The sequence below is a fragment of the Mesoplodon densirostris genome, unplaced genomic scaffold (genome assembly GCF_025265405.1).
Source record: "Mesoplodon densirostris isolate mMesDen1 unplaced genomic scaffold, mMesDen1 primary haplotype scaffold_41, whole genome shotgun sequence".
Classification (NCBI taxonomy): Eukaryota; Metazoa; Chordata; class Mammalia; order Artiodactyla; family Ziphiidae; genus Mesoplodon; species Mesoplodon densirostris.
This window is the reverse complement of record NW_026778197.1, coordinates 7,789,781-7,933,959: the sequence shown is the minus strand read 5'-3', so window position 1 is coordinate 7,933,959 and position 144,179 is coordinate 7,789,781.

Sequence of the window (144,179 nt, the reverse complement as noted above, 5' to 3'; positions counted from 1 at the left end):
TTCATCACAATGCTCCAAGTCCCATGTAATAACAATGGTCCATGCCATTGTCATCACAAAGCTCAATGACGCTCGCCATCAGAATGCTCCTTGGTCTTCTCCTCACAATTATCCATGCCCTTATCATCACAAGGTTCCAAGACCCCTGTAATCACAATGCTCGATGCCCCTTTTCATCAGTATGCTCCATGAGACTTGTCATCACAAGGCTCCATAGTTTTGTCATCACAATGCTCCAGGACCTTTTCATCACAATGCTTCACGACCTTGTCCTGAAGATTTTCAATGGCCCTTGTCATCATAATGCTCCAAGCCCTAATCATCACAGTGCTCCTTTATATTTGTCATCACAATCCTCCATTATATTGGTATCACAATGCTCCATGCCATTGTCATCGCAATGGACCATGACATATGTCATCACAATGCTCCCTGACACCTGTCTTCACAATACTCCATGACCTTATCATCACAATGCTCCATGCCCTTGTCATCACAATGCACCATGCCCACTCTCATCACAATAATCTATGAAACTTGTCAGACCAATGCTCCATGCCACTGTCATCACAATGCTCCATGCCCTTGTTATCACAATGCTCCATGACCCCTGTCATCACAATGCTCCGTGACTCCAGTCATCACAATGCTTCATAACGTTTGTCATCACAATGGTCCATGCCCGCGTCATCACAAGGCTCTGTGACCTTTGTAACCACAATGGTCCATGAACTTTTCATCACAATTCTCTGAGAAACTTGCCATCACAATGCTCCATTTATTTGTCAGAACAATGCTCAATGACCATTATCATCACAATGTGCCACGCGCATTTCATCACAATGTTCCAAACCTTGCCATTGCAATGCTCCATAAACTTTGTAATCACAATGGTCCATGCACTTCTCATCAAAATGCTCTCTCACCAGATATATCACAATGTTCCATCACTAGTCATCAAAATACACCCTCACCTTTGTAATCACAATGTTCCATGACCCTTTCATCACAATACTACATCCCCTTATCATCACAATGTTCCATGACCCCTGCCATCAAAATGTTCCATAAGCGCTGTCATCAAAATGCTCCATGACCCTTTCCATCCAAAAGCTCCAAGACCGCTGACATCACAATGTTCTATAACCCATTCCATCAAAATGTTCCATTACACTTTTTATCAAATTGCTGCGTGACCTGGTCATCAAAATGCTCCCTGCCCTTCTCATCAAAATGCTCCATGACTTGTCATCACAAATCTCCAAGACCCTTGGCATCACAATGCTCCATGTCATTGTCATCACAATGCTCCATGAACCCTCTCATCACATTGCTCCATGTCCTTGTCATCACAAAGCTGCATGACAGTTGTCATCACAATGCTCGATGTCCTTCTCATCACAATGCTCCATGCCCTTGTCATTACAGTCCTGCATGACCCATGTATCACAGTGTTCCGGGCCCTTGTCATCACAATGCTCCATGCCCACTCTCATCACAATAATCCATGAAATATTTCAGACCAAAGTTCCATACCCTTCTCATCACAATGCTTAATTACCCCTGTTATAAGAATGCACCATGACACTTGCCATCACAATGTTCCACGGCCTAGTCATCACAAGGTTCCATGATACTTTTCATCACAATGCTCAAGACCCCTGAAATAACAATGCTCCATGCCCTTGTCATCACAAAGCCCCATGACGCATTTCATCAGAATGTTCCATGGCCTTCTCATCACAATGCTCCATGCCCTTGTCATCACAGTGCTCCAAGACCCTTGTAATCACAATGCTCTATGCCCCTTTTCATCTCAATGCTCCATGAACCCTGTCATCACAATGTTCCGTGACTCCAGTCATCACAATACTTCATGATCTTTGTCATCACTATGGTCCATGCCCTCGTCATCAACAGTCTCTGTGACATATTTAAGCACAATGCTTCATGAACTTATCATCAAAATGCTCTTTGACCCTTGTCATCACAATGTTCTATTCCTTTCTCAGCACACTGCTCCATGACCCTTGTCATCACAATGCTCCATGCGCTTGTCAGCACATTGCTCCATGTCCCATGTCATCACAATTCTCCATGCGGTTGTCATCACAGTGCTCCACAATCTTGTCAGCACAATGCTCCATAAAACTTGCCATCACAGTGCTCCATGCACTGCTCATCAAAATGCTCTCTCACCACTGATAACACAATGTTACATCACTAATCATCACAATACTCCCTCACCCTTGTCATCACAATGTTCCATGACTCCTTTCATCACAATGCAACGTGCACTTATCATCACAATGTTCGATGACCCCTGACATCACAATGTTCCATAACCCCTGGCATCAAAATGCTCCATGACTTTTGTCATCACAAAGCTCCATGACACTTGGCATTACAATGCTCCATGTCATTGTCATCACAATGTTCCATGCACTTTTCATCACAATGCTCCATGCTATTGTCATCACAATACTCCACAAGCTTGTCATCAGAATGCTCCATGACCCTTCTCATCACAATGCTCCATGGCCACTGTCACCACAATGCTCCATACCACTTGTCATTACAGTGCTTCATGACGGTCGACATCACAATTATCCATGGTCTTCTCATCACAATGCTCCATGACCCCTTTCATCACAATGCTTCATGACCACTGTCATCACAACGTTCCATGAACCCTGACAACACAATGATCCGGGACACTTGTCATCAAAATGCTCCATGCCCTTGTCATCCCAATGCTCCATGACCCGTGTAATCACCATACTTCATGACGCTTGTCATCACAGTGCTCCATGAACCTTGTAATCACAAAGCCTTTGTCAGCATAATGATACATAATCTTGTCATCACTATGCTCCAATCTCTTGTCATCAAAATACTCCACAAGCTTGTCATCAGAATGCTCCATGCCCATGTCATCACAATGCGACATTCCAACTGTCATCGCAATAATCCATGAAAATTATTAGACCGATGCTCCATGCCCTTATCATCACAATGCTCCATGCCCATATTATCACAATGCTCCATGACCCCTGTCATCACAATGTTCCGTGACTCCAGTCATCACAATATTTCATGACTTTGTCATCACTATGGTCCATGCCCTCATGATCAACAGTCTCTGTGATATTTTAAACACAATGCTCCATGAACATTTCATCACAATGCTCTTTGACCCTTGTCATAACAATGCTCTATGCCTTTCTCAGCACAATTCTCCATGACCCTTGTCATCACAATGCTCCATGTGCATGTCAGCACAATGCTCCATGACACATGTCATCAGAATGCACCATGCGCTTGTCATCACAGTGCTCCACCATCTTGTCATCTCAATGCTCCATAAAACTTGTCATCAAGATGCTCCATGCACTTCTCATCAAAATGCTCTCTCACCACTGATGTCACAATGTTACATCACTATTCGTCACAATACTCCTTCACCTCTGTCATCACAATGTTCAATGACGCCTGTCATCACAATACTACATGCACTTATCATCACCTTGTATGATGACCCCGGACATCACAATGTTCCATAACCCCTGTCATCAAAATGCTCCATTACCTTTTTCATCAAAATGTCCATGACCCCTGACATCACAATGTTCCATAACCACAGTCATCAAAATATTCCATGACGCTTTTCGTCAAATTGCTCCATGAACCTATCATCACAATGCTCCCTGCCCTTCTCATCACAATGCACAACACCCTTGTCATAAAAATGCTCCATTCCCTTGCCATCACAATGATCCATTACACCTGTCATAACAATGTTCCATGACCCCTGCCATCACGATGTTCCATGGCCTTTTCATCACAAAGATCCATGACCCTTCTCATCACAATGCTCCAAGACCACTGTAATCAAAATGCTCCATGCCTCTTTTCATCACAATGATCCATGAACCCTGTCATCACAATGCACCATGCCCATCATCATAATGCTTCATGCTATTGTCATCAAAATGAAATCAAAATGCTCCATGACCTCTATCATAACAATGCTCCAAACCCTTGTGATCACAATATTCCATAACACCTGTCTTCACAATGCGCCATGACGCTTGTCATCACAATTATCCATGGTTTTCCCATCACAATGCTCCATGACATTTGTCCTCACAATGCTCAATACACTTGTCATCAAAATGCTCCCTGACACTTGTTGTCTGTATGCTCCATGAACCCTGTCATGAGAAGGCTCCATGCCATTTTCATCACAATGATCCATGCCCTTTTCATCATGATGCTCCAAGACCCTTGTAATCACAATGCTCCATGCCCTTGTCATCACAAACCTCAATGACGCATGTCATCAGAATGCTCCTTGGCCTTCTCCTCACAAAGCTCCATGCCCTTGTCATCACAATGTTCCATGACCCATATAATCTCAATGCTCCATGCCTCTTTTTATCAGTATGCTCCATGAGACTTTTCATCACAAGGCTCCATGGATTTTTCATCACAATGCTACAGGAAATTGTCATCACACTGCTTCACGACCTTGTCATGAAAATTCTCAATGGCCCTTGTTATCATAATGCTCCAATCCCTAGTCATCACAATGCTCCATTATATTAGTCATCACAATCCTCCATTGAATTTGGCATCACAATGCCCCATTCCATTGTCATCACAATGGAACATGTCATATGTCCTCACAATGGTCCCTGACACCTGTCTTCACAATACTCCATGACCTTATCATCACAATGCTGCATGCCCTTGTCATCACAATGCTCCATGACCCCTGTCATCACAATGCTCCGTGACTCCAGTCATCACAATGCTGCATAACGTTTGTCATCACAATGGTCCATGCCCGCGTCATCACAAGTTTCTGTGACCTTTTTAACCACAATGCTCCTTGAACTTTTCATCACAATGTTCCGTGACACTTGTCATCACAAAGCTCCTTGCCTTTGTCAGAACCATGCCTCATGACCCTTGTCATCAAAATGTGAAACGTGCTTTTCATCACAACAGTCCACAAATTTGTCATAGCAATGCTCCATAAAACATTTAATTGAATGCTCCATGCCCTTCTAATCACAATGCTCCATTACCCCTGTCATAACAATGCTCCATGACCGATGCCATCAAAATGTTCCACGGCCTTGTCATCACAAGGCTCCATGACACTTGTCATCACAATGCTCCAAGATCCCTGTAATCACAATGCTCCATGCCCTTGTCATCACAAAGATCCATGACGCATGTTATCAGAATGTTCCATGGCCTTCTCATCACAATGTTCCATGCCCTTGTCATCACAATGCTCCAAGACCGCTGTAATCACAATGCTCCATGCCACTTTTCATCTCAATGTTCCATGAATCCTGTCATCACAATGCACCATGCCCATCATCATAATGCTTCAAGCTATTGTCATCACAATGAAATCAAAATGCTCCATGACCTCTGTCATCACTATGCTCCATGACCCCTGTCATCACAATACTCCATGAACATTTTCAGCCCAATGCTCCATGACCCTTGTCATCACAATCATCCATGCCCTTGTCATTCCAATGCTCCATGACCCCTGTATTCACAATGGCCCGTGACGCTTGTCATCACAGTGCTCCATGACACATGTCATCACAATGCTCCATGCCTTTGTCAGCAAAATGCTACATGACCTTGTCATTACAATGCTCTATGCACTTGTCATCACAGTACTCCATTACCAATTTCATCACAATCCTCCATGAACCTTGGGATCACATTGCTTCATGCCCTTGTCATCACAATGCTCCATGCTCCTTGAAATCAAAATGATCCATGACCTCTGTCATCACAATGCTCCAAACACTTGTGATCACAATCTTCCATAACACTTGTCATCACAACGCTCCATGACGCCTGTCATCACAATACTCCATGCCCTTTTCATCACAATGCTCCATGACATTTGTCATCACAATTCTCAATACACTTGTCATCACAATGGTCCCTGACACTTGTCGTAGAATGCTCCTTGATCCCTGTCACGAAAAGGCTCCATGCCTTTTTCATCACAATGCCCGATGCCGTTTTCATCACAATGCTCCATGCCACTGTCATCACAATACTCCCCAAGCATGTCATCAGAATGCTCCATGACCCTTGTCATCGCAATGCTCCATGGCCACTGTCATCACAATGCTCCATACCCCTTGTCATTACAGTGCTCCATGGCGCTCGTTTTCACAATTATCCATGGCCTTCTCATCACAATGCTCCACCGACTTGCCATCACAATGCTCCGTGCCCTGGTCATCACAATGGTCCATGTTCCCTGTCATCACAATTCTCCACATTCTTGGCATCACTATTTTCCATGACCCTTATCATCACAGAGTTACATGCTTTGTCATCACAATACTCCTCAAGTTTTCTTCAGAATGCTCCATGACCCTTGTCATCACAATGATCCATGACGCCTGTCATCACAATGCTCCATGACACGTGTCATCACACTGCTCAAAGCCCCTTGTCTTTACAGTGCTCCATGATGCTCGTCACCACAATTATCCATGGTCTTCTCATCACAGTGCTCCACGGTCTTGCCATCACAATGCTCCATGCCCTGGTTATCACAATGCTCCATGTCCCTTGTCATCACAATTCTCCACGTCCTTGTCATCACAATGCTCCATGACAGTTCTCAACACAATGTTACATGCTCTTGTCAGCACAATTCTCCATGCACTTGTCACTGCAATGACCCATGACCCCTCTCATAGCAAGCTCCATGACTTTATCATCACAATGCTTCCCGAACTTTTCCTCAAAATTCTCAATGGCCGTTGTCACCACAATGTTCCATTCCCTTGTTATCACAATGCTCCATGACCCTTGTCATCACAATGCTCCAAGCCCTTGTCATCACAATGCTCCATTACCTTTGTCATCACAATCCTCCATAAAACATGGCATCACAATGCTCCACAACCTTTTCATCACAATGCTCCATAAACCTTGTCATCACAATGCTCCTTGCACGTCTTATCAAAATGCTCTCTCACTACTGATATCAAAATGTTCCCTCACGAGTCATCACAATACACCCACTCCCCTGTAATCACAATGGTCCAAACCCCTGTCATGAAAATGTTCCATGACCCCTGACAACACAATATTCCATAACCCCTGTCATCAAAATGTTCCATGACTGTTTTCATCAAATTGCTCCATGACCCTGTCATCACAATGCTCCCTGCCCTTCACAACAGAATGCACCACACCCTTGTCATCAGAATTCTCTATGACCTTTGTCATCACAAAGCTCCGTGACCCTTGGCATCACAATGCTGCATGCCATTGTCATCACAATGCTCCATGAAACCTCTCATCACTTTGTTCCATGCCCTTGTCATCACAGGCTCCATGATGCTTTTCATCACAATGCTCGATGCCATTCTTCCACAATGCCCCCTGGGCTTGTCATTACAATCCTCCATGACCAATGTATCACAGTGTTCCGTGCCCTTGTCATCACAAAGCTCCAGGACGCATGTCATCAGACTGCTCCATGGCCTTCTCATTCACGATGCTCCATGTCCTTGTCATCACAATGTGCCAAGACTCCTGTAATCACAATGCTACATGCCCCTTTTCATCTCAATGCTCCATGAACCCTGGCATCACAATGCACTGTGCCCATCATCATAATGCTTCATGCTATTATCATCACAATGAAATCAAAATGGTCCATGACCTCTGTCATCACAATGCTCCAAATCCTTGTGATCAAAATGTTCCATAACACTTATCATCACAATGCCCCATGACGCTTGTCATCACAATTATCCATGGTCTTCTCATCACAATGCTCCATGACCTTTGTCATCACAATGCTCAATACCCTTGTCATCACAATGCTCCCTGACACTTGTCATCAGTATGCTCCTTGAACCCTGTCATGACAAGGCTCCATGCATTTTTCATCACAATGTTCCATGCCCTTGTCATCACAAAGCTCCATGATGCATGTCATCAAGACGCTCCATGGATTTCTCATCCCAATGCTCCATGCCCTTGTCCTCACAATGCTCCTCGACCCCTGTAATCACAATGCTCCATGCCCCCTTTCATCAGAATGTTCCATGAGACTTTTCATCACAAGGCTCCATGGTCTTCTCATCACAATGCTCCAGTACCTTGTCATTACAATGCTCCATGACGCCTGTCATCGCAATACTCCATGAACATTTTCATCCCAATGCTCCATGACCTTCTCATCACAATGCTTCATGACCCCTGTCATCACAATGATCCATGTCACCTGTCATCACAACGCTCCATGAACCCTGACAACACAATGATCCGGGACTCTTGTCATCACAATGCTCCATGTGCTTCTCATCACAATACTCTATGAACCTTGGGATCACATTGCTTCATGCCCTTCTCATCTCTCTCTTGCCTTTCTGGTTTTTACAGATTTTCGGATGTCCCTTTTGCCCGGTGGGAAGTGACAATTCTTTGTAGTGTGGATTTGCATTGCACGCTTGCTTGATTGGCCAAAAAGGGCATATGCGTTTTCTCCTGAATATATTCAGGAGAAAAGGCATATGCCGTTTTTGGCCAAGTGCATCATTGTCGAAGTTGTGATGCTTTTCCTGTGCTTTAAAGGCAATTCCGATTTACCTCTTGAAATATGTTTTGTGCAATTCTGCCTCATTTTCAAGTCCGCTTTGTTGCCTTCCCTCAACAGATTTTTGGAAGAGAGTTATCCTTTATAACTCTGCAGGTTTGTGAATTGCTGTGCCCCTGAGCTCCAATTTTCAAATCCCATTTATGGGAGCTGACCGCAAATCCACAATTTTGCTTCACGACCTATACTGGTTCCAGGCGTGGCTATACTGTTCCCTGCGGGTGGCTGAGGCTTTGGTTAATTCTTCTTCCTGACGTGAATTTAGAGTGACAAGTGCCCGTCCAAATGCCTACATCTACTCTCTGATTGGTTCTCCCTCTTCCCTTTCATCCTCTGCACAATTAGCAAACTTTGCAAACCAGGAGGATATAGGGGCTGGCTCTTCTAAGTTGGGATTTTGATAGTAAAGCAGTTTGAATGTCAAACTGAGCACAAGGAGAGGAAAAATTAGGAGACATTTAAAAACATTCCACCATCACAGGGTGTCCATTCTCTAGGTTTCCCATACATGTTATAACTGTAGTGATCTTCCCTTCTACCTGGAGATTTGGGACCCATGGAATGGTGGCATGCATTGCTACGTTAAAGGGTCTGCATTTTCTCTCCCAATCTCACCAGTCCTCTCAGTCCCAAGTGTCCAGCCTTAAGTCTCATCCAGCTGTCTTTGCAGATAGGGTCATTCCAGGTTTCATCAGAACCCCTGAAGGAATTGTGTAAGAATTTCGCTGTTTTTTTTTTTGTTTTGTTTTTGAAATTCATTTTTATAATGAGGTTGAACTGATTTTCACTGACGTGTTTATGCCGGTCTAGACACACTTGATTCCCTTACGGTGACATATCAATACATAGGTTTTAAGATTCTTACTAGTCAGATATATTCCTCTGCGGGGAATAGGGGTTTTGAGTCCCGTTCACTGAGGAAGGTGTAGGTCTTTTCTATTCTGTATTTGGTTTATGGAATGGTACCTGTGCTAATATCAAACTCTGGTTTTATGCATCACCCCACCTCTCCTTTCCCCTTAAGAAGGTATAAGAGTGTTTTCTAAATGTGAGTCTCTGTTCTATTTCTTAATTCAGTTCATGTGTTGTGATATTGACATTCCCTCTGTAAGTGATATCTTATGATAAGGTTCTTTTTCTGTGTGACTAATTTCACTTAGAATCATCATACCTAAATCCACTCATTATGCTGCTACTGGCCTTATGACATTGATTTCACGTCTGAGTGATATTCCATTGTACAAATTTACCACAAGTTCTTTATGCATTTCTCTTTTTCCTGGGATATTTTAGGTGTACCGAAGTTGAGGTTCTTGAATGCAGAACAGCCCTAATCTTTGGGGTGCATGTGTCTTGTCGATATTTAGTCTTCCCAAGTTATATGCCCATGAGTTGAAGTCCCCTTTGCTCGGGGGCTTTGTATTTTAGATGTTTTAGGAAACAGCATACACTTCTTCAGAGTGGCTCTTGGATATTTATACCCCACCCATCATCGTGACTAGGATCCCTGTTCTCCATGGCCTCTCCAGCATTTCTGGTTTGTACACATTTTTTGGATGGCCTTTCTGAGCAGTGGACATTGAGACTTATTTGTTGTGCGGATTTGCATTTCCCGCTTGCTTGGTTGGCCAAAAACTCTGTATGTGTTTTTTTCCTGAAGATATTCACGAAAAAAACGCATACACTCTTTTGCCCAACTGCATCATTTTAGAAATTCTGCTGCTTTTCATATGCTTTAAATGTGAGTACAATCTACCTTTTGAAATCTGTTTCCTGCAATTCTGCCTCTCATTCAGATCCTCTTCGTTGCCTTACCTGAATATATTTTTGGATGTTGGTTATCATTTATATCTTTGCAGGTCTTTGAATTGTCTGCTCCTGAGCTCCATTTTGCACCTGGCTTTTTTGTGAGCTGGCCGCCAAAAATTTGATTGCTTCTGGCCCTATTCTGGTTCTGAGGAGGCAGGCTGAGCCTATGGTTAATTCTTCTTCCTAATGGGAAATTAGAGTGACATGTGCCTGTCAAAACTCCTACAGCTAATCTCTCATTGGTTCCCCCTCTTCCCATTTATCCTCTGCAGAAATTGCAAACTGTGTGAAACAGGAGGTTAAAGGTGCTGATTCTCCAAGTGGGGAGATTGTTAGTAATGTGGCTGGAATGGCGAACCCCAGCACCAGGAGATCAAAAATGAGGTGCATTTTAGACACCTTTCCTGAGCATACGGTGTACATTCATCTCGGTTTCCCAGGCATGTTTTTGCTGTCAGAAGATTCCCATGAACCTGCAGATTTGGGACCCATGGAATGTGTACCAGGCAGTATTACTTTAAAAGGTCTGCATTTCCTCACCCAGCCTCTCTAACATCTCTTAGTCTGCATAGCTTCCAGCCTTATATATCATCCTGCTGTGGGTCTACATTTGTTCAATCCATGTTACATCATAGACCTTCAACAAAAGTTGTAAGAATTTTTGTCTGTCTCACTGTTTTTTTAAAATTTTTAAATTTATTTTTATATTGGTTACAGCTGATTTTCAAAGCTCTGTTTTTTGCTGCTGTACTTCCACTTGATTCATGTACTGTGAGGCAACAATAAATTATTTTTCAGATGCTTATGAGTCATATGTATTATTGTCCACTGACTTGAGTGGGCTGAGTGCAGTTCTTTGAGGTACCGTGTAGGCCTTGTCAGTTATTCAATTTGGTACTGGAATGGTATCTTTGCTAATTTCAAACTCCTGGATAATACCTCACCATTCCCCACCTTTCCCATTTAGCAGCCTTATGTCTATTTTCTACATATTTGACTATGTTTCTGTTTTGTAGTTTATTTCATGTGTAGCCATTTTTGATTCCACCTTTAAGTGACATCTTATGATATGTGTCTTTTTCTTTCTGACATATGTCACTTAGAATGATCGTATGTAACTCCTCCAGAGTTGTTACAACTGGCCTTATTTCATGGATTTCTGGATGAGTAATATTCCACTCTACATAAGTACCCCATCTCTTTTATCCATTTTATCCTTCCAGGGACATTTAGGTTATATCTAAGTGGAGGCCCTTTTTAACAGAGAGGTGGTAAACGTTGGCGTGCCTGTTTTCTGTCCATTTTTGTTTTTCCCAAAGTATACGCCCATGAGTGCAAGTGCCCTATGCTCTGTAGCTCATCTTTTAGATGTTTTAGCAAACACAATACACTTCTCCAGAGTGGCCGTTGGCAAATTACATTTCCACTATCAGCCTCACAGGGCTTCCTTTTCTCCTCACCCTGTCCTGCATTTCTGGTGTTTACACTTTATGTGGATGGCCCTTCTGACTGATGTGAAGTGATACATTTTGTAGTATTGATTTTCAGTGTCCACCTGTTTGGTTGGATAAAAAGTGTGTGTGGCCTTTACTTGAATATATTCAGAAAAAATGCATACGCCCTTTTGGGCCAACTGCATCCTTGGCGATGTTCAGCCCCTTTTCTTGTGCTTTAATGGGGAGTCCTTTCTACCTCTTCAAATCTGTTTCCTGCCACTCTCCCTTGCTTACAAGTCCTTTTCTGTGACTTACCTCAAGACATTTGTCGACGATAGATATTTTCAACTCTGCAGTTTCATGAATTTTAGTTCCCCTGAGTTCCATTTTTCAACTTGTGTTTTTGGAAACTGGACACAAAACAGCAGGATTTCCTCTAGCCCTATTCTGTTCCCGTGGGCAATTCTAGCCTTTGATGTATTTGTCTTCCGGATTGGAAATTAGAGTGGCATGTGCCTGTCCGAACACCTAAGACTTGTCTCTAAATTTTTCTCATCCTTCCGCTTCATCCTCTGGACAAATTCCAAACTGTGTGCAACAGGATGTTGACGGTGCTGATATCCCCAAGTGAGGAGATTGTTAGGAAAGATGCTGGAGGTGTGAACCCGAGCACCTGGCGATGAGGAGATGAGGTGCCTTTTCCAAACTCTTTCCGATCAAATGGTGTACCATCCTCTAGGTGTGACAGGCATGTTTTAGCTGTAGGAAGGGTCCCGTGCATGTAAGGAGAACACCAGGTATTTTTCCAAATCAGTGCCTCCCCGAACCCCAAACTGGGGAATTTTTAAGCTACGGCTACACGTATGTCCATTAAGGGCCTTGGGAAATAGGCAGAGCCCAAACTTTAGATGATTGAAATCTTCAGGGTCAGAATCGCTCACCATCGGCCTTGCTTAGGTTACATTTTATCTTTCATTGACAGATGATGTCAATAAAAATATCGATTCTTTTTCAGATTATTTCCCCTTATAGGTTATTGCAAAATATTCAGTTAGTTCCCTGTGCTATACAGTAGTTCCTTGTTGATGATCTATTTTATACATAGCAGTGTGTATGTGTTAATCCCAAACTGTTAATTTATCCCTTCTCCTACCTTTCCCCTTTGGTAATAATAAATTATAAGATTTTATACTTCTCAGAAATGGGGGAGCTGAAAGAGAGGTATCCTTTTCAATGGAAAAGCATTCAAAACAAGATTGAAGCTTCAGCCAAGAGTATTCGATGTACATCCATGGAAATAAATCACTTCATTTCTCTAATGTTGACCTGACAAATAAGACAGACGTCTTCACTGAACTTGCTTATAGTAAAGTGATGGAAATGTCAAAGGTAAGTCTTAGAAACATCTTATTTTACCTGAGCATTATACACTGCTCTATGTTAACTACAGTTTGCCTCACACATCTGTTCATTGAAGTTACAATGTTCTCAATTTCTGTTACTGATCCCCCAGAGTGGACCCCAACAGGAGTCCCCATGCCCAGTGTCATTGGAGCCAACAGATCAAGACTGAGTTTGCTTCAGAAGCAAAGGAAACATTATTTTGAAAACAGAATGGAGAGGTGAGAGCGTGCACGCCCCCATGGGCTGTGGGCTGGACTGCTGTGTAGGGATCCCGGCAGCGTCAGTGGGAGGGAGGGGATGGAGCTCTCGAGGGCTGGGTTGGCTGCAGCTCAGGCACTATGCCACGGAGTCTGCATGGGAACCCGCTAGCTGAGGTGTCGACCCAGCCATTCTGCACTAGGAAATCGGGTCTGAAGTGCCGGGTGTGGGACCTCTGCATGCGGAACCCTAGGAGCACGTGAAATTAGACAAAGCGCAAAGGAAAAACAGCTTAGACTTTATTTTATTGCCCAGATTCTTTATTTATCTCCCAGGCATTTTTAATGAACGTTGCCGGAGACGAACACCTCCTCTGCTTTTTGTTCCATTCCTCATTCTTGGGGTGTTGAGGGTGCAGACCCCTCTTTTGTAACTGCTTCATGCTGTGGTGGGAGCCCTGATACATGGGGGGAGGGGCAAAACGTCTCCCCACCAGCCTCCAGGTGAGGTTGATTGTCCCAAGGCCTCCTGCCTCACTTCTCGTCCGCCTGAGCACCAGCATTGGAAGTGTTATAGATTCTAATGACCTTTTAGGGTCCAGGAAAGAGATGTGCAGAGATGCTGAGGTGGCAGGTTTCTCCCCACCCCACATTTGTTCGGCGACCTTAGGCTGACGGTTTTTGCCAGCCTAGATACTCTGACCTGTACTCTGTGCTTTCTATAATTAGGTCCCTGAATTAATGTACAAACAGCACCATGTGTCAGAACCCTGGCCGCACAACTCCCAGACAGTCCAGGGTCAGTGGTGATCCAGGACCATGACGTCCACTGAGTCAACGGCCTTTAGAAGTAGCCAGCAGTCCAGCCGGTCATATTGGCCACCATCACTGCGGTGTCTGTTGGGTTTTCTATGGTGAAAGCATGATATACGTTTCCCCCGCCAAGCTTATTAGCTCCCCTCTGGGTGCAGTAAGTCCTGCAAGCAGTAGTCTGCTCTTTCGGGGCACAGTCTTGTTGTTTTCTGAGAGAAACTCCAGGTCAAGTGATGGTAACACGAGTAATCTTAGGGGCCCGTTGCGCCCGTTTGTCTCTCTAGAGGTTGGAGTTGGAGGGCCTCCTCACTCGAGGTCAGTGTGTCCACAGAGTGACCCCTGCAACTTCAGGGCATGATGGGTGGTTAGGATCACCACGTGGGGTCTTTTTCCCTTAGGAGGGAGCTGGCCTTGCGGGCTGCTGATTTCTAGCTTTTTAGATACCCCAGTATCCTGGTCTGATGAGTTGGTGGGCAAAGCCCTTGGTGACCATAGTTTATCATACCTGAAGGGCATTCTTGTGTTGCTCCATTTCAAGTGGTCCCAGTTTTTGCACTAAGGCTCCAAGGGCGATTAACCTTTGACCGGGTATGTAAAGGTCAAAGGGCTTAGCTAAATTAGGGAGTTCCTGGGCAAGGGTCTGAATTGACTGCTCTTTCCATTCTTGAAAGGCTGCTCCTGGATTCTATTCAAAAGGATCATCATCTTTTCGTGTCAGTGTTCCATGTCGAGGCCCAGCTATTAGATTGTAGTTAGGGATCCAGATGCAGAAAACCTTGGCCTCCCCAGGAACCCCTAAGCTGTCTTCTAGTTTTAGAAGAGGTAAGGCTGCAAATGGCTTCTTCCCTATCCTGGGATGCGTTTCTCCGAATATCTGTGAGAATGAAGCCCAGGCATGTCACCTGAGCCTGGGATATTTGAGCCTTTTTCTTGGACACCTTGTATCCTTTCTTGCCTAGGTAGTTCAGAGGCGTCTTTAGTAGGCCTGGCGATCAGAATGTCATCTGCATATTGAAGGAGGGTTCCCTTTTACAGAGGTAGAAGGTTTAGGTCTTTAGAGGTCATTTCCCCAATGATGGTGTGGGGATTTTTGTACCGTTGGGGCAGGACGGCCCAGCATTATTGCTTTTGTTGCATGTTGTGTCCTGCCACTCACAAGCCAAAAATTCTTGTCACTCTGAGATGAATGGAATACAGAAGAAGGCATCATTGAAGTCTAATACAGAATGCCATGGCCTGGTGGATGGTAGAATGAGCAGCAGGGTGTAGGAAATAGGAGCTACTGGATGTATATCCTCGGTGGCTTCACTGACTATCCTGATATCCTTTACCAGGTCTCCAGCAGCCCATGGGGCTCTCGTGGTCAGGCCAATCCCAGAATATGGAGCTCACCTGGGCTGCACCCCTCACCCCACTGCCCACGGGGCTCTCGTGGTCAAGTCCCTCCCGGGGTATGGAGCTCACCTGTGCAGCTACCCAGCAGCCCATGGGGCTCTCATAGTCAGGCCCTTACCAGGATACAGAGCTCCCCTGGGCAGGTACCCCATCAGGGCTGGACACACAGGAACTGTGCACATAGCCCACCTTGCAGAGAACCCCCAGCTCACCTGTCGCTCACAGCTGACACAGAACACCTCAGAGCAGGACTTGAACTAACAAACAGCAGCTCTGACAGGTCTGTGACCGTGGCTATCACTCTGTGCAGCCTCTCTCTGCCTGGTCTTCCAGACACTTCTACTGCAGCCAGGGCACCAGGCCTCTGTCTCCACCCACCATCACTCCTCTCCCTGACTCCTGGGTTCCTCTCATTAGGATAGGGTTTTCTTGAAGTTGTTTTCCACTCATGGACCAGATAAAATGATAAGAAAACAAGCCGCAGCTGCAGCCCCTTGTCTAGCCTGACTCTCAAGGGCCCACACCTGTTCCTTGGGCCTGGCCCGTTTAGCAAGGTTCATTTTCTGCAACTGTGAGCCCCTGAGGGGTGAGGATTGGCTGATTTGGGCAGCCTGACACTGCCTGCCCGCCCTCTCCAGGTGTGCCTGGGTTGAGGTCAATATAAACACCTCTCCAGTCAGCAAGAGCCCCTGTAGCTGTGCCTGACGCCATATTCTCTGCCCCGTCAGCAGTGTCAGGGCTGGGGTGGTGGGAGGGAGTGAGGGGACGTGGCTTTGTGGGTGGCCCAGTGTGAGTGGGGCTCTGCTGGACTTTCTGCAGGAGTTGCCAGGCTGCCACCTGCTAAAGAAAAGGATGTGTCATCCATACCTGCCTCTGGAATTTCTCCCCAGGCAGAGGTGAGGAAGTAAAAAAGCAGTGGAGGCCGTGGCAGGAGGGGTATCTCAGGCAGGGAAATGGAAAGCTTCCAGAAGAGCATCTGGGGCCAGGACCATCCTGACTGGCCTGCAAGCACCAAGTCGGCCTGCGTGCTGTCGCTGGTGTGGCTCCACAGCCCTTCCTCTAGGCTTGCAAGTGCTTGTACATATTCAGGTGTTTTACCTGGAAAGGGTGGGAAGAGTTCAGCTGCAGCAGGACTGGGGCTCAGCTCACATTTACTCACAGACGCCTCGACACAGTCCCCAGCTTTGCAATGAGGATGCTCCTTGTGGGGGGGAGTGCTGCTGACTGCATGGGAGACGACTTCCCACCTCTGACCAACTTAAGAATTTTTTACCACTGGAGCAAGTGCCCTGATACGATTTTCCTCTGTATAACTGGTGGGTTCTGTTTTTTTGTTTGTTTGTATTTTTTTCTTTTTTTTTCTTTTTGGTTCAAGGTAGATTTTATTTATTCCTCTTTTTTTTTTTTAATTTGAGATATAAACATGGAAATAATGCATTAATATAAAGACGTCTATGTGAACGGAAAAACTTTTTTTCTGTTTTAATTTATTAAATGTTATTTATTTATTTTTATTTTTTAAATTTTTTTATTTCTTTTATACAGCAGGTTCTTATTGGATATCTATTTTATACATATAAGTGTGCACATGTGAATCCTAGTCTCCCAATTCTTCCCACCACCACCCTCACATGGTGTTCCCCCCTTGGTGTCCATATGTTTGTTCTCTACATCTGTGTCTCTATCTCTGCCCTGCAAACCGGTTCATCTGTACCATTTTTCTAGGTTCCACATATATGCATTAATATACAATATTTGTTTTTCTCTTTCTGACTTACTTCACTCCGTATGACAGTCTCTAGATCCATCAAGGTCCCTACAAATGACCCAATTTCATTCCTATGTATGGCTGACTAATATTCCATTGTATATATCTACCACATCTTTATCCATTCGTCTGTCTGTGGGCACTTAGGTTCCTTTCATTACCTGGCTATTGTAAATAGTGCTGCAATGAACATTGTGGTGAATGTGTCTTTTTGATTTATGGTTTTCTCTGGGTATATGCCCAGTAGTGGGATTGCTGGATTATATGGTAATTCTATTTTTAGTTTTTTAAGGAACCTCTATACTGTTCTCCATAGAGACTGTATCGATTTACATTCCCAACAATAGTGGAAGAAGGTTCCTTTTCTCCACACCCTCTCCAGCATTTTTTTGTTTGTAGATTTTCTGATGATGTGACGTGATAACTCATTGTACTTTCGATTTCCATTTCTCTAATAATTAGTGATGTTGAGCAGATTTTCATGTGCATACTGGCCATCTCTATGTCTTCTTGGAAGAAATGTCTATTTCGATCTTCTTCCATTTTTGTATTGGGTTGTTTGTTTAATTAATATTGAGCTGCATGAGCGGTTTATATATATTGGAGATTAATCATTTGTCCATTGATTCGTTTGCAAATATTTTCTGCCATTCTGAAGGTTGTCTTTTCGTCTTGTTTGTAGTTTCCTTTGCTTTGCAAAAGCTTTTACGTTTCATTAGGTCCCATCTGTTTAGTTTTCTTTTATATTTCATTACTATAGGAGGTGGATCAAAACAGATCTTGCTGTGATTTACGTCAGAGTATCCTTCGTAAGTTTTCCCCTCAGAGTTTTATACTATCCGGTCTTACACTAAGGTCTCTAATCCATTTTGAATATATTTTTATGTATGGTGTTGGGGAGTGTTCTAATTTCATTCTTTTACATGTAGCTGTCCATATTTCCCAGCACCAATGATTGAAGAGACTGTCTTATCTCCATTGTATAGTCTTGCATCCTTTGTCATAGATTAGGTGACCATAGGTGTGTAGGTTTAGGCCTGTGCTTTCTTTTCTTTTTCCTTTTACACGTTTATTGGAGTATAATTGATTAACAATGGAGTGTTCGTTTCTGCTGTATAAAAAAGTGAATCAGCTATACATATACAAATATCACCAGATCCCCTCCCTCTTGCATCTCCCTCCCACACCCCATATCCCACCCCTTTATGTGGTCACAAAGCACCGAGCTTATCTACCTGTTCTATGTGGCTGCTTCCCAGTAGCTATCGGTGTTACATTTTGTAATGTATTTATGTCCATGCCACTCACTCACTTCGTCCCAGCTTACCCATCCCCCTTCCGGTGTCCGCAAGTCCTTTCTCTATGTCTGTGTCCTTAATCCTGTCCTGCCACTAGGTTCTTCAAAATCTTTTTTTTTTTCTTCATTAGATTCTGTATATCTCTGTTAACATACAGTATTTGTTTTTCCCTTTCTGACTTACTTCACTGTTTAGGACAGATTCTAAGTCCATCCACCTCAGTACAAATAACTCAGTTTTGCTGCTTTTTATGGCTGAGTAATATTCCATTGTGTATATGTGCCAGATCTTCTTTATCCATTCATCTGTCGATGGACACTTTGGTTGCTTCCATGTCCTGACTATTGTAAATAGAGCTGCAATGAACATTTTTGTACATAACTCTTTTTGAATTATGGTTTTCACAAGGCAAATGCCCAGTAGTTGGATTGTTGTGTCGTATGGTACTTCTATTGTTAGTTATTTAAAGGAACCTCCGTACTGTTCTCCCTAGTGCCCATATCAATTTACATCCCCACCCACAGTGCAAGTGTGTTCACTTTTCTCCAATAAAGGCCTCTCCAGCATTTATTGTTTTGTAGATTTTTTTGATGATTGCCACTCTGACTGCTGTGAGGTGATACCTCACGGTAGTTTTGATTTGCATTTCTCTAATGATTAGTAATGTTCAGCATCCTTTCATGTGTTTCTTGGTAATCTGTATATCTTCTTTGGAGAAATGTCTATTTAGGTCTTCTGCCCGTTTTTGGATTGGGTTGTTTGTTTTTGTGATATTGAGCTACATGTGGTGCTTGTAAAGTTTGGAGATTAATCCTTTGTCAATTGCTTCATTTGAAAATATTTTCTCCCATTCTGAGGGTTGTTTTTGCATCTTGTTTATGTTTTCCTGTACTGTGTAAAAGCTTTTAAGTTTCATTAGGTCCTATTTGTTAATTTCTGTTTTTATTTCCATTTCTCTAGGAGGTGGGTCAAAAAGGATCTTGCTGTGATTTATGGCATAGAGTGTTCTGCCTATGGTTTCCTCTAAGTGTTTTATAGTGTCTGGTCTTATATTTAGATCTCTAATCAATTTAGAGTTTATTTTTGTGTATGGTGTTATGGAGTGTTCTAATTTCATTCTTTTATGTGTAGGGGTCCAGTTTTCCCAGCACCAATTACTGAAGAGACTGTCTTTTCTCCATTGTATATCCATAGCTCCTTTGTCATAGATGAGATAGCCATAGGTACGTAGGTTTCTCTCTGGGCTTTCTGTCCTGTTCCATTGATCTGTGTTTATGCCAGTCTACATAAACTTGATTCCATTATGGAGACATATAAATACATAGGTTTCAAGGTTATTACCAGTCAGATATATTCCTCTTCAGTGAATAGGGTGTTTTGTGTCCAGTTCATTGAGAAAGGAGTAGGTCTTGTCTATTACATATTTGGTATATGGAATGGGATCTGTGCTAATTTCAAACTCTTCTTTTACACATCACCCCACGTCACCTTTCCCCTTAAGGAGGAATAAGTGTGTTTTCTAAATGTGTAATTCTGTTCACTTTTGAAATTCAGTTCATGTGTAGCCATGTTTACATTCCCTCTATAATTGAGATATTACAATAAGTTTCTTTTTTCTTTGTGGCTCATTTCACTTAGCATCATCGTACCTAAAGCCACTCATTATGCTGCTATTGGCCTTATGACATTGATTTTATGTCTGAGTGACATTCCATTGTATATAAGTACCACAACATCTATATCCATTTTTTTTTCCTTTCCTGGGATATTTAAAGTGTACCGAAGTCGAGGTTCTTGTAAACAGAGCAGCCCTAAACTTTGGGCTGGCTGTGTGTTGTGGATTTTTAGTTTTCCCAAAATACACGCCCATGAGTGGAAGTGTGCTATGCTCTGTAGCTCTGTTTTAGAAAACAACATACAGTTCTCCAGAGAGGCTTTTGGCAATTTACATCCTGTCCATCGGCGTAACAAGGCTCCCTTTTCTCCATGGCCTGTCCTGCATTTGTGGTTTTTACACTATTTGCGGATGGCCCTTTTCACAGGAGGTAAGGGACACTTCTCTTTAGTGTGGATTTGCAATGCCTGATGGCTTGCTTAGCCAAAAAGGGCGTATGCCTTTTTTCCCGAATATATTCAAGAAAATACACATACTCCCTTTTCAGCCAAGGGCAACATTGTCGAAGTTCTGTCGCTTTTCATGTGCTTTAAAGATGACTCCAATCTACCTCTTGAAATCTGTTTCCTTCAATTCTGCCTTGCATTCCAATCATCTTCACTGTCTTACCTCAATATATATCTGGATGATAGTTGTCCTTTATAACTCTGCAAGTTTGTGAATTGCTGTGCCCCTGATTTCCATTTTTCAACTCGCCTATTTGTGAGCTGGCTGCAATACCGCAGGAAGGCTTTAGGCCCTAGTCTGGTTCTGGGGCTTCAGGTTGAGCCTTTGGTTAATTCTTCTTCCTGATGGGAAACTAGAGTGACATGTGCCCATGCAAACACCTACAGCTAATCTCTCATTTATTCCCCCTCTTCCTGTTCATCCTCTGAACAATTTGAAAACTGTGCATAACAGGAGGGTAAAGGCGCTGACACTCCAAGTGGGGAGATTTTTAGTAATGCAGATGGAATGGCAAAGCCGAGCACGACAAAAGGAAAAAATGAGGTACCTTTTAGAAAACTTTCCCAATTACACAGTGTATCATCCACTGGGTTTCCCATGCATGCTTTAACTGTAGGAAGATTCCCTTAAACCTGGAGAGTTGGGACCACTAGAATGGGTAGTACACAGTATTGCTCTAAGTGGTGTTCTTTTGCTCACACAACCTCAACAATCTTGTCAGCCCCAAGTGTCCAGTTTTATGTCTCATCCAGCTGTGGGTGTAAAGGTGGACAATCCAGGTTGCATCACAGGCCCTGAACATAATTCTTAAGGCTTTCTCTCTTTTTCGCTGTTTTTGCATTTTGCTTTTGAAATTTATTTTTATAAGGGTGTTTAGCTGAATTTCAGGGCTGTGTTCATGTTGTTATACACACACATGATTCCTTTATGGAGACATGAGAATACATATGTATTAAAATTCTTGGAGTCAGATATATTCCTCTGCAATGAATATGGGGTGTTGAGTCCAGTTCATTGTGCGGGGAGTAGGTGATGTCTATTACATACTTGGTTTATGTAACGTTATCTGTGCTAATTTAAAAATGTGGTTTTATGCATCAACCCACTTCGCCTTTCCCCTTAAGCAGGCAGAATATTGTTTCTTATGTGTGTGACTCTGTTGTGTTTGTAATTCAGTTCATTCGTAACCATGTGTAAATTCCCACTATGAGTGATAACTTATGATGAGATTCGGTACTCTGTTATCTTTCCAAACTCAGTTCATGTGTAGCCATGTTACAGGACCTTCATAAGTGATATCTTATGATAAGTTTCTTTTTCTGTGTGACTTATTTCACTTAGAAACATCGTACCTGAATCCACTCATTTGGCTGCTACTGGCCTTATGCCATTGATTTCTTGGCTGAGGAATATTCCATCGTACGTAAGGACAACAATTTCTTGTACCATTTTTGTTTTTCCTGGGATATTTAAGGTGTACCCAAGTTGAGGTTCTTGTAAGCAGTGCAGCCCTAAATATTTGGGTGGCTCAGTCTTATTGATTTTCAATTTTCCCAAGGTATATTCCCTAGACTGGAAGTGCCCTTGGCTCTATAGCTCTGTTGTTTACTTGGTTTAGGGAACACAACGCACTCCTCCAGAGAGGCAATTGGCAATTTACATCCCATGCATCAGCATAACAAGGTTCCCTGTTCTCCAGGGCCTGTCTTTCCTTTCTGGTTTTTACACATTTTGCTGATGTCCCATTTACCGGTGGGAAGTGATACTTCTTTGTAGTGCAGATTTGCATTGTCCGCTTGTTTGTTTGGCCAAAAGGGGCGTATGCCTTTTCTCCTGAATATATTCAGGAGAAAACGCATATGCCTCTTTTGGCCAAGTGCATCATTGTCGAAGTTGTGCCCCTCTTCCTGTGCTTTACAGGTGATTCCAACGTACCTCCTGAAATCTGTTTCCTGCTATTCGGCCTTGCTTTCAAGTCCGCCTCGGTGCCTTCCATCAACAGATTTTTGGACGATAGTTGTCCTTTAAACTCTGCCAGTTTGTCAATTGCTATGCCTCTGAGGTCCTTTTTCAACTCGTTTTTTTTGAGCTGAACGCAAGTCCAAAATATTGCTTCACGACCTATACTGGTTCATAGTGCGTGGCTGAGACTTTGGTTAATCCTACTTCCGGCCGGGAAATTAGAGTGACATGTCCCCGTCCAAATGCCTAACAGCTACTCTCTCATTGGTTCTCCCTCGTCCCTTTCATCCTCTGCCAATTTGGCAACCTGTGAGAAGCAGGAGGTTAAAGGGGCAGTCTTTCCAAGTTGGGAGATTGATAGTAAAGCAGTTGCAAAGTCAAACCAGAGCACCAGGAGAGGGACTATTCGTTGAGTTTTAGAAACCTTTCGTATTCAACGTGTGTCCATTCTCTAGGTTTCCCGTACATGTTATAACTGCAGTAATATTCCCTTCAACCTGCAGAGTTGGGACAAATGGAATGGGGGCCACTCATTATTGCTTTAAAGGGTCTGCATTTTCTCACCCAGTCTCACTAATCCTCTCAGTCCCAAGTGTCCAGCCTTATGCCACATCCAGCTGTCATTGTAGATAGGGTCATTCCACGTTTCATCAGAGACCCTGAAGGAATTGTAAGGAATTTCCCTGTTTTTTTGTTTTGTTTTTGAAATTCCTTTTTATAGTGGGTTTGAGCTGATTCTCGCTGCCATGTTTATGCCAGTCTAGACACACTTGATTCCTTTATGGAGACATATCAATACATAGGTATTAAGATTCTTACTAGTAAGATATATTACTCTGCGGTGAATATGAGGTGTTGAGTCCCTTTCACTGAGGAAGGAGTAGGTCTTGTCTATTCCGTATTTTGTTTTTGGAACGGTACCTGTACTAATATCAAACTCTGGTTTTATGCATTACCCCACCTCTCCTTCCCCCTTAAGAAGGCATAAGGGTGTTTTCTAAATGTGAGACTCTGTATTCTTTCCTAACTCAGTTCATGTGCAGCCATGTTTACAGGATCTTCAAAAGTGATATCTTATGATAAGTTTCTTTTTCTGTGTGACTTATTTCACTTAGAATCATCGTACCTGAATCCACTCATTTTTCTGCTACTGGCCTTATGACATTGATTTTATGGCTGAGGGATATTCCATCATATGTAAGTACCACAATTTCCTGAACCATTTTTGTCTTTCCTGGGATATTTATGGTGTACCCAAGTTGAGGTTTTTGTAAGCAGTGCAGCCCTGAATATTTGTTTCGATCTGTCTTATTGATTTTCAGTTTTCCCAAGGTATATTCCCTAGATTGGAAGTGCCCTTGGCTCCGTAGCTCTGTTGTTTACTTGTTTTAGGGAACACAATGCACTCCTCCAGAGAGGCAGTTGGCAATTTACATCCCGCCCATCAGCATAACAAGGCTACCTGTTCTCCAGTGCCTGTCTTGCCTTTTTGGTTTTTACACATTTTGCGGATGTCCATTTGGACCGGTGGGAAGTGATACTTCTTTGTAGTGCAGATTTGCATTGCCCGCTTGCTTGCTTGGCCAAAAAGGGCATATGCGTTTTCTTCTGAATATATTCACGTGAAAACCCATTTGCTCTTTATGGCCATTTCCATAATTTTCGATGTTGTGATGCTTTTCCTGTGTTTAAATGTGTTTCCAATGTACCTCTTGAAATCTGTTTCATGCCATTCTGCCTCATTTTCACTTCCACCTCGTGGCTTTCCCTCATCAGATTTTTGGAAGAGAGTAGTCCTTTATAACTCTGTAGGTTACTGAATTGCTGTGGCCCTGAACTCCTTTTTTCATCTTGCGTTTTTGTTAGCTGACCTCAAATCCACAGTTTTGCTTCTGGAACTATACTAGTTCTGGGGGGGCAGGCTGAGACTTTGGTTAATTCCTCTTCGTGACGGGAAATTAGAGTGACATGTGGTCATCCAAATGCCTACAGCTACTCTCTCATTGGTTCTCTCTCTTCCCTTATATCCTCTGCACAATTTGCCAACTGTGTGAACCATGATGTTATAGGGGCTGACTCTCCAAGTTGTGAGAGTGATAGTAAAGCAGTTGGAATGTCAAACTGGAGCACAAGGAGAGAAAAAATTAGTAGAGTTTTAGAAAACTTTCACCATAAGTCGGTTTCCATTCTCTAGGTTCCCATACATGTTATAACTGTAGTGATATTCCCTTCTACCTGGAGAGTTGGGAACCATGGAATGGGTGGCAGGCATTATTGCTTTAAAGGGTCTGCATTTTTTCACCCAATCTCACCAATCCTCTCAGTCCCAAGTGACCAGCTTTATGCAACATCCAGCTGTCATTGTAGATAGGGTCATTCCAGGTTTCATCAGAACCCCTGAAGGTATTGTGTAAGAATTTTACTGTTTTTATCTTTTGTTTTGAAATTCATTTTTATAGTGGGTTTGAGCTGATTCTCACTGCCATGTTTATGTCGTTCTAGACACACTGCGTTCCCTTATGGAGACATATCAATATATAGGTGTTAAAATTCTTACTAGTCAGATATATTTCTCTGCGGGTAATAGGGATGTTGAGTTCCGTTCACTGAGGAAGGAGTAGGGCTTGTCTCTTCTGTTTTTGGATTATGGAACATTACCTGTGCTAATATCAAACTTTTGTTTTGTGCATCTCCCCACCTCTCTTTCCCCTTAAGCAAGCGTTAGAGTGTTTTCTAAATCTGAAACTCTGTTCTCTTCCCTAATTTAGTTCATATGTAGCCATGTTTACATTCACTTCATAAGTGATATCTTATGTCAGAATGCACTATGGCTCTTGTCACAATAATGCTCCATGACCCCTGTCATCACCATGCTCCATGCCCTGGTTATCACAATGCTCCATGTCCCTTGTCATCACAATTCTCCACGTCCTTGACATCACAATGCTACAGGACACTTCTCATCACAATGTTACATGCTCTTGTAATCTCAATTCTCCATGCACTTGACCTTGCAATGCTCCATGCACTTGTCATCACAATGCTCCATGCACTTGTCATCACAATGCTCCATGACCCCTGTTATCACAATGCTCCGTGAAACCTGTCATCACAATGCTTCATGCCCCTTGTCATTACAGTGCTCCATGATGCTCGACATCACAATTACCCAAGGTCTTCTCATCACAATGCTCCACGGTTTTGCCATCACCATGCTCCATGCCTTGTCATCTCAAAGCTCAATGTCCCTTGTCCTCAAAATTCTCCATGTCCTTGTCATTACAATGCTCCATGGCACTTCACATAACAATGTTTTATGCTCTTGTCATCACAATACTCCATGCACTTGTCACAGCATTGCTCCATGACCCCTGTCATAGGAAGCTCCATGCGATTTTCATCACAATGTTTCACGACCTGGACATTAAAATTATCAATGTCCCTTGATATAACAATGCTCCATGAACTTGTCATCACAATGCTCCTTTACTTTGTCACAACAATCCTCCATGACACTTGTCATCACAATGCTCCATGATATTGTCATCAAACTGGAACATTACATATTTCATCACAATGCTCCCTGACAACTTTCTTCACAATAATCCATGACCTTGTTATCACAGTGCTCCATGCCCTTGTCATCACAATGTGCCATGCCCACTCTTATCACAATAATCCATGAAACTTGTCAGACTAATGCTCCATGCCACTTTTCATCTCAATGCTCCATGAACGCTGTCATCACAATGCACCATGCCCATCATCATAATGCTTCAGGCTATTGTCATCACAATGAAATCAAAATGCTCCATGACCTTCTGTCAACACAATGCTCCAAACCCATGTGACCACAATGTTCCATAACACTTGTCATCACAATGCCCCATGACGCTGTTCAGCACAATTATCCATGGTCTTCTCATGACAATGCACCATGACTTTTGTCATCACAATGCTCAATACACTTGTCATCACAATGCTCTCTGACTATTGCCGTCAGTATGCACATTGAACTCTTTCATGACAAGGCTCCATGCCTTTTTCATCACAATGACCCATGCCCTTTTCATCACAATGCTCCAGACCCCTGTGATCACAATGCTCCTTGCACTTGTCATCACAAATCTCCATGACGCATGTCATCAGAATGCTCCATGGCCTTCTCATCATAATGTTCCATGCCCTTATCATCACAATGCTCCAAGACCCCTGTAATCACAATGATCCCTGCACCTTTTCATCAGAATGCTCCACGAGACATGTCATCACAAGGTTCCATGGTCTTCACATCACAGTGCTCCAAGACCTTTTCATCACAGTGCTCCATTCCCTTGTCATCACAATGCTCCATGACCCCTATCATCACAATACTCCATGAACATTTTCAGCCCAATGCTCCATGACACTTCTCATCAAAATGATGCATGCCCTTTTCATCCCAATGCTCCATGACCCATGTATTCCCAATGCTCTGTGATGCTTGTCATCACAGTGCTCCATGACACATATCATAACAATGCTCCATGCCTTTTTCAGCAAAATGCACCATGACCTTGTCATTACGATGTTCTATGCGCTTGTCATCACAATAATCCATTACCAATGCAATCACAATCCTCCATGAACTTTGGGATCACATTGCTCCATGCCCTTTTCATCACAATGCTCCAAGCTCCTTGATATCAAATGAGCCATGACCTCTGTCATCACAATGCTCCAATCCCTTGTGATCACAATGTTCCATAACACTTGTCATCACAACGCTCCATGATGCCTGTCATTACAATACTCCATACCCTTTTCATCACAATGCTCCATGACATTGTGATCAAAATACTCCACAAGCTTGTCATCAGAATGCTCCATGACCCTTGTCATCACAATTCTCCATGCACTTGTCAGCACAATGCTCCATGACACTTGTCATCATAATGCTCCAAGCCATTGTCATCACAATGCTCCATTACCTTTGTGATCAGAATCCTCAATGGAAGTTTGCATCACAATGCTCCATGCCATTGTCATCACAATGGGCCATTACATATGTCATCACAATGCTCCCTGACACCTCTCTTTACAATACTGCATTACCTGGTCATCACAATGCTCCCTGCCGTTCTCATCACAATGCACCACACCCTTGTCATCAAAATGCTCCATGACCTGTGTCATCACAAAGCTCCTTGACCCTTGACATCACAATGCTCCATGTCATTGTCATCACAATGCTCCATGAACCCTCTCATCACATTGCTCCATGCCCTTGTCATCACAAAGCTCCATGGCACTTGTCATCACAATGCTCGATGCCCTTCTCATCACAATGCTCCATGCCCTTGTCATTACAATCCTCCATGACCCATGTATCACAGTGTACCGTGCCCTTGTCATCACAATGCGCCATGCCCACTCTCATCACAATAATCCATGAAATATTTCAGACCAATGCTCAATGCACTTCTCATCACAATGCTCCATTACCTCTGTCATAACAAGCTCCATGACCCCTGCCATCACAATGTTCCACGGCCTTGTCATCACAAGGCTCCAGGACCCTTGTCAGCACAATGCTCCAAGACCCATGTAATCACAATGCTCCATGCCCTTGTCATCACAAAGCTCCATGACGCATGTCATCACAATGTTCCATGGCCTTCGCCTCACAATGCTCCATGCCCTTGTCATCACAATGCTTCAAGACCCCCGTAATCACAATGCTCCATGCCCCTTTTCATCAGAATGCTCCATTAGACTTGTCATCCCAAGTCTGCATTGTCATCTCATCACAATGCTCCAAGACCTTGTCATCAACATGCTCCATTCCCTTGTCATCACAATGCTCCATGACCCCTGTCATCACAATACTCCATGCACATTATTAGCCCAATGCTCCATGACCCTTGTCATCACAAAGCTCCATGCACTTGTCAGCACAATGCTCCCTGATCCTTGTCATCACAATGCTCCAAACCATTGTCACCACAATGCTCCATTACCTTTGTCATCAGAATCCTCCATGACACTTGGCATCACAATGCTCCATGCCATTGTCATCACAATGCTCCATGACCCCTGTCATCACAATGCTCCGTGACTACAGTCATCACAATGCTTCATAACGTTTGTCATCACAACAATCCATGCCCACGTCATCACAAGGCTCTGTGACCTTTGTAACCACAATGCTCCATGAACTTTTCATCACAATGCTCCATGACCCTTGTCATCACAATGCTCCATGCCTTTGTCAGAACAATGCTCCTTGACCCTTGTCATCAAATTGTGCCATGCGCTTTTCACCACAATGATCCACAACCTTGTCATCGCTATGCTCCATAAACCTTGTAATCACAATGCTCCATGCACTTCTCATCCAAATACTCTCTCACATGAGATATCACAATGTTCCATCACTAGTCATCACAATCCTCCCTCACCCCTGTTATCACAATGTTCCATGACCCCTGTCATCACAATGCTACATCCCCTTATCAGCACAATGTTCCATGACCCCTGACATCACAATGTTCCATAACCCCTGTCATCAAAATGCTCCATGACCCTTTTCATCCCATAGCTCCATGACCTCTGGCATCACAATGTTCTATAAGCCCTGGCATCAAAATGTTCCATTACACTTTTCATCAAATTGCTGCATGACCCTGTCATCAAAATGCTCCCTGCCCTTCTCATCACAATGCACCACACACTTGTCATCAAAATGCTCCATGACCTTTGTCATCACAAAGCTCCATGACCCTTGGCATCACAATGCTCCATGTCATTGTCATCACAATGCTCCATGAAACCTCTCATCACATTGCTCCATGTCCTTGTCATCACAAAGCTCCATGACACTTGTCATCACAATGCTCGATGCCATTCTCATCACAATGCTCCATGACCTTGTCATTACAATCCTCCATGACCCATGTATCACAGTGTACCGTGCCCTTGTCATGACAAACCGCCATGCCCACTCTCATCACAGTAATCCATGAAACATTTCAGATCAATGCTCAATGCCCTTCTCATCACAATGCTCCGTTACCTCTCTCGTAACAATGCTCCATGACACCTGCCATCATAATATTCCACGGCCTTGTCATCACAAGGCTCCATGACCCTTGTCATCACAATGCTCCAAGATCCATGTAATCACAATGCTCCATGCCCTTGTCATCACAAAGCTCCATGACGCATGTCATCAGAATGTTCCATGGTCTTCTCCTCACAATGCTCCATGCCCTTGTCATCACAATGCTCGAAGACTCCAGTAATCACAATGTTCCATTCCCTTTTTCATCAGAATGCTCCATTAGATTTGTCATCACAAGTCTCCATGGTCATCTCCTCACAATGCTCCAAGACCTTGTCATCACCATGCTCCATTCCCTTGTCATCACAATGCTCCATGACCCCTGTCATCACAATACTCCATGAACATTTTCAGCCCAATTCTCTATGACCTTCTCATCACAATGCTCCATGACCAATATCATCACAATGCTCCATGACCACTGTCATCACAACACTCCATGACACCTGACAACACAATGATCCAGGACTCTTGTCATCACAATGCTCCAAGACCCCTGTAATCACAATGCTCCATGACCCCTGCCATCACAATACTCCATGAACATTTTCAGCCCAATGCTCCATGACCCTTGTCATCACAATGATCCATGCCCATGTTATCCCAATGTTCCATGACCCATGTATTCACAATGCTCCATGACGCTTGTCATCACAGTGCTCCATGACACCTGTCATCACAATGCTCCATGCCTTTGTCAGCAAAATGCTACATGACCTTGTCATTACAATGCTCTATGCACTTGTCATCACAATACTCCATTTCCATTGTCATCACAATCCTCCATGAACTTTGGGATCACATTGCTTCATGCCCTTGTCATCACAATGCTCCATGCTCCTTGAAATCAGAATGATCCATGACCTCTGTCATCACAATGCTCCAAACCCTTGTGATCACAATGTTCCATAACACTTGTCCTCACAACGCTCCATGATGCCTGTCATCACAATAATCCATGCCCTTTTCATCACAATGCTCCATGACCTTTGTCATCACAATTCTCAATACACTTGTCATCACAATGCTCCCTGACACTTGTCGTCAGAATGCTCCTTGAACCCTGTCACGAAAAGGCTCCATGCCTTTTTCATCACAAAGCCCCATGCCCTTTTCATCCCAATGCTCCATGCCATTGTCATCAAAATACTCCACAAGCTTGTCATCAGAATGCTCCATGACCCTTGTCATCACAATTCTCCATGCACTTGTCAGCACAATGCTCCCTGACACTTGTCATCACAATGCTCCAAGCCATTGTCATCACAATGCTCCATTACCTTTGTGATCAGAATCCTCAATGGAAGTTTGCATCACAATGCTCCATGCCATTGTCATCACAATGGGCCATTACATATGTCATCACAATGCTCCCTGACACCTCTCTTTACAATACTGCATTACCTGGTCATCACAATGCTCCCTGCCGTTCTCATCACAATGCACCACACCCTTGTCATCAAAATGCTCCATGACCTTTGTCATCACAAAGCTCCATGACCCTTGGCATCACAATGCTCCATGTCATTGCAATCACAATGCTCCATGAACCCTCTCATCACATTGCTCCATGCCCTTGTCATCACAAAGCTCCATGACGCATGTCATCACAATGTTCCATGGCCTTCGCCTCACAATGCTCCATGCCCTTGTCATCACAATGCTTCAAGACCCCCGTAATCACAATGCTCCATGCCCCTTTTCATAAGAATGCTCCATTAGACTTGTCATCACAAGTCTCCATGGTCATCTCATCACAATGCTCCAAGACCTTGTCATCAACATGCTCCATTCCCTTGTCATCACAATGCTCCATGACCCCTGTCATCACAATACTCCATGCACATTTTTAGCCCAATGCTCCATGACCCTTGTCATCACAATGATCCATGCCCTTGTCATCACAATGCTCCATGCACTTGTCAGCACAATGCTCCCTGATCCTTGTCATCACAATGCTCCAAACCATTGTCACCACAATGCTCCATTACCTTTGTCATCAGAATCCTCCATGACACTTGGCATCACAATGCTCCATGCCATTGTCATCACAATGCTCCATGACCCTTGTCATCACAATGCTCCGTGACTACAGTCATCACAATGCTTCATAACGTTTGTCATCACAACAATCCATTCCCTCGTCATCACAAGGCTCTGTGACCTTTGTAACCACAATGCTCCATGAACTTTTCATCACAATGCTCCGTGACCCTTGTCATCACAATGCTCCATGCCTTTGTCAGAACAATGCTCCATGACCCTTGTCATCAAATTGTGCCATGCGCTTTTCACCACAATGATCCACAACCTTGTCATCGCTATGCTCCATAAACCTTGTAATCACAATGCTCCATGCACTTCTCATCCAAATACTCTCTCACATGAGATATCACAATGTTCCATCACTAGTCATCACAATCCTCCCTCACCCCTGTTATCACAATGTTCCATGACCCCTGTCATCACAATGCTACATCCCCTTATCAGCACAATGTTCCATGATCCCTGACATCACAATGTTCCATAACACTTGTCATCAAAATGCTCCATGACCCTTTTCATCCCAAAGCTCCATGACCACTGGCATCACAATGTTCTATAACCCCTGGCATCAAAATGTTCCATTACACTTTTCATCAAATTGCTGCATGACCCTGTCATCAAAATGCTCCCTGCCCTTCTCATCACAATGCACCACACACTTGTCATCAAAATGCTCCATGACCTTTGTCATCACAAAGCTCCATGACCCTTGGCATCACAATGCTCCATGTCATTGTCATCACAATGCTCCATGAACCCTCTCATCACATTGCTCCATGTCCTTGTCATCACAAAGCTCCATGACACTTGTCATCACAATGCTCGATGCCCTTCTCATCACAATGCTACATGACCTTGTCATTACAATCCTCCATGACCCATGTATCACAGTGTACCGTGCCCTTGTCATGACAAACCGCCATGCCCACTCTCATCACAGTAATCCATGAAATATTTCAGATCAATGCTCAATGCCCTTCTCATCACAATGCTCCGTTACCTCTGTCGTAACAATGCTCCATGACACCTGCCATCATAATATTCCACGGCCTTGTCATCACAAGGCTCCATGACCCTTGTCATCACAATGCTCCAAGATCCATGTAATGACAATGCTCCATGCCCTTGTCATCACAAAGCTCCATGACGCATGTCATCAGAATGTTCCATGGTCTTCTCCTCACAATGCTCCATGCCCTTGTCATCACAATGCTCGAAGACTCCAGTAATCACAATGTTCCATTCCCTTTTTCATCAGAATGCTCCATTAGATTTGTCATCACAAGTCTCCATGGTCATCTCCTCACAATGCTCCAAGACCTTGTCATCACCATGCTCCATTCCCTTGTCATCACAATGCTCCATGACCCCTGTCATCACAATAATCCATGAACATTTTCAGCCCAATTCTCTATGACCTTCTCATCACAATGCTCCATGACCAATATCATCACAATGCTCCATGACCACTGTCATCACAACACTCCATGACACCTGACAACACAATGATCCGGGACTCTTGTCATCACAATGCTCCAAGACCCCTGTAATCACAATGCTCCATGACCCCTGTCATCACAATACTCCATGAACATTTTCAGCCCAATGCTCCATGACCCTTGTCATCACAATGATCCATGCCCATGTTATCCCAATGTTCCATGACCCATGTATTCACAATGCTCCATGACGCTTGTCATCACAGTGCTCCATGACACCTGTCATCACAATGCTCCATGCCTTTGTCAGCAAAATGCTACATGACATTGTCATTACAATGCTCTATGCACTTGTCATCACAATACTCCATTTCCATTGTCATCACAATCCTCCATGAACTTTGGGATCACATTGCTTCATGCCCTTGTCATCACAATGCTCCATGCTCCTTGAAATCAAAATGATCCATGACCTCTGTCATCACAATGCTCCAAACCCTTGTGATCACAATGTTCCATAACACTTGTCCTCACAACGCTCCATGATGCCTGTCATCACAATAATCCATGCCCTTTTCATCACAATGCTCCATGACCTTTGTCATCACAATTCTCAATACACTTGTCATCACAATGCTCCCTGACACTTGTCGTCAGAATGCTCCTTGAACCCTGTCACGAAAAGGCTTCATGCCTTTTTCATCACAAAGCCCCATGCCCTTTTCATCCCAATGCTCCATGCCATTGTCATCAAAATACTCCACAAGCTTGTCAGCAGAATGCTCCATGACCCTTGTCATCACAATTCTCCATGCACTTGTCAGCACAATGCTCCCTGACACTTGTCATCACAATGCTCCAAGCCATTGTCATCACAATGCTCCATTACCTTTGTGATCAGAATCCTCAATGGAAGTTTGCATCACAATGCTCCATGCCATTGTCATCACAATGGGCCATTACATATGTCATCACAATGCTCCCTGACACCTCTCTTTACAATACTGCATTACCTGGTCATCACAATGCTCCCTGCCGTTCTCATCACAATGCACCACACCCTTGTCATCAAAATGCTCCATGACCTTTGTCATCACAAAGCTCCATGACCCTTGGCATCACAATGCTCCATGTCATTGCAATCACAATGCTCCATGAACCCTCTCATCACATTGCTCCATGCCCTTGTCATCACAAAGCTCCATGGCACTTGTCATCACAATGCTCGATGCCCTTCTCATCACAATGCTCCATGCCCTTGTCATTACAATCCTCCATGACCCATGTATCACAGTGTACCGTGCCCTTGTCATCACAATATGCCATGCCCACTCTCATCACAATAATCCATGAAATATTTCAGACCAATGCTCAATGCACTTCTCATCACAATGCTCCATTACCTCTGTCATAACAAGCTCCATGACCCCTGCCATCACAATGTTCCACGGCCTTGTCATCACAAGGCTCCAGGACCCTTGTCAGCACAATGCTCCAAGACCCATGTAATCACAATGCTCCATGCCCTTGTCTTCACAAAGCTCCATGACGCATGTCATCACAATGGTCCATGGCCTTCGCCTCACAATGCTCCATGCCCTTGTCATCACAATGCTGCAAGACCCCTGTAATCACAATGCTCCATGCCCCTTTTCATAAGAATGCTCCATTAGACTTGTCATCACAAGTCTCCATGGTCATCTCATCACAATGCTCCAAGACCTTGTCATCACCATGCTCCATTCCCTTGTCATCACAATGCTCCATGACCCCTGTCATCACAATACTCCATGAACATTTTCAGCCCAATGCTCCATGACCCTTGTCATCACAATGATCCATGCCCATGTTATCCCAATGTTCCATGACCCATGTATTCACAATGCTCCATGACGCTTGTCATCACAGTGCTCCATGACACCTGTCATCACAATGCTCCATGCCTTTGTCAGCAAAATGCTACATGACATTGTCATTACAATGCTCTATGCACTTGTCATCACAATACTCCATTTCCATTGTCATCACAATCCTCCATGAACTTTGGGATCACATTGCTTCATGCCCTTGTCATCACAATGCTCCATGCTCCTTGAAATCAAAATGATCCATGACCTCTCTCATCACAATGCTCCAAACCCTTGTGATCACAATGTTCCATAACACTTGTCCTCACAACGCTCCATGATGCCTGTCATCACAATAATCCATGCCCTTTTCATCACAATGCTCCATGACCTTTGTCATCACAATTCTCAATACACTTGTCATCACAATGCTCCCTGACACTTGTCGTCAGAATGCTCCTTGAACCCTGTCACGAAAAGGCTTCATGCCTTTTTCATCACAAAGCCCCATGCCCTTTTCATCCCAATGCTCCATGCCATTGTCATCAAAATACTCCACAAGCTTGTCATCAGAATGCTCCATGACCCTTGTCATCACAATTCTCCATGCACTTGTCAGCACAATGCTCCCTGACACTTGTCATCACAATGCTCCAAGCCATTGTCATCACAATGCTCCATTACCTTTGTGATCAGAATCCTCAATGGAAGTTTGCATCACAATGCTCCATGCCATTGTCATCACAATGGGCCATTACATATGTCATCACAATGCTCCCTGACACCTCCCTTTACAATACTGCATTACCTGGTCATCACAATGCTCCCTGCCGTTCTCATCACAATGCACCACACACTTGTCATCAAAATGCTCCATGACCTTTGTCATCACAAAGCTCCATGACCCTTGGCATCACAATGCTCCATGTCATTGTCATCACAATGCTCCATGAACCCTCTCATCATATTGCTCCATGCCCTTGTCATCAGAAAGCTCCATGGCACTTGTCATCACAATGCTCGATGCCCTTCTCATCACAATGCTCCATGCCCTTGTCATTACAATCCTCCATGACGCATGTATCACAGTGTACGGTGCCCTTGTCATCACAATGCGCCATGCCCACTCTCATCACAATAATCCATGAAATATTTCAGACCAATGCTCAATGCACTTCTCATCACAATGCTCCATTACCTCTGTCATAACAAGCTCCATGACCCCTGCCATCACAATGTTCCACGGCCTTGTCATCACAAGGCTCCAGGACCCTTGTCAGCACAATGCTCCAAGACCCATGTAATCACAATGCTCCATGCCCTTGTCATCACAAAGCTCCATGACGCATGTCATCACAATGTTCCATGGGCTTCGCCTCACAATGCTCCATGCCCTTGTCATCACAATGCTTCAAGACCCCCGTAATCACAATGCTCCATGCCCCTTTTCATAAGAATGCTCCATTAGACTTGTCATCACAAGTCTCCATGGTTATCTCATCACAATGCTCCAAGACCTTGTCATCAACATGCTCCATTCCCTTGTCATCACAATGCTCCATGACCCTTGTCATCACAATACTCCATGCACATTTTTAGCCCAATGCTCCATGACCCTTGTCATCACAATGATCCATGCCCTTGTCATCACAATGCTCCATGCACTTGTCAGCACAATGCTCCCTGATCCTTGTCATCACAATGCTCCAAACCATTGTCACCACAATGCTCCATTACCTTTGTCATCAGAATCCTCCATGACACTTGGCATCACAATGCTCCATGCCATTGTCATCACAATACTCCATGACCCCTGTCATCACAATGCTCCGTGACTACAGTCATCACAATGCTTCATAACGTTTGTCATCACAACAATCCATGCCCGCGTCATCACAAGGCTCTGTGACCTTTGTAACCACAATGCTCCATGAACTTTTCATCACAATGCTCCGTGACCCTTGTCATCACAATGCTCCATGCCTTTGTCAGAACAATGCTCCATGACCCTTGTCATCAAATTGTGCCATGCGCTTTTCACCACAATGATCCACAACCTTGTCATCGCTATGCTCCATAAACCTTGTAATCACAATGCTCCATGCACTTCTCATCCAAATACTCTCTCACATGAGATATCACAATGTTCCATCACTAGTCATCACAATCCTCCCTCACCCCTGTTATCACAATGTTCCATGACCCCTGTCATCACAATGCTACATCCCCTTATCAGCACAATGTTCCATGATCCCTGACATCACAATGTTCCATAACACTTGTCATCAAAATGCTCCATGACCCTTTTCATCCCAAAGCTCCATGACCACTGGCATCACAATGTTCTATAACCCCTGGCATCAAAATGTTCCATTACACTTTTCATCAAATTGCTGCATGACCCTGTCATCAAAATGCTCCCTGCCCTTCTCATCACAATGCACCACACACTTGTCATCAAAATGCTCCATGACCTTTGTCATCACAAAGCTCCATGACCCTTGGCATCACAATGCTCCATGTCATTGTCATCACAATGCTCCATGAACCCTCTCATCACATTGCTCCATGTCCTTGTCATCACAAAGCTCCATGACACTTGTCATCACAATGCTCGATGCCCTTCTCATCACAATGCTACATGACCTTGTCATTACAATCCTCCATGACCCATGTATCACAGTGTACCGTGCCCTTGTCATGACAAACCGCCATGCCCACTCTCATCACAGTAATCCATGAAATATTTCAGATCAATGCTCAATGCCCTTCTCATCACAATGCTCCGTTACCTCTGTCGTAACAATGCTCCATGACACCTGCCATCATAATATTCCACGGCCTTGTCATCACAAGGCTCCATGACCCTTGTCATCACAATGCTCCAAGATCCATGTAATGACAATGCTCCATGCCCTTGTCATCACAAAGCTCCATGACGCATGTCATCAGAATGTTCCATGGTCTTCTCCTCACAATGCTCCATGCCCTTGTCATCACAATGCTCGAAGACTCCAGTAATCACAATGTTCCATTCCCTTTTTCATCAGAATGCTCCATTAGATTTGTCATCACAAGTCTCCATGGTCATCTCCTCACAATGCTCCAAGACCTTGTCATCACCATGCTCCATTCCCTTGTCATCACAATGCTCCATGACCCCTGTCATCACAATAATCCATGAACATTTTCAGCCCAATTCTCTATGACCTTCTCATCACAATGCTCCATGAACAATATCATCACAATGCTCCATGACCACTGTCATCACAACACTCCATGACACCTGACAACACAATGATCCGGGACTCTTGTCATCACAATGCTCCAAGACCCCTGTAATCACAATGCTCCATGACCCCTGTCATCACAATACTCCATGAACATTTTCAGCCCAATGCTCCATGACCCTTGTCATCACAATGATCCATGCCCATGTTATCCCAATGTTCCATGACCCATGTATTCACAATGCTCCATGACGCTTGTCATCACAGTGCTCCATGACACCTGTCATCACAATGCTCCATGCCTTTGTCAGCAAAATGCTACATGACATTGTCATTACAATGCTCTATGCACTTGTCATCACAATACTCCATTTCCATTGTCATCACAATCCTCCATGAACTTTGGGATCACATTGCTTCATGCCCTTGTCATCACAATGCTCCATGCTCCTTGAAATCAAAATGATCCATGACCTCTGTCATCACAATGCTCCAAACCCTTGTGATCACAATGTTCCATAACACTTGTCCTCACAACGCTCCATGATGCCTGTCATCACAATAATCCATGCCCTTTTCATCACAATGCTCCATGACCTTTGTCATCACAATTCTCAATACACTTGTCATCACAATGCTCCCTGACACTTGTCGTCAGAATGCTCCTTGAACCCTGTCACGAAAAGGCTTCATGCCTTTTTCATCACAAAGCCCCATGCCCTTTTCATCCCAATGCTCCATGCCATTGTCATCAAAATACTCCACAAGCTTGTCAGCAGAATGCTCCATGACCCTTGTCATCACAATTCTCCATGCACTTGTCAGCACAATGCTCCCTGACACTTGTCATCACAATGCTCCAAGCCATTGTCATCACAATGCTCCATTACCTTTGTGATCAGAATCCTCAATGGAAGTTTGCATCACAATGCTCCATGCCATTGTCATCACAATGGGCCATTACATATGTCATCACAATGCTCCCTGACACCTCTCTTTACAATACTGCATTACCTGGTCATCACAATGCTCCCTGCCGTTCTCATCACAATGCACCACACCCTTGTCATCAAAATGCTCCATGACCTTTGTCATCACAAAGCTCCATGACCCTTGGCATCACAATGCTCCATGTCATTGTCATCACAATGCTCCATGAACCCTCTCATCACATTGCTCCATGCCCTTGTCATCACAAAGCTACATGGCACTTGTCATCACAATGCTCGATGCCCTTCTCATCACAATGCTCCATGCCCTTGTCATTACAATCCTCCATGACCCATGTTTCACAGCGTACCGTGCCCTTGTCATTACAATGCGCCATGCCCACTCTCATCACAATAATCCATGAAATATTTCAGACCAATGCTCAATGCACTTCTCATCACAATGCTCCATTACCTCTGTCATAACAAGCTCCATGACCCCTGCCATCACAATGTTCCACGGCCTTGTCATCACAAGGCTCCAGGACCCTTGTCAGCACAATGCTCCAAGACCCATGTAATCACAATGCTCCATGCCCTTGTCATCACAAAGCTCCATGACGCATGTCATCACAATGTTCCATGGCCTTCGCCTCACAATGCTCCATGCCCTTGTCATCACAATGCTTCAAGACCCCCGTAATCACAATGCTCCATGCCCCTTTTCATAAGAATGCTCCATTAGACTTGTCATCACAAGTCTCCATGGTCATCTCATCACAATGCTCCAAGACCTTGGCATCAACATGCTCCATTCCCTTGTCATCACAATGCTCCATGACCCCTGTCATCACAATACTCCATGCACATTTTTAGCCCAATGCTCCATGACCCTTGTCATCACAATGATCCATGCCCTTGTCATCACAATGCTCCATGCACTTGTCAGCACAATGCTCCCTGATCCTTGTCATCACAATGCTCCAAACCATTGTCACCACAATGCTCCATTACCTTTGTCATCAGAATCCTCCATGACACTTGGCATCACAATGCTCCATGCCATTGTCATCACAATGCTCCATGACCCCTGTCATCACAATGCTCCGTGACTACAGTCATCACAATGCTTCATAACGTTTGTCATCACAACAATCCATGCCCGCGTCATCACAAGGCTCTGTGACCTTTGTAACCACAATGCTCCATGAACTTTTCATCACAATGCTCCGTGACCCTTGTCATCACAATGCTCCATGCCTTTGTCAGAACAATGCTCCATGACCCTTGTCATCAAATTGTGCCATGCGCTTTTCACCACAATGATCCACAACCTTGTCATCGCTATGCTCCATAAACCTTGTAATCACAATGCTCCATGCACTTCTCATCCAAATACTCTCTCACATGAGATATCACAATGTTCCATCACTAGTCATCACAATCCTCCCTCACCCCTGTTATGACAATGTTCCATGACCCCTGTCATCACAATGCTACATCCCCTTATCAGCACAATGTTCCATGATCCCTGACATCACAATGTTCCATAACCCTTGTCATCAAAATGCTCCATGACCCTTTTCATCCCAAAGCTCCATGACCCCTGGCATCACAATGTTCCATTACACTTTTCATCAAATTGCTGCATGACCCTGTCCTCAAAATGCTCCCTGCCCTTCTCATCACAATGCACCACACACTTGTCATCAAAATGCTCCATGATCTTTGTCATCACAAAGCTCCATGACCCTTGGCATCACAATGCTCCATGTCATTGTCATCACAATGCTCCATGAACCCTCTCATCACATTGCTCCATGCCCTTGTCATCACAAAGCTCCATGGCACTTGTCATCACAATGCTCGATGCCCTTCTCATCACAATGCTCCATGCCCTTGTCATTACAATCCTCCATGACCCATGTATCACAGTGTACCGTGCCCTTGTCATCACAATGCGCCATGCCCACTCTCATCACAATAATCCATGAAATATTTCAGACCAATGCTCAATGCACTTCTCATCACAATGCTCCATTACCTCTGTCATAACAAGCTCCATGACCCCTGCCATCACAATGTTCCACGGCCTTGTCATCACAAGGCTCCAGGACCCTTGTCAGCACAATGCTCCAAGACCCATGTAATCACAATGCTCCATGCCCTTGTCATCACAAAGCTCCATGACGCATGTCATCAGAATGTTCCATGGCCTTCGCCTCACAATGCTCCATGCCCTTGTCATCACAATGCTTCAAGACCCCCGTGATCACAATGCTCCATGCCCCTTTTCATAAGAATGCTCCATTAGACTTGTCATCACAAGTCTCCATGGTCATCTCATCACAATGCTCCAAGACCTTGTCATCAACATGCTCCATTCCCTTGTCATCACAATGCTCCATGACCCCTGTCATCACAATACTCCATGCACATTTTTAGCCCAATGCTCCATGACCCTTGTCATCACAATGATCCATGCCCTTGTCATCACAATGCTCCATGCACTTGTCAGCACAATGCTCCCTGATCCTTCTCATCACAATGCTCCAAACCATTGTCACCACAATGCTCCATTACCTTTGTCATCAGAATCCTCCATGACACTTGGCATCACAATGCTCCATGCCATTGTCATCACAATGCTCCATGACCCCTGTCATCACAATGCTCCGTGACTACAGTCATCACAATGCTTCATAACGTTTGTCATCACAACAATCCATGCCCGCGTCATCACAAGGCTCTGTGACCTTTTTAACCACAATGCTCCATGAACTTTTCATCACAATGCTCCGTGACCCTTGTCATCACAATGCTCCATGCCTTTGTCAGAACAATGCTCCATGACCCTTGTCATCAAATTGTGCCATGCGCTTTTCACCACAATGATCCACAACCTTGTCATCGCTATGCTCCATAAACCTTGTAATCACAATGCTCCATGCACTTCTCATCCAAATACTCTCTCACATGAGATATCACAATGTTCCATCACTAGTCATCACAATCCTCCCTCACCCCTGTTATCACAATGTTCCATGACCCCTGTCATCACAATGCTACATCCCCTTATCAGCACAATGTTCCATGATCCCTGACATCACAATGTTCCATAACCCTTGTCATCAAAATGCTCCATGACCCTTTTCATCCCAAAGCTCCATGACCCCTGGCATCACAATGTTCTATAAGCCCTGGCATCAAAATGTTCCATTACACTTTTCATCAAATTGCTGCATGACCCTGTCCTCAAAATGCTCCCTGCCCTTCTCATCACAATGCACCACACACTTGTCATCAAAATGCTCCATGACCTTTGTCATCACAAAGCTCCATGACCCTTGGCATCACAATGCTCCATGTCATTGTCATCACAATGCTCCATGAACCCTCTCATCACATTGCTCCATGTCCTTGTCATCACAAAGCTCCATGACACTTGTCATCACAATGCTCGATGCCATTCTCATCACAATGCTCCATGACCTTGTCATTACAATCCTCCATGACCCATGTATCACAGTGTACCGTGCCCTTGTCATGACAAACCGCCATGCCCACTCTCATCACAGTAATCCATGAAACATTTCAGATCAATGCTCAATGCCCTTCTCATCACAATGCTCCGTTACCTCTGTCGTAACAATGCTCCATGACACCTGCCATCATAATATTCCACGGCCTTGTCATCACAAGGCTCCATGACCCTTGTCATCACAATGCTCCAAGATCCATGTAATCACAATGCTCCATGCCCTTGTCATCACAAAGCTCCATGACGCATGTCATCAGAATGTTCCATGGTCTTCTCCTCACAATGCTCCATGCCCTTGTCATCACAATGCTCGAAGACTCCAGTAATCACAATGTTCCATTCCCTTTTTCATCAGAATGCTCCATTAGATTTGTCATCACAAGTCTCCATGGTCATCTCCTCACAATGCTCCAAGACCTTGTCATCACCATGCTCCATTCCCTTGTCATCACAATGCTCCATGACCCCTGTCATCACAATACTCCATGAACATTTTCAGCCCAATTCTCTATGACCTTCTCATCACAATGCTCCATGACCAATATCATCACAATGCTCCATGACCACTCTCATCACAACACTCCATGACACCTGACAACACAATGATCCGGGACTCTTGTCATCACAATGCTCCAAGACCCCTGTAATCACAATGCTCCATGACCCCTGTCATCACAATACTCCATGAACATTTTCAGCCCAATGCTCCATGACCCTTGTCATCACAATGATCCATGCCCATGTTATCCCAATGTTCCATGACCCATGTATTCACAATGCTCCATGACGCTTGTCATCACAGTGCTCCATGACACCTGTCATCTCAATGCTCCATGCCTTTGTCAGCAAAATGCTACATGACCTTGTCATTACAATGCTCTATGCACTTGTCATCACAATACTCCTTTTCCATTGTCATCACAATCCTCCATGAACTTTGGGATCACATTGCTTCATGCCCTTGTCATCACAATGCTCCATGCTCCTTGAAATCAAAATGATCCATGACCTCTGTCATCACAATGCTCCAAACCCTTGTGATCACAATGTTCCATAACACTTGTCCTCACAACGCTCCATGATGCCTGTCATCACAATAATCCATGCCCTTTTCATCACAATGCTCCATGACCTTTGTCATCACAATTCTCAATACACTTGTCATCACAATGCTCCCTGACACTTGTCGTCAGAATGCTCCTTGAACCCTGTCACGAAAAGGCTCCATGCCTTTTTCATCACAAAGCCCCATGCCCTTTTCATCCCAATGCTCCATGCCATTGTCATCAAAATACTCCACAAGCTTGTCATCAGAATGCTCCATGACCCTTGTCATCACAATTCTCCATGCACTTGTCAGCACAATGCTCCCTGACACTTGTCATCACAATGCTCCAAGCCATTGTCATCACAATGCTCCATTACCTTTGTGATCAGAATCCTCAATGGAAGTTTGCATCACAATGCTCCATGCCATTGTCATCACAATGGGCCATTACATATGTCATCACAATGCTCCCTGACACCTCCCTTTACAATACTGCATTACCTGGTCATCACAATGCTCCCTGCCGTTCTCATCACAATGCACCACACACTTGTCATCAAAATGCTCCATGACCTTTGTCATCACAAAGCTCCATGACCCTTGGCATCACAATGCTCCATGTCATTGTCATCACAATGCTCCATGAACCCTCTCATCACATTGCTCCATGCCCTTGTCATCAGAAAGCTCCATGGCACTTGTCATCACAATGCTCGATGCCCTTCTCATCACAATGCTCCATGCCCTTGTCATTACAATCCTCCATGACGCATGTATCACAGTGTACGGTGCCCTTGTCATCACAATGCGCCATGCCCACTCTCATCACAGTAATCCATGAAATATTTCAGACCAATGCTCAATGCACTTCTCATCACAATGCTCCATTACCTCTGTCATAACAAGCTCCATGACCCCTGCCATCACAATGTTCCACGGCCTTGTCATCACAAGGCTCCAGGACCCTTGTCAGCACAATGCTCCAAGACCCATGTAATCACAATGCTCCATGCCCTTGTCATCACAAAGCTCCATGACGCATGTCATCACAATGTTCCATGGGCTTCGCCTCACAATGCTCCATGCCCTTGTCATCACAATGCTTCAAGACCCCCGTAATCACAATGCTCCATGCCCCTTTTCATAAGAATGCTCCATTAGACTTGTCATCACAAGTCTCCATGGTCATCTCATCACAATGCTCCAAGACCTTGGCATCAACATGCTCCATTCCCTTGTCATCACAATGCTCCATGACCCCTGTCATCACAATACTCCATGCACATTTTTAGCCCAATGCTCCATGACCCTTGTCATCACAATGATCCATGCCCTTGTCATCACAATGCTCCATGCACTTGTCAGCACAATGCTCCCTGATCCTTGTCATCACAATGCTCCAAACCATTGTCACCACAATGCTCCATTACCTTTGTCATCAGAATCCTCCATGACACTTGGCATCACAATGCTCCATGCCATTGTCATCACAATACTCCATGACCCCTGTCATCACAATGCTCCGTGACTACAGTCATCACAATGCTTCATAACGTTTGTCATCACAACAATCCATGCCCGCGTCATCACAAGGCTCTGTGACCTTTGTAACCACAATGCTCCATGAACTTTTCATCACAATGCTCCGTGACCCTTGTCATCACAATGCTCCATGCCTTTGTCAGAACAATGCTCCATGACCCTTGTCATCAAATTGTGCCATGCGCTTTTCACCACAATGATCCACAACCTTGTCATCGCTATGCTCCATAAACCTTGTAATCACAATGCTCCATGCACTTCTCATCCAAATACTCTCTCACATGAGATATCACAATGTTCCATCACTAGTCATCACAATCCTCCCTCACCCCTGTTATCACAATGTTCCATGACCCCTGTCATCACAATGCTACATCCCCTTATCAGCACAATGTTCCATGATCCCTGACATCACAATGTTCCATAACACTTGTCATCAAAATGCTCCATGACCCTTTTCATCCCAAAGCTCCATGACCACTGGCATCACAATGTTCTATAACCCCTGGCATCAAAATGTTCCATTACACTTTTCATCAAATTGCTGCATGACCCTGTCCTCAAAATGCTCCCTGCCCTTCTCATCACAATGCACCACACACTTGTCATCAAAATGCTCCATGACCTTTGTCATCACAAAGCTCCATGACCCTTGGCATCACAATGCTCCATGTCATTGTCATCACAATGCTCCATGAACCCTCTCATCACATTGCTCCATGTCCTTGTCATCACAAAGCTCCATGACACTTGTCATCACAATGCTCGATGCCCTTCTCATCACAATGCTCCATGACCTTGTCATTACAATCCTCCATGACCCATGTATCACAGTGTACCGTGCCCTTGTCATGACAAACCGCCATGCCCACTCTCATCACAGTAATCCATGAAACATTTCAGATCAATGCTCAATGCCCTTCTCATCACAATGCTCCGTTACCTCTGTCGTAACAATGCTCCATGACACCTGCCATCATAATATTGCACGGCCTTGTCATCACAAGGCTCCATGACCCTTGTCATCACAATGCTCCAAGATCCATGTAATGACAATGCTCCATGCCCTTGTCATCACAAAGCTCCATGACGCATGTCATCAGAATGTTCCATGGTCTTCTCCTCACAATGCTCCATGCCCTTGTCATCACAATGCTCGAAGACTCCAGTAATCACAATGTTCCATTCCCTTTTTCATCAGAATGCTCCATTAGATTTGTCATCACAAGTCTCCATGGTCATCTCCTCACAATGCTCCAAGACCTTGTCATCACCATGCTCCATTCCCTTGTCATCACAATGCTCCATGACCCCTGTCATCACAATACTCCATGAACATTTTCAGCCCAATTCTCTATGACCTTCTCATCACAATGCTCCATGACCAATATCATCACAATGCTCCATGACCACTGTCATCACAACACTCCATGACACCTGACAACACAATGATCCGGGACTCTTGTCATCACAATGCTCCAAGACCCCTGTAATCACAATGCTCCATGACCCCTGTCATCACAATACTCCATGAACATTTTCAGCCCAATGCTCCATGACCCTTGTAATCACAATGATCCATGCCCATGTTATCCCAATGTTCCATGACCCATGTATTCACAATGCTCCATGACGCTTGTCATCACAGTGCTCCATGACACCTGTCATCACAATGCTCCATGCCTTTGTCAGCAAAATGCTACATGACATTGTCATTACAATGCTCTATGCACTTGTCATCACAATACTCCATTTCCATTGTCATCACAATCCTCCATGAACTTTGGGATCACATTGCTTCATGCCCTTGTCATCACAATGCTCCATGCTCCTTGAAATCAAAATGATCCATGACCTCTGTCATCACAATGCTCCAAACCCTTGTGATCACAATGTTCCATAACACTTGTCCTCACAACGCTCCATGATGCCTGTCATCACAATAATCCATGCCCTTTTCATCACAATGCTCCATGACCTTTGTCATCACAATTCTCAATACACTTGTCATCACAATGCTCCCTGACACTTGTCGTCAGAATGCTCCTTGAACCCTGTCACGAAAAGGCTTCATGCCTTTTTCATCACAAAGCCCCATGCCCTTTTCATCCCAATGCTCCATGCCATTGTCATCAAAATACTCCACAAGCTTGTCAGCAGAATGCTCCATGACCCTTGTCATCACAATTCTCCATGCACTTGTCAGCACAATGCTCCCTGACACTTGTCATCACAATGCTCCAAGCCATTGTCATCACAATGCTCCATTACCTTTGTGATCAGAATCCTCAATGGAAGTTTGCATCACAATGCTCCATGCCATTGTCATCACAATGGGCCATTACATATGTCATCACAATGCTCCCTGACACCTCTCTTTACAATACTGCATTACCTGGTCATCACAATGCTCCCTGCCGTTCTCATCACAATGCACCACACACTTGTCATCAAAATGCTCCATGACCTTTGTCATCACAAAGCTCCATGACCCTTGGCATCACAATGCTCCATGTCATTGTCATCACAATGCTCCATGAACCCTCTCATCACATTGCTCCATGCCCTTGTCATCACAAAGCTACATGGCACTTGTCATCACAATGCTCGATGCCCTTCTCATCACAATGCTCCATGCCCTTGTCATTACAATCCTCCATGACCCATGTTTCACAGCGTACCGTGCCCTTGTCATTACAATGCGCCATGCCCACTCTCATCACAATAATCCATGAAATATTTCAGACCAATGCTCAATGCACTTCTCATCACAATGCTCCATTACCTCTGTCATAACAAGCTCCATGACACCTGCCATCACAATCTTGAACGGCCTTGTCATCACAAGGCTCCAGCACCCTTGTCAGCACAATGCTCCAAGACCCATGTAATCACAATGCTCCATGCCCTTGTCATCACAAAGCTCCATGACGCATGTCATCAGAATGTTCCATGGCCTTCTCCTCACAATGCTCAATGCCCTTGTCATCACAATGCTTCAAGACCCCCGTAATCACAATTCTCCATGCCCCTTTTCATAAGAATGCTCCATTAGACTTGTCATCACAAGTCTCCATGGTCATCTCATCACAATGCTCCAAGACCTTGTCATCAACATGCTCCATTCCTTTGTCATCACAATGCTCCATGACCCCTGTCATCACAATACTCCATGCACATTTTCAGCCCAATGCTCCATGACCCTTGTCATCACAATGATCCATGCCCTTGTCATCACAATGCTCCATGCACTTGTCAGCACAATGCTCCCTGATCCTTGTCATCACAATGCTCCAAACCATTGTCACCACAATGCTCCATTACCTTTGTCATCAGAATCCTCCATGACACTTGGCATCACAATGCTCCATGCCATTGTCATCACAATGCTCCATGACCCCTGTCATCACAATGCTCCGTGACTACAGTCATCACAATGCTTCATAACGTTTGTCATCACAGCAATCCATGCCCGCGTCATCACAAGGCTCTGTGACCTTTGTAACCACAATGCTCCATGAACTTTTCATCACAATGCTCCGTGACCCTTGTCATCACAATGCTCCATGCCTTTGTCAGAACAATGCTCCATGACCCTTGTCATCAAATTGTGCCATGCGCTTTTCACCACAATGATCCACAACCTTGTCATCGCTATGCTCCATAAACCTTGTAATCACAATGCTCCATGCACTTCTCATCCAAATACTCTCTCACATGAGATATCACAATGTTCCATCACTAGTCATCACAATCCTCCCTCACCCCTGTTATCACAATGTTCCATGACCCCTGTCATCACAATGCTACATCCCCTTATCAGCACAATGTTCCATGACCCCTGACATCACAATGTTCCATAACCCTTGTCATCAAAATGCTCCATGACGCTTTTCATCCCAAAGCTCCATGACCCCTGGCATCACAATGTTCTATAACCCCTGGCATCAAAATGTTCCATTACACTTTTCATCAAATTGCTGCATGACCCTGTCATCAAAATGCTCCCTGCCCTTCTCATCACAATGCACCACACACTTGTCATCAAAATGCTCCATGACCTTTGTCATCACAATGCTCCATGACGCATGTCATCAGAATGTTCCATGGTCTTCTCCTCACAATGCTCCATGCCCTTGTCATCACAATGCTCGAAGACTCCAGTAGTCACAATGTTCCATTCCCTTTTTCATCAGAATGCTCCATTAGATTTGTCATCACAAGTCTCCATGGTCATCTCCTCACAATGCTCCAAGACCTTGTCATCACCATGCTCCATTCCCTTGTCATCACAATGCTCCATGACCCCTGTCATCACAATACTCCATGAACATTTTCAGCCCAATTCTCTATGACCTTCTCATCACAATGCTCCATGACCAATATCATCACAATGCTCCATGACCACTGTCATCACAACACTCCATGACACCTGACAACACAATGATCCGGGACTCTTGTCATCACAATGCTCCAAGACCCCTGTAATCACAATGCTCCATGACCCCTGTCATCACAATACTCCATGAACATTTTCAGCCCAATGCTCCATGACACTTGTCATCACAATGATCCATGCCCATGTTATCCCAATGTTCCATGACCCATGTATTCACAATGCTCCATGACGCTTGTCATCACAGTGCTCCATGACACCTGTCATCACAATGCTCCATGCCTTTGTCAGCAAAATGCTACATGACCTTGTCATTACAATGCTCTATGCACTTGTCATCACAATACTCCATTTCCATTGTCATCACAATCCTCCATGAACTTTGGGATCACATTGCTTCATGCCCTTGTCATCACAATGCTCCATGCTCCTTGAAATCAAAATGATCCATGACCTCTGTCATCACAATGCTCCAAACCCTTGTGATCACAATGTTCCATAACACTTGTCCTCACAACGCTCCATGATGCCTGTCATCACAATAATCCATGCCCTTTTCATCACAATGCTCCATGACCTTTGTCATCACAATTCTCAATACACTTGTCATCACAATGCTCCCTGACACTTGTCGTCAGAATGCTCCTTGAACCCTGTCACGAAAAGGCTTCATGCCTTTTTCATCACAAAGCCCCATGCCCTTTTCATCCCAATGCTCCATGCCATTGTCATCAAAATACTCCACAAGCTTGTCATCAGAATGCTCCATGACCCTTGTCATCACAATTCTCCATGCACTTGTCAGCACAATGCTCCCTGACACTTGTCATCACAATGCTCCAAGCCATTGTCATCACAATGCTCCATTACCTTTGTGATCAGAATCCTCAATGGAAGTTTGCATCACAATGCTCCATGCCATTGTCATCACAATGGGCCATTACATATGTCATCACAATGCTCCCTGACACCTCTCTTTACAATACTGCATTACCTGGTCATCACAATGCTCCCTGCCGTTCTCATCACAATGCACCACACCCTTGTCATCAAAATGCTCCATGACCTTTGTCATCACAAAGCTCCATGACCCTTGGCATCACAATGCTCCATGTCATTGTCATCACAATGCTCCATGAACCCTCTCATCACATTGCTCCATGCCCTTGTCATCACAAAGCTACATGGCACTTGTCATCACAATGCTCGATGCCCTTCTCATCACAATGCTCCATGCCCTTGTCATTACAATCCTCCATGACCCATGTTTCACAGCGTACCGTGCCCTTGTCATCACAATGCGCCATGCCCACTCTCATCACAATAATCCATGAAATATTTCAGACCAATGCTCAATGCACTTCTCATCACAATGCTCCATTACCTCTGTCATAACAAGCTCCATGACACCTGCCATCACAATGTTGAACGGCCTTGTCATCACAAGGCTCCAGCACCCTTGTCAGCACAATGCTCCAAGACCCATGTAATCACAATGCTCCATGCCCTTGTCATCACAAAGCTCCATGACGCATGTCATCAGAATGTTCCATGGCCTTCTCCTCACAATGCTCAATGCCCTTGTCATCACAATGCTTCAAGACCCCCGTAATCACAATTCTCCATGCCCCTTTTCATAAGAATGCTCCATTAGACTTGTCATCACAAGTCTCAATGGTCATCTCATCACAATGCTCCAAGACCTTGTCATCAACATGCTCCATTCCTTTGTCATCACAATGCTCCATGACCCCTGTCATCACAATACTCCATGCACATTTTCAGCCCAATGCTCCATGACCCTTGTCATCACAATGATCCATGCCCTTGTCATCACAATGCTCCATGCACTTGTCAGCACAATGCTCCCTGATCCTTGTCATCACAATGCTCCAAACCATTGTCACCACAATGCTCCATTACCTTTGTCATCAGAATCCTCCATGACACTTGGCATCACAATGCTCCATGCCATTGTCATCACAATGCTCCATGACCCCTGTCATCACAATGCTCCGTGACTACAGTCATCACAATGCTTCATAACGTTTGTCATCACAGCAATCCATGCCCGCGTCATCACAAGGCTCTGTGACCTTTGTAACCACAATGCTCCATGAACTTTTCATCACAATGCTCCGTGACCCTTGTCATCACAATGCTCCATGCCTTTGTCAGAACAATGCTCCATGACCCTTGTCATCAAATTGTGCCATGCGCTTTTCACCACAATGATCCACAACCTTGTCATCGCTATGCTCCATAAACCTTGTAATCACAATGCTCCATGCACTTCTCATCCAAATACTCTCTCACATGAGATATCACAATGTTCCATCACTAGTCATCACAATCCTCCCTCACCCCTGTTATCACAATGTTCCATGACACCTGTCATCACAATGCTACATCCCCTTATCAGCACAATGTTCCATGACCCCTGACATCACAATGTTCCATAACCCTTGTCATCAAAATGCTCCATGACGCTTTTCATCCCAAAGCTCCATGACCCCTGGCATCACAATGTTCTATAACCCCTGGCATCAAAATGTTCCATTACACTTTTCATCAAATTGCTGCATGACCCTGTCATCAAAATGCTCCCTGCCCTTCTCATCACAATGCACCACACACTTGTCATCAAAATGCTCCATGACCTTTGTCATCACAAAGCTCCATGACCCTTGGCATCACAATGCTCCATGTCATTGTCATCACATTGCTCCATGAACCCTCTCATCACATTGCTCCATGTCCTTGTCATCACAAAGCTCCATGACACTTGTCATCACAATGCTCGATGCCATTCTCATCACAATGCTCCATGACCTTGTCATTACAATCCTCCATGACCCATGTATCACAGTGTACCGTGCCCTTGTCATGACAAACCGCCATGCCCACTCTCATCACAGTAATCCATGAAACATTTCAGATCAATGCTCAATGCCCTTCTCATCACAATGCTCCGTTACCTCTGTCGTAACAATGCTCCATGACACCTGCCATCATAATATTGCACGGCCTTGTCATCACAAGGCTCCATGACCCTTGTCATCACAATGCTCCAAGATCCATGTAATCACAATGCTCCATGCCCTTGTCATCACAAAGCTCCATGACGCATGTCATCAGAATGTTCCATGGTCTTCTCCTCACAATGCTCCATGCCCTTGTCATCACAATGCTCGAAGACTCCAGTAATCACAATGTTCCATTCCCTTTTTCATCAGAATGCTCCATTAGATTTGTCATCACAAGTCTCCATGGTCATCTCCTCACAATGCTCCAAGACCTTGTCATCACCATGCTCCATTCCCTTGTCATCACAATGCTCCATGACCCCTGTCATCACAATACTCCATGAACATTTTCAGCCCAATTCTCTATGACCTTCTCATCACAATGCTCCATGACCAATATCATCACAATGCTCCATGACCACTGTCATCACAACACTCCATGACACCTGACAACACAATGATCCGGGACTCTTGTCATCACAATGCTCCAAGACCCCTGTAATCACAATGCTCCATGACCCCTGTCATCACAATACTCCATGAACATTTTCAGCCCAATGCTCCATGACCCTTGTCATCACAATGATCCATGCCCATGTTATCCCAATGTTCCATGACCCATGTATTCACAATGCTCCATGACGCATGTAATCACAGTGCTCCATGACACCTGTCATCACAATGCTCCATGCCTTTGTCAGCAAAATGCTACATGACCTTGTCATTACAATGCTCTATGCACTTGTCATCACAATACTCCATTTCCATTGTCATCACAATCCTCCATGAACTTTGGGATCACATTGCTTCATGCCCTTGTCATCACAATGCTCCATGCTCCTTGAAATCAAAATGATCCATGACCTCTGTCATCACAATGCTCCAAACCCTTGTGATCACAATGTTCCATAACACTTGTCCTCACAACGCTCCATGATGCCTGTCATCACAATAATCCATGCCCTTTTCATCACAATGCTCCATGACCTTTGTCATCACAATTCTCAATACACTTGTCATCACAATGCTCCCTGACACTTGTCGTCAGAATGCTCCTTGAACCCTGTCACGAAAAGGCTCCATGCCTTTTTCATCACAAAGCCCCATGCCCTTTTCATCCCAATGCTCCATGCCATTGTCATCAAAATACTCCACAAGCTTGTCATCAGAATGCTCCATGACCCTTGTCATCACAATTCTCCATGCACTTGTCAGCACAATGCTCCCTGACACTTGTCATCACAATGCTCCAAGCCATTGTCATCACAATGCTCCATTACCTTTGTGATCAGAATCCTCAATGGAAGTTTGCATCACAATGCTCCATGCCATTGTCATCACAATGGGCCATTACATATGTCATCACAATGCTCCCTGACAACTCTCTTTACAATACTGCATTACCTGGTCATCACAATGCTCCCTGCCGTTCTCATCACAATGCACCACACCCTTGTCATCAAAATGCTCCATGACCTTTGTCATCACAAAGCTCCATGACCCTTGGCATCACAATGCTCCATGTCATTGTCATCACAATGCTCCATGAAACCTCTCATCACATTGCTCCATGCCCTTTTCATCACAAAGCTCCATGGCATTGTCATCACAATGCTCGATGCCCTTCTCATCACAATGCTCCATGCCCTTTTCATTACAATCCTCCATGACCCATGTTTCACAGTGTACCGTGCCCTTGTCATCACAATGTGCCATGCCCACTCTCATCACAATAATCCATGAAATATTTCAGACCAATGCTCAATGCACTTCTCATCACAATGCTCCATTACCTCTGTCATAACAAGCTCCATGACCCCTGCCATCACAATGTTCCACGGCCTTGTCATCACAAGGCTCCAGGACCCTTGTCAGCACAATGCTCCAAGACCCATGTAATCACAATGCTCCATGCCCTTGTCATCACAAAGCTCCATGACGCATGTCATCACAATGTTCCATGGCCTTCGCCTCACAATGCTCCATGCCCTTGTCATCACAATGCTTCAAGACCCCCGTAATCACAATGCTCCATGCCCCTTTTCATAAGAATGCTCCATTAGACTTGTCATCACAAGTCTCCATGGTCATCTCATCACAATGCTCCAAGACCTTGTCATCAACATGCTCCATTCCCTTGTCATCACAATGCTCCATGACCCCTGTCATCACAATACTCCATGCACATTTTTAGCCCAATGCTCCATGACCCTTGTCATCACAATGATCCATGGCCTTGTCATCACAATGCTCCAAGCACTTGTCAGCACAATGCTCCCTGATCCTTGTCATCACAATGCTCCAAACCATTGTCACCACAATGCTCCATTACATTTGTCATAAGAATCCTCCATGACACTTGGCATCACAATGCTCCATGCCATTGTCATCACAATGCTCCATGACCCCTGTCATCACAATGCTCCGTGACTACAGTCATCACAATGCTTCATAACGTTTGTCATCACAACAATCCATGCCCGCGTCATCACAAGGCTCTGTGACCTTTGTAACCACAATGCTCCATGAACTTTTCATCACAATGCTCCGTGACCCTTGTCATCACAATGCTCCATGCCTTTGTCAGAACAATGCTCCATGACCCTTGTCATCAAATTGTGCCATGCGCTTTTCACCACAATGATCCACAACCTTGTCATCGCTATGTTCCATAAACCTTGTAATCACAATGCTCCATGCACTTCTCATCCAAATACTCTCTCACATGAGATATCACAATGTTCCATCACTAGTCATCACAATCCTCCCTCACCCCTGTTATCACAATGTTCCATGACCCCTGTCATCACAATGCTACATCCCCTTATCAGCACAATGTTCCATGACCCGTGACATCACAATGTTCCATAACCCTTGTCATCAAAATGCTCCATGACCTTTGTCATCACAAAGCTCCATGACCCTTGGCATCACAATGCTCCATGTCATTGTCATCACAATGCTCCATGAACCCTCTCATCACATTGCTCCATGTCCTTGTCATCACAAAGCTCCATGACACTTGTCATCACAATGCTCGATGCCCTTCTCATCACAATGCTCCATGACCTTGTCATTACAATCCTCCATGACCCATGTATCACAGTGTACCGTGCCCTTGTCATGACAAACCGCCATGCCCACTCTCATCACAGTAATCCATGAAACATTTCAGATCAATGCTCAATGCCCTTCTCATCACAATGCTCCGTTACCTCTGTTGTAACAATGCTCCATGACACCTGCCATCATAATATTCCACGGCCTTGTCATCACAAGGCTCCATGACCCTTGTCATCACAATGCTCCAAGATCCATGTAATCACAATGCTCCATGCCCTTGTCATCACAAAGCTCCATGACGCATGTCATCAGAATGTTCCATGGTCTTCTCCTCACAATGCTCCATGCCCTTGTCATCACAATGCTCGAAGACTCCAGTAATCACAATGTTCCATTCCCTTTTTCATCAGAATGCTCCATTAGATTTGTCATCACAAGTCTCCATGGTCATCTCCTCACAATGCTCCAAGACCTTGTCATCACCATGCTCCATTCCCTTGTCATCACAATGCTCCATGACCCCTGTCATCACAATACTCCATGAACATTTTCAGCCCAATTCTCTATGACCTTCTCATCACAATGCTCCATGACCAATATCATCACAATGCTCCATGACCACTGTCATCACAACACTCCATGACACCTGACAACACAATGATCCGGGACTCTTGTCATCACAATGCTCCAAGACCCCTGTAATCACAATGCTCCATGACCCCTGTCATCACAATACTCCATGAACATTTTCAGCCCAATGCTCCATGACCCTTGTCATCACAATGATCCATGCCCATGTTATCCCAATGTTCCATGACCCATGTATTCACAATGCTCCATGACGCTTGTCATCACAGTGCTCCATGACACCTGTCATCACAATGCTCCATGCCTTTGTCAGCAAAATGCTACATGACCTTGTCATTACAATGCTCTATGCACTTGTCATCACAATACTCCATTTCCATTGTCATCACAATCCTCCATGAACTTTGGGATCACATTGCTTCATGCCCTTGTCATCACAATGCTCCATGCTCCTTGAAATCAAAATGATCCATGACCTCTGTCATCACAATGCTCCAAACCCTTGTGATCACAATGTTCCATAACACTTGTCCTCACAACACTCCATGATGCCTGTCATCACAATAATCCATGCCCTTTTCATCACAATGCTCCATGACCTTTGTCATCACAATTCTCAATACACTTGTCATCACAATGCTCCCTGACACTTGTCGTCAGAATGCTCCTTGAACCCTGTCACGAAAAGGCTCCATGCCGTTTTCATCACAAAGCCCCATGCCCTTTTCATCCCAATGCTCCTTGCCATTGTCATCAAAATACTCCACAAGCTTGTCATCAGAATGCTCCATGACCCTTGTCATCACAATTCTCCATGCACTTGTCAGCACAATGCTCCCTGACACTTGTCATCACAATGCTCCAAGCCATTGTCATCACAATGCTCCATTACCTTTGTGATCAGAATCCTCAATGGAAGTTTGCATCACAATGCTCCATGCCATTGTCATCACAATGGGCCATTACATATGTCATCACAATGCTCCCTGACACCTCTCTTTACAATACTGCATTACCTGGTCATCACAATGCTCCCTGCCATTCTCATCACAATGCACCACACCCTTGTCATCAAAATGCTCCATGACCTTTGTCATCACAAAGCTCCATGACCCTTGGCATCACAATGCTCCATGTCATTGTCATCACAATGCTCCATGAACCCTCTCATCACATTGCTCAAGCCCTTGTCATCACAAAGCTCCATGGCACTTGTCATCACAATGCTCGATGCCCTTCTCATCACAATGCTCCATGCCCTTGTCATTACAATCCTCCATGACCCATGTTTCACAGTGTACCGTGCCCTTGTCATCACAATGCGCCATGCCCACTCTCATCACAATAATCCATGAAATATTTCAGACCAATGCTCAATGCACTTCTCATCACAATGCTCCATTACCTCTGTCATAACAAGCTCCATGACACCTGCCATCACAATGTTGAACGGCCTTGTCATCACAAGGCTCCAGCACCCTTGTCAGCACAATGCTCCAAGACCCATGTAATCACAATGCTCCATGCCCTTGTCATCACAAAGCTCCATGACGCATGTCATCAGAATTTTCCATGGCCTTCGCCTCACAATGCTCCATGCCCTTGTCATCACAATGCTTCAAGACCCCCATAATCACAATGCTCCATGCCCCTTTTCATAAGAATGCTCCATTAGATTGTCATCACAAGTCTCCATGGTCATCTCATCACAATGCTCCAAGACCTTGTCATCAACATGCTCCATTCCCTTGTCATCACAATGCACCATGACCCCTGTCATCACAATACTCCATGCACATTTTCAGCCCAATGCTCCATGACCCTTTTCATCACAATGATCCATGCCCTTGTCATCACAATGCACCATGCACTTGTCAGCACAATGCTCCCTGATCCTTGTCATCACAATGCTCCAAACCATTGTCACCACAATGCTCCATTACCTTTGTCATCAGAATCCTCCATGACACTTGGCATCACAATGCTCCATGCCATTGTCATCACAATGCTCCATGACCCCTGTCATCACAATGCTCCGTGACTACAGTCATCACAATGCTTCATAACGTTTGTCATCAAAACAATCCATGCCCGCGTCATCACAAGGCTCTGTGACCTTTGTAACCACAATGCTCCATGAACTTTTCATCACAATGCTCCGTGACCCTTGTCATCACAATGCTCCATGCCTTTGTCAGAACAATGCTCCATGACCCTTGTCATCAAATTGTGCCATGCTCTTTTCACCACAATGATCCACAACCTTGTCATCGCTATGCTCCTTAAACCTTGTAATCACAATGCTCCATGCACTTCTCATCCAAATACTCTCTCACATGAGATATCACTATGTTCCATCACTAGTCATCACAATCCTCCCTCACCCCTGTTATCACAATGTTCCATGACCCCTGTCATCACAATGCTACATCCCCTTATCAGCACAATGTTCCATGACCCCTGACATCACAATGTTCCATAACCCTTGTCATCAAAATGCTCCATGACCCTTTTCATCCCAAAGCTCCATGACCCCTGGCATCACAATGTTCTATAACCCCTGGCATCAAAATGTTCCATTACACTTTTCATCAAATTGCTGCATGACCCTGTCATCAAAATGCTCCCTGCCCTTCTCATCACAATGCACCACACACTTGTCATCAAAATGCTCCATGACCTTTGTCATCACAAAGCTCCATGACCCTTGGCATCACAATGCTCCATGTCATTGTCATCACAATGCTCCATGAACCCTCTCATCACATTGCTCCATGTCCTTGTCATCACAAAGCTCCATGACACTTGTCATCACAATGCTCGATGCCATTCTCATCACAATGCTCCATGACCTTGTCATTACAAGCCTCCATGACCCATGTATCACAGTGTACCGTGCCCTTGTCATGACAAACCGCCATGCCCACTCTCATCACAGTAATCCATGAAACATTTCAGATCAATGCTCAATGCCCTTCTTATCACAATGCTCCGTTACCTCTGTCGTAACTATGCTCCATGACACCTGCCATCATAATATTCCACGGCCTTGTCATCACAAGGCTCCATGACCCTTGTCATCACAATGCTCCAAGATCCATGTAATCACAATGCTCCATGCCCTTGTCATCACAAAGCTCCATGACGCATGTCATCAGAATGTTCCATGGTCTTCTCCTCACAATGCTCCATGCCCTTGTCATCACAATGCTCGAAGACTCCAGTAATCACAATGTTCCATTCCCTTTTTCATCAGAATGCTCCATTAGATTTGTCATCACAAGTCTCCATGGTCATCTCCTCACAATGCTCCAAGACCTTGTCATCACCATGCTCCATTCCCTTGTCATCACAATGCTCCATGACCCCTGTCATCACAATACTCCATGAACATTTTCAGCCCAATTCTCTATGACCTTCTCATCACAATGCTCCATGACCAATATCATCACAATGCTCCATGACCACTGTCATCACAACACTCCATGACACCTGACAACACAATGATCCGGGACTCTTGTCATCACAATGCTCCAAGACCCCTGTAATCACAATGCTCCATGACCCCTGTCATCACAATACTCCATGAACATTTTCAGCCCAATGCTCCATGACCCTTGTCATCACAATGATCCATGCCCATGTTATCCCAATGTTCCATGACCCATGTATTCACAATGCTCCATGACGCTTGTCATCACAGTGCTCCATGACACCTGTCATCACAATGCTCCATGCCTTTGTCAGCAAAATGCTACATGACCTTGTCATTACAATGCTCTATGCACTTGTCATCACAATACTCCATTTCCATTGTCATCACAATCCTCCATGAACTTTGGGATCACATTGCTTCATGCCCTTGTCATCACAATGCTCCATGCTCCTTGAAATCAAAATGATCCATGACCTCTGTCATCACAATGCTCCAAACCCTTGTGATCACAATGTTCCATAACACTTGTCCTCACAACGCTCCATGATGCCTGTCATCACAATAATCCATGCCCTTTTCATCACAATGCTCCATGACCTTTGTCATCACAATTCTCAATACACTTGTCATCACAATGCTCCCTGACACTTGTCGTCAGAATGCTCCTTGAACCCTGTCACGAAAAGGCTCCATGCCTTTTTCATCACAAAGCCCCATGCCCTTTTCATCCCAATGCTCCATGCCATTGTCATCAAAATACTCCACAAGCTTGTCATCAGAATGCTCCATGACCCTTGTCATCACAATTCTCCATGCACTTGTCAGCACAATGCTCCCTGACACTTGTCATCACAATGCTCCAAGCCATTGTCATCACAATGCTCCATTACCTTTGTGATCAGAATCCTCAATGGAAGTTTGCATCACAATGCTCCATGCCATTGTCATCACAATGGGCCATTACATATGTCATCACAATTCTCCCTGACACCTCCCTTTACAATACTGCATTACCTGGTCATCACAATGCTCCCTGCCGTTCTCATCACAATGCACCACACACTTGTCATCAAAATGCTCCATGACCTTTGTCATCACAAAGCTCCATGACCCTTGGCATCACAATGCTCCATGTCATTGTCATCACAATGCTCCATGAACCCTCTCATCACATTGCTCCATGCCCTTGTCATCACAAAGCTCCATGGCACTTGTCATCACAATGCTCGATGCCCTTCTCATCACAATGCTCCATGCCCTTGTCATTACAATCCTCCATGACCCATGTATCACAGTGTACCGTGCCCTTGTCATCACAATGTGCCATGCCCACTCTCATCACAATAATCCATGAAATATTTCAGACCAATGCTCAATGCACTTCTCATCACAATGCTCCATTACCTCTGTCATAACAAGCTCCATGACCCCTGCCATCACAATGTTCCACGGCCTTGTCATCACAAGGCTCCAGGACCCTTGTCAGCACAATGCTCCAAGACCCATGTAATCACAATGCTCCATGACCTTGTCATCACAAAGCTCCATGACGCATGTCATCAGAATGTTCCATGGCCTTCGCCTCACAATGCTCCATGCCCTTGTCATCACAATGCTTCAAGACCCCCGTAATCACAATGCTCCATGCCCCTTTTCATAAGAATGCTCCATTAGACTTGTCATCACAAGTCTCCATGGTCATCTCCTCACAATGCTCCAAGACCTTGTCATCACCATGCTCCATTCCCTTGTCATCACAATGCTCCATGACCCCTGTCATCACAATACTCCATGAACATTTTCAGCCCAATTCTCTATGACCTTCTCATCACAATGCTCCATGACCAATATCATCACAATGCTCCATGACCACTGTCATCACAACACTTCATGACACCTGACAACCCAATGATCCGGGACTCTTGTCATCACTCTGCTCCAAGACCCCTGTAATCACAATGCTCCATGACCCCTGTCATCACAATACTCCATGAACATTTTCAGCCCTATGCTCCATGACACTTGTCATCACAATGATCCATGCCCATGTTATCCCAATGTTCCATGACCCATGTATTCACAATGCTCCATGACGCTTGTCATCACAGTGCTCCATGACACCTGTCATCACAATGCTCCATGCCTTTGTCAGCAAAATGCTACATGACCTTGTCATTACAATGATCTATGCACTAGTCATCACAATACTCCATTTCCATTGTAATCACAATCCTCCATTAACTTTGGGATCACATTGCTTCATGCCCTTGTCATCACAAAGCTCCATGCTCCTGGAAATCAAAATGATCCATGACCTCTGTCATCACAATGCTCCAAACACTTGTGATCACAATGTTCCATTACACTTGTCCTCACAACGCTCCATGATGCCTGTCATCACAATAATCCATGCCCTTTTCATCACAATGCTCCATGACCTTTGTCATCACAATTCTCAATACACTTGTCATCACAATGCTCCCTGACACTTGTCGTCAGAATGCTCCTTGAACCCTGTCACGAAAAGGCTCCATGCCTTTTTCATCACAAAGCCCCATGCCCTTTTCATCCCAATGTTCCATGCCATTGTCATCAAAATACTCCACAAGCTTGTCATCAGAAAGCTCCATGACCCTTGTCATCACAATGCTCCATGCACTTGTCAGCACAATGCTCCCTGACCCTTGTCATCACAATGCTCCAAGCCATTGTCATTCACAATGCTCCATTACCTTTGTCATCAGAATCCTCCCTGACACTTGGCATCACAATTCTCCATGCCATTGTCATCACAATGGGCCATTACATATGTCATCACAATGCTCCCTGACACCTATTTTCACAATACTGCATGACCTGGTCATCACAATGCTCCATGCCCTTGTCATCAAAATGCGCCATTCCAAATGTCATGACAATAATCCATGAAACTTATTAGACCAATGCTCCGTGCGCTTGTCATCACAATGTTCTATGCCCTTGTTATCACAATGATCCCAGACCCCTGTAATCAGAATGCTCCATGCCCCTTTACATCAGTATGCTCCATGAGACTTGTCATCACAAGGCTCCATGGTTTTCTCATCACAATGCTCCAGGACCTTGTCATCACAATGCTTCACGACATTGTCATGAAAATTCCCAATGGCCCTTGTCATCATAATGCTCCAAGCCCTAGTCATCACAATGCTCCATTATATTTGTCATCACAATCCTTCATTATATTTGGCATCACAATGCTCTATGCCATTGTCATCGCAATGGACCATTACATATGTCATCACAATGCTCCCTGACACCTGTCTTCACAATATTCCATGCCCTTGTCATCACAAAGATCAATGCCTTGTAATCACAATGCTCCATGCCTTTGTTTTCACAATGTTCCAAGAACCCTGTAATCAGAATGCTCCATGCCCCTTTTCATCAGTATGCTCCATGAGATTTGTCATCACAAGGCTCCATGGTTTTCTCATCACAATGCTCCAGGACCTTGTCATCACAATTCTTCAAGACATTGTCCTGAAAATTCTCAATGGCCCTTGTCATCATAATGCTCCAAGCCCTAGTCATCACAATGCTCCATTATATTTGTCATCACAATCCTCCATTACATTTGGCATCACAATGCTCCATGCCATATTTATCGCAATGGACTATGAAATATGTCATCACAATGCTCCCTGACACCTGTCTTAAAAATACTCCATGCCCTTGACATCACAATGCTCCATGCCCTTGTCATCACAATGCACCATGTCCACTATCATCACAATAATCTATGAAACTTGTCAGACCAATTCTCCATGCCCCTGTCATCACAATGCTCCATGCCCTTGTCATCACAATGCTCCATGACACCTTTCATCACAATGCTCCTTGACTCCAATGCTCCATGACACCTTTCATCACAATGCTCCGTGACTCCAATCATCACAATGCTTCATGACCTTTGTCATCACAATTGTCCATGCCCTCGTCATCAACAGTCTCTGTGACCATTTTAACCACAATGCTCAATGAACTTTTCATCACAATTCTCTGTGAAACTTGTCATCACAATGCTCCATGTCTTTGTCAAAACAATGCTCCATGACCATTGTCATCACAATGTGCCACGCGCATTTCATCACAACGTTCCAATCCTTGTCATTGCAATGCTCCATAAACCTTGTAATCACAATGGTCCATGCACTTCTCATCAAAATGCGCTCTCACCAGAGATATCACAATGTTCCATCACTAGTCATCACAATACACCCTCATCCTTGTAATCACAATGTTCCATGACACTGTCATCACAATGCTACATCCCCTTATCATCACAATGTTCCATGACCCCTGCCATCACAATGTTCCATAAGCCCTGTCATCAAAATGCTCCATGACACTTTCCATCCCAAAGCTCCAAGACCCCTGCCATCACAATGTTTTATAACCCCTGCCATCAAAATGTTCCATTACACTTTTTATCAAATTGCTGCATGACCCGGTCATCAAAAAGCTCCCTGCCCTTCTCATCAAAATGCACCATGCACTTGTCATTAAAATGCTCCATTACTTTTGTCATCACAATGTTCCAAGACCCTTTGCATCACAATTCTCCATGTCATTGTCATCACAATGCTCCATGAACCCTCTCATCACATTGCACCTTTCCCTTGTCATCACAAAGCTCCATGACACTTGTCATCACAATGCTCCCTGCCCTTGTCATTACAGTCCTGCATGACCCATGTATCACAGTGTTCCGTGCCCTTGTCATCACAATGCTCCATGCCCACTCTCATCACAATTATCCATGAAACATTTCAGACATAAGTTCCATACCCTTCTCATCACAATGCTCCTTTACCCCTGTCATAACAATGCACCATGACCCCTACCATCACAATGTTCCACGGCCTAGTCATCACAAGGTTCCATGATACTTCTCATCACAATGCTCAAAACCCCGGAAATCACAATGCTCCATGCCCTTCTCATCACAAAGCTCCATGACGCATGTCATCAGAATGTTCCATGGGCTTCTCATCAAAATGCTCCATGCCCTTGTCATCACAATGCTTCAAGACCCTTGTAATCACAATGCTCCATGCCCCTTTTCATCTCAATGCTCCATGAACCCTGTCATCACAATGCACCATGCCCATCATCATAATGCTTCAGGCTATTGTCAGCACAATGAAATCAAAATTATCCATGACCTCTATCATCACAATGCTCCATGACCCCTGTCATCACAATACTCCATGAACGTTTTCAGCCCCATGCTCCATGACACTTGTTATCACAATGATCCATGCCCTTGTCATCACAATGCTCCATGACCCCTGTATTCACAATGCTCCGTGACGCTTGTCATCACAGTGCTCCATGTCACCTGTCATCACAATGTTCCATGCTTTTGTCAGCAAAATACTACATGACCTTGTCATTACAATGCTCTATGCGCTTGTCATCACAGTACTCCATTACCATTGTCATCAAAATCCTCCATGAACATTGGGATCTCTTTGCTTCATTCCCTTTGTCATCACAATCCTCCATGCTCCTTGAAATCAAAATGATTCATGACCTCTGTCATCACAGTGCTCCAAAACCTTGTGATCACAATGTTCCATAACACTTGTCATCACAACGCTCCATGATGCCTTTTTCATCACTATTCTTTATGCCGTTTTCATCACAATGCTCCATGCCATTGTCATCAAAATACTCCACAAGCTTTTCATCAGAATGCTCCATGACGCTTGTCATCACAATTCTCCATGCACTTGTCAGCACAATGCTCCCTGACTCTTGTCATCACAATGCTCCATGTGCTTGTCAGGACAATGCTCCATGACACATGTCATCACAATGCACCATACGCTTGTCATCACAGTGCTCCACAATCTCGTCATCATAATTCTCCATAAAACTTCTCATCACAGTGCTCCATGCACTTCTCATCAAAATGGTCTCTCTCCCCTGATATTACAAAGTTACATCACTATTCGTCACTATACACCCTCACCCCTGTCATCACAATGTTCCATGACTCCTGTCATCACAATGCTACTTGCACTTATCATCACAATGTTCGATGACCTCTGACATCACATTATTCCAATACCCCTGTCATCAAAATGCTCCATGACCCTTTTCATCAAAATGCTCTATGACTCCTGACATCACAATGTTCCATAACACATGTCATCAAAATGTTCCATGACACTTTTCATCAAATTGCTCAATGACCCTGTCATCACACTGCTCCCGGCCCTTCTCATCACAATGCACAACGCCCTTGTCATCAAAATGCTCCATGATCTTTGTCATCACAAAGATCCATTAACCTTGGCATCACAATGCTCCATGTCATTGTCATCACAGTGCTCCATGAACGCTCTCATCACATTGCTCCATGCCCTTGTCATCACAAAGCTCCATAACACATGTCATCAGAATGCTCCATCGCTTCTCATCATAATGCTCTATGCCCTTGCCATCACAATGCTCCATTACCCCTGTCATAACAATGCTCCATGACCCCTGCCATCACGATGTTCCATGGCCTTGTTATCACAAGGCTCCATGACCCATCTCATCACAATGCTCCAAGACCCCTGTAATCACAATGCTCCATGCCCCTTTTCATCTCAATGATCCATGAACCCTGTCATCACAATGCACCATGCCCATCATCATAATGCTTCATGCTATTGTCATCACTATGAAATCAAAATGCTCCATGAACTCTGTCATAAGAATGCTCCAAACCCTTGTGATCACAATATTCCATAACACTTGTCATCACAATGCCCCATGATACTCGTCATCACAATTATCCGTGGTCTTCTCATCACAATGCTCCATGAACTTTGTCATCACAATGCTCAATACCCTCGTCATCAAAATGCTCCCTGACACTTGTTATCTGTATGCTCCTTGAATCCTGTCATGAGAAGGCTCCATGTATTTTTCATCACAATGATCCATGCCCTTTTCATCACAGTGCTCCAAGACCCCTGTAATCACAATGTTCCATGCCCTTTTCATCACAAAGCTAAATGACGCATGTCATTAGAATGCTCCTTGGCCTTCTCCTCACAAATCTCCATTCCCTTGTCAGCACAGTCTTCCAAGACCCCTATAATCTCAGTGGTACATGCCCCTTTTCATCAGTATGCTCCATGAGATTTGTCATCACAAGGCTCCATGGTTTTCTTATCACAATGCTCAAGAACATTGTCATCACAATGCTTCACGACCTTGTCATGAAAATTCTCAATGGCCCTTGTCATCATAATGCTCCAGTCCCTAGTCATCACAATGCTCCATTATATTTGTCATCAAAATCCTCCATTACATTTGGCATCACAATGCTCCATGCCATTGTCATCGAAATGGACCGTGACATATGTCATCAAAATGCTCCCTGACACCTTTCTTCAAAATACTCCATGTACTATTTATCACAATGCTCTATGCCCCTGTCATCACAATGCTCCATGCCCTTGTCATCACAATGCTCCATGACCCCTGTCATCACAATGCTCCGTGACTCCAGTCATCACAATGCTTCATAGTATTTGTCATCACAATGGTCCATGCCCGCGTCCTCACAAGGCTCTGTGTCCTTTTTAACCACAATGCTCCATGAACTTTTCATCACAATTCTCCATGACCCTTATCATCACAATGCTCCATGCCTTTGTCAGAAAAATGCTCCATGACCCTTGTCATTACATTGTGCCACCTGCTTTTCATCCCATCGGTCCTCAAATTTGTCATCGCAATGCTCCATAAACCTTGTAATCACAATGCTCCTTGGCTTTCTCATCACAATGCTCCATTACCCCTGTCATAACAATGCTCCATGACCCCTGCCATCACAATGTTCCACGGCCGTGTCATCACAAGGCTCCATGACACTTGACATCACAATGTTCCAAGACCCCTGTAATCACAATGCTCAATGCCCCTTTTCATCAGTATGCTTCATGAGATTTGTCATCAGGAGCCTCCATGGTTTCTCATCACAGTGCTCTAGGACCTTATAATCACAATGTTTCACGACTTGTCATGAAAATACTACATGGCCCGTGTCATCATAATGCTCCAATCCCTAGTCATCACAATGCTCCTTTAAATTTGTCATCACAATCCTCCATTACATTTGGCATCACAATGCTCCCTGCCATTGTCATCGCAATGGAACATGACATATGTCATCACAATGCTCCCTGACACCTGTCTTCACAATACTCCATGACCTTCTCATCACCATGATCCATGCCCTTGTCATCACAATGCACCATGTCCACTCTCATCACAATAATCTATGAAGCTTGTCAGACAAATGCACCATGCCCCTGACAACACAATGCTCCATGGCCTTGTCATCACAATACTCCATTACCATTGTCATCACAATCCTCCATGAACCTTGGGATCACATTGCTTCATGCCTTTGTCATCACAATGTGCAAAGACCACTGTAATCACAATGGTCCATGCCCCTTTTCATCAGTATGCTCGATGAGATTTGTCATCACAAGGCTCCATGGTTTCTCATCACAATGTTCCAGGACCTTGTCATCACGTTGCTTCACGACTTGTCATGAAAATTCTCAATGGCCCGTTTCATCATAATGCTCCAAGCCCTAGTCATCACAATGCTCCTTTAAATTTGTCATCACAATCCTCCATTACATTTGGCATCACAATGCTCTATGCCATTGTCATCGCAATGGACCATGACATATGTCATCACAATGCTCCCTGACACCTGTCTTCACAATACTCCATGACCTTCTCATCACCATGATCCATGCCCTTGTCATCACAATGCACCATGTCCACTCTCATGACAATAATCTATGAAACTTGTCAGACCAATGTTCCATGCCCCTGACATCACAATGCTCCATGCCCTTGTCTGCACAATGCTCCATTACCCCTGTCATCACAATGCTCCTTAACTCCAGTCATCACAATGCTTCATTATATTTGTCATCACCATGGTCCATGCCTGCGTCATCAGAAGGCTCTGTGACCTTTGTAACCACAATGCTCCATGAACTTTCCATCACAATGCTCCGTGACTCCTGTCATCACACTGCTCCCGGCCCTTCTCATCACAATGCACAACGCCCTTGTCATCAAAATGCTCCATGATCTTTGTCATCACAAAGATCCATTAACCTTGGCATCACAATGCTCCATGTCATTGTCATCACAGTGCTCCATGAACGCTCTCATCACATTGCTCCATGCCCTTGTCATCACAAAGCTCCATAACACATGTCATCAGAATGCTCCATCGCTTCTCATCATAATGCTCTATGCCCTTGCCATCACAATGCTCCATTACCCCTGTCATAACAATGCTCCATGACCCCTGCCATCACGATGTTCCATGGCCTTGTTATCACAAGGCTCCATGACCCATCTCATCACAATGCTCCAAGACCCCTGTAATCACAATGCTCCATGCCCCTTTTCATCTCAATGATCCATGAACCCTGTCATCACAATGCACCATGCCCATCATCATAATGCTTCATGCTATTGTCATCACTAGGAAATCAAAATGCTCCATGAACTCTGTCATAAGAATGCTCCAAACCCTTGTGATCACAATATTCCATAACACTTGTCATCACAATGCCCCATGATACTCGTCATCACAATTATCCGTGGTCTTCTCATCACAATGTTCCATGAACTTTGTCATCACAATGCTCAATACCCTCGTCATCAAAATGCTCACTGACACTTGTTATCTGTATGCTCCTTGAATCCTGTCATGAGAAGGCTCCATGTATTTTTCATCACAATGATCCATGCCCTTTTCATCACAGTGCTCCAAGACCCCTGTAATCACAATGTTCCATGCCCTTTTCATCACAAAGCTAAATGACGCATGTCATTAGAATGCTCCTTGGCCTTCTCCTCACAAATCTCCATTCCCTTGTCAGCACAGTCTTCCAAGTCCCCTATAATCTCAGTGGTACATGCCCCTTTTCATCAGTATGCTCCATGAGATTTGTCATCACAAGGCTCCATGGTTTTCTTATCACAATGCTCAAGAACATTGTCATCACAATGCTTCACGACCTTGTCATGAAAATTCTCAATGGCCCTTGTCATCATAATGCTCCAGTCCCTAGTCATCACAATGCTCCATTATATTTGTCATCAAAATCCTCCATTACATTTGGCATCACAATGCTCCATGCCATTGTCATCGAAATGGACCGTGACATATGTCATCAAAATGCTCCCTGACACCTTTCTTCAAAATACTCCATGTACTATTTATCACAATGCTCTATGCCCCTGTCATCACAATGCTCCATGCCCTTGTCATCACAATGCTCCATGACCCCTGTCATCACAATGCTCCGTGACTCCAGTCATCACAATGCTTCATAGTATTTGTCATCACAATGGTCCATGCCCGCGTCCTCACAAGGCTCTGTGTCCTTTTTAACCACAATGCTCCATGAACTTTTCATCACAATTCTCCGTGACCCTTATCATCACAATGCTCCATGCCTTTGTCAGAAAAATGCTCCATGACCCTTGTCATTACATTGTGCCACCTGCTTTTCATCCCATCGGTCCTCAAATTTGTCATCGCAATGCTCCATAAACCTTGTAATCACAATGCTCCTTGGCTTTCTCATCACAATGCTCCATTACCCCTGTCATAACAATGCTCCATGACCCCTGCCATCACAATGTTCCACGGCCGTGTCATCACAAGGCTCCATGACACTTGACATCACAATGTTCCAAGACCCCTGTAATCACAATGCTCAATGCCCCTTTTCATCAGTATGCTTCATGAGATTTGTCATCACAAGCCTCCATGGTTTCTCATCACAGTGCTCTAGGACCTTATAATCACAATGTTTCACGACTTGTCATGAAAATACTCAATGGCCCGTGTCATCATAATGCTCCAATCCCTAGTCATCACAATGCTCCTTTAAATTTGTCATCACAATCCTCCATTACATTTGGCATCACAATGCTCCCTGCCATTGTCATCGCAATGGAACATGACATATGTCATCACAATGCTCCCTGACACCTGTCTTCACAATACTCCATGACCTTCTCATCACCATGATCCATGCCCTTGTCATCACAATGCACCATGTCCACTCTCATCACAATAATCTATGAAGCTTGTCAGACAAATGCACCATGCCCCTGACAACACAATGCTCCATGGCCTTGTCATCACAATACTCCATTACCATTGTCATCACAATCCTCCATGAACCTTGGGATCACATTGCTTCATGCCTTTGTCATCACAATGTGCAAAGACCACTGTAATCACAATGGTCCATGCCCCTTTTCATCAGTATGCTCGATGAGATTTGTCATCACAAGGCTCCATGGTTTCTCATCACAATGCTCCAGGACCTTGTCATCACGTTGCTTCACGACTTGTCATGAAAATTCTCAATGGCCCATTTCATCATAATGCTCCAAGCCCTAGTCATCACAATGCTCCTTTAAATTTGTCATCACAATCCTCCATTACATTTGGCATCACAATGCTCTATGCCATTGTCATCGCAATGGACCATGACATATGTCATCACAATGCTCCCTGACACCTGTCTTCACAATACTCCATGACCTTCTCATCACCATGATCCATGCCCTTGTCATCACAATGCACCATGTCCACTCTCATGACAATAATCTATGAAACTTGTCAGACCAATGTTCCATGCCCCTGACATCACAATGCTCCATGCCCTTGTCTGCACAATGCTCCATTACCCCTGTCATCACAATGCTCCTTAACTCCAGTCATCACAATGCTTCATTATATTTGTCATCACCATGGTCCATGCCTGCGTCATCAGAAGGCTCTGTGACCTTTGTAACCACAATGCTCCATGAACTTTCCATCACAATGCTCCGTGACTCCTGTCATCACAGTGCTCCATGCCTTTGTCAGAAAAATGCTCCATGACACTTGTCATCTCAATGTGCCACGCGCTTTTCATAACAACGGTCCAAAAATTTGTCATGGCAATGCTCCATAAACTTTGTAATCACAATGCTCCATGTCCTTCTCATCACAATGCTGCATTACCCCTGTCATAACAATGCTCCATGACCACTGCCATCACAATGTTCCACGGCCTTGTCATCACAATGCTCCATGACACTTGTCATCACAATGCTCGAAGACCCCTGTAATCACAATGCTCCATGGCCTTGTCATCACAAACCTCCATGACACATATCATCAGAATGTTCCATGGCCTTCTCATCAAAATGCTCCATGCCCTTGTTTTCAAATTGCTTAATGACCGCTGTAATCACAATGCTACATGCCCCTTTTCATCTCAATGCTCCATGAACCCTGTCATCACAATGCATCATGCCCATAATCATAATGCTTAAGGCAATTGTCATCAAAATGAAATCAAATTGCTACATAACCTCTGTCATCACAATGCTCCACATCGTTGTGATCACAATATTCCATAACACTTATCATCACAACACCCCATGACGCTCATAATCACAATTATCCATGGTCTTCTCATCACTATGCTCCATAACCTTTGTCATCACAATGCTCAATACACTTGTCATCACAATGCTCCCTGACGCTTGTTGTCAGTATGCTCCTTGAACACTGTCATGACAAGGGTCCATGCGTTTTTCATCACAATGATCCATGCCCTTTACATCAAAATGCTCCAAGACACCTGTAATCACATTGTTCCATAAAATTCTCATCACAGTGCTCCATGACACATTCATCAGAATGCTCCATGTCCTGCTCTTCAAAATGCTCCATGCCCTTGTCATAACAATGCTCAAAGACACCTGTCATCACAATGCTCCATGCCCCTTTTCATCAGAATACTCCATGAGACTTGTCATCACAAGTCTCCATGGTCTTCTCATCACAATGCTCCAGGACTTTGTCATCACCATGCTCCATTACCTTGTCATCACAATGTTCCATGACCCCTGTCATCACAGTACTCCATGATCATTTTCAGCCTAATGCACCATGACCTTCTCATGACAATGCTCCATGATCAATATCATCACAATGCTCCAGGACCACTGTCATCACAACACTCCATTACCCCTGACAACACAGTATTCGGGGACTCTTGTCATCACAATGCTCCATGACACCTGTCATCACAATACTCCATGAACATTTTCAGCCCAATGTTCCATGACACTTGTCATCACAATGATCCATGCCCTTGTCATCCCAATGCTCCATGACCCCTGTATTCACAATGCTGTGTGACGCATGTCATCACAGTGGTCCATGACACCTGTCATCACAATGCTCCATGCCTTTGTCAGCAAAATGCTACATGACATTGTCATTACAATGTTCTATGTGCTTGTCATCACAATACTCCATCACCATTGTCTTCAAAATCCTCCATGAACCTTGGGATAACATTGTTTCATGCCCTTGTCATCACAGTGCTCCATGATCCTTGAAATCAAAATGATTCATGACCGGTTTCATCACAATGCTCCAAACACTTGTGATCACAATGTTCCATAACACTTGTCATGACAACGCTCCATGATGCCTGTCATCAAAATACTCCATGCCCTTTTCATCACAATGCTCCATGACCTTTGTCATAACAATTCACAATACACTTGTCATCACAATGCTCCCTGACACTTGTCATCAGAATGCTCCATGAACCCTGTCACAAAAAGGCTCCATGCCTTTTTCATCACAATGCCACATGCAGTTTTCATCACAATGCTCCATGCCATTGTCATCCAAATACTCCACAAGCTTGTCATCAGAATGCTCCATGACCCTTGTCATCACAATTCTCCATGCACTTACCAGCACTATGCTCCCTGACCCTTTTCATCACAATGCTCCAAGCCATTGTCATCACAATGTTCCATTACATTTGTCATCAGAATCCTCCATGACACTTGCATCACAATGCTCCATGCCATTGTAATCACAATGGGTCATTACATATGTCCTCACAATGCTCCCTGACACCTGTCTTCCAATACTGTATGACCTGGTCTTCACAATGCTCCATCCCCTTGTCATCACAATGCGCCATTCCAACTGTCATTGCAATAATCCATGAAACATATTAGACCAATGATCCATGCCCTTGTCATCACAATGCTCCATGCCCTTGTTATCACAATGCTCCATGACCCCTGTCATCACAATGCTCCGTGACTCCAGTCATCACAGTGCTTCATGACCTTTGTCATCACAGTGGTCCATGCCCTCGTCATCAACAGTCTCTGTGACCTTTTTAACCATAATGCTCCATGAACTTTTCATCACAATGCTCTTTGACCCTTGTCATCACAATACTGTATGCCTTTCTCAGCACAATGCTCCAAGACCGTTGTTATTACAATGCTCCATGTGCTTGTCAGCACAATGCTCCATGACACATATCATCACAATTTGCCATGCCCTTGTCATCAAGTGCTCCACAATCTTGTCATCACAATGCTCCATAAACCTTGTCATCACAGTGCTCCATGCACTTCTCAACAAAATGCTCTCTCCAACTGATATCACAATGTTTCATCACTATTCATCACAATACTCCCTCAGCCCTGTCATCACAATGTTCTATCACTCCTGTCATCACAATGCTACATGCACTTATCATCACAATGTTCGATGACCCTTGACATCACATTGTTCCATAACCCCTGTCATCAAAATGCTCCATGACCCTATTCATCAAAACGTTCCATGTCCACTGACATCACAATGCTCCATGACCCCTGTCATCACAATGCTCCATGCCCTTTTCATCACAATGCTCCATGCCATTGTCATCACAATAATCCATAAGCTTGTCATCAGAATGCTCCATGACACTCGTCATCACAATGCTCTATATGCACTGTCATCACAATGCTCCATACCCCTTGTCATTACAGTGCTCCATGACGCTCGTCATTCACAATTATCCATGGTCTTCTCATCACAATGCTCCACGCCCTTGTCATCTACATGCTCCATGACACTTGTCATCTCAATGCTCCATGGCCACTCTCATCACAATGCTCCATACCCCTTGTCATTATAGCGCTCCATGACGCTCGTCATCACAATTATCCATGGTCTTCTCATCACAATGCTCCACAGTCTTGCCATCACAATGCTCCATGCCCTGGTCATCACAATGCTCCATGTTCCCTATCATCACAATTCTCCACGTTCTTGGCATCACTATGTTCCATGACACTTCCCATCACAGTGTTAAATGCTTTGTCATCACAATACTCCTCAAGCTTGTCATCAGAATACTCCATGACCCTTGTCATCACAATGATCCATGACCCCTGTCATCACAATGCTCTATGAGACATATCATCACAATGCGCCATGCCCCTTGTCATTACAGTGCTCCATGATGATCGTCCCCAGAATTATCCATGGTCTTCTCATCACAGTGCTCCACGTTCTTGCCATCACAATGCTCCATGCTCTGGTCATCTCAATGCTCCATGTCCCTTGTCATCACAATTTTCCACGTCCTTTTCATCACAATGCTCCATGACATTTCTCATCACAATGTTACATGCTATTGTCATCACAATTCTCCATGCACTTGTCATTGTAATGCCCCATGACCACTGTCATAGCAATCTCCATGCCTTTGTCATCACAAAGCTTCACTACTTTTTCATCAAAATTCTCAATGGCCGTTGTCATCACAATGCTCCATGCCCTTGTCATCACAATGCTCCATGACCCTTGTCATCACAATGCTCCAAGCCCTTATCATCACAATGCACCATTACCTTTGTCATCACAATCCTCCATAACACTTGGCATCACAATGCTCCATGCAACTGTCATCACAATGGAACATGAAATATGCTATCACAATGCTCCCTGACACCTGTCTTCACAATACTCCATGACCTTGTCATCACAATGCTCCATGCCCTTGTCATCACAAAGTGCTATGCCCACTGTAAACACAATTATCCATGAAACTTGTCAGACCAATGCTCCATGCCCCTGTCATCACAATGCTACATGACACCATTCATCAAAATGCTCCGTGTGTCCCATCATCACAAGGCTTCATGACCTGTGTCATCACAATGGTCAATGCCCTCATCATCACAAGGCTCTGTGAAATTTGTCACCACAATGCTCCATGAACTTTTCATCACAATGCTCCATGTCATTGTCATCACAATTCTCCATGAACGCTCTCATCACATTGCTCCATGACCTTGTCATCACAAAGCTCCATGATGCATGTCATCAGAATGCTCCATGGCCTTCTCATCACAATGTTCCATGCCCTTGCCATCACAAAGCTCCATTAGCCCTATCATAACAATGCTCCATGACCCCTGCCATCACGATGTTCCATGGACTTGTCATCACAAGGTTCCATGACGATTCTCATCACAATGCTCCAAGACCCCTGTAATCACAATGCTCCATGCCCCTTTTCATTTCAATGATCCATGAACCCTGTCATCACAATGCACCATGCCCATCATCATAATGCTTCATGCTATTGTCATCACAATGAAATCAGAATTCTCCATGACCTCTGTCATCATAATGCTCCAAACCATTGTGATCACGATGTTCCATAACACTTATCATCACAACACCCCATGACGCTCCTCATCACAATTATCCATGGTCTTCTCATCACAATGCTCCATGACCTTTGTCATCACAATGCTCAATACACTTGTCATCACAATGCTCCTTGACACTTGTCGTCAGTATGCTCCTTGAACCCTGTCATGACAAGGTTCCATGCCTTTTTCATCACAATGTTCCATGCCCTTGTAATCACAAAGCTCCATGATGCATGTCATCAGAACGCTCCATGGCCATCTCTTCCCAATGCTCGATGCCCTTGTCATCAGAATGCTCCACGACTCCTGTAATCACAATGCTCCATGCTCCTTTTCATCAGAATATTCCATGAGACTTGTCATCACAAGTTTCCATGGTCTTCTCATCACAATGCTCCAGTACCTTGTCATCACAATCCTCCAGGATCCCTGTCATCAAAATACTCCATGAACATTTTCAGCCCAATGCTCCTTGACCTTCTCATCACAATGCTCCATGACCCCTGTGATCTCAATGCTCCATGACCCCTGTCATCACAACGATCCATGAACCCTGACAACAAAATGATCCGGGACTCTTGTCATCAAAATCCTCCATGCCCTTGTCATCCCAATGCTCCATGACCCCTGTAATCACAATGCTCCATGACACTTGTCATCACAGTGCTCCATGAACCTTGTCATCACAATGCTCCATGCCTTTGTCAGCAATAAGCTACATAATCTTTTCTTCAAAATGTTCCATGCGCTTGTCATCACAATCCTTCATGACCCTTGGGATCACATTGCTTCATGCCCTTGTCATCTCCCTCTTGCCGTTCTGGTTTTTACAGATTTTCAGATGTCCCTTTTGACCCGTGGGAAGTGACAATTCTTTGTAGTGTGGATTTGCATTGCACTCTTGCTAGATTGACCAAAAAGGGCGTATGCGTTTTCTCCTGAATATATTCAGGAGAAAAGGCATACGCCCTTTTTGGCCAAGTGCATCATTGTCAAAGTTGTGATTATTTTCCTGTGCTTTAAAGGCGATTCCAATTTACCTCTTGAAATATGTTTTGTGCAATTCTGCCTCATTTTCAAGTCAGCTTCGTTGCCTTCCCTAAACAGATTTTTGGAAGAGAGTAGTCCTTTATAACTCTGTAGTTTTGTGAATTGCTGTGCCCGTGAGCTCCAATTTTCAAATCCCATTTTTGGGAGCTGACCGCAAATCCACAATTTTGCTTCAGGACCTATACTTGCACCAGGGCTGGCTATACTGTTCCCTGTGGGTGGCTGAGGCTTTGGTTAATTCTTCTTCCTGACGGGAATTTAGAGTGACATGTGCCCGTCGAAATGCCTACGTCTACTCTCTGATTTGTTCTCCCTCTTCCCTTTCATCCTTTGCACAATTAGCAAACTGTGCGAACCAGGAGGTTATAGGGGCTGGCTCTCCTAAGTTGGGAGATTGATAGTAAAGCAGTTGCAATGCCAAACTGGAGCACAAGGAGTGGAAAAATTAGGAGACTTTTAGAAACCTTTCGCCATCACAGGGTGTCCATGCTCTAGGTTTCCCATACACGTTATAACTGTAGTGATATTCCCTTCTACCTGGAGATTTGGGATCCATGGAATGGTGGCATGCATTACTACTTTAAAGGGTCTGCATTTTCTCTCCCAATCTCCAGTCCTCTCAGTCCCAAGTGTCCAGCCTTATGTCTCATCCAGCTGTCTTTGCAGAGAGGGTCATTCCCGGTTTCATCAGAACCCCTGAAGGAATTGTGTAAGAATTTCGCTTTTTTTGTGTGTGTGTTTTTGAAATTCATTTTTATAATGGGGTTGAGCTGATTTTCACTGACGTATTTATGCCGGTCTAGACACACTTGATTCCCTTACGGAGACATATCAATACATAGGTTTTAAGATTCTTACTAGTCAGATATATTCCTCTGCAGGGAATAGGGGTTTTGAGTCTCGTTCACTGAGGAAGGGGTAGGTCTCGTCTATTCTGTATTTGGTTTATGGAATGGTACCTGTGCTAATATCAAACTCTGGTTTTATGCATCACCCCACCTCTCCTTTCCCATTAAACAGGCATAAGAGTGTTTTCTAAATGTGAGACTCTGTTCTCTTTCTTAATTCAGTTCATGTGTTGTGATGTTGACATTCCCTCTGTAAGTGATATCTTATGATAAGATTCTTTTTCTGTGTGACTAATTTCACTTAGAATCATCATACCTAAATCCACTCTTTATGCTGCTACTGGCCTTATGACATTGATTTCACGTCTGAGTGATATTCCATTGTACAAAATTACCACAAGTTATTTATGCATTTCTCTTTTTCCTGGGATATTTAAGGTGTACCGAAGTTGAGGTTCTTGTATGCAGAGCAGCCCTAAATTTTGGGGTGCCTGTGTCTTGTCAATATTTAGTCTTCCCAAGTTATATGCCCATGAGTTGAAGTCCCCTTTCCTCCGGGGCTTTGTATTTAAATGTTTTAGGAAACAGCATACACTTCTTCAGAGTGGCTCTTGGATATTTATACCCCACCCATCAGCGTGACTAGGCTCCCTGTTCTCCATGACCTCTCCAGCATTTCTGGTTTGTACACATTTTTCGGATGGCCTTTCTGATCAGTGGACATTGAGACTTCTTTGTTGTGCGGATTTGCATTTACCGCTTGCTTGGTTGGCCAAAAACTCTGTATGCGTTTTTTTCCTAAAGATATTCACGAAAAAAACGCATACACCCTTTTGCCCAACTGCATCATTTGAGAAATTCTGCTGCTTTCCATATGCTTTAAATGTGAGTACAATCTACCTTTTGAAATCTGTTTCCTGCAATTCTGCCTCTCATTCAGATCCTCTTCGTTGCCTTACCTGAATATATTTTTGGACGTTGGTTATCATTTATATCTTTGCACGTCTTTGAATTGTCTGCCCCTGAGCTCCATTTTGCAACTCGTTGTTTTTGTGAGCTGGCCGCCAAACCTTTGGATTGCTTCTGGCCCTATTCTGGTTCTGAGGAGGCAGGCTGAGCCTTTGGTTAATTCTTCTTCCTAATGGGAAATTAGAGTGACATGTGCCTGTCAAAACTCCTACAGCTAATCTCTCATTGGTTCCCCCCTTCCCATTTATCCTCTGCACAAATTGCAAACTGTGTGAAACAGGAGGTTAAAGGTGCTTATTCTCCAAGTGGGGAGATTGTTAGTAATGTGACTGGAATGGCGAACCCCAGCACCAGGAGATCAAAAATGAGGTGCATTTTAGACACCTTTCCTGAGCACACGGTGTACATTCATCTCGGTTTCCCAGGCATGTTTTTGCTGTCAGAAGATTCCCTTGAACCTGCCGATTTGGGACCCATGGAATGGGTACCAGGCAGTATTAATTTAAAAGGTCTGCATTTCCTCACACAGCCTCTCTAACATCTCTTAGCCTGTATAGCTTCCAGCCTTATATATCATCCTGCTGTGGGTCTACATGTGTTCAATCCCTGTTACATTGTAGCCCTTCAACAACTGTTGTAAGAATTTTTGTCTGTCTCACTGTTTTTATAAATATTTTAAAATTTATTTTTATATTGGTTACAGCTGATTTTCAAAGCTCTGTTTTTTGCTGCTGTACATCCACTTGATTCATGTACTGAGAGACAACAATAAATTATTTTTCAGATGCTTACGAGTCATATGTATTATTGTCCACTGACTTGAGTGGGCTGAGTGCAGTTCTTTGAGGTACTGTGTAGGCCTTGTCAGTTATTCAATTCGGTACTTGGAATGGTATCTTTGCTTATTTCAACCTCCTGGATAATACCTCACCATTCCCCACCTTTCCCATTTAGCAGCCTTATGTCTATTTTCTACATATTTGACTATGTTTCTGTTTTGTAGTTTATTTCATGTGTAGCCATTTTTGATTCCACCTTTAAGTGACATCTTATGATATGTGTCTTTTTCTTTCTGACATATGTCACTTAGAATGATCGTATGTAACTCCTCCAGAGTTGTTACAACTGGCCTTATTTCATGGATTTCTGGATGAGTAATATTCCACTCTACATAAGTACCCCATCTCTTTTATCCATTTTATCCTTCCAGGGACATTTAGGTTATATCCAAGTGGAGGCCCTTTTTAACAGAGAGGTGGTAAATGTTGGCATGCCTGTTTTCTGTCCATTTTTGTTTTTCCCAAAGTATACGCCCATGAGTGCAAGTGCCCTATGCTCTGTAGCTCATCTTTTAGATGTTTTAGCAAACACAATACACTTCTCCAGAGTAGCCGTTGGCAAATTACATTTCCACTATCAGCCTCACAGGGCTTCCTTTTCTCCTCAACCTGTCCTGCATTTCTGGTGTTTACACTTTATGTGGATGGCCCTTCTGACTGATGTGAAGTGATACATTTTGTAGTATTGATTTCCAGTGCCCACCTGTTTGGTTGGATAAAAAGTGTGTATGGCCTTTACTTGAATATATTCAGAAAAAAAAATGCATACGCCCTTTTGGGCAAACTGCATCATTGGCGATGTTCAGCCCCTTTTCTTGTGCTTTAATGGGGAGTCCTTTCTACCTCTTCAAATCTGTTTCCTGCCACTCTCCCTTGCTTACAAGTCCTTTTCTGTGACTTACCTCAAGATATTTTTCGACAATAGATATTTTCAACTCTGCAGTTTCATGAATTTTAGTGCCCCTGAGTTCCATTATTCAACTTGTGTTTTTGGAAACTGGACACAAAACAGCAGGATTTCCTCTAGCCCTATTCTGTTTCCGTGGGCAATTCTAGCCTTTGATGAATTTGTCTTCCGGATTGGAAATTAGAGTGGCATGTGCCTGTCCGAACAACTAAGACTTGCCTCTAATTTTTTCTCATCCTTCCGCTTCATCCTCTGGACAAATTCCAAACTGTGTGCAACAGGATGTTGACGGTGCTGATATCCCCAAGTGAGGAGATTGTTAGGAAAGATGCTGGAGGGGTGAACCCGAGCACCAGGCGATGAGGAGATGAGGTGCCTTTTCCAAACTCTTTCCGATCAAACGGTGTACCATCCTCTAGGTGTGACAGGCATGTTTTAGCTGTAGGAAGGGTCCCGTGCATGTAAGGAGAACACCAGGGATTTTTCCAAATCAGTGTCTCCCCGAACCCCAAATTGGGGAATTTTTAAGCTACGGCTACACGTATGTCCATTAAGGGCCTTGGGAAATAGGCAGAGCCCAAACTTTAGATGATTGAAATCTTCAGGGTCAGAAGTGTTCACCATCGGCCTTGCTTAGGTTACATTTTATCTGTCATTGATAGATGATGTCAATAAAAATATCGATTCTTTTTCAGATTATTTCCCCTTATAGGTTATTGCAAAATATTCTGTGTAGTTCCCTGTGCTATACAGTAGTTCCTTGTTGATGATCTATTTTATACATAGCAGTGTGTATGTGTTAATCCCAAACTGTTAATATATCCCTTCTCCTACCTTTCCCCTTTGGTAATAATAAATTATAAGATTTTATACTTCTCAGAAACGGGGGAGCTGAAAGAGAGGTATCCTTTTCAATGGAAAAGCATTCAAAACAAATTGAAGCTTCAGCCAAGAGTATTCGATGTACATCCATGGAAATCAATCACTTCATTTCTCTAATGTTGACCTGACAAATAAGACAGACGTCTTCACTGAACTTGCTTATAGTAAAGTGATGGAAATATCAAAGGTAAGTCTTAGAAACATCTTATTTTACCCTAGCATTATACACTGCTCTATGTAAACTACAGTTTGGCTCACACATCTGTTCATTGAAGTTACAATGTTCTCAATTTCTGTTACTGATCCTCCAGAGTGGACCCCAACAGGAGTCCCCATGCCCAGTGTCATTGGAACCAACAGATCAAGACTGAGTTTGGTTCAGAAGCAAAGGAAACATTATTTTTAAAACAGAATGGAGGGGTGAGAGCGTGCACTCCCCCAAGGGCTGTGGGATGGGATGCTGTGTAGGGATCCCGGCAGCATCCTTGGGTGGGAGGGGATGGAGCTCTCGAGGGCTGGGTTGGCTGCAGCTCAGGCTCTATGCCATGGAGTCTGCATGGGAACCCGCTAGCTGAGGTGTCGACCCAGCCATTCTGCACTAGGAAATCGGGTCTGAAGTGCCAGGTGTGGGACCTCTGCATGCGGAACCCTAGGAGCACGTGAAATTAGACAAAGCACAAAGAAAAAACAGGTTAGACTTTATTTTATTGCCCAGATTCTCTTTTTATCTCCCAGGAATTTTTAATGAATGTTGCCGGAGACGAACACTTCCTCTGCTTTTTGTTCCGTTCCTCATTCTTGGGGTGTTGACTGTGCAGACCCCTCTTTTGTAAGTGCTTCATGCTGTGGTGGGAGCCCTGATACATGGGGGGAGGGGCAAAACATCTCCCCACCAGCCGCCAGGTGAGGTTGATTGTCCCAAGGCCTCCTGCCCAACTTCTCGTCTGCCTGAGCACCAGCACTGGAAATGTTACAGATTCTAATGACCTTTAATGGTCCAGGAAAGAGATGAGCAGAGATGCAGCAGTGGCAGGTTTCACCCCACCCCACATTTGTTTGGCGACCTTAGGCTGACCGTTTTTGCCAGCCTAGATGCTCTGACCAGTAGTCTGTGCTTTCTTTAATTAGGTCCCTGAATTAATGTACAAACAGCACCATGTGTCAGAACCCTGGCCGCGCAACTCCCAGACAGTCCAGGGTCAGTGGTGATCCAGGACCATGACGTCCACTGAGTCAACGGCCTTTAGAAGTAGCCAGCAGTCCAGCCGGTCATATTGGCCACCATCACCGCGGTGTCTGTAGGGTTTTCTATGGTGAAAGCGTGATATACGTTTCCCCCGCCAAGCTTATTAGCTCCCCTCTGGGTGCAGGAAGTCCTGCAAGCAGTAGTCTGCTCTTTCGGGGCACAGCCTTGTTGTTTTCTGAGAGAAACTCCATGTCAAGTGATGGTCACACGAGTCATCTTGGTGGCCCGTTGCTCCCGTTTGTCTCTCTGGAGGTTGGAGTTGGAGGGCCTCCTCACTCGAGGTCAGTGTGCCCAAAGAGTGACCCCTGCAACTTCAGGGCATGATGGGTGGTTAGGATCACCACGTGGGGTCCTTTTCCCTTAGGAGGGAGCTGGCCTTGCGGGCTGCTGATTTCCAGCTTTTTAGATACCCCAGTATCCTGGCCTGATGAGTCGGTGGGCAAAGCCCTTGGTGACCATAGTTTATCATACCTGAAGGGCATTCTTGTGTTGCTCCATTTCAAGTGGTCCCAGTTTTTGCACTAAGGCTCCAAGGACGATTAACCTTTGACCGGGTATGTAAAGGTCAAAAGGTTTAGCTAAATTAGGGAGTTCCTTGGCAAGGGTCTGAATTGACTGCTCTTTCCATTCTTGAAAGGCTGCTTCTGGATTCTGTACAAAAGGATCATCATCTTTCTGTGTCAGTGTTTCATGTAGAGGCCCAGCTATTAGACTGTAGTTAGGGATCCAGATGCAGAAAACCTTGGCCTCTGCAGGAACCCCTAAGCTGTCTTCTAGTTTTAGAAGAGGTAAGGCTGCAAATGGCTTCTTCCCTATCCTGGGATGCGTTTCTCCGAATATCTGTGAGAATGAAGCCCAGACATGTCACCTTAGCCTGGGATATTTGAGCCTTTTTCTTGGACACCTTTTATCCTTTCTTGGCTAGGTAGTTCAGAGGCGTCTTTAGTAGGCCTGGGGATCAGAATGTCATCTGCATATTGAAAGAGGGTTCCCTTTTACAGAGGTAGAACGTTTAGGTCTTTAGAGGACATTTCCCCAATGATGGTGTGGGGATTTTTGAACCATTGGGGCAGGACGGCCCAGCATTATTGCTTGTGTTGCATGTTGTTTCCTGCCTCTCACAAGCCGAAAATTCTTGTGACTCTGAGATGAATGGAATACAGAAGAAGGCATCATTGAAGTCTAATACAGAATGCCATGGCCTGCTGGATGGTAGAATGAGCAGCAGGGTGTAGGAAATAGGAGCTACTGGATGTATATCCTCGGTGGCTTCACTGACTGTCCTGATATCCTTTACCAGGTCCCCAGCAGCCCATGGGGCTCTCGTCGTCAGGCCAATCCCAGGATATGGAACTCACCTGGGCTGCACCCCCCACCCCACAGCCTACGGGGCTCTCGTGGTCAAGTCCCTCCCAGGGTATGGAGCTCACCTGTGCAGCTACCCAGCAGCCCATTGGGCTCTCATAGTCAGGCCCTTACCAGGATACAGAGCTCCCCTGGGCAGGTACCCCAGCAGGGCTGGACACACAGGAACTGTGCACATAGCCCACCTTGCAGAGAATCCCCAGCTCACCTGTCGCTCACAGCTGACACAGAACACCTCAGAGCAGGACTTGAACTAACAAACAGCAGCTCTGACAGGTCTGTGACCCTGGTTATCACTCTGTGCAGCCTCTCTCTGCCTGGTCTTCCAGACACTTCCAGTGCAGCCAGGGCACCAGGCCTCTGTCTCCACCCACCATCACTCCTCTCCCTGACTCCTGGGTTCCTCTCATTAGGATAGGGTCTTCTTGAAGTTGTTTTCCACTCATGGACCAGATAAAATGATAAGAAAACAAGCCGCAGCTGCAGCCCCTTGTCTAGCCTGACTCTCAAGGGCCCACACCTGTTCCTTGGGCCTGGCCCGTTTAGCAAAATTCAGTTTCTGCAACTGTGAGCCCCTGAGGGGTGAGGATTGGCTGATTTGGCAGCCTGACACTGCCTGCCAGCCCTCTCCAGGTGTGCCTGGGTTGAGGTCAATATAAACACCTCTCCAGTCATTAAGAGCCCCTGTAGCTGTGCCTGACGCCATATTCTCTGCCCCGTCAGCAGTGTCGGGGCTGGGGTGGTGGGAGGGAGTGAGGGGCCGTGGCTTTGTGGGTGGCCCAGTGTGAGTGGGGCTCTGCTGGACTTTAAGCAGGAGTTGCCAGGCTGCCACCTGCTAAAGAAGAGGATGTGTCACCCATACCTGCCGCTGGACTTTCTCCCCAGGCAGAGGTGAGGAAGTAAAAAACAGTGGGGGCCGTGGCAGGAGAGGAATCTCAGGCAGGGAAATGGAAAGCTTCCAGAAGAGCATCTGGGGCCAGGACCATCCTAACTGGCCAGCAGGCACCAAGTCGGCCTACGTGCTGTCGCTGGTGTGGCTCCACAGCCCTTCCTCTAGGCTTGCAAGTGCTTGTACATATTCAGGTGTTTTACCTGGAAAGGGTGGGAAGAGTTCAGCTGCAGCAGGACTCGGGCTCAGCTCACATTTACTCACAGACGCCTCGACACAGTTCCCCAGCTTTGCAATGAGGATGCTCCTTGTGGGGGGGAGCGCTGCTGACTGCATGGGAGACGATTTCCCACCTCTGACCAACTTAAGAATTTTTTACCACTGGAGCTAGTGCCCTGATACGATTTTCCTCTGTATAACTGGTGGGTTCTGTTTTTTTTTTTTTTTTTTCTTTTTTGTTCAAGGTAGATTTTATTTATTCCTCTTTTTTTAAATTTGGAGATATAAACATGGAAATAATGCATTAATATAAAGACATCTATGTGAAGGGAAAACTTTTATTCTGTTTTATTTTATTAAATGTTATTTATATATTTTTAATTTTTAAAAAATTATGTATTTCTTTTATACAGCAGGTTCTTATTGGATATCTATTTTATACATATAAGTGTGCACATGTGAATCCCAGTCTCCCAATTCATCCCACCACCACCCTCACATGGTGTTCCCCCCTTGGTGTCCATATGTTTGTTCTCTACATCTGTGTCTCTATCTCTGCCCTGCAAACCGGTTCATCTGTATCATTTTTCTAGGTTCCACATATATGCATTAATATACAATATTTGTTTTTCTCTTTCTGACTTACTTCACTCCGTATGACAGTCTCTAGATCCATCAAGGTCTCTACAAATGACCCAATTTCATTCCTATGTATGGCTGTGTAATATTCCATTGTATATAAGTACCACATCTTTATCCATTCGTCTGTCTGTGGGCACTTAGGTTGCTTTCATTACCTGGCTATTGTAAATAGTGCTGCAATGAACACTGTGTTGAATGTGTCTTTTTGATTTATGGTTTTCTCTGGGTATATGCCCAGTAGTGGGATTGCTGGATTATATGGTAATTCTATTTTTAGTTTTTTAAGGAACCTCCATACTGTTCTCCATAGAGACTGTATCGATTTACATTCCCAACAATAGTGGAAGAAGGTTCCTTTTCTCCACACCCTCTCCAGCATTTGTTGTTTGTAGATTTTCTGATGATGTGACGTGATACCTCATTGTACTTTCGATTTCCATTTCTCTAATAATTAGTGATGTTGAGCAGATTTTCATGTGCGTACTGGCCATCTCTATGTCTTCTTGGAAGAAATGTCTATTTAGATCTTCCATTTTTGTATCGGGTTGTTTGGTTTATTAATATTGAGCTGCATGAGCTGTTTATATATATTGGAGATTAATCATTTGTCCATTGATTCGTTTGCAAATATTTTCTGCCATTCTGAGGGTTGTCTTTTTGTCTTGTTTGAAGTTTCCTTTGCTTTGCAAAAGCTTTTACGTTTCATTAGGTCCCATCTGTTTAGTTTTCTTTTTTATTTCATTACTATAGGAGGTGGATCAAAAAAGATCTTGCTGTGATTTATCTCAGAGTATCCTTCGTAAGTTTTCCTCTCAGAGTTTTATACTGTCCGGTCTTACATTAAGGTCTCTAATCCATTTTGAATATATTTTTATGTATGGTGTTGGGGAGTGTTCTAACTTCATTCTTTTACATGTAGCTGTCCATATTTCCCAGCACCAATGATTGAAGAGACTGTCTTATCTCCATTGTATAGTCTTGCCTCCTTTGTCATAGATTAGTTGACCATAGGTGTGTAGGTTTATCCTTGGGCTTTCTTTTTTTTTTTTTTCCTTTTACACGTTTATTGGAGTATAATTGCTTTACAATGGAGTGTTCGTTTCTGCTTTATAACAAAGTGAATCAGCTATACATATACAAATATCACCAGATCCCCTCCCTCTTGCATCTCCCTCCCACACTCCATATCCCACCCCTTTATGTGGTCACAAAGCACCGAGCTGATCTCCCTGTTCTATGTGGCTGCTTCCCAGTAGCTATCGGTGTTACATTTGGTAATGTATTTATGTCCATGCCACTCTCTCACTTCGTCCCAGCTTACCCATCCCCCTTCCGGTGTCCTCAAGTCCTTTCTCTATGTCTGTGTCCTTAATCCTGTCCTGCCACTAGGTTCTTCAAAATCTTTTTTTTTTTCTTCATTAGATTCCGTATATCTCTGTTAACATACAGTATTTGTTTTTCCCTTTCTGACTTACTTCACTGTGTAGGACAGATTCTAAGTCCATCCAACTCAGTACAAATAACTCAGTTTTGCTTCTTTTTATGGCTGAGTAATATTCCATTGTATATATGTGCCAGATCTTCTTTATCCATTCATCTGTCGATGGACACTTACGTTGCTTCCATGTCCTGGCTAATGCAAATAGAGCTGCAATGAACATTTTTGTACATAACTCTTTGAATTATGGTTTTCGCAAGGCAAATGCCCAGTAGTTGGATTGTTGTGTCGTATGGTACTTCTATTGTTAGTTATTTAAAGGAACCTCCGTACAGTTCTCCCTAGTGCCCATATCAATTTAAATTCCCACCCACAGTGCAAATTTGTTCCCTTTTCTCCAATAAAGGCCTCTCCAGCATTTATTGTTTTGTAGATTTTTTTGATGATTGCCACTCTGACTGCTGTGAGGTGATACCTCATGGTAGTTTTGATTTGCATTTCTCTAATGATTAATGATGTTCAGCATCCTTTCATGTGTTTCTTGGTAATCTGTATATCTTCTTTGGAGAAATGTCTATTTAGGTCTTCTGCCCTTTTTTGGATTGGGTTGTTTGTTTTTGTGATATTGAGCTACATGTGGTGCTTGTAAAGTTTGGAGATTAATCCTTTGTCAATTGCTTCATTTGAAAATATTTTCTCCCATTCTGAGGGTTGTTTTTGCATCTTGTTTATGTTTTCCTGTACTGTGTAAAAGCTTTTAAGTTTCATTAGGTCCCATTTGTTGATTTCTGTTTTTATTTCCATTTCTCTAGGAGGTGGGTCAAAAAGGAACTTGCTGTGATTTATGTCATAGAGTGTTCTGCCTATGGTTTCCTCTAAGTGTTTTATAATGTCTGGTCTTATATTTAGATCTCTAATCAACTTAGAGTTTATTTTTGTGTATGGTGTTATGGAGTGTTCTAATTTCATTCTTATATGTGTAGGGGTCCAGTTTTCCCAGCACCAATTACTGAAGAGACTGTCTTTTCTCCATTGTATATCCTTAGCTCCTTTGTCATAGATGAGATAGCCATAGGTATGTAGGTTTATCTCTGGGCTTTCTGTCCTGTTCCATTGATCTGTGTTTATGCCAGTCTACATACACTTGATTCCATTATGGAGACATATAAATACATAGGTTTCAAGGTTATTACCAGTCAGATGTATTCCTCTTCAGTGAATAGGGTGTTTTGTGTCCAGTTCATTGAGAAAGGAGTAGGTCTTATCTATTATATATTTGGTATATGGAATGGGATCTGTGCTAATTTCAAACTCTGCTTTTACACATCACCCCACGTCACCTTTCCCCTTAAGGAGGCATAAGTGTGTTTTCTAAATGTATAACTCTGTTCTCTTTTGAAATTCAGTTCATGTGTAGCCATGTTTACATTCCCTCTATAAGTGATATATAACAATAAGTTTCTTTCTCTTTGTGGCTCATTTCACTTAGCATCATCATACCTAAAGCCACTCATTAAGCTGCTATTGGCCTTATGACATTGATTTTATGTCTGAGTGACATTCCATTGTATATAAGTACCACAACATCTAAATCCATTTTTTTTTCCTTTCCTGGGATATTTAAAGTGTACCGAAGTCGAGGTTCTTGTAAACAGAGCAGCCCTAAACTTTGGGCTGGCTGTGTGTTGTGGATTTTTAGTTTTCCCAAAATACACGCCCATGAGTGGAAGTGTGCTATGCTCTGTAGCTCTGTTTTGGAAAACAACATACAGTTCTCCAGAGGGGCTGTTGGCAATTTACATCCTGTCCATCGGCGTAACCAGGCTCCCTTTTCTCCATGGCCTGTCCTGCATTTGTGGTTTTTACACTATTTGCGGATGGCCCTTTTGATTGGAGGTAAGGCATACTTCTCTGTAGTGTGGAATTGCAATGCCTGATGGCTTGCTTAGCCAAAAAGGGCATATGCATTTTTTCCCGAATATATTCAAGAAAATACACATACTCCCTTTTCAGCTAAGGGCAACATTGTCGAAGTTCTTTCGCTTTTCATGTGCTTTAAAGACGACTCCAATCTACCTCTTGAAATCTGTTTCCTTCAATTCTGCCTTGCATTCAAATCATCTTCACTGTCTTACCTCAATATATATATGGATGATAGTTGTCCTTTATAACTCTGCAAGTTTGTGAATTGCTGTGCCCCTGATTTCCATTTTTCAACTCGCCTATTTGTGAGCTGGCTGCAATACTGCAGGATGGCTTTAGGCCCTAGTCTGGTTCCAGGGCTTCAGGCTGAGCCTTTGGTTAATTCTTCTTCCTGATGGGAAACTAGAGTGACATGTGCCCATGCAAACACCTACAGCTAATCTCTCATTTATTCCCCCTCTTCCTGTTCATCCTCTGCACAGTTTGCAAACTGTGCATAACAGGAGGGTAAAGGTGCTGACACTCCAAGTGGGGATATTTTTAGTAATTCAGATGGAATGGTGAAGCCGAGCACGACAAAAGGAAAAATGAGGTACCTTTTAGAAAACGTTCCCAATTACACAGTGTACCATCCACTGGTTTTCCCATGCATGTTTTAACTGTAGGAAGATTGCCTTAAAATGGAGAGTTGGGACCACTAGAATGGGTAGCACACAGTATTGCTCTAAGTGGTGTTCTTTTGCTCACACAACCTCAGCAATCTTGTCAGCCCCAAGTGTCCAGTCTTACGTCTCATCCAGCTGTGGGTGTAAAGATGGTCAATCCAGGTTGCATCACAGGCCCTGAAAGTAATTTTTAAAACTTTCTCACTGTTTCACTGTTTTTGCAATTTGCTTTTGAAATTTATTTTTATAAGTGGGTTTAAGTGAATTTCAGTGCTGTGTTCATGCGGTTATACATAGACAGGATTCCTTTATGGAGACATGAGAATACATATGTTTTAAAATACTTAGAGTCAGACATATTCCTCTGCAATGAATAGGGGGTGTTGGGTCCAGTTCACTGTGCCAGGAGTAGGTGTTGTGTATTACATACATGGTTTATATAACGGTATCTGTGCTAATTTAAAACTGTGGTTTTATGCATCACCCCACCTCGGGTTTCCCCTTAAGGAGGCTGGAGATGTTTTCTAAATGTGTGACACTGTTGTGTTTGTAATTCAGTTCATATGTACATTCCCGATATGAGTGATATGTTATGATAAGATTAGTTACATTGTTATCTTTCCTAACTCAGTTCATATGTAGCCATGTTTACAGGACCTTTATAAGTGATATCTTATGATAAGTTTCTTTTTCTGTGTGAATTATTTCAATTAGAATCATCGTACCTGAATCCACTCATTTTGCTGCTACTGGTCTTATGACATTGATTTCATGGCTGTGGGATATTCCATCGTATGTAAGTACCAAAATTTCTTGAACCATTTTTGTCTTTCCTAGGATATTTAAGGTGTACCCAAGATGAGGTTCTTGTAAGCAGTGCAGCCCTAAATATTGTGGTGGCTCAGGCTTATTGATTTTCACTTTTCCCAAAGTATATTCCCTAGACTGGAAGTGCCCTTGGCTCTGTAGCTCTGTTGTTTACTTGTTTTAGGGAACACAATGCACTCTTCCAGAGAGGCAGTTGGCAATTTACATCCCGCCCATCAGCATAACAATGCTCCCTGTTCTCCAGGGCCTGTCTTGCCTTTCTGGTTTTCACACATTTTGTGGATGTCCCTTTTGACCGGTGGGAAGTGATACTTCGTTGTAGTGCAGATTTGCATTGCCCGCTTCATTGCTTGGCCAAAAAGGGTGTATGCCTTTTCTCCTAAATATATTGAGGAGAAAACACATACGCCCTTTCTGGCCAAGTGCATCATTGTTAATGTTGTGTCCCTCTTCCTGTGCTTTACAGGCGATTCCAAAGTACGTCTTGAAATCTGTTTCCTGCTATGCTGTCTCGCTTTCAGGTCGGCCTCGTTGCCTTCCATCAACAGATTTTTGGCCGAGAGTTGTCCTTTATTACTCTGCCAGTTTGTGAATTGCTGTGCCCCTGAGCTCCATTTTTCAACTCGTTATTTGTAAGCTGACCGCAAGTCCAAAATTTCGTTGCAGGACCTATACCGTTTCCCGGCAGGGGGATGAGTCTTGCTTAATTCTTCCTCCCGTGCAATTAGAGTGACATGTGCCAGTCCAAATGCCTAACAGCTAATTTCTCATTGGTTCTCCCTCTTCCCTTCAATCCTCTGCCAAATTGCCAACCTGTGGGAACCAGGAGGTTAAAGGGGCTGTCTCTGCAAGTTGGGAGATTGATAGTATAGCAGTTGGAAAGTGAAACTGCAGCACAAGGAGAGGGATTATTAGTTAGGTTTTAGAAACCTTTCGTATTCACAGTGTTTCCATTCTCTACGTTTCCCGTATATGTTAAAGCTGTAGTAATATTCACTTCAACTTGGAGATTTGGGACCCATGGAATGGTGGCCACACATTTTTGCTTTAAAAGGTCTGCATTTGCTCACCCAATCTCACCAATCTTCTCAGAGCCAAATGTCCAGCCTTATGCCACATCCAGCTGTCGTTGTAAATATGTTCATTCAAGGTTTCATCAGAGACCCTGAATGAATTGTAAAGAAATTCCTTGTTTTTTTGTTTTGTGTTTGAAATTCCTTTTTATAGTGGGTTGTAGCTGATTCTCACTGACATGTTTAAGCCAGTCTAGACACACTTGATTCCCTTACGGAGACATATCAATACATAGGTTTTAAGGTTATTACTAGTCAGATATATACCTCTGCGGGAAGTATGGGAGGTTGAGTCCCTTTCACTGATGAATGTGTAGGTCTTGCCTATTCCATATTTGGTTTTTGGAATAGTACCTGTACTACTATCAAACTCTGGTTTTACGCATCAACCCACCTCTGCTTCCCCCTTAAGAAGGCATAAGAGTGTTTTCTAAATGTGAGAGTCTGTTCTCTTTCCTAACTCAGTTCCTGTGTAGCCTTGTTTACAGGACCTTCATAATGATATCTTAGTATAAGTTTCTTTTACTTTGTGACTTATTTCACTTAGAATCATCATACCTGAATCCACTCATTTTGCTGCTACTGGCCTTATGACATTGATTTCATGGCTGACGGGTATTCCATCGTACATAAGTACCAAAATTTTAAAACCATTTTTGTCTTTCCTGGTATATTAAAGGTGTAGCCAAGTTGAGGCTCTTGTAAGCAGTGCAGCCCTAAACTTTGGGGTGGCTCTGTCTTATTGATTTTCAGTTTTCCCAAGGTATAATACCTAGACGTGAAGTGCCCTTGGCTCTGTAGCTCTTTTATTTACTTGTTTTAGGGAACACAATGCACTCCTCCAGAGATGCAGTTGGCAATTTACATCCCGCCCATCTGCATAACGAGGCTCCCAGTTCTCCAGCTCCTGTCTTGCCTTTCTGGTTTTTACACATTTTTTGGATGTCCCTTTGGGCCGGTGCGAAGTGATACATATTTGTAGTGCAGATTTGCATTGCCCGCTTGCTGGCTTGGCCAAAAAGGGCGTATGCGTTTTCTCCTGAATATATTCACGAGAAAACGCATACGCCTTGTTTGCCCAAGTGCATCATTGTTGAAGTTCTGCCCCTCTTCCTGTGCTTTACAGGCAATTCCTACGTAACTCTTGAAATCTATTTCCTGCTATTCTGCATCGCTTTCACGTCGTCCTCATTGCCTTCCATCAACAGATTTTTGGACGATAGTGGTCCTTTATTACTCTGCCAGTTTGTGAATTGCTGTGCCCCTGAGCTCCATTTTTCAACTCGTATTTTGTGAGCTGAATGCAAGTACAAAATTTTGTTTCAGGACCTATACTGGTTCCCGATGGGTGGCTGAGACTTTGGTTAATTCTTCTTCCTGCCGGGAAATTAGAGTGACATGTGCACGTCCAAATGCCTAACAGCTACTCTCTCATTGGTTCTCCCTATTCCCTTCCATCTTTCGCCAAATTGGCCACCTGTGCGAACCAGGAGGTTAAAGGGATTATCGCTCCATGTTGGGAGATTGATAGTAAAGCTGTGGGAAAGTTAAACCGGAGCACCAGGAGAGGGACTATTCGTTGAGTTTTAGAAACCTTTCGTATTCACAGTGTGTCCATTCTCTAGGTTTCCCGTACATGTTATAGCTGTAGTAATATTCCCTTCAACCTGGAGAGTTGGGACCCATGGAATGGGGGCCATGCATTATTGCTTTAAAGGGTCTGCATTTGCTAACACAACCTCATCAATCCTCTCAGTCCGAAGTGTCCAAACTTATGCCACATCCAGCTGTCATTGTAGATAGGGTCATTCCAGGTTTCGTCAGAGACCAAGAACGAATTGTAAAGAATTTCCCTGTTTTTTTTTTTTTTTTTGAAATTCCTTTTTATAGTGGGTTTGAGCTGATTCTCGCTGCCATGTTTATGCCAGTCTGGGCACACTTTATTCCCTTATGGAGACATATCAATACATAGGTTTTAAGATTCTTACTATCAGATCTATTCCTCTGTGGGAAATATGGTGTTTTGAGTCCCTTTCACTGAGGAAGGTGTAGGTCTTGTCTATTCCATAGTTGGTTTTTGGAACAGTAACTGTGCTTATATCAAACTCTGGTTTTATGCATCACCCCACCTCTCCTTCCCCCTTAAGCAGGCATAAGAGTGTTTTCTAAATGTGAGACTCTTCTCTTTCCTAACTCAGTTCATGTGTAGCCATGTTTACAGGATCTTAATAAGTGATATCTTATGATAAGTTTATTTTCCTGTGTGACTTATTTCACTTAGAATCATCGTACCTGAATCCACTCACTTTGCTGCTACTGGTCTTATGACATTGATTTCATGGCTGAGGGATATTCCATCGTACGTAAGTACCACAATTTTTTGAACCATTTTTATAATTCCTGGGATATTTAAGGTGTACCCAAGCTGAGGTTCTTGTAGTCAGTGCAGCCCTAAATTTGGAGGTGGCTCTGTCTTATTGATTTTCAGTTTTCCCCAGGTATATTCCCTAGACTGGAATTGACCTTGCCTCTGTAGCTCTGTTGTTTACTTGTTTTAGGGAACACAATGCACTCCTCCAGTGAGGCATTTGGCAATTTATATCCCACCCATCATCATAACAAGGCTACCTGTTCTCCAGGGCCTGTCTTGCCTTTCTGGTTTTTACACATTTTGTGGATGTCCCTTTGGACCGGTGGGAAGTGATATTTCTTTGTAGTGCAGATTTGCATTGCCCGCTTGCTTGCTTGGCCAAAAAGGGCGTATGCGTTTTCTCCTGAATATATTCACGAGTAAACGCATGAGCCCTTTTTGGCCAAGTGCATCATTGTCAAAGTTGTGTCCCTCTTCCTGTGCTTTACAGGCCATTCCTACGTACCTCTTGAAATCTGTTTCCTGCTATTCTGCCTCGCTTTCAAGTCGGCCTCGTTGCCTTCCATCAACAAATTTTTGGTCGATAGTTGTCCTTTATTACTCTGCCAGTGTGTGAATTGCTGTGCCCCTGAGCTCCATTTTTCAACTCGTTTTCTGTGAGCTGAACGCAATTCCAAAATTTCAGTTCAGGACCTATACTTGTTCCCGATGGGTGTCTGAGACTTTGGTTAATTCATCTTCCTGCCGGGAAATTAGAGTGACAGGTGCCCGTCCAAATGCTTAACAGCTACTATCTCATTGGTTCTCCCTATTCCCTTCCATCCTCTGCCAAATTGGCAACCTGTGCGAACCAGGAGGTAAAAGGGGCTGTCTCTCCAAGTTGGGAGATGGATAGTAAAGCAGTTGGAAAGTCAAACCAGAGTACCAAGAGAGGGACTATTTGTTGAGTTTTAGAAACCTTTCGTATTCACAGTGTGTACATTCTCTAGGTATCCCGTACATGTTATAGTTGTAGTAATACTCCGTTCAACCTAGAGAGTTAGGACCCATGGAATGGGTGCCATGCATTGTTGCTTTAAAGGGTCTGCATTTGCTCACCCAATCTCACCAATCGTCTCAGTCCCAAGCTTCCAGCCTTATGCCACATCCAGCTGTCATTGTAGATAGGGTCATTCCAGGTTTCATCAGAGAACCTGAAGGAATTGTAAAGAATTTCCCTATTTTTTTTGGTTTGGTTTTGAAATTCCTTTTTATAGTGGGTTTGAGCTGATTCTCGCTGCCATGTTTATGCCAGTCTAGACACACTTGATTCCCTTACGGAGACATATCAATACATAGGTTTTAAGATTCTTACTAGTCAGATCTATTCCTCTGCGGGAAATATGGGGTTTTGCGTCCCTTTCACTGAGGAAGGTGTAGGTTTTGTCTATTCCACATTTGGTTTTTGGAACGGTACCTGAGCTTATATCAAACTCTGGTTTTATGCATCACGCCACCTCTCCTTCCCCCTTAAGCAGGCATAAGTGTGTTTTCTAAATATGAGACTCTGTTCTCTTTCCTAACTCAGTTCATGTGTAGCCATGTTTACAGGAACTTCATAAATGATATCCTATGCTAAGTTTCTTTTTCTGTGTGACTTATTTCACTTAGAATCATCGTACCTGAATCCACTCACTTTGCTGCTCCTGGTCTTATGACATTGATTTCATGGCTGAGGGATATTCCATCGTACGTAATTACCACAATTTTTTGAACCATTTTTTAATTTCCTGGGATATTTAAGGTGTACCCAAGTTGAGGTTCTTGTAAGCAGTGTAGCCGTAAATTTGGGGTGGCTCTGTCTTATTGATTTTCAGTTTTCCCGAGGTATATTCCCTAGACTGGAAGTGCCCTTGGCTCTGTAGCTCTGTGGTATACTTGTTTTAGGGAACACAATGAACTCCTCCAGTGAGACAGTTGGCAATTTACATCCGGCCCATCTTCATAACAATGCTCCCTGTTCTCCAGGGCCTGTCTTGCCTTTCTGGTTTTTACACATTTTGTGGATGTCCCTTTTGACCGGTGGGAAGTGATACTTCTTTGTAGTGCAGATTTGCATTGCCTGCTTGCTTGTTTGGCCAAAAAGAGCGTATGCGTTTTCTCCTGAATATATTCACGAGAAAAAGCATACGCCCTTTTTGGCCAAGTGCATCATTGTCGAAGTTGTGCCCCTCTTCCTGTGGTTTACAGGCCATTCCTACGTACCTCTTGAAATATCTTTCCTGCTATTCTGCCTCGCTTTCAAGTCGGCCTCTTTGCCTTTCCGCAACAGATTTTTGGACGATAGTTGTCCTTTATTACTCTGCCAGTTTGTGTATTGCTGTGCCCCTGAGCTCCTTTTTTCAACTAGTTTTTTGTTAGCTGAATGCAAGTCCAAAATTTTGGTTCAGGATGTATACTGGTTCCTGGTGGGTGGCCGAGACTTTGGTTAATTCTTCTTCCTGCCTGGAAATTAGAGTGACATGTTCCCGTCCAAATGCCTAACAGCTACTCTCTCATTGGTTCTCCCTCTTCCCTTCCATCCTCTGCCAAATTGGCAACCTCTGCGAACCAGGAGGTTAAAGGGGCTGTATCTCAAAGTTGGGAGATTGATAGTAAAGCAGTTGGAAAGTCAAACCAGAGCACCACGAGAGGGACTATTCGTTGAGTTTTAGAAACCTTTCGTATTCACAGTGTGTCCATTCTCTAGGTTTCCCGTACATGCTATAGCTGTAGTAATATTCCCTTCAAAATGGAGAGTTGGAAACCATGGCATGTGGGCCTTGCATTATTGCTTTAAAGGGTATGCATTTGCTCACCAAATCTCACCAATCCTCTCAGTCCCAAGTGTCCAGCCTTATGCCACATCCAGCTGCCATTGTAGATAGGGTCATTCCCGGTTTCATCAGATACCCTGAAGGAATTGTAAAGAATTTCCCTGTTTTTTTGTTTTGTTTTTGAAATTCCTTTTTATAGTGGGTTTGAGCTGATTTACGCTGCCATGTTTATGCCAGTCTAGACACACTTCATTCCTTTATGGAGACATATCAATACATGGGTATTAAGATTCTTACTGGTCAGATATATTCCTCAGCAGGAAATATGGGGTTTTGAGTCCCTTTCACTGAGGAAGGTGTAGGTGTTGTGTATTCCATAGTTGGTTTTTGGAACGGTACTTGTGCTTTTATCAAACTCTAGTTTTATGCATCACCCCACCTCTCCTTACCCCTTAAGCAGGCATAAGATTGTTTTCTAAATGTGAGACTCTGTTCTCTTTCCTAACTCAGTTCATGTGTAGCCATGTTTACAGGATCTTCATAAGTGATATCTTATGATAAGTTTCTTTTTCTGTGTGACTTATTTCACTTAGAATCATCGTACCTGAATCCACTCACTTTGCTGCTACTGGTCTTATGACATTAATATCATGGCTGAGGGATATTCCATCGTACGTAAGTACCACAATTTTTGAACCATTTTTATATTTCCTGGTATATTTAAGGTGTACCCAAGTTGAGGTTCTTGTAAGCAGTGCAGCCCTAAATTTGGGGGTGGCTCTGTCTCATTGATTTTCAGTTTTCCCAAGGTATATTCCCGACACTGGAAGTGCCCTTGTCTCTGTAGCTCTGTTGTTTACTTGTTTTATTTAGGGAAATCAATGCACTCCTCCTGTGAGGCAGTTGGCAATTTACATCCTGCCCATCAGCATAACAATGCTCCCTGTTCTCCAAGGCCTGTCTGGCCTTTCTGGTTTTTACCCATTTTGTCGATTTCCCTTTGAGCGGTGGGAAGTGATACTTCTTTGTAGTGCAGATTTGCATTGCCCACTTGCTTGCTTGGCGAAAAAGGGCGTATGCGTTTTCTCCAGAATATATTCAGGAGAAAACGCATACACCCTTTTTGGCCAAGTGAATCATTGTCGAAGTTGTGCCCCTCTTGCTGTGCTTTAAAGGTGATTCCTATGTACCTCTTGAAATCTCTTTCCTGGTATTCTGCCTCGCTTTCAAGTCGGCCTCATTGCCTTCCCTCAACAGATTTGTGAACGATAGTTGTCCTTTATTACTCTGCCAGTTTGTGAATTGCTGTGCCCCTGAGCTCCATTTTTCAACTCGTTTTTTGTGAGCTGAACGCAAGTCCAAAATTTTGGTTCAGAATCTATAGTGGTTCCCGAAGGGTGGCTGAGACTTTGCTTAATTCTTCTTCCTGCCGGGAAGTTAGAGTGACATGTGCCAGTCCAATGCCTAACAGATACTCTCTCATGGGTTCTCCCTCTTCCCTTCCATCCTCTGCCAAATTGGCAACCTGTGCGAACCAGGAGGTTAAAGGGGCTGTATCTCCAAGTTGGGAGATTGATAGTAAAGCAGTTGGAAAGTCAAACCGGAGCAGCACGAGAGGGCCTCTTCGTTGAGTTTTAGAAACCTTTTGTATTCACAGTGTGTCCATTCTCTAGGTTTCCCGTACATGTTATAGCTGTAGTAATATTCCCTTCAACCTGGAGAGTTGGGACCCATGGCATAGGGGGCTTGAATTATTGCTTTAAACGGTCTGCATTTGCTCACCCAATGTCACCAATCCTCTCAGTACCAAGTGTCCAGCCTTATGCCACATCCAGCTGTCATTGTAGATAGGGTCATTCCAGGTTTCATCAGACACCCTGAAGGAATTATAAAGAATTTCCCTGTTTTTGGTTTTGCTTTTGAAATTCCTTTTTAGAGTGGGTTTGAGCTGATTCTCGCTGCCATGTTTATGCCACTCTAGACACACTTGATTCCCTTATGGAGTCATATCAATAAATAGGTTTTAAGATTCTTACTAGTCAGATATATTCCTCTGTGGGAAATATGGGTTTTGAGTCTCTTTCACTGAGGAAGGTGTAGGTCTTGTCTATTCCAAAGTTGGTTTTGGAAACGGTCCCTGTGCTTATATCAAACTCTGGTTTTATGCATCACCCCACCTCTCCTTCCCCTTTATGCAGGCATAAGAGTGTTTTCTAAATGTGAGACTCTGTTCTCTTTCCTAACTCAGTTCACGTGTAGCCATGTTTACAGGATCTTCATAAGTGATATCTTATGATAAGTTTCTTTTTCTGTGTGACTTATTTCACTTAGAATCATCGTACCTGAATCCACTCACTTTGCTGCTACTGGTCTTATGACATTGGTTTCATGGCTGAGGGATATTCCATCGTACGTAAGTACCACAATGTTTTGAACCATTTTTATATTTCCTGGGATATTTAAGGTGTACCCAAGTTGAGGTTCTTGTAGTCAGTGCAGCCCTAAATTTGGAGGTGGCTCTTTCTTATTGATTTTCAGTTTTCCCAAGGTATATTCCCTAGACTGGAAGTGGCCTTGGCTCTGTAGCTCTGTTGTTTACTTGTTTTAGGGAACACAATGCACTCCTCCAGTGAGGCAGTTGGCAATTTACATCCCGCCCATCAGCATAACAAGGCTCCCTGTTCTCCAGGGCCTGTCTTGCCTTTCTGGTTTTTACATATTTTGTGGATGTCACTTTTGACCGGTGGGAACTGATACTTCTTTGTAGTGCAGATTTGCATTGCCTGCTTGCTTGCTTGGCCAAAAAGGGCGTATGCGTTTTCTCCTGAATATATTCAGGAGAAAACGCATACGCCCTTTTTGGCCAAGTGCATCATTGTCCAAGTTGTGCCCCTCTTCCTGTGCTTTACAGGCGATTCCAAGGTACCTCTTGAAATCTGTTTCCTGCTATTTTGCCTCGCTTTCAAGTCCGCCTCGTTGACTTCCCTCAACAGATTTTTGGACGATAGTTGTCCTTTATCACTCTGCCAGTTTTTGCATTGCTGTGCCCCTGAGCTCCATTTCTCAACTCATTTTTTGTGAGCTGAACGCAAGTCCAAAATTTTGGTTCAGGATGTATACTGGTTCCCGGTGGGTGGCTGAGACTTTGGTTAATACTTCTCCCTGCCGGGAAATTAGAGTGACATGTTCCCGTCCAAATGCCTAACAGCTACTCTCTCATGGGTTCTCCCTCGTCCCTTCCATCCTCTGCCAAATTGGGAACCTGTGCAAACCAGGAGGTTAAAGGGCCTGTCTATCCAAGTTGGGAGATTGATAGTAAGGCAGTTGGAAAGTCAAACTGGAGCACCAGGAGAGGGACTATTCGTTGAGTTTTAGAAACCTTTCTTATTCACAGTGTGTACATTCTCTAGGTTTCCTGTACATGTTATAGCTGTAGTAATATTCCCTTGAACCTTGAGAGTTGGGACCCATGGAATGGGGGCCATGCATTATTGCTTGAAAGGGTCTGCATTTGCTCACCCAATCTCACCAATCCTCTCAGTCCCAAGTGTCCAGCCTTATGCCACATCCAGCTCTCATTGTAGATAGGGTCTTTCCAGGTTTCCTCAGACACCCTGAAGGAATTGTAAAGAATTTCCCAGTTTTTTGCTTTGTTTTTGAAATTCCTTTTTATAGTGGAATTGAGCTGATTATCGCTGCCATGTTTATGCCAGTCTAAACACACTTGATTCCCTTATGGAGACATATCAATACATAGGTTTTAAGATTCTTACTAGTCAGATCTATTCCTCTGCGGGAAATATGGGGTTTTGCGTCCCTTTCACTGAGGAAGGTGTAGGTCTTGTCTATTCCATAATTGGTTTTTGGAATGGTTCCTGTGCTTATATCAAACTCTGGTTTTCTGCATCACCCCACCTCTCCTTCCCCCTTAAGCAGGCATAAGAGTGTTTTCTAAATGTGAGACTCTGTTCTATTTCCTAACTCAGTTCATGTGTAGCCATGTTTACAGGATCATCATAAGTGATATCTTATGATAAGTTTCTTTTTCTGTGTGACTTATTTCACTTAGAATCATCGTACCTGAATCCACTCACTTTGCTGCTACTGGTCTTATGACATTAATATCATGGCTGAGGGATATTCCATCGTACGTAAGTACCACAATTTTTGAACCATTTTTATATTTCCTGGTATATTTAAGGTGTACCCAAGTTGAGGTTCTTGTAAGCAGTGCAGCCCTAAAGTTGGGTGTGGCTCTGTCTCATTGATTTTCAGTTTTCCCAAGGTATATTCCCGACACTGGAAGTGCCCTTGTCTCTGTAGCTCTGTTGTTTACTTGTTTTATTTAGGGAAATCAATGCACTCCTCCTGTGAGGCAGTTGGCAATTTACATCCTGCCCATCAGCATAACAATGTTCCCTGTTCTCCAAGGCCTGTCTGGCCTTTCTGGTTTTTACCCATTTTGTCGATTTCCCTTTGAGCGGTGGGAAGTGATACTTCTTTGTAGTGCAGATTTGCATTGCCCACTTGCTTGCTTGGCGAAAAAGGGCGTATGCGTTTTCTCCAGAATATATTCAGGAGAAAACGCATACACCCTTTTTGGCCACGTGAATCATTGTCGAAGTTGTGCCCCTCTTGCTGTGCTTTAAAGGTGATTCCTATGTACCTCTTGAAATCTCTTTCCTGGTATTCTGCCTCGCTTTCAAGTCGGCCTCATTGCCTTCCCTCAACAGATTTGTGAACGATAGTTGTCCTTTATTACTCTGCCAGTTTGTGAATTGCTGTGCCCCTGAGCTCCATTTTTCAACTCGTTTTTTGTGAGCTGAACGCAAGTCCAAAATTCTGGTTCAGAATCTATAGTGGTTCCCGAAGGGTGGCTGAGACTTTGCTTAATTCTTCTTCCTGCCGGGAAGTTAGAGTGACATGTGCCAGTCCAATGCCTAACAGATACTCTCTCATGGGTTCTCCCTCTTCCCTTCCATCCTCTGCCAAATTGGCAACCTGTGCGAACCAGGAGGTTAAAGGGGCTGTATCTCCAAGTTGGGAGATTGATAGTAAAGCAGTTGGAAAGTCAAACCGGAGCAGCACGAGAGGGCCTCTTCGTTGAGTTTTAGAAACCTTTTGTATTCACAGTGTGTCCATTCTCTAGGTTTCCCGTACATGTTATAGCTGTAGTAATATTCCCTTCAACCTGGAGAGTTGGGACCCATGGCATAGGGGGCTTGAATTATTGCTTTAAACGGTCTGCATTTGCTCACCCAATGTCACCAATCCTCTCAGTACCAAGTGTCCAGCCTTATGCCACATCCAGCTGTCATTGTAGATAGGGTCATTCCAGGTTTCATCAGACACCCTGAAGGAATTATAAAGAATTTCCCTGTTTTTTGGTTTTGCTTTTGAAATTCCTTTTTAGAGTGGGTTTGAGCTGATTCTCGCTGCCATGTTTATGCCACTCTAGACACACTTGATTCCCTTATGGAGTCATATCAATACATAGGTTTTAAGATTCTTACTAGTCAGATATATTCCTCTGTGGGAAATATGGGTTTTGAGTCTCTTTCACTGAGGAAGGTGTAGGTCTTGTCTATTCCAAAGTTGGTTTTGGAAACGGTCCCTGTGCTTATATCAAACTCTGGTTTTATGCATCACCCCACCTCTCCTTCCCCTTTATGCAGGCATAAGAGTGTTTTCTAAATGTGAGACTCTGTTCTCTTTCCTAACTCAGTTCACGTGTAGCCATGTTTACAGGATCTTCATAAGTGATATCTTATGATAAGTTTCTTTTTCTGTGTGACTTATTTCACTTAGAATCATCGTACCTGAATCCACTCACTTTGCTGCTACTGGTCTTATGACATTGATTTCATGGCTGAGGGATATTCCATCGTACGTAAGTACCACAATGTTTTGAACCATTTTTATATTTCCTGGGATATTTAAGGTGTACCCAAGTTGAGGTTCTTGTAGTCAGTGCAGCCCTAAATTTGGAGGTGGCTCTTTCTTATTGATTTTCAGTTTTCCCAAGGTATATTCCCTAGACTGGAAGTGGCCTTGGCTCTGTAGCACTGTTGTTTACTTGTTTTAGGGAACACAATGCACTCCTCCAGTGAGGCAGTTGGCAATTTACATCCCGCCCATCAGCATAACAAGGCTCCCTGTTCTCCAGGGCCTGTCTTGCCTTTCTGGTTTTTACATATTTTGTGGATGTCACTTTTGACCGGTGGGAAATGATACTTCTTTGTAGTGCAGATTTGCATTGCCTGCTTGCTTGCTTGGCCAAAAAGGGCGTATGCGTTTTCTCCTGAATATATTCAGGAGAAAACGCATACGCCCTTTTTGGCCAAGTGCATCATTGTCCAAGTTGTGCCCCTCTTCCTGTGCTTTACAGGCGATTCCAAGGTACCTCTTGAAATCTGTTTCCTGCTATTTTGCCTCGCTTTCAAGTCCGCCTCGTTGACTTCCCTCAACAGATTTTTGGACGATAGTTGTCCTTTATCACTCTGCCAGTTTTTGCATTGCTGTGCCCCTGAGCTCCATTTCTCAACTCATTTTTTGTGAGCTGAACGCAAGTCCAAAATTTTGGTTCAGGATGTATACTGGTTCCCGGTGGGTGGCTGAGACTTTGGTTAATACTTCTCCCTGCCGGGAAATTAGAGTGACATGTTCCCGTCCAAATGCCTAACAGCTACTCTCTCATGGGTTCTCCCTCGTCCCTTCCATCCTCTGCCAAATTGAGAACCTGTGCAAACCAGGAGGTTAAAGGGCCTGTCTATCCAAGTTGGGAGATTGATAGTAAGGCAGTTGGAAAGTCAAACTGGAGCACCAGGAGAGGGACTATTCGTTGAGTTTTAGAAACCTTTCTTATTCACAGTGTGTACATTCTCTAGGTTTCCTGTACATGTTATAGCTGTAGTAATATTCCCTTGAACCTGGAGAGTTGGGACCCATGGAATGGGGGCCATGCATTATTGCTTGAAAGGGTCTGCATTTGCTCACCCAATCTCACCAATCCTCTCAGTCCCAAGTGTCCAGCCTTATGCCACATCCAGCTCTCATTGTAGATAGGGTCTTTCCAGGTTTCCTCAGACACCCTGAAGGAATTGTAAAGAATTTCCCAGTTTTTTGCTTTGTTTTTGAAATTCCTTTTTATAGTGGGATTGAGCTGATTATCGCTGCCATGTTTATGCCAGTCTAAACACACTTGATTCCCTTATGGAGACATATCAATACATAGGTTTTAAGATTCTTACTAGTCAGATCTATTCCTCTGCGGGAAATATGGGGTTTTGCGTCCCTTTCACTGAGGAAGGTGTAGGTCTTGTCTATTCCATAATTGGTTTTTGGAATGGTTCCTGTGATTATATCAAACTCTGGTTTTCTGCATCACCCCACCTCTCCTTCCCCCTTAAGCAGGCATAAGAGTGTTTTCTAAATGTGAGACTCTGTTCTATTTCCTAACTCAGTTCATGTGTAGCCATGTTTACAGGATCATCATAAGTGATATCTTATGATAAGTTTCTTTTTCTGTGTGACTTATTTCACTTAGAATCATCGTACCTGAATCCCCTCACTTTGCTGCTACTGGTCTTATGACATTGATTTCATGGCTGAAGGATATTCCATCGTACGTAAGAACCACAATTTTTTGAACCATTTTTATATTTCCTGGTATATTTAAGGTGTACCCAAGTTGAGGTTCTTGTAAGCAGTGCAGCCCTAAATTTGGGGGTGGCTCTGTCTTATTGATTTTCCGTTTTCCCAATGTATATTCCCTAGACTGGAAGTGCCCTTGGCTCTGTAGCTCTGTTGTTTACTTGTTTTAGGGAACACAATGCACTCCTCCAGTGAGGCAGTTGGTAATTTACATCCCGCCCATCAGCATAACAAGTCTCCCTGTTCTCCAGGGCCTCTCTGGCCTTTCTGGATTCTACACATTTTGTGGATTTCCCTTTGGACCGGTGGGAAGTGATACTTCTTTGTAGTGCAGATTTGCATTGCCAGCTTGCTTGCTTGGCCAAAAAGGGCGTATGTGTTTTCTCCTGAATATATTCATGGGAAAAGGCATACACCATTTTTGGCCAAGTGAATCATTGTCGAAGTTGTGCCCCTCTTCCTGTGCTTTACAGGCGATTCCTACGTACCTCTTGAAATCTGTTTCGTGCTATTCTGCCTCGCTTTCAAGTCGGCCTCGTTGCCTTCCCTCAACAGATTTTGGGACGATAGTTGTCCTTTATTACTCTGCCAGTTGGTGAATTGCTGTGCCCCTGAGCTCCATTTTTCAACTCATTATTTGTGAGCTGAACGCAACTCCAAAATTTTGGTTCAGGACCTATACTGGTTCCCGATGGGTGGCTACGACTTTGGTTAATTCTTCTTCCTGCCGGGAAATTAGAGTGACATGTGCCCTTCCAAATGCCTAACAGCTACTCTCTCATTGGTTCTCTCTCTTCCCTCCATCCTCTGCCAAATTGGCAACCTGTGCGAATCAGGAGGTTAATGGGGCTGTATTTCCAAGTTGGGAGATTGATAGTAAAGCAGTAGGAAAGTCAAACTGGAGCACCACGAGAGGGACTATTCGTTGAGTTTTAGAAACCTTTCATATTCACAGTGTGCCCATTCTCTAGGTCTCCCGTACATGTTATAGCTGTAGTAATATTCCCTTCAACCTGGAGAGTTGGGACCCATGGAATGGGGCCCATGCATTATTGCTTTAAAGGGTCTTCATTTGCTCACCCAATCTCACCAATCCTCTCAGTCCCAAGTGTCCAGCCTTATGCCACATCCAGCTGTCATTGTAGATATGGTCATTCCACGTTTCATCAGAGACCCTGAAGGAATTGTAAAGAATTTCCCTGTTTTTTTGTTTTGATTTTGAAATTCCTTTTTATAGTGGGTTTGAGCTGATTCTCGCTGCCATGTTTATGCCAGTCTAGACACCTTGATTCCCTTACGGAGACATATCAATACATAGGTTTTAAGATTCATACTAGTCAGATCTATTCCTCTGCGGGAAATATGGGGTTTTGAGTCCCTTTCACTGAAGAAGGTGTGGGTCTTGTCTATTCCATAGTTGGTTTTTGGAACGGTACATGTGCTTATATCAAACTCTGATTTTATGCATCACCCACCTCTCCTTCCCCCTTAAGCAGGCATAAGAGTGTTTTCTAAATGTGAGACTCTGTTCTCTTTCCTAACTCAGTTCATGTATAGCCATGTGTACAGGATCTTCATAAGTGATATCTTATGCTAAGTTTCTTTTTCTGTGTGACTTATTTCACTTAGAATCATCGTACCTGAATCCACTCACTTTGCTGCTACTGGTCTTATGACATTGATTTCATGACTGAGCGATATTCCATCGTATGTAATTACCAAAATTTTTTAAACCATTTTTATATTTCCTGGGATATTTAAGGTGTACCCAAGTTGAGGTTCTTGTAAGCAGTGCACCCCTAAATTTGGGGGTGGCTCTATCTTATTGATTTTCAGTTTACCCAAGGAATATTCCCTAGACTGGAAGTGGCCTTGGCTCTGTAGCTCTGTTGTTTACTTGTTTTAGGGAACACAATGCACTCCTCCATTGAGGCATTTGGCAATTTACATCCCGCCCATCATTATAACAAGGCTCCCTGTTCTCGAGGGCCTCTCTGATCTTTCTTGTTTTTACACATTTTGTGGTTGTTTCTTTTGACCGGTGGGAAGTGATACTTCTTTGTAGTGCAGATTTGCATTGCCCGCTTGCTTGCTTGGCGAAAAAGGACATGCATATACGTTTTCTCCTTTATATATTCAGGAGAAAACGCATATGCCATTTTTGGCCAAGTGCATCATTGTCGAAGTTGTGCCCCTTTTCCTGTGCTTTACAGGTGATTCCTACGTACCTCTTGAAATCTGTTTCCTGCTATTCTGCCTCGCTTTCAAGTCGGCCTCGTTGCCTTCCCTCAACAGATTTTTGGACGATAGTTGTCCTTTATTACTCTGCCAGTTTGTGAATTGCTGTGCCCCTGAGCTCCATTTCTCAACTCGTTTTTTGTGAGCAGAACGCAAGTCCAAAATTTAGGTTCAGGAGATATACTGGTTCCCAGTGGGTGGCTGAGACTTTGTTTAATTTTTCTTCCTGCCGGGAAATTAGGGTGACATGTGCCCGTCCAAATGCATAACAGCTACTCTCTCATTGGTTCTCCCTCTTCCCTTCCATCCTCTGCCAAATTGGCAACCTGTGCGAACCAGGTGGTAAAAGGGACTGTCTCTCCAAGTTGGGAGATTGATAGTAAAGCAGTTGGAAAGTCAAACCGGAAAAAAAGGACAGGGAATATTCTTTGAGTTTTAGAAACCTTTCGTATTCACAGTGTGTCCATTCTCTAGGTTTCCCGTACATGTTAGAGCTGTAGTAATATTCCCTTTAACCTGGAGAGTTTGGAAACATGGAATGGGGGCCATGCGTTATTGCTTTATAGTGTCTGCAATTTCTCACCCAATCTCAACAATCCTCTCAGTCCCAAGTGTCCAGCCTTATGCCACATCCAGCTGTCATTGTACATAGGGTCATTCCACGTTTCATCAGAGACCCTGAAGGAATTGTAAAGAATTTCCCTTTTTTTTTGTTTTGTTTTTGAAATTCCTTTTTATAGTGGGTTTGAGCTGATTCTGCTGCCATGTTTATGCCAGTCTAGACACACTTGTTTCCCTAACGGAGACCTATCAATACATAGGTTTTAAGATTCTTACTAGTCAGATCTATTCCTCTGCGGGAAATATGGGGTTTTGAGTCCCTTTCACTGAGGAAGGTGTAGGTCTTTTCTATTCCATAGTTGGTTTTTGGAACGGTACCTGTGCTTATATCAAACTCTGGTTTTATGCATCCCCCCACCTCTCCTTCCCCCTTAAGCAGGCATAAGAGTGTTTTCTAAATGTGAGACTCTGTTCTCTTTCCTAACTCAGTTCATGTGTAGCCATGTTTACAGGATCTTCATAAGTGATATCTTATGCTAAGTTTCTTTTTCTGTGAAACTTATTTCACTTAGAATCATCGTACCTGAACCTCTCACTTTGCTGCTACTGGTCTTATGACATTGATTTAATGGCTGAGGGATATTGCATTGTACATAAGTACCACAATTTTTTGAACCATTTTTATATATCCTGGGATATTTAAGCTGTACACAAGTTGAGGTTCTTGTAAGCAGTGCAGCCCTAAATTTGGGGCTGGCTCTGTCTCATTGATTTTCAGTTTTCCCAAGGTATATTCCCTAGAGTGGAAGTACCCTTGGCCCTGTAGCTCTGTTGTTTACTTGTTTTAGGGAACACAATGCACTCCTCCAGTGAGGCAGTTGGCAATTTACATCCCGCCCATCAGCATAACAAGGCTCCCAGTTCTCCAGGGCCTGTCTTGCCTTTCTGGTTTTTACACATTTTGTGAATTTCCTTTTGGACCGGTGGGAAGCGATACTTCTGTCTGGTGCAGATTTGCATTGCCCGCTTGCTTGCTTGGCCAAAAAGGGCGTATGTGTTTTCTCCTGAATATATTCAGTAGAAAACACATACGCCCATTTCAGCCAAGTGAATCATTGTCGAAGTTGTGCCCCTCTTCCTGTGCTTTACAGGCGATTCCTACCTACCTCTTGAAATCTGTTTCCTGCTTTCTGCCTCACTTTCAAGTAGGCCTCGTTGCCTTCCCTCAACAGATTTTTCGACGATAGTTGTCCTTTATTAATCTGCCAGTTTGTGAATTGCTGTGCCCCTGAGCTCCATTTTTCAACTCGTTTTTTGTGAGCTGAACGCAAGTCCAAAATTTTGGTTCAGGATGTATACTGGTTCGCTGTGGGTGGCTGAGACTTTGGTTAATTCTTCTTCCTGCCGGGAAATTAGAGTGACATGTGCCCGTCCAAATGCCTAACAGCTACTCTCTCATTGGTTCTCCCTCTTCCCTTCCATCCTCTGCCAAAGAGGCAACCTGTGTGAACCAGGAGGTTAAAAGGGCTGTCTCTCCAAGTTAGGAGATTGATCGTAAAGCAGTTGGAATGTCAAACTGGAGCACCAGTAGAGGGACTATTCGTTGAGTATTTAAAAACTTTCATATTCACAGTGTGTGCATTCTCTAGGTTTCCCGTACATGTTATAGTTGTAGTAATATTCCCTTTAACCTGGAGAGTTGGGAAACATGGAATGGGGGCCATGCATTATGGCTTTATACAGTCTGCAATTTCTCACCCAATCTCACCAGTCCTCTCAGTCCCAAGTGTCAAGCCTTATGCCACACCCAGCTGTCATTGTAGATTGGGTCACTCCAGGTTTCATCAGAGACCCTGAAAGATTTGTAAAGTATTATCCTGTTTTTATGTTTTGTTTTTGAAATTCCTTTTTATAGTGGGTTTGAGCTGATTCTCGCTGCCCTGTTTATGCCAGTCTAGACACACTTGATTCCCTTACGGAGACATATCAATACATAGGTTTTAAGATCCTTACTAGTCAGATCTATTCCTTCATGGGAAATATGGGGTTTTGAGTCCCTTTCACTGAGGAAGGTGTAGTTCTTGTCTATTTCATAGTTGGTTTTTGGAACGGTACCTGTGCTTATATCAAACTCTTGTTTTATGCATCACCCCACCTCTCTTTCGTCCTTAAGCAGGCATAAGAGTGTTTTCTAAATGTGAGACCCTCTTCTCTTTCCTAACTCAGTTCATGTGTAGCCATGTTTACAGGAACTTAATAAGTGATATCTTATGATAAGTTTATTTTTCTGTGTGACTTATTTCACTTAGAATCATCGTACCTGAACCACTCACTTTGCTGCTACTGGTCTTATGACATTGATTTCATGGCTGAGGGATATTGCATTGTACATAAGTACCACAATTTTTTGAACCATTTTTATATTTCCTGGGATATTTAAGGTGTACACAAGTTGAGGTTCTTGTAAGCAGTCCAGCCCTAAATTTGGGGCTGGCTCTGTCTCATTGATTTTCAGTTTTCCCAAGTTATATTCCCTAGAGTGGAAGTGGCCTTGGCTCTGTAGCTCTGTTGTTTACTTGTTTTAGGGCACACAATGCACTCCTCCAGTGAGGCAGTTGGCAATTTACATCCCGCCCATCAGCATAACAAGACTCCCTGTTCTCCATGGCCTGTCTTGCCTTTCTGGATTTTACACATTTTGCAGATATCCCTTTTGACCGGTGGGAAGTGATACTCCTTTGTAGTGCAGATTTGCATTGCGCGCTTGCTTTGTTGTCAAAAAGGGCGTATGCGTTTTCTCCTGAATATATTCAGGAGAAAACGCATACGCCCTTTTTGGCCAAGTGCATCATTGTCGAAGTTTTGCCCCTCTTCCTGTGCTTTATAGGTGATTCCTACGTAACTCTTGAAATCTGTTTCCTGCTTTCGGCCTTGCATTCAAGTCCGCCTCGGTGCCTTCTCTCAACAGATTTGTGGACGATAGTTGTCCTTTATACTCTGCCAGTTTGTGAATTGCTGTGCCCCTGTGGTCCAGTTTTCAAATCGTTTTTTTGTGAGCTGAACGCAAGTCCAAAATATTGCTTCACGACCTATGCTGGTACATAGTGCATGGCTGAGACTTTGGTTAATTCTGCTTCCGGCCGGGAAATTAGAGTGACATGTGCCCTTCCAAATGCCTAACAACTACTCTCTCATTGGTTCTCCCTCTTCCCTTTCATCCTCTGCCAATTTGGCAACCTGTGAGAAGCAGGAGGTTAAAGGGGCAGTCTCTCTAAGTTGGGAGATTGATAGTAATGCAGTTGGAAATTCAAACCCGAGCACTAGGAGAGGGACTATTCGTTGAGTTTTAGAAACCTTTCGTATTCACAGTGTGTCCATTCTCTAGGTTTCCCGTACATGTTATACCTGTAGTAATATTCCCTTCAACCAGCAGAGTTGGGACAAATGGAATGGGTGCCACTCATTATTGATTTAAAGGGTCTGCATTTGCTCACCCAATCTCACCAATCCTCTCAGTCCCAAGTGTCCAGCCTTATGCCACATCCAGCTGTCATTGTAGATAGGGTCATTCCCGGTTTCATCAGATACCCTGAAGGAATTGTAAGAAATTTCCCTGTTTTTTTGTTTTGTTTTTGAAATTGCTTTATATAGTGGGTTTGAGCTGATTCTCAGTGCCATGTTTATGCCAGTCTAGACACACTTGTTTCCCTTATGGAGACATATCAATACATAGGTATTAAGATTCTTACTAGTAAGATATATTACTCTGCGGTGAATATGAGGTGTTGAGTCCCTTTCACTGACGAAGGAGTAGGTCTTGTCTATTCCATATTTGGTTTTTGGAACGGTACCTGTACTAATATCAAACTCTGGTTTTATGCATCACCCCACCTCTCCTTCCCCCTTAAGAAGGCAAATGGGTGTTTTCTAAATGTGAGACTCTCTTTTCTTTCCTAACTCAGTTCATGTGTAGCCATGTTTACAGGATCTTCATAAGTGATATTTTATGATAAGTTTCTTTTACTGTGTGACTTATTTCACTTAGAATCATCGTACCTGAATCCAGTCATTTTGCTGCTACTGGCCTTATGACATTGATTTTATGGCTCAGGGATATTCCATCATACGTAAGTACCACAATTTCCTGAACCATTTTTGTCTTTCCTGGGATATTTAAGGTGTACCCAAGTTGAGGTTTTTGTAAGCAGTGCAGCCCTGAATTTTTGTGTGGATCTGTCTTATTGATTTCAGTTTTCCCAAGGTATATTCCCTAGATTGGAAGTGCTCTTGGCTCCGTAGCTTTGTTGTTTACTTGTTTTAGGGAACACAATGCACTCCTCCAGAGAGGCAGTTGGCAATTTACATCCCGCCCATCAGCCTAACAGGGCTCCCTGTTCTCCAGGGCCTGTCTTGCCTTTCTGGTTCTTACACATTTTGTGGATGTCCTGTTTGACCGGTGGGAAGTGATACTTCATTGTAGTGCAGATTTGCATTGCCCGCTTGCTTGCTTGTCTGAAAAGGTCATAAGCGTTTTCTCCTGAATATATTCACGTGAAATCCCATATGCCCTTTATGGCCATTTCCATAATTTTCGAAGTTGTGATGCTTTTCCTGTGTTTAAAGGGGATTCCAATGTACCTCTTGAAATCTGTTACATGCCATTCTGCCTCATTTTCGCTTCCGCCTCGTGGCTTTCCATCAACAGATTTTTGGAAGAGAGTAGTCCTTTATAACTCTGCAGGTTAGTGAATTGCTGTGGCCCTGAGCTCCATTTTTCAACTTGTGTTTTTGTTAGCTGACCACAGATCCACAGTTTTGCTTCTGGAACTATCCTGGTTCTGGGGGGGAAGGCTGAGACTTTGGTTAATTCCTCTTCGTGACGGGAAATTAGAGTGACATGTGGCCATCCAAATGCCTACAGCTACTCTCTCTTTGGTTCTCTCTCTTCCCTTTTATCCTCTGCAGAATTTGCCAACTGTGTGAACCATGAGGTTATAGGGGCTGACTCTCCAAGTTGTGAGAGTGATAGTAAAGCAGTTGGAATGTCAAACTGGAGCACAAGGAGAGAAAAACAGTAGTAGAGTTTTAAAAACCTTTCACCATAAGTCGGTTTCCATTCTCTAGGTTCCCATACATGTTATAAATGTAGTGATATTCCCTTCTACCTGGAGAGATGGGAACCATGGAATGGGTGGCAGGCATTATTGCTTTAAAGGGTCGGCATTTTTTCACCCAATCTCACCAATCCTTTCAGTCCCAAGTTTCCAGCCTTATGCCACATCCAGCTGTCATTGTAGATAGGGTCATTCCAGGTTTCATCAGAACCCCTGAAGGTATTGTGTAAGAATTTTACTGTTTTTATCTTTTGTTTTGAAATTCATTCTTATAGTGGGTTTGAGTTGATTTTCACTGCCATGTTTATGTCGTCCTAGACACACTTCGTTCCCTTATGGAGACATATCAATACATAGGTGTTAAAATTCTTACTAGTCAGATATATTTCTCTGCGGGGAATAGGGATGTTGAGTTCCATTCACTGAGGAAGGAGTAGGGCTTGTCTCTTCTGTTTTTGGATTATGGAACATTACCTGAGCTAATATCAAACTTCTGTTTTGTGCATCTCCCCACCTCTCTTTCCCCTTAAGCAAGCGTTAGAGTGTTTTCTAAATCTGAGACTCTGTTCTCTTCCCTAATTCATTTCATATGTAGCCATGTTTACATTCCCTTCATAAGTGATATCTTATGTCAGAATGCACTATGGCTCCTGTCATAATAATGCTCCATGACCCCTGTCATCACAATGCTCCACGCCCTGGTTATCACAATGCTCCATGTCCCTTGTCATCACAATTCTCCACGTCCTTGACATCACAATGCTACATGACACTTCTCATCACAACGTTTCATGCTCTTGTCATCACAATTCTCCATGCACTTGACATTGCAATGCTCCATGCACTTGTCATCACAATGCTCCATGCACTTGTGATCACAATGCTCCATGAACCCTGTCATCACAATGCTCCCTGAAACCTGTCATCACAATGCTTCATGCCCCTTGTCATTACAGTGCTCCATGATGCTCGACATCACAATTACCCAAGGTCTTCTCATCACAATGCTCCAAGGTTTTGCCATCACCATGCTCCATGCCTTGTCATCTCAAAGCTCAATGTCCCTTGTCCTCAAAATTCTCCATGTCCTTGTCTTTACAATGCTCCATGGCACTTCACATAACAATGTTATATGCTCTTGTCATCACAATACTCCATGCACTTGTCACAGCATTGCTCCATGACCCCTGTCATAGGAAGCTCCAAGCGATTGTCATCACAATGTTTCATGACCTGGACATTAAAATTATCAATGGCCCTTGATATCACAATTCTCCATGCCCTTGTCATCACAATGCTCCTTTACTTTGTCACAACAATCCTCCATGACACTTGGCATCACAATGCTCCATGATATTGTCATCAAACTGGAACATGACATATTTCATCACAATGCTCCCTGACAACTTTCTTCACCATAATCTACGACCTTGTTATCACAGTGCACCATGCCCTTGTCATCACAATGTGCCATGTCCACTCTTATCACAATAATCCATGAAACTTGACAGACTAATGCTCCATGCCACTTTTCATCTCAATGCTCCATGAACGCTGTCATCACAATGCACCATGCCCATCATCATAATGCTTCATGCTATTGTCATCACAATTAAATCAAAATGCTCCATGACCTCTGTCAACACAATGCTCCAAACCCTTGTGATCACAATGTTCCATAACACTTGTCATCACAATGCCCCATGACGCTGGTCAGCACAATTATCCATGGTCTTCTCATCACAGTGCACCATGACTTTTGTCATCACAATGCTCAATACACTTGTCATCACAATGCTCTCTGACTATTGCCGTCAGTATGCACATTGAAATCTTTCATGACAAGGCTCCATGCCTTTTTCATCACAGTGCTCCAAGACCCCTATGATCACAATGTTCCTTGCACTTGTCATCACAAATCTCCATGACGCATGTCATCAGAATGCTCCATGACATTCTCATCATAATGTTCCATGCCCTTATCATCACAATGCTCCAAGACCCCTGTAATCACAATGATCCCTGCGTCTTTTCATCAGAATGCTCCATGAGACATGTCATCACAAGGTACCATGGTCTTCACATCACAGTGCTCCAGGACCTTTTCATCACAGTGCTCCATTCCCTTGTCATCACAATGCTCCATGACCCCAGTCATCACAATACTCCATGAACATTTTCAGCCCAATGTGCCATGACACTTCTCATCACAATGATGCATGCCCTTTTCATCCCAATGCTCCATGACCCCTGTATTCACAATGCTCTGTGACGCTTGTCATCAAAGTGCTCCATGACACCTGTCATAACAATGCTCCAAGCCTTTTTCAGCAAAATGCTACATGACCTTGTCATTACAATGCTCTATGTGCTTGTCATCCAAATACTCCATTACCAATGCCATCACAATCCTCCATGAAATTTGGGATCACATTGCTTCATGCCGTTGTCAACACAATGCTCCATGCTCCTTGAAATCAAGTGAGCCATGACCTCTGTCATCACAATGCTCCAATCCCTTGTGATCACAATGTTCCATAACACTTGTTATCACAACGCTCCATGATGCCTGTCATCACAATACTCCATGCCCTTTTCATCACAATGCTCCATGACATTGTCATCAAAATACTCCACAAGCTTGTCATCAGAATGATCCATGACCCTTGTCATCACAATTCTCCTTGCACTTGTCAGCACAATGCGCCTTGACACTTGTCATCACAATGCTCCAAGCCATTGTCATCACAATGCTCCATTACCTTTGTCGTCAGAATCCTCCATGACACTTTGCATCACAATGCTCCATGCCATTGTCATCACAATGTGCCATTATATATGTCATCACAATGCTCCCTGACACCTGTCTTTACAATACTACATGACCTGGTCATCACAATGCTCCACGCCCTTGTCATCACAATGCGCCATTCCAACTGTCATCGCAATAATTCATGAAACTTATTAGACCAATGCTCTATGCCCTTGTCATCACAATGCTCCATGCCCTTGTTATCACAGTGCTCCATGACCCCTGTCATCACAATGCTCTTTGACTCCAGTCATCACAATGCTTCATGACCTATGTCATCACAATTGTCCATGCCCTCGTCATCAACAGTCTCTGTGACCTTTTTAACCACAATGCTCCATGAACTCTTCATAACAATGCTCTTTGACCCTTTTCATCACAATGCTCTATGCCTTTATCAGCACAATGCTCCATGACCCTTGTAATCACAATGCTCCATGAACGCTCTCATCACATTGCTCCATGCCCTTCTCTTCACAAAGCTCCATGACAAATGTCATCAGAATGCTCCATGGCCTTCTCATCACAATGTTCCATTCCCTTGCCATGACAATGCTCCATTACCCCAGTCATAACAATGCTCCATGACCTCTGCCATCACGATGTTCCATGGCTTGTCATCACATAGCTCGATGACCCTTCTCATCACAATGCTCCAAGAACCCTGTAATCACAATGCTCTATGCCCTTTTTCATCACAATGATCCATGAATCCTGTCATCACAATGCACCATGCCCATCGTCCTAATGTTTCAGGCTATTGTCATCACAATGAAATCAAAATGTTCCATGACCTCTGTCATAACAATGCTCCAAACCCTTGTGAACACAATATTCCATAACACTTGTCATCACAATGCCCCATGTGGCTCGTCATCACAATTATCCATGGACTTCTCATCACAATGCTCCATGACGTTTGTCATCACAATGCTCAACACACTTGTCATCAAAATGCTCCCTGACACTTGTTGTCTGTTTGCTCCTTGAACCCTGTCATGACAAGGCTCCATGCCATTTTCATAACAATGATCCATGCCATTTTCATCACAATGCTCCGAGACCCATGTAATTTCAATGCTCCATGCCCTTGTCATCACAAAGCTCAATGACGCATGCCATCAGAATGCTCCTTGTTCTTCTCCTCACAATGCTCCATGACGTAGTCATCACAATGTTCCAAGACCCCGGTAATCACAATGCTCCATGCCCCTTTTCATCAGAATGCTCCATGAGACTTGTCATCACAAGTCTCCTGGTCTTCTCATCACAATGCTCCAGGACCTTGTTATCACCATACTCCATTCCCTTGTCAACACAATGCTCCATGACCCCTGTCATCACGATAATCCATGATCATTTTCAGCCCAATGCTCCACGACCTACTCATCACAATCCTCCATGGCCAATATAATCACAATGCTTCATGACCACTGTCATCACAACACTCCATGACACCTGACAACGCAATGATCCTGGACTCTTATCATCACAATGCTCCATTCCCTAGTCCTCACAATGCTCCATGACCCCGGTAATCAGAACACTCCATGAACATTTACAGCCCAGTGCTCCATGACCCTTGTCATCAAAATGATCCATTCCCTTGTCATCCCAATGCTCCATGACCCCTGTATTCACTATGCTCCGTGACGCTTGTCATCACAGTGCTCCATGACACATGTCATCACAATGCTCCATGCCTTTGTCAGCAAAATGCTACATGACCTTGTCATTACAATGCTCTATGCGCTTGTCATCACAATACTCCATTTCCATTGTCATCACAATCCTCCATGAATATTGCGATCACATTGCTTCATGTCCTTGTCATCACAATGCTCCATGCTCCTTGAAATCAAAATGATCCATGACCTCTGTCATCACAATGCTCCAAACCCTTGTGATCACAATGTTCCATAACACTGGTCATCACAACGCTCCATGATGCCTGTCATCACAATACACCATACCCTTTTCATCATAATGGTCCATGACCTTTGTGATCACAATTCTCAATACACTTGTCATCACAATGCTCCCTGACACTTGTCGTCAGAATGCTCCTTGAACCCTGTCACGAAAAGGCTCCATGCCTTTTACATCACAATGCCCCATGCCGTTTTCATCACAATGCTGCATGCCATTGTCATCAAAATACTCCACAAGCTTGTCATCAGAATGCTCCATGACCCTTGTCATCACAATTCTCCATGCACTTGTCAGCACAATGCTCCCTGAACCTTGTCATCACAATGCTCCAAGCCATTGTCATCACAATGCTCCATTACCTTTGTCATCAGTATCCTCCATGACACTTGGCATCACAATGCTCCATGCCATTGTCATCACAATGGGCCATTACAAATGTCATCAAAATGCACCCTGACACATCTCTTAACAATACTGCATGACCTGGTCATCAAAATGCTCCATGCCCCCTGACATTACAATGTTTCATAACACCTGTCATCAAAATTTTCCATAAAACTTTTCATTAAATTGCTCCATGACCGTGTCATCAGGATGCTCCCTGCCCTTCTCATCACAATGCACAATGCCCTTGCCATCAAAATGCTCCTGACCTTTGTCATCACAAAGATCAATGACACTTGGCATCACACTGCTCCAAGTCATTGTCATCACAGTGCTCCAAGAATGCTCTCATCACATTGATCCATGCCTATGTGTTCACAAAGCTCCATGACACATGTCATCAGAATGCTCCATGGCCTTCTCATCACAATGCTCCATGTCCTTGCCATCACAATGCTCCATTACAACAATAATAACAATGCTCCATGACCCCTGCCATCACAATGTTCCATGGTCTTGTCATCACAAAGCTCCATGACCCTTCTCATCACAATGCTCCAAGAACCCTGTAATCACAATGCTCTATGCCGCTTTTCATCTCAATGATCCATGAACCCTGTCATCACAATTCACCATGCCCATCATCATAATGCTTCATGCTATTGTCATCACAACAAAATTAAAATGCTCCATGACCTCTGTCATCACAATGCTCCAAGACCCCTGTAATCACAATGCTCCATGCCCCTTTTAATCAGAATGCTCCATGAGACTTGTCTTCACAAGTCTCCAAGGTCTTCTCATCACAATGCTCCAGGACCTTGTCATCAACATGCTCCATTCCCTTGTCATCACAATTCTCCATGACCCCTGTCATCACAATAATCCATGAATATTTTTAGCCCAATGATCCACGACCTTCTCATCACAATGCTCCATGGCGAATATCATCACAATGCTCCATGACCACTGTCATCACAACACTCCATGACACCTGACAACACAATGATCCGGGACTCTTCTCATCACAATGCTCCATTCCATAGTCATCACAATGCTCCATGACCCCTGTCATCACAACACTCCATGAACATTTTCACCCCAGTGCTCCATGACACTTGTCATCACAATGATCCATGCCCTTGTCATCCCAATGCTCCATGACCCCTGTATTCACAATACTCCGTGAAGCTTGTCCTCACAGTTCTCCATGACACATGTCATCACAGTGCTCCATGCCTTTGTCAGGAAAATGCTACAAGACCTTGTCATTACAGTCCTCTATGCGCTTGTCATCACAATACTCCATTTCCATTGTCATCACAATCCTCCATGAACCTTGGGATCACATTGCTTCATGCCCTTGTCATCACAATGCTCCATGCTCCTTGAAGTCAAAATGATCCAAACCTCTGTCATCACAATGCTCCAAACACTTGTGATCACAATGTTCCATAACACTTGTCATCACAACGCTCCATGATGCCTGTCATCACAATACTCCATGCCCTTTTCATTACAAAGCTCCATGACCTTTGTCATCACAATTCTCAATACACTTGTCATCACAATGCTCTATGCCTTTCTCAGCACAATGCTCCATGACCCTTGTCATCACAATGCTACATGCGATTTTCAGCACAATGCTCCTTGACACATGTCATCACAATGCACCATGCGCTTGTCATCACAGTGCTCCACAATCTTGTCATCACAATTCCCCATAAAATTTGTCATCACAATGCTCCATGCACTTCTCATCAAAATGCTCTCTCACCACTGATATCACAATGCTGCATCAGTTTTGTCACAATACTCCGTCACCCCTGTCATTACAATGTTCCATGACTCCTGTCATCACAATGCTACATGCACTTATCATCAAAATGTTTGATGACCCATGACATCACAATGTTCCATATCACCTGTCATCAAAATGTTCCATGACACTTTTCATCAACTTGCTCCATGACCCTGTCATCACAATGCTCCATGCCCTTCTCATCACAATGAACAACGCCCTTGTGATCAAAATGGTCCATGACATTTGTCGTCACAAATATCCATGACGCTTGGCATCACAGTGCTCCATGTCATTGTCATCACAGTGCTCCATGAACACTCTCATCACATTGCTCCATGCCCTTGTCTTCACATAGCTCCATGACACATGTCATCAGAATGCTCCATGGCCTTCTCATCACAATGCTCCATGCCCTTGCCATCACAATGCTCCATTACACCTGTCATAACAATGCTCCATGACCCCTGCCATCACGATGTTCCATGGCCATGTCCTCACAAGGCTCCATGACCCTTCTCATCACAATGCTCCAAGAACACGGTAATCACAATGCTCTATGCCCCTTTTCATCTCAATGATCCATGAACCCTGTCATCACAATGCACCATGCCCATCATCATAATGCTTCATGCTATTGTCATCACAAAGAAATCAAAATACTCCATGACCACTGTCATAACAATGCTCCAAACCCTTGTGATCACAATATTCCATAACACTTGTCATCACAAAGCCCCATGACGCTCGACATCACAATTATCCATGGTCTTCTCATCACAATGCTCAGTACACTTGTCATCAAAATGCTCCCTGACACTTGTTGTCTGTATGCTCCTTGAACCCTGTTATGACAAGGCTCCATGCCTTTTTCATCACAATGATCCATGCCCTTTTCTTCACTGTGCTGCATGCCATTTCATCACAATGCTCCAAGACCCATGTAATCACAATGCTCCATGCCCTTCTCATCACAAAGCTCAATGACGCATGCCATCAGAATGCTCCTTGGTCTTCTCCTCACTATGCTCTATGCCCTTTTCATCACAATGTTCCAAGACCCCTGTAATCACAATTCTCCATGCCCCTTTTCATCAGTATGCTCCATGGGACTTGTCTTCAAAAGGCTCCATGGTTTTGTCATCACAATGCTCCAGGACATTGTCATCACAATGCTTCACGACCTTCTCATGAAAATTTTCAATGGCCCTTGTCATCATAATGCTCCAAGCCCTAATCATCACAATGCTCCATTATATTTGTCATCACAATCCTCCATTACATTTGGCATAACAATGCTCCATGCCATTGTCATCGCAATGTACCATGACATATATCATCACAATGCTCCCAGACACCTGTCTTCACAATACTCCATGAACTTATCATCACAATGCTCCATGCCCTTGTCATCACAATGCACCATGCCCACTCTCAGCACAATAATCTATGAAACTTGTCAGACCAATGCTCCATGCCCCTGTCATCACAATGCACCATGCCCTTGTCATCACAGTGCTCCATGACCCGTGTCATCACAATGCTCCTTGACTCTAGTCATCACAATTCTTCATAACGTTTTTCATCACAATGGTCCATGCCTGCATCATCACAAGGCTCTGTGACCTTTGTAACCAAAATGCTCCATGAACTTTTCATCACAATTCTCAGTGACCCTTTTCATCACAATGCTCCATGTCTTTGTCAGAATAATGCTCCATGACCATTGTCATCACAATGTGCCATGCGCATTTCATCACAACTGTCCACAACCTTGTAACTGCAATGCTCCATAAACCTTGTAATCACAATGGTCCATGCACTTCTCATCAAAATGCTCTCTCACCAGAGATATCACAGTGTTCCATCACTAGTCATCACAATACTCCCTCACCCCTGGAATCATAATGATCCATGACACTGTCATCACAATGTTACATCCACTTATCATCACAATGTTCCATGACCCCTGCCATCACAATGTTCCATAAGCCCTGTCATCAAAATGCTCCATGACCCTTTCCATCCCAAAGCTCCAAGACCCCTGACATCAGAATGTTCTATAACCCCTGTCATCTAAATGTTCCATTACAATTTTTATCAAATTGCTGCATGAACCGGTCATCAAAATGCTCCCTGCCCTTCTCATCACAATGCACCATGCCCTTTTCATCAAAATGCTCCATGACTTGTCATCACAATGCTCCATGACTCTTGGCATCACAATGCTCCATGTCATTGGCATCACAATGCTCCATGTACCCTCTCATAACATTGCTCAATGCCCTTGTCATCACAAAGCTCCATGACATTGTGATCACAATGCTCCATGACCTTCTAATCACAATGTTCCATGCCCTTGTCATTACAATCCTGCATGACCCATGTGTCACAGTGTTCTGTGCCCTTGTCATCACAATGCTCCATACCCACTCTCATCACAATAATCCATGAAACATTTCAGACCAAAGTTCCATACCCTTCTCATCACAATTCTCGATTACCCCGGTCATAACAATGCACCATGACCCCTGCCATCACAATATTCCACGGCCTAGTCATCACCAGGTTCCATGACACTTCTCATCACAATGCTCAAGACCCCTGAAATCACAATGCTACATTCCCTTGTCATCACAAAGCTCCATGACGCATGTCATCAGAATGTTCCATGGCCTTCTCATCACAATGCTCCATACCGTTGTCATCACAATGCTCCAAGACCCCTGTAATCACAATGCTCCATGCCCCTTTTCATCTCAATGCTTCATGAAACCTGTCATCACAATGAAGCATGCCCATCATCATAATGCTTCAGGCTATTGTCATCACAATTAAATCAATATTCTCCATGACCTCTGTGATCATAATGCTACAAACCCTTGTGATCACAATGTTGCATAACACTTATCATCACAAAGCTCCATGACACTTGTCATCACAATGCTCGATGCCCTTCTAATCACAATGCTCCATGCCCTTGTCATTACAGTCCTGCATGACCCATGTATCACAGTGTTCCGAGCCCTTGTCATCACAATGCTCCATGCCCACTCTCATCACAATAATCCAAGAAACATTTCAGACCAAAGTTCCTACTCTCCTCAGCACAATGCTCCATTACCCCGTCATAACAATGCACCATGACCCCTGCCATCACAATGTTCCACGGCCTAGTCATCACAAGGTTCCATGACACTTCTCATCACAATGCTCAAGACCCCTGAAATCACAATGTTACATTCCCTTGTCATCACAAAGCTCCATGACGCATGTCATCAGAATGTTCCATGGCTTTCTCATCACAATGCTCCATGCCCTTGTCATCACAATGCTCCAAGACCCCTGTAATCACAATGCTCCATGCCCCTTTTCATCTCAATGCTTCATGAACCTAGTCATCACAATGAACCATGCCCATCATCATAAAGCTTCAGGCTATTGTCACAACAATTAAATCAATATTCTCCATGACCTCTGTGATCATAATGCTCCAAACCCTTGTGATCACAATGTTGCATAACACTTATCATCACAACACCCCATGACGCTCATCATCTCAATTATCCATGGTCTTCTCATCACAATGCTCCATGAACTTTGTCATCACAATGCTCAATACACTTGTCATCACAATGCTCCCTGACCCTTGTCATCAGTATGCTCCTTGAACCCTGTCATGACAAGGCTCCATGCCTTTTTCATCACAATGATCCATGACCTTTTCATCGCAATCCTCCAAGATCCCTGTAATCACAATGCTCCATGCCCTTGTCATCACAAAACTCCATGACGCATGTCATCAGAATGCTCCATGGCATTCTCATCACAATGCCCCATGCCCTTGTCATCACAATGCTCCAAGACCCCTGTAATCACCGTGCTCTATGCCCCTTTTCTTCAGAATGCTCCATGAGACTTGTCATGACAAGTCTCCATGGTCATCTCATCACAATGCTCCAGGACCTTGTCATCACCATGCTCCATTCCCTTGTCATCACAATGCTCCATGACCCCTGTCATCACAATAATCCATGAACATTTTCAGCCCAATGCTCCACGACGTTCTCATCACAATGCCCCATGGCCAATATCATCACAATGCTCCATGACCACTGTCATCACAACACTCCATGACACCTGACAACACAATGATCCGGGAGTCTTCTCATCACAATGCTCCATTCCCTATTCATCACAATGCTCCATGACCCCTGTCATCACAACACTCCATGAACATTTTCAGCCCAGTGCTCCATGACACTTGTCATCAAAATGATCCATGCCCTTGTCATCCCAATGCTCCATGACCCTTGTATTTACAATGCTCCGTGAAGCTTGTCATCACAGTGCTCCATGACACATGTCATCACAATGCTCCATGCATTTGTCAGCAAAATGCTACAAGACCTTGTCATTACAGTCCTCTATGCGCTTGTCATCACAATACTCCATTTCCATTGTCATCACAATATTCCATGATCCTTGGGATCACATTGCTTCATGCCCTTGTCATCACAATGCTCCATGCTCCTTGAAATCAAAATGATCCATGACCTCTGTCATCACAATGCTCCAAACCCTTGTGATCACAATGTTCCATAACACTTGTCATCACAACGCTACATTATGCCTGTCATCACAATCCTCCATGCCCTTTTCATTACAAAGCTCCATGAACTTTGTCATCACAATTCTCAATACAATTGTCATCACAATGCTCCCTGACAATTGTCATCAGAATGCTCCTTGAACCCTGTCACAAAAAGGCTTCATGCCTTTTTCATCACAATGCCCATTCCATTTTCATCACAATACTCCATGCCATTGTCATCAAAATACTCCACAAGCTTGTCATCAGAATGCTCCATGACCCTTGTCATCACAATTCTCCATGCACTTGTCAGCACAATGCTCCCTGAAACTTGTCACCACAATGCTCCAAGCCATTGTCATTACAATGCTCCATTACCTTTGTCATAAGAATCCTCCATGACAATTGGCATCACAATGCTCCATGCCGTCGTCATCACAATGGGCCATTACATATGTCATCACAATGATCCGTGACACCTGACTTCACAATACTGCATGACCTGGTCATCAGAATGCTCCATGCCCTTGTCATCACAATGCGACATTACAACTGTCATCGCAATAATCCATGAAAATTATTAGACCAATGTTCCATGCCCTTGTCATCACAATGCTCCATGCCCTTGTTATCACAATGCTCCATGACCCCTGTCATCACAATGCTCCGTGACTGCAGTCATCACAGTGCTTCATGACCTTTGTCATAACAGTGGTCCATGCCCTCATCATCAACAGTCTCTGTGACCTTTTTTACCACAATGCTCCATGAACTTTTCATCACAATGCTCTTTGACCCTTTTCATCACAATGCTCTATGCCTTTCTCTGCACAATGCTCCATGACCCTTGTCATCACAATGCTCCATGCGCTTGTCAGCACAATGATCCTTGACACATGTCATTACAATGCACCATGCGCTTGTCATCACAGTGCTCCACAATCTTGTCATCACAATTCCCCATAAAATTTGTCATCACAATGCTCCGTGACTCCAGTCATCACAGTGCTTCATAACGTTTGTCATCACAATGGTCCATGCCCGCGTCATCACAAGGCTCTGTGACCTTTGTAACCACAATGCTCCATGAACATTTCATCACAATTCTCTGTGACCCTTGTCATCACAATGCTCCATGCCTTTGTCAGAACAATGCTCCATGACCATTGTCATCACAATGTGCCACGTGTATTTCATCACAACTGTCCACAACCGTTTCATTGCTATGCTCCATAAACCTTGTAATCACTATGGTACATGCACTTCTCATCAAAATGCTCTCTCACCAGAGATAGCACAATGTTCCATCACTAGTCATCACAATACTCCCTCACCCCTGGAATCACAATGTTCCATGACCCTCTCATCACACTGCTACATCCCCTTATCTTCAGAATGTTCCATGACCCCTGCCATCACAGTGTTCCATAACCCGTGTCATCAAAATGCTCCATGACCCTTTCCATCCCAAAGCTCCAAGACCCCTGACATCACAATGTTCTATAACCACTGCCATCAAAATATTCCTTTACACATTTTATCAAATTGCTGCATCACCACGTCATCAAAATGCTCCCTGCCCTTCTCTTCACAATGCACCATGCCCTTGTCATCAAAATGCTACATGACTTGTCATCACAAAGCTCCATGACCCTTGGCATCACAATGCTCAATGTCATTGTAATCACAATGCTCCATGAACCATCTCATAACATTGCTCAATACCCTTGTCATCACAAAGCTCCATGACACCTGTCATCACAATGCTCGATGCCCTTCTCATCACAATGCTCCATGCCCTTGTCATTACAGTCCTGCATGACACATGTTTCACAGTGTTCCGTGCCCTTGTCATCACAATGCTCCATGCCCACTCTCATCACAATAATCCATGAAACATTTCAGACCAAAGTTCCATACCCTTCTCATCACAATGCTCCATTACCCCTGTCATAACAATGCACCATGACACCTGCCATCACAATATTCCACGGCCTAGTCATCACAAGGTTCCATGATACTTCTCATCACAATGCTCAAGACCCCTTATATCACAATGCTCAATGCCCTTGTCATCACAATGCTTCATGACTTGTCATCACAAAGATCCATGACCCTTGGCATCACAATGCTCCATGTCATTGTCATCACAATGCTCTATGAACGCTCTCATCACATTGCTCCATGCCCTTGTCTTCACATAGCTCCATGACACATGTCATCAGAATGCTCCATGGTCTTCTCATCACAATGCTCCATGCCCTTGCCATCACAATGCTCCATTACACCTGTCATATCAATGCTCCATGACCCCTGCCATCACGATGTTCCATGGCCTTGTCATCACAAGGATCCATGACCATGCTCATCACAATGCTGCAAGAACACTGTAATCATAATGCTCTATGCCCCTTTTCATCTCAATGAACCATGAACCCTGTCATCACAATGCACCATGCCCATCATCATAATGCTTCATGCTATTGTCATAACAATGAAATCAAAATGTTCCATGACGTCTGTCATAACAGTGCTCCAAACCCTTGTGATCACAATATTCCATAGCACTTGTCATCAAAATGCCCCATGACGCTCGTCATCACAATTATCCATGGCCTTCTCATCACAATGCTCCATGACCTTCGTCATCACAATGCTCAATACACTTGTCATCAAACTGCTTCCTGACACTTGATGTCTGTATGCTCCTTGAACCCTGTCATGACAAGGCTCCATGCAATTTTCATCACAATGCTCCATACCCTTTTCATCACAATGCCCCAAGACCCCTGTAATCACAATGCTCCATGCCCTTGTCATCACAAAGCTCAATGACACATGACAACAGAGTGCTCCTTGGTCTTCTCCTCACAATGCTCCATGCCCTTGTCATCAAAATGTTCCAAGACCCCTGTAATCACAATGCTCCATGTCCCTGTTCATCAGTATGCTCCATGAGACTTGTCATCACAAGGCTCCATTGTTTTGTCATCACAATGCTCCAGGACATTGTCATCACAATGCTTCCCTACCTTTTCCTGAAAATTTTCAATGGCCCTTGTCATCATAATGCTCCAAGCCCTAATCATCACAATGCTCCATTATATTTATTATCACAATCCTCCATTACATTTGGTATCACAATGCTCCATGCCATTGTCTTCGCAATGGACCATGACATATTTCATCACAATGCTCCCTGACAACTGTCTTCACAATACTCCATGACCTTATTATCAAAATGATCCATGCCCTTGTCATTACAATGCACCATTCCCCCTCTCATCACAATAATCTATGAAAATTGTCAGACCAATGCTCCATGCCACTGTCATCCCAATGTTCCATGCCCTTGTCATCACAATGCTCCATGACCCATGTCATCACAATGCTCCATGACTCCACTCATCACAATGCTTCATAACGTATGTCATCACAATGGTCCATGCCCACGTCATCACAAGGCTCTGTGACGTTTGTAACCACAATGCTCCATGAACTTTTCATCACAATTCTCTGTGAAACTTGTCATCACAATGCGCCATTCCAAATGTCATTGCAATAATCCATGAAACTTATTAGACAAATGATCCATGCCCTTGTCATCACAATGCTCCATGCCCTTGTTATCACAATGCTCCATGACCCCTGTCATCACAGTGCTCCGTGACTCCAGTCATCACAATGCCTCATGACCTTTGTCATGACAATGGTCCATGCCCTCGTCATCAACAGTCTCTGTGACCTTTTTAACCACAATTCTCCATGAACTTTTTATCACAATGCTCTTTGACCCTTGTCATCACAATGCTCTATGCCTTTCTCAGCACAATGCTCCATGACCCTTGTCATCACAATGCTCCATGCGCTTGTCACCCCAATGCTCCTTGACACATGTCATCACAATGCACCATGCGCTTGTCATCACAGTGCTCCACAACATTGTCATCACAATGCTCCATAAAATTTGTCATCACAATGCTCCATGCACTTCTCATCAAAATGCTCTCTCACCACTGATATCACAATGCTACATCACTATTTGTCACAATACTCCCTCACTCCTGTCATCACAATGTTCCATGGCTCCTGTCATCACAGTGCTACATGCACTTATCATCACAATGTTCGATGACCCCTGAAATCAAAATGTTCCATAACACCTGTCATTAAAATGTTCCATGACACTTTTCATCAAATTGCTCCATGACCCTGTCATCAGAATTCGCCCTGCCCTTCTCATCACAATGCACAAAGCCATTGCCATCACAATGCTCCATGACCTTTGTCATCACAAAGATCCATGACCCTTGGCATCACAATGCTCCATGTCATTGTCATCACAATGCTCCATGAACGCTCTCATCACATTGCTCCATGCCCTTGTCTTCACATAGCTCCATGACACATGTCATCAGAATGCTCCATGACAGGGGCTTCCTTTGTGCCGCAGTGGTTGAGAGTCCGCCTGCCGATGCAGGGGATACGGGTTCGTGCCCCGGTCTGGGAGGAGTCCACATGCCCTGGAGTGGCTGGGCCTGTGAGCCATGGCCGCTGAGCCTGCGCGTCCGGAGCCTGTGATCCTCAATGGGAGAGGCCACAACAGTGAGAGGCCCGTGTACCGCAAAAAAAAGAAAAAAAAAATGCTCCCTGACACTTGTTGTCTGTATGCTCCTTGAACCCTGTCATGACAAGGCTCCATGCCGTTTTCATCACAATGATCCATGCCCTTTTCATCACAATGCTCCAAGACCCATGTAATCACAATGGTCCATGCCCTTATCATCACAAATCTCAATGACGCATGCCATCAGAATGCTCCTTGGTCTTCTCCTCACAATGCTCCATGCCCTTGTCATCACAATGTTCCAAGACCCCTGTAATCACAATGCTCCATGCCCCTATTCATCAGTATGCTCCATGAGACTTGTCATCACAAGGCTCCATGGTTTTGTCATCACAATGCTCCAGGACCTTGTCATCACAATGCCTCACGGCCTTGTCATCAAAATTTTCAATGGCCCTTGTCATCATAATGCTCCAAGCCCTAATCATCACAATGCTCCATTATATTTGTCATCACAATCCTCCATTACATTTGGTATCACAATGCTCCATGCCATTGTCTTCGCAATGGACAATGACATATTTCATCAGAATGCTCCCTGACACCTGTCTTCACAATACTCCATGACCTTATTATCACAATGCTCCATGCCCTTGTCATTACAATGCACCATTTCCACTCTCATCACAATAATCTATGAAACTTGTCAGACCAATGCTCCATGCCACTCTCATCACAATGTTCCATTCCCTTGTCATCACAATGCTCCATGACCCCTGTCATCACAATTCTCCATGACTCCAGTCATCACAATGTTTCATAACGTTTTTCATCACAATGGTCCATCCCGCATCATCACAAGGCTCTGTGACCTTTGTAACCACAATGCTCCATGAACTTTACATCACAATTCTCTGTGAAATTTGTCAGCACAATGCTCCATGTCTTTGTCAGAACAATGCTCCATGACCACTGTCATCACAATGTGCCATGCGCATTTCATCACAACGATCCACAACCTTGTCATTGCAATGCTCCATTAACCTTGTAATCACAATGGTCCATACACTTCTCATCAAAATGCTCTCTCACCAGAGATATCACAATGTTCCATCACTAGTCATCACAATACTCCCTCACCCTTGTAATCACAATATTCCATGACGCTGTCATCACAATGCTACATCCCCTTATAATCACAATGTTCCATGACCCCTGCCATCACAATGTTCCATAACCCCTGTCAACAAAATGCTCCATGACCCATTCCATCCCAAAGCTCCAAGACCCCTGACATCACAATGTTCTATAACCCCTGCCATCAAAATATTACATTACACTTTTTATCAAATTGCTGCATGACCCGGTCATCAAAATGCTCCCTGGCCTTCTCATCACAATGCACCATGCCCTTGTCATCAAAATGCTCCATGACATTTGTCATCACAAAGCTCCAAGACACTTGGAATCACAATGCTCCATGTCATTGTCATCACAATGCTCCATGATCCCTCTCATCACATTGCTCCATGCCTTTGTCATCACAAAGCTCCATGACACTTGTCATCACAATGCTCGATGCCCTTCTCATCACAATGCTCCATGCCCTTGTTATTACAGTCCTGCATGACCCATGTATCACAGTGTTCCGTGCCTTGGTCATCACAATTTTCCCTGCCCACTCTCATCACAATAATCCATGAAACATTTCAGCCCAAAGTTCCATACCCTTTTCATAACAATGCTCCATTACCCCTGTCATAACAATGCACCATGACCTCTGCCACCACAATGTTCCACGGCCTAGTCATCACAAGGTTCCATGATACTTCTCATCACAATGCTCAAGACCCCTGAAATCACAATGCTCCATGCCCTTGTCATCACAATGCACCATGTCCACTGTCATCACAATAATCTATGAAACTTTTCAGACGAATGCTCCATGACCCTGTCATCACAATGCTCCATGCCCTTGTCATCACAAAGCTCCATTACTCATGTGATCAGAATGTTCCATGGCCTTCACATCACAATGCTCCATACCTTAGTCATCATAATGCTCTAAGACCCCTTTAAACACAATGCTCCATGCACCTTTTCATCTCAATGCTCCATGAACCCTGTCATCACAATGCACCATGCCCATCATCATAATGCTTCAGGCTATTGTCATCACAATAAAATCAATATTCTCCATGACCTCTGTCATCATAATTCTCCAAATCCTTGTGATCACAATGTTCCATAACACGTATCATCACAACACCCCATAACGCACATCATCACAATTATCCATGGCCTTCTCATCACAATGCTCCATGATCTTTATCATCACAATGCTCAATACACTTGTCATCACAATGCTCCCTGACACTTGTCGTCAGTATGCTCCTTGAACCCTGTCATGACAAGGATCCATGCCTTTTTCATCACAATAATCCATGCCCATTTCATCACAATGCTCCAAGATCCCTGTAATCACAATGCTCCAAGGCCTTGTCATCATAATGCTCCAAGACCCCTGTAATCACAATGCTCCATGCCCCTTTCATCAGAATACTCCATGAGACTTGTCATCACACGTCTCCATGGTCTTCTCATCACAATGCTCCACGACCTTGTCATCACCATGCTCCGTTCCGTTGTCATCACAATGCTCCATGGCCCCTGTCATCACAATAATACATGAATATTTTCAGCCCAATGCTCCACGACTTTCTCATCACAATGCTCCATGGCCAATATCATCACAATGCCCCATGACCACTGTCATCACAACACTCCATGACAGCTGACAACACAATGATCCGGGACTCTTGTCATCACAATGCTCCATTCCCTAGTCATCACAATGCTCCATGACCCCTGTCATCACAACACTTTATGAACAATTTCAGCCAAGTGCTCCATGACCCATGTCATCACAATGATCCATGCCCTTGTCATCCCAATGCTCCATGACCCATGTATTCACAATGCTCTGTGACGCTTGTCATCACTGTGCTCCATGACACATGTCATCACAATGCTCCATGCCCTTGTCATCACACAGCTCCGTGACATTTGTCATCACAATGCTCGATGCCCTTCTCATCATAATGCTCCATGTCCTTGTCATTACAATCCTCCATGACCCATGTATCACAGTGTACCGTGCCCTTGTCATCACAATGCTCCATGGCCACTCTCATCACAATAATCCATGAAATATTTCAGACCAATGCTCAATGCCCTTCTCATCACAATGCTCCATTACCTCTGTCAACAATGCTCCATGACCCCTGCCATCACAATGTTCCACGGCCATGTGATCACAAGGCTCCATGACCATTGTCATCACAATGTTCCAAGACCCATGTAATCGCAATGCTCCATGCCATTGTCATCACAAAGCTCCATGACACATGTCATCAGAATGTTCCATGGCCTTCTCCTAACAATGCTCCATGCCCTTGTCATCACAATGCTCCATACCCTCGTAATCACAATGCTCCATGCCCCTTTTCATCAGAATGCTCCATGAGACTTGTCATCACAAGTCTCCATGGTCATCTCATCACAATGCTCCAAGACCTTGTCATCACCATGCTCCATTCCCTGGTCATCACAATGCTCCATAACCCCTGTCATCACAAGTCTCCATGACACTTCTCATCACAATGCTCCAAGACCCCTGTAATCACAATGCTCCATGCCCCTTTTCATCACAATGCTCCACGATCCCTTTCATCACAATGAACCATGCCCATCATCATAATTCTTCAGGCTATTGTCATCACAATGAAATCAAAATGCTCCATGACCTCTGTCATGACAATGCTCCAAACCATGGTGATCACAATGTTGCATAACACTTATCATCACAAAACCCCATGACGCTAATCATCACTATTATCCATGGTCTTCTCATCACAAGGCTCCATGACTTTGTCATCACAATTCTCAATACTCTTTTCATCAAAATACTCCCTGACACTTGTCGTCAGTATGCTCCATGAACTCTTTCATGACAAGGCTCCATGCCATTTTCATCACATTGATCCATGCGCTTTACATCACAGTGCCCCAAGAACCCTGTAATCATAATGCTCCTTGCCCTTGTCATCACAAAGCTCCATGATGCATATCATCAGAATGTTCCATGCACTTCTCATCACAATGCTCCAAACCGTTGTCATCACAATGCTCCAAGACCCCTGTAATCACAATGCTCCATGCCCCTTTTCATCTCAATGCTTCATGAAACCTGTCATCACAATGAAGCATGCCCATCATCATAATGCTTCAGGCTATTGTCATCACAATTAAATCAATATTCTCCATGACCTCTGTGATCATAATGCTACAAAGCCTTGTGATCACAATGTTGCATAACACTTATCATCACAAAGCTCCATGACACTTGTCATCACAATGCTCGATGCCCTTCTAATCACAATGCTCCATGCCCTTGTCATTACAGTCCTGCATGACCCATGTATCACAGTGTTCCGAGCCCTTGTCATCACAATGCTCCATGCCCACTCTCATCACAATAATCCAAGAAACATTTCAGACCAAAGTTCCTACCCTTCTCAGCACAATGCTCCATTACCCCTGTCATAACAATGCACCATGACCCCTGCCATCACAATGTTCCACGGCCTAGTCATCACAAGGTTCCATGACACTTCTCATCACAATGCTCAAGACCCCTGAAATCACAATGCTACATTCCCTTGTCATCACAAAGCTCCATGACGCATGTCATCAGAATGTTCCATGGCCTTCTCATCACAATGCTCCATACCCTTGTCATCACAATGCTCCAAGACCCCTGTAATCACAATGCTCCATGCCCCTTTTCATCTCAATGCTTCATGAACCTAGTCATCACAATGAACCATGCCCATCATCATAAAGCTTCAGGCTATTGTCACAACAATTAAATCAATATTCTCCATGACCTCTGTGATCATAATGCTCCAAACCCTTGTGATCACAATGTTGCATAACACTTATCATCACAACACCCCATGACGCTCATCATCTCAATTATCCATGGTCTTCTCATCACAATGCTCCATGAACTTTGTCATCACAATGCTCAATACACTCGTCATCACAATGCTCCCTGATCCTTGTCATCAGTATGCTCCTTGAACCCTGTCATGACAAGGCTCCATGCCTTTTTCATCACAATGATCCATGACCTTTACATCGCAATCCTCCAAGATCCCTGTAATCACAATGCTCCATGCCCTTGTCATCACAAAACTCCATGACGCATGTCATCAGAATGCTCCATGGCATTCTCATCACAATGCCCCATGCCCTTGTCATCACAATGCTCCAAGACCCCTGTAATCACAATGCTCTATGCCCCTTTTCTTCAGAATGCTCCATGAGACTTGTCATGACAAGTCTCCATGGTCATCTCATCACAATGCTCCACGACCTTGTCATCACCATGCTCCGTTCCGTTGTCATCACAATGCTCCATGACCCCTGTCATCACAATAATCCATGAACATTTTCAGCCCAATGCTCCACGACGTTCTCATCACAATGCCCCATGGCCAATATCATCACAATGCTCCATGACCACTGTCATCACAACACTCCATGACACCTGACAACACAATGATCCGGGAGTCTTCTCATCACAATGCCCCATTCCCTATTCATCACAATGCTCCATGACCCCTGTCATCACAACACTCCATGAACATTTTCAGCCCAGTGCTCCATGACACTTGTCATCAAAATGATCCATGCCCTTGTCATCCCAATGCTCCATGACCCTTGTATTTACAATGCTCCGTGAAGCTTGTCATCACAGTGCTCCATGACACATGTCATCACAATGCTCCATGCATTTGTCAGCAAAATGCTACAAGACCTTGTCAGTACAGTCCTCTATGCGCTTGTCATCACAATACTCCATTTCCATTGTCATCACAATATTCCATGATCCTTGGGATCACATTGCTTCATGCCCTTGTCATGACAATGCTCCATGCTCCTTGAAATCAAAATGATCCATGACCTCTGTCATGACAATGCTCCAAACCCTTGTGATCACAATGTTCCATAACACTTGTCATCACAACGCTACATTATGCCTGTCATCACAATCCTCCATGCCCTTTTCATTACAAAGCTCCATGAACTTTGTCATCACAATTCTCAATACAATTGTCATCACAATGCTCCCTGACAATTGTCATCAGAATGCTCCTTGAACCCTGTCACAAAAAGGCTTCATGCCTTTTTCATCACAATGCCCATTCCATTTTCATCACAATACTCCATGCCATTGTCATCAAAATACTCCACAAGCTTGTCATCAGAATGCTCCATGACCCTTGTCATCACAATTCTCCATGCACTTGTGAGCACAATGCTCCCTGAAACTTGTCACCACAATGCTCCAAGCCATTGTCATTACAATGCTCCATTACCTTTGTCATAAGAATCCTACATGACAATTGGCATCACAATGCTCCAAGCCGTCGTCATCACAATGGGCCATTACATATGTCATCACAATGATCCGTGACACCTGACTTCACAATACTGCATGACCTGGTCATCAGAATGCTCCATGCCCTTGTCATCACAATGCGACATTACAACTGTCATCGCAATAATCCATGAAAATTATTAGACCAATGTTCCATGCCCTTGTCATCACAATGCTCCATGCCCTTGTTATCACAATGCTCCATGACCCCTGTCATCACAATGCTCCGTGACTCCAGTCATCACAGTGCTTCATGACCTTTGTCATCACAATGGTCCATGCCCTCGTCATCAACAGTCTCTGTGACCTTTTTTACCACAATGCTCCATGAACTTTTCATCACAATGCTCTTTGACCCTTTTCATCACAATGCTCTATGCCTTTCTCTGCACAATGCTCCATGACCCTTGTCATCACAATGCTCCATGCGCTTGTCAGCACAATGATCCTTGACACATGTCATTACAATGCACCATGCGCTTGTCATCACAGTGCTCCACAATCTTGTCATCACAATTCCCCATAAAATTTGTCATCACAATGCTCCGTGACTCCAGTCATCACAGTGCTTCATAACGTTTGTCATCACAATGGTCCATGCCCGCGTCATCACAAGGCTCTGTGACCTTTGTAACCACAATGCTCCATGAACATTTCATCACAATTCTCTGTGACCCTTGTCATCACAATGCTCCATGCCTTTGTCAGAACAATGCTCCATGACCATTGTCATCACAATGTGCCACGTGTATTTCATCACAACTGTCCACAACCGTTTCATTGCTATGCTCCATAAACCTTGTAATCACTATGGTACATGCACTTCTCATCAAAATGCTCTCTCACCAGAGATAGCACAATGTTCCATCACTAGTCATCACAATACTCCCTCACCCCTGGAATCACAATGTTCCATGACCCTCTCATCACACTGCTACATCCCCTTATCATCAGAATGTTCCATGACCCCTGCCATCACAGTGTTCCATAACCCGTGTCATCAAAATGCTCCATGACCCTTTCCATCCCAAAGCTCCAAGACCCCTGACATCACAATGTTCTATAACCACTGCCATCAAAATATTCCTTTACACTTTTTATCAAATTGCTGCATCACCACGTCATCAAAATGCTCCCTGCCCTTCTCTTCACAATGCACCATGCCCTTGTCATCAAAATGCTACATGACTTGTCATCACAAAGCTCCATGACCCTTGGCATCACAGTGCTCAATGTCATTGTAATCACAATGCTCCATGAACCATCTCATAACATTGCTCAATACCCTTGTCATCACAAAGCTCCATGACACTTGTCATCACAATGCTCGATGCCCTTCTCATCACAATGCTCCATGCCCTTGTCATTACAGTCCTGCATGACACATGTTTCACAGTGTTCCGTGCCCTTGTCATCACAATGCTCCATGCCCACTCTCATCACAATAATCCATGAAACATTTCAGACCAAAGTTCCATACCCTTCTCATCACAATGCTCCATTACCCCTGTCATAACAATGCACCATGACACCTGCCATCACAATATTCCACGGCCTAGTCATCACAAGGTTCCATGATACTTCTCATCACAATGCTCAAGACCCCTTATATCACAATGCTCAATGCCCTTGTCATCACAATGCTTCATGACTTGTCATCACAAAGATCCATGACCCTTGGCATCACAATGCTCCATGTCATTGTCATCACAATGCTCTATGAACGCTCTCATCACATTGCTCCATGCCCTTGTCTTCACATAGCTCCATGACACATGTCATCAGAATGCTCCATGGTCTTCTCATCACAATGCTCCATGCCCTTGCCATCACAATGCTCCATTACACCTGTCATAACAATGCTCCATGACCCCTGCCATCACGATGTTCCATGGCCTTGTCATCACAAGGATCCATGACCATGCTCATCACAATGCTCCAAGAACACTGTAATCATAATGCTCTCTGCCCCTTTTCATCTCAATGAACCATGAACCCTGTCATCACAATGCACCATGCCCATCATCATAATGCTTCATGCTATTGTCATAACAATGAAATCAAAATGTTCCATGACGTCTGTCATAACAATGCTCCAAACCCTTGTGATCACAATATTCCATAACACTTGTCATCAAAATGCCCCATGACGCTCGTCATCACAATTATCCATGGCCTTCTCATCACAATGCTCCATGACCTTCGTCATCACAATGCTCAATACACTTGTCATCAAACTGCTTCCTGACACTTGATGTCTGTATGCTCCTTGAACCCTGTCATGACAAGGCTCCATGCAATTTTCATCACAATGCTCCATACCCTTTTCATCACAATGCCCCAAGACCCCTGTAATCACAATGCTCCATGCCCTTGTCATCACAAAGCTCAATGACACATGACAACAGAGTGCTCCTTGGTCTTCTCCTCACAATGCTCCATGCCCTTGTCATCAAAATGTTCCAAGACCCCTGTAATCACAATGCTCCATGTCCCTGTTCATCAGTATGCTCCATGAGACTTGTCATCACAAGGCTCCATTGTTTTGTCATCACAATGCTCCAGGACATTGTCATCACAATGCTTCCCTACCTTTTCCTGAAAATTTTCAATGGCCCTTGTCATCATAATGCTCCAAGCCCTAATCATCACAATGCTCCATTATATTTGTTATCACAATCCTCCATTACATTTGGTATCACAATGCTCCATGCCATTGTCTTCGCAATGGACCATGACATATTTCATCACAATGCTCCCTGACAACTGTCTTCACAATACTCCATGACCTTATTATCAAAATGATCCATGCCCTTGTCATTACAATGCACCATTCCCCCTCTCATCACAATAATCTATGAAAATTGTCAGACCAATGCTCCATGCCACTGTCATCCCAATGTTCCATGCCCTTGTCATCACAATGCTCCATGACGCATGTCATCACAATGCTCCATGACTCCACTCATCACAATGCTTCATAACGTATGTCATCACAATGGTCCATGCCCGCGTCATCACAAGGCTCTGTGACGTTTGTAACCACAATGCTCCATGAACTTTTCATCACAATTCTCTGTGAAACTTGTCATCACAATGCGCCATTCCAAATGTCATTGCAATAATCCATGAAACTTATTAGACAAATGATCCATGCCCTTGTCATCACAATGCTCCATGCCCTTGTTATCACAATGCTCCATGACCCCTGTCATCACAGTGCTCCGTGACTCCAGTCATCACAATGCCTCATGACCTTTGTCATCACAATGGTCCATGCCCTCGTCATCAACAGTCTCTGTGACCTTTTTAACCACAATTCTCCATGAACTTTTTATCACAATGCTCTTTGACCCTTGTCATCACAATGCTCTATGCCTTTCTCAGCACAATGCTCCATGACCCTTGTCATCACAATGCTCCATGCGCTTGTCACCCCAATGCTCCTTGACACATGTCATCACAATGCACCATGCGCTTGTCATCACAGTGCTCCACAACATTGTCATCACAATGCTCCATAAAATTTGTCATCACAATGCTCCATGCACTTCTCATCAAAATGCTCTCTCACCACTGATATCACAATGCTACATCACTATTTGTCACAATACTCCCTCACTCCTGTCATCACAATGTTCCATGGCTCCTGTCATCACAGTGCTACATGCACTTATCATCACAATGTTCGATGACCCCTGAAATCAAAATGTTCCATAACACCTGTCATTAAAATGTTCCATGACACTTTTCATCAAATTGCTCCATGACCCTGTCATCAGAATTCGCCCTGCCCTTCTCATCACAATGCACAAAGCCATTGCCATCACAATGCTCCATGACCTTTGTCATCACAAAGATCCATGACCCTTGGCATCACAATGCTCCATGTCATTGTCATCACAATGCTCCATGAACGCTCTCATCACATTGCTCCATGCCCTTGTCTTCACATAGCTCCATGACACATGTCATCAGAATGCTCCATGACAGGGGCTTCCTTTGTGCCGCAGTGGTTGAGAGTCCGCCTGCCGATGCAGGGGATACGGGTTCGTGCCCCGGTCTGGGAGGAGCCCACATGCCCTGGAGTGGCTGGGCCTGTGAGCCATGGCCGCTGAGCCTGCGCGTCCGGAGCCTGTGATCCTCAATGGGAGAGGCCACAACAGTGAGAGGCCCGTGTACCGCAAAAAAAAGAAAAAAATAATGCTCCCTGACACTTGTTGTCTGTATGCTCCTTGAACCCTGTCATGACAAGGCTCCATGCCGTTTTCATCACAATGATCCATGCCCTTTTCATCACAATGCTCCAAGACCCATGTAATCACAATGGTCCATGCCCTTATCATCACAAATCTCAATGACGCATGCCATCAGAATGCTCCTTGGTCTTCTCCTCACAATGCTCCATGCCCTTGTCATCACAATGTTCCAAGACCCCTGTAATCACAATGCTCCATGCCCCTATTCATCAGTATGCTCCATGAGACTTGTCATCACAAGGCTCCATGGTTTTGTCATCACAATGCTCCAGGACCTTGTCATCACAATGCCTCACGGCCTTGTCATCAAAATTTTCAATGGCCCTTGTCATCATAATGCTCCAAGCCCTAATCATCACAATGCTCCATTATATTTGTCATCACAATCCTCCATTACATTTGGTATCACAATGCTCCATGCCATTGTCTTCGCAATGGACAATGACATATTTCATCAGAATGCTCCCTGACACCTGTCTTCACAATACTCCATGACCTTATTATCACAATGCTCCATGCCCTTGTCATTACAATGCACCATTTCCACTCTCATCACAATAATCTATGAAACTTGTCAGACCAATGCTCCATGCCACTCTCATCACAATGTTCCATTCCCTTGTCATCACAATGCTCCATGACCCCTGTCATCACAATTCTCCATGACTCCAGTCATCACAATGCTTCATAACGTTTTTCATCACAATGGTCCATCCCGCATCATCACAAGGCTCTGTGACCTTTGTAACCACAATGCTCCATGAACTTTACATCACAATTCTCTGTGAAATTTGTCAGCACAATGCTCCATGTCTTTGTCAGAACAATGCTCCATGACCACTGTCATCACAATGTGCCATGCGCATTTCATCACAACGATCCACAACCTTGTCATTGCAATGCTCCATTAACCTTGTAATCACAATGGTCCATACACTTCTCATCAAAATGCTCTCTCACCAGAGATATCACAATGTTCCATCACTAGTCATCACAATACTCCCTCACCCTTGTAATCACAATATTCCATGACGCTGTCATCACAATGCTACATCCCCTTATAATCACAATGTTCCATGACCCCTGCCATCACAATGTTCCATAACCCCTGTCAACAAAATGCTCCATGACCCATTCCATCCCAAAGCTCCAAGACCCCTGACATCACAATGTTCTATAACCCCTGCCATCAAAATATTACATTACACTTTTTATCAAATTGCTGCATGACCCGGTCATCAAAATGCTCCCTGGCCTTCTCATCACAATGCACCATGCCCTTGTCATCAAAATGCTCCATGACATTTGTCATCACAAAGCTCCAAGACACTTGGAATCACAATGCTCCATGTCATTGTCATCACAATGCTCCATGATCCCTCTCATCACATTGCTCCATGCCTTTGTCATCACAAAGCTCCATGACACTTGTCATCACAATGCTCGATGCCCTTCTCATCACAATGCTCCATGCCCTTGTTATTACAGTCCTGCATGACCCATGTATCACAGTGTTCCGTGCCTTGGTCATCACAATTTTCCCTGCCCACTCTCATCACAATAATCCATGAAACATTTCAGCCCAAAGTTCCATACCCTTTTCATAACAATGCTCCATTACCCCTGTCATAACAATGCACCATGACCTCTGCCACCACAATGTTCCACGGCCTAGTCATCACAAGGTTCCATGATACTTCTCATCACAATGCTCAAGACCCCTGAAATCACAATGCTCCATGCCCTTGTCATCACAATGCACCATGTCCACTGTCATCACAATAATCTATGAAACTTTTCAGACGAATGCTCCATGACCCTGTCATCACAATGCTCCATGCCCTTGTCATCACAAAGCTCCATTACGCATGTGATCAGAATGTTCCATGGCCTTCACATCACAATGCTCCATACCTTAGTCATCATAATGCTCTAAGACCCCTTTAAACACAATGCTCCATGCACCTTTTCATCTCAATGCTCCATGAACCCTGTCATCACAATGCACCATGCCCATCATCATAATGCTTCAGGCTATTGTCATCACAATAAAATCAATATTCTCCATGACCTCTGTCATCATAATTCTCCAAATCCTTGTGATCACAATGTTCCATAACACGTATCATCACAACACCCCATAACGCACATCATCACAATTATCCATGGCCTTCTCATCACAATGCTCCATGATCTTTATCATCACAATGCTCAATACACTTGTCATCACAATGCTCCCTGACACTTGTCGTCAGTATGCTCCTTGAACCCTGTCATGACAAGGATCCATGCCTTTTTCATCACAATAATCCATGCCCAATTCATCACAATGCTCCAAGATCCCTGTAATCACAATGCTCCAAGGCCTTGTCATCATAATGCTCCAAGACCCCTGTAATCACAATGCTCCATGCCCCTTTCATCAGAATACTCCATGAGACTTGTCATCACACGTCTCCATGGTCTTCTCATCACAATGCTCCACGACCTTGTCATCACCATGCTCCGTTCCGTTGTCATCACAATGCTCCATGGCCCCTGTCATCACAATAATACATGAATATTTTCAGCCCAATGCTCCACGACTTTCTCATCACAATGCTCCATGGCCAATATCATCACAATGCCCCATGACCACTGTCATCACAACACTCCATGACAGCTGACAACACAATGATCCGGGACTCTTGTCATCACAATGCTCCATTCCCTAGTCATCACAATGCTCCATGACCCCTGTCATCACAACACTTTATGAACAATTTCAGCCAAGTGCTCCATGACCCATGTCATCACAATGATCCATGCCCTTGTCATCCCAATGCTCCATGACCCATGTATTCACAATGCTCTGTGACGCTTGTCATCACTGTGCTCCATGACACATGTCATCACAATGCTCCATGCCCTTGTCATCACACAGCTCCGTGACATTTGTCATCACAATGCTCGATGCCCTTCTCATCATAATGCTCCATGTCCTTGTCATTACAATCCTCCATGACCCATGTATCACAGTGTACCGTGCCCTTGTCATCACAATGCTCCATGGCCACTCTCATCACAATAATCCATGAAATATTTCAGACCAATGCTCAATGCCCTTCTCATCACAATGCTCCATTACCTCTGTCAACAATGCTCCATGACCCCTGCCATCACAATGTTCCACGGCCATGTGATCACAAGGCTCCATGACCATTGTCATCACAATGTTCCAAGACCCATGTAATCGCAATGCTCCATGCCATTGTCATCACAAAGCTCCATGACACATGTCATCAGAATGTTCCATGGCCTTCTCCTCACAATGCTCCATGCCCTTGTCATCACAATGCTCCATACCCTCGTAATCACAATGCTCCATGCCCCTTTTCATCAGAATGCTCCATGAGACTTGTCATCACAAGTCTCCATGGTCATCTCATCACAATGCTCCAAGACCTTGTCATCACCATGCTCCATTCCCTGGTCATCACAATGCTCCATAACCCCTGTCATCACAAGTCTCCATGACACTTCTCATCACAATGCTCCAAGACCCCTGTAATCACAATGCTCCATGCCCCTTTTCATCACAATGCTCCACGATCCCTTTCATCACAATGAACCATGCCCATCATCATAATTCTTCAGGCTATTGTCATCACAATGAAATCAAAATGCTCCATGACCTCTGTCATGACAATGCTCCAAACCATGGTGATCACAATGTTGCATAACACTTATCATCACAAAACCCCATGACGCTAATCATCACTATTATCCATGGTCTTCTCATCACAAGGCTCCATGACTTTGTCATCACAATTCTCAATACTCTTTTCATCAAAATACTCCCTGACACTTGTCGTCAGTATGCTCCATGAACTCTTTCATGACAAGGCTCCATGCCATTTTCATCACATTGATCCATGCGCTTTACATCACAGTGCCCCAAGAACCCTGTAATCATAATGCTCCTTGCCCTTGTCATCACAAAGCTCCATGATGCATATCATCAGAATGTTCCATGCACTTCTCATCACAATGCTCCAAACCGTTGTCATCACAATGCTCCAAGACCC